Consider the following 144,179-nt stretch of genomic DNA (forward strand, 5'->3'; position numbering starts at 1 on the left):
TGGACATTGTCACAGAGCAGTATATACTGTATATTCTATCATTTTGGTCATCAGCGTGAAATATTTTAGACTGGAAGGTTAACAATTTTTAAATAAACGTATGTTGTAGATTTTTTTTTTAATTTCAGGTATGATTTTGTTCTGTTTATTGTTTTATTCCTACACATTTACAGTCTATTTACTTTTTTAATATTTTGTGGAACTTTATTGGCTGGCAGCCCTAAAGGAGTTGTAAAAATCCATCTACAATAGATGTTACATGACACATTACACAATCCATTAGGAAAGCTTATGTTTGGAGAAATTATTGTTTTTAATTTTACTTTATTGAGAGCTGTGATGGCTTAACTCTCCACTTCCACCTCCACTGATCCTGTCTTAAAAATTGATCTTTGCAGCAAAAAAACCACACATAATTCTCTTCAAAACAATGAGTGTAAATTAAGTTACATTTTTTTCCAGTATTTCCTCTGCCAAGGATCTGTGACGTGATTGCTTTTGGGTGCCGACATTTTGGGCTCCATGAATTCCTGTGACAGCTCATGATTTTTACACACTGCTTATTCCATGGCTTGTTTCTTGGAAAAACACATTACATATGCTATTATGACCACTAGTGTCATTTATAATAGTTCTGAGCCTGAGCTACTGCTCTACAAAATATGTTTAAAAATATTATAAATAACATATCACAAATAAAACATGTTTGTATAATAGACAACTTGGCTGCTATTTTAATATTTTATATTTGCTTTCTCTCTTAAAATAGTAAGCTACTAAATCCAAAAATCCACAGCAAGTGAAACGAAATATATGTGATTACCATAAAGGCCATACATTTCTGGTTAATGTTTACATGACATTATAATAATAGACACCATAATATAATCCTAAGCAGTGCTGAAGTGAGTTTCTTGTAGAATTTGTTGTTAGTGAATGCCACAGAAACGTCAAAAAGAAATCCAGCCAGAGTCAAACACAAATAATTCTGAGCATTTGTCAACATTAAACAATCATTTTTAATACCGGTATACAGAAATGCCAGAATTTGGTTCACACTTGTGCTGTTTGATTCTGATGCTCATATCAGTTATCACACAGAGGATTTCCTGCAGTACTTTCTTCCAATATCAGCATTGTGATCAGTGAACTATTCATAGCAGACCTAATATGCACCTGGATATATATTAAAAATATAAATTACATTAGGCCTACAGTCTTTTAAGCTCTTTAGTAAATGACAGTGATTGTTTGCCGCAAACCTGCACAAGAAAGCAAACGGCCTCTCATACTGATTAATGCAACTCCATGCCTTACAAATTGAGCAAATAATTTGGCAGCCTGTAATCAAGAAAACGGCAATAAAAGGTCTGATGGAAGAAACAAAGTCTACTTGCTGTCATAATGTACAATGCAGTCATATAAAGAGTCATGCAGTAAATTGTCACCTAACATGCTTTTCAATATTTCTGACATGCATTCAGTACCTGAGCCAGTGAAGTTACCAAGAAATCTAAAAGCTTACTAGTGTGCTTCAAACCACAGTACATTGGCTGGTAATGTACACTGTTTTAAATGTGATTGAAAAAAACTCTTAAAACTATCCTGCATCGTTAAAAAAAAAAGATGTACACGCAAAATAAAATATGAAAATACAAAAATGGTGATGTCAGTAAAAACTAAAATGAAGTACACTTAACATTACTGGGCTTTATAGTTACAGCGCAAAAAAATAGCAGTAATTATTTGCAATAACATTCTTACAAGTCCTCACTAAGCTGTACCATCATGCCCCACACAACAAACACACATCTGAGCTAGCATATGTAGTATAGCTGTTGGTTTCTCTTTTTTTGGTATAAATGATTTAATAAGCACAGAGGATTGTAATAATAATAATAATAATAATAATAATAAAAAAAAGCAAAATCATGAAAATGCATAATATCTTTAGCTCTCATTAGAATACTAAGAATACTGGTCAGCCTAAGGCTAGTATCACAGTGTTCATTACATAATTTGCTAAATTCTATTTAGCAAACCCAGCAAAGAGCTCTTTTCTCAGTCTTATCATTTACTTTGAACGTCAAAAACATACTACCAGAGCTTGTTAAAAAAGTCCTTGCCGAAAAAGTCCTGATCTTTCAATGCTGGTGCTTAGAACAGGTTTAGGCACTGGAATCCTCTTTGAGGCGCTGACTCCGAGCCTTATACACTTCAATCAGGAGGTCTTTGACATACTGGATCTCTCTCTCTACAGATTCGGCTTTGTCTCGCAGCTCCCTGTTTCTCCCTTCCAATCCATGAAGCTCTTCCTCCAAGCAGTCCTGCTCCGCCCTCTTCCGCTGTCGATACCTGGTGTTAATATGTTCAGATCAGATCAGTGTTACTGAGCTATTGTTGTCTGTGTGAGGACAATGTGTACATGAAATTTGGCAATCTAGACCTCGAAGGATGAACAATATTGTTTCTAAAAAAATAAAAATAAAAAAAAGTGTCTTCACTAAGCGAAAAATGTTTAACCTCAGCTGACAGAGAAAGTTCTTGAATTCAATAACTACCTATTGACACAATGATCCAATAACTGAGCTGGAATCAACAGAAAATACACTTGTACTTGCACTACAAGGTCTCATCAATAGCTGAAAAGTTTTGACATTTCATTTGACTAACATAAGCTTTATTCCATCCTGCTAATGTGGGAAAGAACACTGCCACAATACCTGTAAGCAGCTGTCTTGTTCTGGTCTCTTTTCTTCTGCTTGCGCTCTCCATGACTCCTTTCCAGGCAACTTACTTTGACCTCCGGCTTGAACACACACAGGTTTTCTCTTAGCCTTTGCATTGGTTTCTGTGCTGGGAACTCCAAAGAGGATCCAACACTGTCTCCGGACAGACAATCAAAGCTTTGATCTACAAGGCATTCATGGCTTGAGTAACCACTATTCATAGACTCGACAGCCCCAGACCGGACTGACGGATCTACCTCATTCATAAAGCCATGATATGGTTCTAAATTGGCAGTAATCTGACTAAAGTAACACTCAGCTAATTCTGGGTGTTTAAATGCAGGACTACTTCCGTTTTCACTGCAGTGCAGTACTGGCATCGCAACAGCTTCATGACCATGACCGAGCATCTTCATTCCAGGAGCTTGACCTTCTCTCCTGTGGTGGGCATCCAGTGGTGCACCAGCATCAAAACTTTTCACCATCTCTGCTCTGTAAAAAACATCTTCAGTGAAACTTCTCTTTTCTTCTTCCTTTAGCAATATGGCACATTCTCTAACCTTTTTCGTACCAATATGGTTCTTCCCAAAAATCTTGTCAACAGAACACTGGTCTAAAGCCATCTCTGCATAACCTGAATGAGTCCCTTTGAAAGTCCATGTCTCTTTCTCAAAAACTTCCACGTCTTTGCAACCATTCGATGCTATCCTTTGGCTAGTGGAGTGGGTCCGAACATAGCTGTAAGGAGCAGGTCTGGATGTTTTAGATCTTCCCACAGAGCTGCCGCAAAACCCTCTCAGGTCAAGCTCACCTGTTGCCAGGCTAACGAGCCTGGGGTTCGATTCGGACTGGTTCACGTTGTATGAAGTGCAGGGTAACTGGTAATATGATGGGGCGGACATTGCTTGGTAGCCTTTATCACATTTCTGCCATTTCTCTGCTTTCATGGGCGCTGATTCAAATAGGTAATAATCCTCGAGTTGGGCAAGTTCTTCTTTTAGGAGAGAGGTCATGACCTCCAAATCAGAGGGCACCTGGACATCATGTTCCAAGGGGGAAGGTGGAATCGATGAGCCAGGAGACGATTCAGTTGATGCTGAAAGTGGGTAGGTGTCAAAATGTTCTGTCATCCAATCTGAAAATTATAAAGTGTACATTAAATAACAGTAAATTATAAATTACGATAAAAGATTAAAGAATAGAAAATGTAAGCCCTTGTCATGCGTGGCGAAATTTTGAAGTCTAATCACTTCGACTTACTACTACTAAACATACCTACGCATTAATTTCGATCCAGCCAACATGTAATAATGAATTTCAGACTGTACATACAATAAACATAGCTAGAAATGCAGCCACCAGCAAACATGACCAAGGACACACAATATGAAATAAAGTCATTAGCTTTACTTACGGTACGCCATTAACACATATACTGCAGTGCGGTGTCCACCGACTATCGGGTAAAATAAAAAATCATCTCTCTGCTTACCAATGTACGTCCATACGTCTGTGTAGACTCCTCCCCTCTTGTCTGGGATTGGCTGTCATTAGCCAGTGGGAAAGAGAGAATTCGGAGGTCGGCTTTGCAAATGAGGAGAATTTTGCAGAAAAGGATCTATGATGCCACAATGTTCTCTGATTTGCTTGACGCACTCAATTGTGTACTCAAATGTGTCAGAATTCAAGGAGGGCTTCACACAGCGCAATGGCAAGAAAAAGTGATACCTATAAAAGACAGGGATTGAAGAAAAAAAAAAAAAGAAACAGCAGTTGTGTGTGTGTTAATCAAACCTTTGAAATACAAGGTTAGGGCTGTATAGTATTCTTTTCAAATCCCTTCCATAAAATGCTTTGCTTGCTGATTTGTATTTGCATTATTCTCAGTTTTCTCAGTATTCTGCCTGAATATATACTGTATATTACATTTGGAGAGAGTTTTATAGCATAAACCAGCAAGTCCAGTGTGTCTAAGATGAATATTATAACAGGTTTACTCAAGTCTAAGTAATTGATCTGTTTTAATACACAATCAAAACTAACACAAAAATGAAAACACAGTGGATTATATATAATAAACAACGAAATCATGTGCTTTACTTAATGTTATATACTTAGAATTCACATAACCCGGATGACTGAAGGAACAAATCATCTGTGCCAAAAGAGCAGAGAGCAGTCACGTGGTTACTGAGCCGCTAGTTGTCTGTCAGGAGTAATTAATGGCATTAAACAGGACAGAGCAGATTGCACAACAGAACAGTTGGAAATAAAATTACACCAGAATCACTCATCTGCTGACGTGATCTTTATAAGGAGGTCTCTTTCTGTGATTTGTGGCTGATGATCCTCCAGAACAAGGATAAATCTTTGAAGAAAGGGACTTACCTACATGGACACTGAACTCTGTAGACTGCTCTACAGGCAAACTCCTTTTGGGTTTTAGGACAGAGCCAAAACATGATCACAACAAAGTTTTACGTTGATCTGTATGTACGAGTGAAGCAAGTCGTAGGCAGAAGGCAGCCTAACGCAAAACAAAGTGCCCCCATGCACCTAGGGCGTTTTCTGCTTCCCAGCCTGCTGTACTAACTGCAACTGAACTGGCCACTTACTCCATGTTGATGTGGGCTGAAGTGTGTGCTGTCCACCAGGTAAACTCCACCAGGCACAGGAAAAGAGCGGCTTCACATTAACACAGCATCTTCTTATCCTGTCTTCTTCAAACCATTTGATGTTCAAGATGATCTAGGGAGCAAAAAAAACGTTTCTAAAACTTTTGGGCACCGGGGAAGCACAACGCCTATACAAACACAGCCTTATCACACCCACTCATATCCATCCGCCTCTCTCTGAACTGGAATAAACGTCAACTGACCTGCCATGAGAGTCTGCTTTCTACACGTAGACACGCCATTGTAACGTGTTACTAACTGGTAGAGCTATTTATAGCCTGTTTCGAGCCTATAAATAGCTATTTATATATTGTTATTTATATTTACATGATTTCTGGAGGTTGTGTGAGGAAAAATGAAGAGTGAGGTAAACATGTTCAGCTGCTGTGAATGCTTAAAAATGCCTCCTTTTGCACACAGCTATAATTACAGGTGTAATTTGTGATCTGATAAATCAGGCAGTCGGTGTAAAGGCGTGAGACGGAGAGGACTAGTTAATGAGAGGCTGTGAGGAAGGACACTGTGGCGGTACAGTTTGGAGCGGGAGCCGGTTGCAGGCGTGTTGCATCAGATCTGCTGGAGTTTTGCCTCTGTTCAAACTCTGTTGGCACTCTTGTCCATAACCTACGCTTCCGTGTTGAGAAGTTTCGCTCCTATAGTATATTGTTTGGGAAGTGAAAATCACCCTCGGAAAAAGTAGTTTTTGTTTGGGAAATATGCTTTCATTCGCCGATGTGCCAATCCGTCTCAGGAAGTGTAGCCTGAGGGGGAGGCTGTCGGAGCTCAAGGCTCAGAGCGTGGTGTCTAAATGCCTCCAACTCTCCCAGACAGTCTGTCATTCGTTAAAACCACGGACACACACAGGACATTAAGCCTTTACAGTGTTTACACCATGGGCTTTATGGTTAATAACTTTATAACTCTTCCCAAAATCTCACTGAAAGCTGATCTGACTGAAAACATGACAGGCGCAGAAGCCCTTCCAGGCCTTTATTTGTTTGTTTGTTTGTTTGTTTGTTTATATTTATTTATATGTGTGGGTATGTGTAATTGCTTAATGATTGTTCTCATTATTTTTGATTTAATGCCTTATTCTGTCATTTTATTTTCTTTATTTGAATAATTGTGTGTATACACACACACACACACACACACACATATATATATACATATATATATATATATATATATATATATATATATATTAAACTTTATTTCCTTTGATTACTTTTTTAAACACCTTAGACTTTTATTGGAAATTAAAGGTGTTATGTAACGAGAATAATAATAATAATAATAATAATAATAATATTAATAATAATATTATTGATGATGATGATCATGATGATTATACAGCATATATAACAACTATATAGCAATAATATACTACTACTACTACTGCTACTACTAAATAATAATAATAATATTGATGATGATGAAGAAGATGATGATTATAGAGCATATATTAACTATATAGCAACAGTATACTACTACTACTAAATAATAAAAATAATTATAATAATCATCATCCCAATCATCTTTTTTATATTAATTATCATAGTAATTATTCATATTAATTCCCCATAACACTACATTATTTTCTTACTTATTTGGGCTAAAGTATCAATTTTTGTACCGCAAGTCCCTACATTTTATCTAATCATTCTGAATAAATCCATAAGGCTGGATTTATTAGTGCAGTGATTACTCTGTACTCTTCTTTATTCAGTGAAATATCCATATCACCATAGATACAGTAATGATAAAGCGTATAGTATTTTCATACATGCAGATTTATAAACGAGTTCTCGTTATGCAGTAGCTAAAATGAATAATAATAATGAATAATAATGAATAATTAAACAACAAAATAGTATTGATATCTAATGTCATCAAATTGTTTGCTGCATTTTATATATATATATATATATATATATATATATATATATATATATATATATATATACGGTTTCTTATAGCATTATAGTAGGATTGCTGAGAGTAGTCTAGAGTAGCTGATCTGTGATATGCAAGAGCACACCGCTGGTTTGCTGGTACATTGATAAAGGTTACACCATAATTTCATCACCAGCTCCCAAAGAATCATGCTGCCATTAATGTTTTATATGCAACTCAGAGTAACATTACACATGCACGTGTGGGTTGTAAGAACCCTTTGTTTCTTAGGTAGCAAATTACCTGTTACGTGTTATATATATAATATATAATTATACATAATTATATCAAGTATGTAATTATATATATATATTGCCATTTTTATAATTTCATAATTGCCCTTTTAAAAATGCACTACGTGAGAGAATATGCTAAGTTGACTATTTTTATAATGTTTTCAGCTGAAATGAGGTGTCAAATCACACTTAAGATTAGTATTTTATTTGCGTTTCAACAGTTGACTCTGTAAATGAAAATTATTAATAAACAAAGCAGCAGCTTATTTCAGTCAGTAGCCTTTCCTTTAACCCATATGGGACTTTTTTATGGGCAGTCAGTAGTCTAGTAGTCAGAAAACTCTGAAAACTGGTGTGAGTTTGTTCAGCGTGATAAATAATCTTTGTTATGTTCTTTGTATGCTGCAATAACCTTTTACTATAAAATTCTGGAATCAAATTTAGGATGATGTATGGACAACACAGCAATGAATCATTCAAAATTTATTGCAAAGAGGGGAAAAGAAAAACTGAAAAGAAAAATCCACTCTTTTTCATATGTCATAATAATGGCTACACTGACTTTTATTATTATAAAAAGGGCATTTATGTAAAGGCTTATAATTTACCTTTTTAAATATGCATTTAAATGTCCATTTTAAAATATATATATATTTTTAAATATAATTGATCTATTTAGAAGGTGTAGTTTTTCAAACAGCCTTTATTTATAATATAATATAATATAATATAATATAATATAATATAATATAATACAGGGTGTCCAATAAGTTCACGGTTTATTTGTATTTTTGCAGTTTTACAGACCATAATGTATCTGACCAAAGAAGAATGAATCCAAATAATTCTACTAATAGAAAATCAATACAAAAGAGAACATAATGAGAAAGTTCTGTAAATAAGCTTTGTTTGCCTTTAAAAATTTTTTTTTTACTATGATGGGCACACTGTATATTAACAGCAATCATAATAATTATCCAAATTCCCCAAATTTAGAGGTAAACAAAATTGCACACCCCTTGAGAAGAACTGGTGAATCTAAATTGTCTCCTAGGTGTGAATATTGTGCGAAAGTAAGTGTATGATAAAGATGATGGTAAGATGAATGATTCTGTTGAATAAACTTGAAAGTGTCAAATGACCTACAACACCCAACAAATGGTATACACACAATGTTATCAAAACTGGCCAGATGTATGGGCAACAGGGACGCAGAAATTTATTTACCTAAATTTTGTTGCGCTTTTTTGAATTATTTTTTATCAAAAAAACAAAAAGAAAGAAAGAAAGAGTCACCAGTATTTGTTATTTCAATATAGGCAACTTCCCAGAGTTTTGCACTGATTTAATTGTTCTCTTTTGTATTTGTACTGTCTTTTAGCCTTTTCAGCTCTTATTCTTTGTGTTCTTTTTCCAATCTTAGAGAGTTTTTCAGATAGAGAACAAAAATCCATACTTCCTAAGAGGCTGTAAAATAAACTGCCATTTTTCTCCCTAGAACGCATGTGAAATTTTAAATCCATTTAATCTATAATATTAAATGCTCTATCACCTGTTCAGTCCCCAAAATCAATGAAATAAATGAGCGAGATCTTTATGCTTCAGGAGTTCCACAGCCTTCAGACGTCTGTATCTGCAGCAACGGTGTGGGAAAGTTCACACATCCTGACAGGTGAAACTTAAAAAATGGCCAAAAAGACGAGCCTCTGAGGGATGTTATGTAGACATTTTTCTTTTCTGTGATCATGACCCACCTTCTCTGACCCTGCAAGGAGAAAAGTTGAACAATTATTTTGCTTTTCTAACATTAAAGGTACACTATGGGGAATGTGGTATTAGGTCACGCACCTGGGTCACATGACACCACCATCCCTAATGCAGTACATTGCAGAGATTGTTAACTCTAATATGAAGTGCAGTTCCTTACACTAGGAGTGGTTTTAAAATGCAGTGTCAAATAAGGTCTGTAACACAAGATCACTATTATTACATTACTTTCTAGGTCATCTTCTTACTCCAAAATGCACAGCATTATAATAAATGTGTTTTATAATCACTATGCTTCTCACATAGACTTTACCCCTACAAGGCTGTCAGTATTTCAGTAGGCACCAAAGTCCAATTCTATTGCTCCATGAAATAGCCAGTGAATGAATTATATGAGTATAACTTTTCTCTCTTCTCTTTCAAAGATTGAGAGAGAGAGAGAGAGTGAAAGAGAGTCAGTAACCACATAAAGCATTCTTGGGTGATATTATTATTATTATTATTATTATTATTATTATTATTATTATTTTGCAATGTGCTTTTAATGATGCAGACTTTAATTCAAGGTAGGTTTTCAAGGTTTAATTCAACCTTTGACCAGATGGCTGTTAATGTTAAACCTTCTGATAGCATAAAGAAACTAATTATCATAAATGCAACACTAAATGTATCAGTGCGTATCATTCTTGCATTTGTTTTTGTCAATTTGCTTTTTTCTTCACTGCTATACCAGCTTCAGTTTTCTATTTTCTCAAGACACTGCACTGTGAAACTATTGCACCTTGCAATAGTTTGTCAAAGTTTGTTTCCTCACTGCATCTTCCATTGCCATAATGTAAAATAATTAGCCTGATTAGACCATCATGCTGGTTCCTCTCCAGGTTTCTTCCTCACATCGTCTCTGGAAGGTTTATTTTTTTTGCTACTGTTGCCTCTGGCTTGCTCATTAGAGATCTAAATCTACATCCAGATTTCTGTGCCTTGTGAGAGTGTCTATTGTTAAAAGTCTTATGCTAATAAATTTGAATTTAATTGATTTTCAATTATTTTTTATCTGGAAATAGAGAGGGTGGATATACAGTATACACTTTTGGGAGAGCAAAGCACATTTTATGTTAAAAAATTTTATTCTATTCTTGACATTGTCATTATATATCACTATAAATCTCAGGCACTAGAGATTTATATGCAAAGGTAAATTCTGATTTGGTGTATACTGAGGATAGTGTTGCATCGTCTGCCTGCCTGCAACAGAACAAGAACTTACTCACAGCTCTGCAGAATTTATTGTCAAAAGTCAGATTTTGATGTATGAAAGTAATTTACTCATCTGAAGACTATTTTTGAATTATGTGCATTTTTTTCTATGTAAATGAAGCCAAAATAGGCTAGTTTTGATCAGTGTCTAGTTGACTATCCTTTAACATGATTGTTAGTTGACAACGCTAAGCTGGTCAGCTAGATTTCAAGATGGGTGATATTGTGGGGTCAGTTGGAACAGTGTTACCAATACAAGCATTTTAGATATTTAACAAAACAAAAATAACACAAGGATGAAGCTTAAAGACACACGCATAGCAATGTTATTTATGTTATTGACATACTGGTGCATCATGCTGAGCCAAACTGACCCCATTTTCCCTACTAAGCACCATAGCATCAATTAGTCTTGAGTCAGTTTTTACCCCTTTTGTGCTCTACTGCTCTTAGAGTGCGCTCAGCCCTCACTGTTGTTTGTATTGCTAATGTTCACTTCAGCTTAAAACAACTTAAAACACTTAATCCGCAGGGACAGTGACCTCATCGCAGTTACATGAATATTATTTACCATAATCTTTCACTGAGTGGATTCTCCCTCTGTTCTTTAAGCATTTTGTTTTCTCCCTTAAAGTGTTATACATTCTGGTGGGTCCTGCCACTTAACGGGCTAACGAAGCTTGTGACTAACATGAGCTGCTAAGAGCCATAGAGTTGGTTCTCACTCTATATACCATATCATACTGACTCTGCTTTTCTTAGCTTGAATTCCTGCTAATTCACAGCTTTTTATGTCTGTTTTTCTACACTTGGTTTGGATTGTACCATAGCTTATACTGTACTCTGTAGGCAGCCACTGCTAACTGTGCTACAAAGTTGAGCTCATGCAGACTATGCCTGAATCTGTGAAAAATGGTGGCCATCAATTATGTGCCCACTGCCTTGACACTGACACTCTTAAGGATGCTGTGTCGTCTTTTGCATTGACTGTGCCAGAGCCAACACATATGCTCAGCTGGCAGATCTGAACCTGGCCAAGACTCATCAATGTAAACAGCCCGTTGTTCGTAAACAGTCAGGCCTGGTGACGACCACTAAGTGACAAAGAAGCTCTGAAAATAGCCTGAGTTGCTCTCTAGATTTACCAATGTCTTGGCTCCCAGACACGACTCACTGAAGTCCAGGAGCAGTCCAGGAGCTGAGACAATGTAAATTGATGGCTTGATGTCTCAGCATTACCCTCCTTATAGGTCTTGGCAGGCCTCACTACCCCCTCACTCACGAACTGTGGTGCACATTCTGGCCAGTATGATGGATCATGAGCATCCTGGACTTGGACTTATGCCTCCTGTTGATGCTTGTCTTGTGCCACTTATGGTTTCATCCAGAGAAAAGCACTACATCAAATGTACACTGCTCTAACACTGAGTACACTTTCACTGGTTGTTGGAACACCCTAGGAGGTTTCTCCACGAACAGATCTTTGGCTAGAAAGATTTATCATCCCTAACCTAGTTGCCTGTGCCTGCAGGTTTGGCCCAGCTGACAGAATCTCCAAACAAGGACTGTGATCTAGCAATTCAGGAAACATTTCTGAATGCAGGAGTCTCTAGTACACATTACATTCAATTCAATTCATCTTTATTTGTATAGTGCTTTTAACAATGGACATTGTCACAAAGCAGCTTTACAGAAATAAATGGATTCACAAAAAATATATTGTAAATATGTGAATTTATCCCTAATGAGCAAGCCATTACATGAATACCCTTAGGTGGAAACTCTTTTGCAAATGGTTTTCAGTTTATTGGCTGGACTCTGTCTAATTCCTAGGATTTTTACCTTTCTTCAGGGACTGTGCATCAAAATAGGAACAATTTCTTCGCAGTATTAGACGGTAGCATGGATATTAGTTCCAAATGGGCTGGTTTTAGTATTTCAGAAACTGTTGATCTGGGATTCCCATGTTCAACAGTCTCTAGAGTTTACCCAGAATGAGGCAACGACAAAAAAACATCCATTGAGTGGCAGTTCTGAAGGCGGAAACACTTTGTTGATGAGAGAGGTCAGAGGAGAGTGGCCAGACTGGTTGGGGCTGACAGGAAAGTTATGGCAAATCAAATAACCACTCTTTGTAATTGTGGTGAGCAGAAAAGCATCAGAGGCACAGGCTCACTGAATGTCTGGGCTGGCAAATTTAGATTTCTGCTGCAACATGCAGATGGTAGGGTCCGAACAACATGAATCCATGGACCCAGCCTGGTTTGAGTCAGTAATTCAGGCTGGTGGCAGCAGTGTAATGGTGTGGAGAATCTTTGCTTGACACATCTAAGGCCCCTTAATACCAATTGAACATTGTTTGAATGCCACAACCTATCTGAGTATTCTTGCTAACCATGTGTATCCCTTTATGGGCACATTTTATCCAGTGGCCACTTTCAATATGATAATGCATCACAAGTTCTCTCAAACTGGTTCCATGAACATGACAATGAGTGCAGTGTACATCACTGGCCTACCCAGTCAGCAGATCTGAATTCAATATAGCATCTTTGAGATGTGGTAGAACTGGGGATTCACTGCATGAATGTGCAGCTGACAAATCTGCAGCAATTATGTGATGCAATCATGCCAGCATGGACCAGAATCTCAAAGGAATGTTTCCAACACCTTGTGGAGTCCATGTTATGAAGAATTGAAGCTGTTGCGAGAGCAAAGTGGGGTCCTAACCCAGTATTATTATGGTGTTCCTAATATAGTAATTCCTAATAAAGCTTAAATTCTTCAACAGCTTTTACATACTGTACATTTTTTTTTTCATGTAAAGATTTAACCACTTTAAAAACTTTTTTAAAAAATTGTATTTTGCATCACTATAAGACCTTCTGATTTAGGTAATCACATACACCGATGTCCTGTTCAGTATTTAGCATTAGTAACTAGTATCTTAGTTCGAATATGAAAAACTTTGTTGATGGGAGTGCATTTCAAGCTTCCTGTTCCCCATGTTAAATTTACCTTTGGGCAACACACTTAACCTTGGGTTAAGTTGCTTGAAGGGTACAATCACCTCATTACCCTTGCTTCAGAGCAGATTTGAGACTGCAAATAAATGCCAGAGAAGCATACAGGTTGCCTAGGGTGCCTTCTTCAGGGTGCTCATTAACATTGTTTTAAATTCACTCTAAGAGGTGTGGAAGTTGTCAATTCCACTACTTTGGGCAGACTCCATTTGACTTTTACATACACTGTAAACCATAATAGGTTGACTTTACCTTGGGAAAAAAGGTGAAACAATTGCATCATCATTTTTTCAACTATAGTATTTCATTCGTTTTAATAAGACTTTGTATAGACAGCTCATGTCATGGCCACAGGCTTGAGTATTTTAACTAAAAAATAATTGATTAGGTTGTCTATTGAAATCTTAGTTCAAGCATGTTGAAAAATGTTATGTTGGCATCACTCAAAAAAAATAAATTATCTCTAAGCATCTGCATTAATAGGAAAATGTCAAGAAACTTGCTATATAATCTTCAAATATGTTGAACTAAAGAGTGAAACACTGAAGGAAAACACTACTCTTTTGTTTGTTTGTCTGTATGTTTTGAACCTCCAGGAACAGTGCATAAGTAGAAAACAGGCTCCTAAGCATCTTCTGGAATCTGTCAGGATCCTGATGGAATTGTGGGATACATAGTCAGGGATACATCACAGTCTTTACAACATCAAGAGCACTGTGACCGCAATTACACATCAAATATCTACTTGTGCCCTATGGTAGAAGACAAGCACAACCCATAAGGGGAGCTGCATCTCCTATTACATTAGATATTTAGGTAAAGTATTAGATACTCAGGTAATGTGGTAAAAGTGTTGAGAGACAGAGTGATATGTAAATAGACAAACCCATGCAAAACTACATAATTAAATATTAATTAATTAACTTACTTATTATTTTATTCTTTAATTCATTGGATACTAACTATTAACATAACATAATAAAGGCAAACTAGCACACAGCAGAAGGTAGAAGGGCCTGAGAGCTACTGGTTGATGCAATGGTGTAACAAGACGGAGCGAGACAAAGTTTTCTGAACTACCACAGGAAAGTGTGTATTTTTTTAAGAGATGGGATGCTGTATTATGTAGTGGTATAATGTATGTTCAGATGATAATACTGAATATCTTCAGTTTATCAGGCTGAGATTCCCATAAGCATCACAGTGCAAAGCTCATGGTTATCTGGTTGAACAATAATCACATTAAACACAGTTATGATGATCTTTACAGTGCTTTTGGGAAACTGCACCTAGAGCATTAGGCTAGCAGATGTGAAAGTAACATAAGGACCAGTGTTATTTAGATCAGGTATGCTGACTGACATTTAGTGATATATAGAATTAAATGATCAAAATTTCACAGAAAGGACTACTTACAAAACAAAAGACTGCTAAAGAAATCTGCATTCTCATCTCCAAGTATGTATGGAAGGCCACAGAGGACTGCTGTTCACCTCCTATTGATGTCTGCACAGCTTTGCATTGACAGTACAGTTGTACTTCTAGGTAGCGCCATACCTTGGGTTTGATTTATTACAGAAACTCAATAAGCCTCTTTCCACCATCTCTACCTCAATTAAATAACATACTGTGAAGTGAATTTATTGTACATTGCAAAGTTTTTGTCCTACACTGTTCCTCTGTCCTTACATATGTCACCTGTAATTCTGCCTCACTTATGTAAAGCTACGTTTACATAAATCTGAATTTTTAAAAACTCTACTGACCAGACAGTGGCATAAGTGTATTTAACAGAGAAAAGTGAACAAAATGTACCAAATTTGCTGTGATTGGTGTGTTCCATCAATCAGAGTGTGCTACTGATGAGGTCTCAGGTGGATCCAGATATTGACCCTGTACATTCACTTAGGTTTGAGGAAAACTAAATATTGAAATTTTAGGAATGACCAAACCTTCACTACACAACAGGCTTCACCAATGAACTCTGGGCAAGTCTAGATAGTTGGCAGGGGATTTCATGTCACTTATGTAAGTCTCGGTTTTCACAATTCAGCACTAATGACTTTTCTGTCTTCCCTAGAAGCTCATTTCTGCCTCAAAGATTGAATAAGAATATGATTGATTTTTTTCAAGGTGGAAGTTAGTACAGAAGCCCTTAGATCATTTTCTGTTTCAGATACACTGAAATACATAACATTGTTAAATGAATTTCAAAAGAGCATAAACTGACTTCACTTTATAATATTGTTTCCCAAGGTACCACACAGGTAAGCTTGTATACAAATGCAGAGATATAACCAAGTTTAAACTTGCTTTTATTAAGAGTAAATAAAATGTATACTGAACACCACTAAGAGGGAAAAGAGTTTTATTCACAACTAATATGTTAAAAAACAATTTCTTCATTAGCAAGCAAGTTTTACTTCTAGTGCAACTTTTAACACTTTGCCTTTATAAAAGGCAACCCTCTCTAAATGCTGCATGCCACACTATTCAATTAATTTGCACGAAGGTAAAACAAACTAAGCTGGGCCAGCATATATGTACCGCCATCACTCTTATGCCACAGTCTACATCCACACAAAGGCATTCTCTTGGCACTAGAGCATCACTTATGATCATGACATAGGCGTGTGTGTATCACTCTATTTCCCTCATTTCCCCAGGAGCCAAGTCACTTACTCAGCAGCAAGAGTTTACTGGCCCACAGTGTTGCTCCATTCACTCTTGTCCCACCAAATTCTTGGTGTTCTGCCTCAGAAACCTCTTTCTCCCACCCTCGTCTCACAACATGCAGTTAACAATTCCACCAGACTTCACCGAGTGCAGCCTAAACTGCTAATGACTTACACAACCAGTACCCAAATCTCCTGGAGCCCGAGAACAGCCTCCAGCTGTGAGTCTACTGCCTTGGTATCAACCTAATCAGGCTGCTAGACACAGCTGGTTGTCGTTGGTTGTCACTGAAATCTTGTGAACTTGCTGGACAGCATTCAGATCACCCCATCTGACAGTGCATTCAGCCTTGGGGCAGTTCTGGACAACCAGCTATCGTTTGCCTCACCTCTCTAACATGACTCAGTCATGCAGGTTTCTCCTTAGCAACATCAGGAGGATCCAGCCTTTCCTGTCCACAGGGGCCACTCAGGTGCTTGTTCAGTCCCTTGTCATTTTGAGACTGGACTACTGAAGCTTGCTCCTGGAAGGTCTGCCTCTGTGCACCATCCAACCCACAAGTACAGGGTCAATAAAATGGAATGGATGTGCTGTCTACAGTGGATATACTGTTGAGGCAGCGGATATACACAGGAGGTAGTCATTTGCACCCAGAGGTTGTACAGCTGATAAAGGCCCCAGAATGGCCAGAAACACATTGGTTCCTACTGCTACTCTCCCTAGTGGTTGGGACACCCTTTCTGGGCAAACTAAATTTCTCTGATGAACAGGGAGATGTGGCACTCCAGACAGACTATCTGCGCTTGTGGGTTTGGCCCCTCAGAAAGTCGAACTCAGTGACTGTGTCATAGCAGTCCAAGAAGCGATCCTGAGCCCCTAGTATGCAGGCCTTGTATGCTCTCAGGTGGTGTGCACCCCACTGATTGGACTTTGTGCACTACCCGTTGCCCAAAGTGCTAGCCTTCTTGCAGGTGCTCCTGGATTCTGGCAAGTCCCTGTCTACAGTGAAAGGTGAAGTGGCAGCCATTTCGTCTCACCACAGCACAGTGAATGACACCTCACCTGGAGCTCATAGGCTCATAACAGTGTTTCTGACAGAATCTTGGCACTAAAGGATAATTATTATTGGTTAATTATCATCTGTCACAGTGCAAAGACATGGGGTGGTCCCCTGTCTGAGGAGAGACTGGGCCACTGGGTTACAGATATTGTCACATGGCCCATGAATGGGCTGGACGCTCAGCCCCTACCATGACATGCCATTCCGCATGGAGTATTTCATCCGCATGAGTGCTCCGGGAGGTCCGTGCTATAGCTACCTGAGCACCACCGAGGACAGTACAGGGGGGTATCCAGGTGTTAGATACCATCTCTGGCGGTTAGAAGGAGTGAAACAGAATGCTATTTATGGATGTAACTGTGGTTCTTTGAACATCGGATTATCATCGGCGTTCCCTGTATTTCCGAAATGCTGCCAACCCAAACTATGTCACTATGTTACTATGTCACTGTCACTTCATGACTTTGTTGAAGGTCTTGTCATGCATGCACATGTGCACAAGAAGACATCCGAGTGTTGGACACTGATCCTTGCAGTTATCCAATGTTCATAGAACCGTAGTTACATTCATAACTATAGAATTACTAGCCTTGTTTGACTCTCATCAGGCTTTAAATCCAACAAAAAATCACCCCACTACACTTCTCAATCCTGATATTCTCACAGCTTTAATTTAAGAGGGTCACCCAGCAGCCATGTAAAGTTACTCCCATGAACTTCCCTGTCATCTACGTACGTGATGACGTCATCTACATCACATGACAGAGGCTTCAAGTGCTCTAAACATTTCTGTGTTCCTTAATTATCAAGTTAGTGTCCGTTTTAAGAAGGAACCCAGTTAATTTATTTCCAGGTGAACATGTTAGAAAGACCAGATGCATGACAAGCTAACTATCTACATTATGTTATGTATATATAACTGTAAATAATAAATATATAACTGTGTAATATATATTAGTTTGTAAAATATATGTGAATGATATTTGAAAAGAAAAATAATCCAAATACAGGCAGATTTACTCATAGTGCAAAAGGAGCCTTAGGAGCCATGTACTATGGGAGTAAAAAATGGAGGAACCGGTTCATGAGACAATTCATAAATTCTTTCCAGAGATTTAGATAGGCTTATATAACAGAAGGGTGTGTATCAGTCAGACTACAGCACAATTCATTGTCTTCAAATCCTGCAGGTATCACTGCAGCTTAGAAGCATTTTCCATATGCTTTCTAGGGATAAAGTGTCAATAAATAACTAAATGGTCAGTCAGGGCTTCTCTATGTGGCCCATCAATTTGGTGTAGCCCCCAGTACTGACCTCCCTCCCTTCCAGTTTGTGAGTCTGATCCTTTCCATGTTGTCCATGGAGAAATCTTTCAATGCAACAGACAGCTTCATTATAGTGGGCAGTGACAGCAAATACTTCTGCAAATCTACAATTCTGTTGTTTCTATATAGTGGTAAAGAACAGAAGTTGTAAAGATTGTTGTAGCATACCCAGCAGATGAACATCACAAAGGCACATCTGGAGCAGGTCTCTTCCCAGCCTTGTGATGGACAGCCCCCCCTTCTACTTGGGATGTCAATATGCCAAATGTTTACCTTACCTTAATGTCATATTTTCAGGGTAACCCAGTTATATCTCTTCTAAGGTATTTTATGGTTTAGAGAAGTTGGTTTTGTTCTACATTTATTCCATATTCTATCTTTGTATTATACATGTCTCTATAGTCTTTGTGAATTGATGCATATTGATTGTAGGCTTCTGAGTGTGTGTGTGTGTGTGTGTGTGTGTGTGTGCTTGGTTATAGGAAAGATTATGGGGCGCATCAACACTAAGCAAAGGGAATTAACTTAGACTCCAATTTAATAACTAACACTACAGGCAACATATCTGAGCTCCATCTTAGAAAATTGTAATTTTTAATCTTCCCATCACTGTAGCAGTATACCAGCACAGATAATGCTAATGTTCTGATACCACCAGAGCAAGATTTCTATAAATATTAAAAGGAGCCATGTTGTTTTAATTTACACTATGCGGAAAAATGGGCAGGGTTCTTTTTTCTAGAAAAGTGTTCATCATTTAGATCATTTAAACCCACTTCATGTTAATACTCTTAACATGGCTTCTTGATATCCTTGTTGACTTGGAACAGAACAACACTGACACACTTGTGTGTAAAAGGCTGCAAGTTTGCTCCAAAGAGTATTCATCAATAATACTGCTACTTTACAGTCAGGAAAAATAGATTCCTAATAATAAGTAAATAAAGTAAATTTTTAGTTATTTAGTGGAATTTATCTGATAATTAGATTATGAAAATTAGATCAAATCAGGAAGAGCAGAGTTACAGCTGCTGACACACGAGTAGACAGAGACACGATCCCTAAAAGGGTGGAGTAAAATTTCACGGTTTCTAACTTACCACTGCTCCACAGCTGAGAAAAACTACTTTTGTGGATTTTTTTTAAATAAACACTGAGGTACACACTGGGAGGAATCAAATGGAGTCAACATATGGCATAAGATTCATAACAAGCGGTCTTAAGTGACACAAATGATGACACCCTGTAATTTAACTCTGTATCTTGTCACTTTTCAGCTTGCTGGTAGAAACGTTCTCTCTAATAATTATATGGTATTTCTTTTAAATTTGTTTAATTTAAAATGAAAAATTATTTTTTTCATTAAATTTTATTTTACCAGTTTACAATTTTCTTTTTTTGTTTAGACCCAGCCTTTGCTAATGACTGTTTTTAGTCATAAGTAGGTTCCTTAGTTTAGAGCAGTATTTAAAACAAGGAAAGAAATTCTTTGTTCATCAGAATTCTTACTTTTTTGTCTGAAAACTTCCACAATGACTCTGCTCCTGCAGCACTATTGGCAATTCTGATAAATCTGGCTTTACTTTAGGACGTTGAGTACACCTGCATATGCTTAATAATAATAATAATAATAATAATAATAATAATAATAATGTTATGAACATAAGTCATAACATATTGATTCTGTAAGCTTGTAAGAAATAATATAAATATTTTAAATAATTCCCAGCAAAAAATAATATGTAGTTGCTATTAATGTGCATTGCTAATTAACAATCCTCTTTAATCTGTAAAGGCTCTCATTTATTTTTTTTTTTCACGAACAAACCATCTAATCATCTCAAAATAACTGATTGGTCCAAAGTAACTGATTACACAGCATACAAATTTCACTTGTGTTTTGGATCACTTGTTTTATCAAACTAACTGATGAAGTGTTCAGAATGCACAATTTATCTTTATGGACCAAATGTTCACTGAGTAGCTGAAGGCTTGGCTGGGTTTGTAGCTGAAGTCAAATGGCTGTTTCATCTTAGTGAGAAAATTCATCCACAGCGACCTGAAGGTGAGCTGCCAGGTCAAACAGAGTGTAGAGTTGTGTTCTGAATGTGAGAATCTCAAGCATATTCTGACAAGCATAGAAAACACACACTGCTCTAAATTGGACAGCTGTTGACAGCTCTGCTGAGCTGAACATGTGTATCTGCAGCGCTTTCCGATCATATGGGGTATATGGGGTAGAGTACTGAACAAAGCTAGGAGGGTCTGTGGGTGTTGAACGAATCTAGAGCTGATGGCGAAAATGCACTTTATGGCTAAACACACTGATGGGCATCCTAAAGTTCTTTTTTCCTTTGTTTCCTTCCTTCTTTTTTTCTTTGTTCATCTTTGTCAGTAAGCACAAGTTACTGCTGCATTTCTGGTGACAGGCACAAAGAAATGACTGCATTAACACCTTGTGACTCTATGAAAAGGAGGTTACTGGTCAGCTGAACAAGACTTATGCAATCTTTACTACTGCTGCTGAGCCTATACTATGATTTGCATCCCTTCCTGTCACAAGTGTGACTATGAGGCCATATGTGAGGAACTTTCTTTGTTACTATAATGATTGGGGAAATGTCATCAGTCTTACAGCATGGAAGAATGGATCTCATGGTGTTCCGATTCAGGTCACACCAGATTAAAACACACCTTTCCAGCGGACACTGCAATTCCTTACAGGAGTAAGCTCCTGTTCCACATGGACAGATAAACCACAGCATGCATAACAGGCATGTCATGCTGATAAACTGTTATGTGATGTACTGTGATAGTCAACATACACTGTGTGCTGTTATTGTGACTGCCTAGCTTCAAAATAGGCATCATACCCCAGCAATCTATTTGGAAAAAAAGGCTGCTGAGTTAGACGGCATTCTGGGCAGCATTGCATAAATAAAGAGATAACCCCTGTCTTGTTTGGAAAGCAACATAATATATATAACAGCTGTTACTTCAGCAAAATTTGAAGGTAGCATTGCATGAATTCCTCACAGCCAATGTAAGTCTATAACTCCACAAAAGTATTGAAAAACCTGGTGGGAAAGTCACCCCAGCTGAACTTACAACCTCCTCAGCCTTAAACTGGAAACTACATAAACAACAATGCTTATTGCTGCATAACAAATGGCACAACACTTTAATTCTATATTTTTTGGGAAGGGAATTATGGTATACTGGACGTTTGGAATTGGACATATGAAATCTGCAAGGTTTTCAAAAATGAACAATATTTATTATTATATTTAATAAGAAAAAAAGCAACCACTGCACATTTCCTGTGTTCACTGTATATAAATGAGACAGTGTAATATACATTTATCACATATAAATCCTGATGTACAGAAAAATAAGAATGAAATTTATACTCAGACAGGGTAATTAAAATCACATAAACCTTACCTAAAAAAGACAATACCTGTAAAATATTTTTAAAATGATCATGTATGTTTAATAAGATTATTTGTAATTACATATAAATATTATTGAATCATGCATAATTTAATGCAAACAAATAATTACTCCATATCAAAAAAAAATTTCACACACATGTACACATATATATGTATATATATATATATATATATATATATATATATATATATATATATATATATATATATATATATATATACATATAACAATGACATTACTCAAAACAGCATTAGTTCATATCATCATAACTCATGATGTTAATAAGCTGTTGTATAAATTTCAAAATGTCTGCACATGCCTATTCTCTAACATTAAATATTAAATACTAATATTCATCACACTTAACTCTAGGGCCTTTGGGTCAGCCAGGAGGATATGGGTCTCTATGGAAGTAGACATGAGCTCTTTATGAACTCCTGGTTCTGCTTTCTGCCCCGCAGTTTCCCCTGTAAGGTATAGGCTACGCCTCAAGCGTTGTGCAGTGTCTGATTCAACAGCAAAATGCCTCTGGCAGCTTCCTCTCTACACAGATGCTGAATGTGTTGCGTTCTCGTTGCTCGCTTACTGTCTGCCCCACATCAATCTACCCCAGCCATAGTATTCACAGTCACCGGTTCAGGCTGATTCACCCGTCTCAGTATATACAATATGGCTGGATCGATTTAAAGGGATCAGTATGAGTTTACCCAGTGTTGAATCATATTGTATCACCTCAGTGTATTTAGAGTCAATTTCGAATCTCATATTGGCTAGTTGCTTTGATATGCATCTCTTCAGATATAGTAGTATTGTAACTCTTAAATTTTGCAGGAGTTTCACCATCCCCCTGAAACCCGTGCAGTTTGGGGACTAATTAATATTCCTCTTACAGAAATGAATAAGACAAATGAAAACAATGCATTTATACATTTAAATGTGTGTAATGTATATAATTAGATTCTTTATATATAATTATTTAACTACGTCTAGGATTATAGTATGTGATATTTCACTCTTTTGCACTATTACACTGTGGTAGATCCTAAGACTCGATCACTATGATTTAAACCTCAGTAAAAACTCACACTGGTCAGTACAAGTTGCTGTACCAGGAGTCTCAGCTGCACTAATGCTGCACTCAGCTGTGTCACTTAAGCACAGGGCAGGAGGCAAGGCCTGCATTATTCTTTCTTATACTGTACATGTGTTTTAATTATTTATAACACACAACAATGTAAGACTCTAAGGGGATTTCTGTAGTGGTATATCATGAAAGCAGGTACAGGGGAGCAGAACAAGAGTCCAACATTGCAATCATCAGTGTCAAACTGCTGGTCAGCTACAAGCTGGAAAAATGTTTCTGCAGGCCATGAGTGACATTCTTTGACTTCTTGTTGCATGCTCATCTCTCCTTTACTTCTACAGCTAAACATGGTGCAAGGAACAGCTTTACTGTTATTTGTTTGAGAAGAATGGCAGTAATTGTATCATGGTAATGCTTGTCTTTATACTGTCCTACAAAGGCAAACCTCATTCATCTTCTTTATCTATAACTGCTTTATCCTGATCAGAGCTGCAGTGGATTGAGGAACATTGGACGCGAGGCAGGGATACACCCCAGATAGGATGCCAGTACCGAGTACACACACATTTGCACACACATTCACACTTAGGGGCAATTTAGCATAGCCAGACTACCTACAAGGCATGTTTTAGAGAGGTAGGAGGAAACTGGATAACCCAGAGGAAACCCACACAGTCACAGGGAGAACATGTGAAACTCCATATGGACAGTAACCTGAGCTCAGGGTTGAGCCATGGACTCTGGAGCTGTGAGACTGCAACACTTCCTGTAGCACCCCAGTGCTGCCCAGACTACACTCAGTAATACAAAACTGAGTTCTGAAAAATTGTGAAGATCAGTTTTGTCTAGTGACAAAGTGACCCAGATCAACGCATGATGTGAAAATTTTGTCAGGAGACTTGAAACATATTTTTTCAGCGTCACTGTTGGCACAGTCATTCGCACTCGCTAGAACAGACATATTCAGACTTTTTCCCCCATGACACCCACTTCCCTGTCGTCAAAAATCTGAAATGGTGGGAAGGAGGCAGGGCTTCCAGAGAGTGTCAGTTAATATCAAAAAGTTCAATACACCTGCAAAATGTCAGTTGCTCATCAGCCGTTTTTTAGTATGAAAATTAGATTACTCTTTTGGCGTATTTTAGAGTACTTTCTAGCATACTCCTATGTTGAAATGCAGAGCTCCTACACAAGATGCAAAAAGCCTGGCACGTCTGATACAGTCTTTTAAATATTTATTTTTCTGCTTTTTTCTATTATTTAATTAAAGTAAATTAAATTTTGTTTGTATAGCACTTTTAACAATGGACATTGCCACAAAGCAGCTTTACAGAAATATATAAATTCTGGATATAAATTTACCCCTAATGACCAAGCCAGACGGTGGGGAGGTAAAACTCCCTGAGACGACAGGAGGAAGAAATGTTGAGAGGAACCAGACTCAAAAGGGAACCTATCCTCATCTGGGTGACACCGGATAGAGTGATTGTAAATAATTTCCCTTTTATAACTGTATACTATATAGTCAAAAAGTGCAATTGTGTAACCAGGAACTTACGTATGGGCTTATGAGCAACTTATGAATATTAGCATCAAAGTCATTTCTGAATTCGTTATAATTTTAACTTCAAGTCTATCTTGTTGAAGTTATCAACTGTTCAGTGATAGAGCCTTGAGTGCAAAACTGTTCTTGGCAATTGCAGTCCTAATGTTATCAAAGGAAGAACATCCACAGCCATCTTTATGGTTTCTATGTGGTACCATCCGCAGTAATCTCATTGATCTTTAGTCTGTCTGTGTGGGCCATCCTTTACAGCAGCGAGTGATTCTCGGGTGATGAGAACTGCAAGCAGAAGTAGGGCATCAATCAAAATTTTGAACAGGATGATTGGTGTAAATTGTTATTATTTTGTATATAAATTATTTTGTATGTAAATATCTTAAGTAGCTTCTGAAGGGCGGTACTAAATAAAAAATAAGATCTTTAAACAAAATAATAACAATTTACAATGATTATTCTGTTCAAAAATTTACACCCCCCTGGCTCTTAATGTATCGTGTTGCCTTCTTGAGCATCAGTGAATGTTTGCACCTTTTGTAATAGTTGTGTATGAGTCCCTCAGTTGTCCTCAGTGTGAAAAGATGGATCTCAACATCATATAGCCACTGTTGGAAAGGGGTCAAATATGCAGAAGATGCTGGAAAAGCAAATAATAGGACCTGGACCTGGACCAAATAGGACCTGGAGGATTTTGTGAAGAACAGTGGGCAGTTTAATTGCTCGGGACAAACAAGGGACTCATGAACTTTCACAAATCATAAAAACAATCCTTGATCATCCAGGTAACAACGCACAGTATTAAGAATCAAGCGTAGTTCATTTGTGTAAATTCAGTTATTATTGTGTCTTGTGGACTATGTGTAAACATCTGTTATGTGAAATAGCTTATTCAGGGCAGTATAAATAAAAAAACAAAATGCAGTTTTTATGATCCCTCTTATTTTTAAAAAAATGATTAACATTTTGCAGATTCTGCAAGGCATTTGTAAACTTATGATCCCAACTGTGATTATAATTGGAGCCACTGTGTTTGGCAGTGTTTAGAGGTCAGGACATCCGTTCTCTCAGTACTGCTAACATGGGCCATGACATCATCTATGACCTTCTCAGGATAGGAATGAGAGTCTGTAGGTTTATAATGGATGTTAGTTTTCAATGTGGAATTTTCTGACCTCAGTGTTGTGCCTGAGCCAGGGTGTGTGATACTCCATATGTATTGCAGGGCTGGGTGAAATGGGGAGAAAGAGGAAATAATAAGCTGGAGCTCTTCAAATGTGCACGTGGCAATGCCAAAGATGTCATCAATGTATATAAGAAATGTTTAAAAAAGAAACATTTTCTCAAGAAATCTAACAAAGGGGTTGTACACTTACCGCTCACTTTATTAGGAACACCTGTACACCTGTTCATTTATGCAGTTATCCAATCACTTGGCAGCAGCACAATGCACAAAATCATGCAGATACAGGTCAAGAGCTTCAGATAATGTCACATCAAACATCAGAATGGGGAAAAAATGTGATCTCTGTGACTTTAACCGTGGCATGGTTGTTTGTGCCAAATGGGCTGGTTTGAGTCTTTCAGAAACTTCTTATCTCCTGGGATTTTCATGCACCACAGTCTCTAGAGTTTATACAGAATGGTGAAAAGAACAAGAATCTGAGGCTATCATGGGCACAGACTCACCCAAACTGGACAGTTGAAGACTGGAAAAAGACCAGGTGATTTTATTTTTCTAATCTTCAACTGTCCAGTTTGGGTGAGTCTGTGCCCATAGAAAATATGAGGAGTCTTAAACAAATAGAGCTAAAGACTGAACAATAGGCTGGAGAACGTCGGATATTATTTCTCTGGAACAACGGCTACAGTCACAAGATGAAGTTTGATCAGTTTTGACAAAGGCGAAATAACTGGTGTGCCAAGTCTGTGTACAAATCGTGTTATACACTAATCCACAGCTGTGTAGGTTTTACATTTCATGTCTAATATGGAACTTTTCTTTTCCAGCTGATATTTTTATAATTAGGCTTATCGAGTTTTGAATATTTTATTACATGTTCTGGACTGATTTTTTTTTCTACCAGGTTCTAGTGCAACTGTAATTGTAATAGTTTGGATTGCAACAGTATTGTAAATGTAATGAAACCTATATACCTCCAGCTTCACACTGTAGTGCTGTAGAGCTGATGATTTAAAAATACTTACACATTTTACTACACTAATGTAGGTATTTTACATGTAACAAAAAAGTGGCATTTGAAATAGAAGTGTGCACAGAGATTAAATTCTTTTCCTCAACATTCCTAACATAATCCCCTCTCCATCAACCCCTTGTCTCATTGCATATGTATGTTTCCTCGCTAGTACACGCTTAGAAAAAAAGGTTGCTAGCATTCTTGGTTTGTACCTCTGGGGCACAATCGTTCTTTCTAGAATTGATCTGCTCTATGATATTCGATGTTGAATAATACTAATGATAATATCTAAAAAATAATAATAATAATATAACCAATTTACACAGCGTAGTATGTAAAGTTTAGTAAGCATTTTCACGACTTGGAGACCAAGTCAAATATATGTCTAGTAGAAAGTAGGGCCTGATTTTTTGTTGTTGTTGTTAAACTGGGCTATGATTGTCCACTTCTCATGCACATGATCAAAGGATTGAAACTGAATCAATAACCTAAAGCAATAATATAAATAGTTAATAAAATCAGCATGAATTAAATTTTCCATTTTATTTTACTTATTTTACAGTGAAATGCCCAACCCTTTTAATTATGTAGCATTAACTGTAACTGTTAAACATCACATCCTACATTGTGTTTATTCAAAACAGCATCAAGTTTCAAAATGAGCTTTTCCTAGAAAATAGATAAAGAGATATCAGGCATCAGTCATCAGTGTGATATCCACCAATAGAAATAGCCTCATGGAATATTAACATCAGCCAACCACATGGTTAATAGTCATGAACATAAGTCTTTAAAAAAAAACACCTAAGTCAAGTAATACATCACTGGAGTGAGAATAGTGAAAGAACCTGACCTACAGATTCAAACTGCACATAACTTAATTTTGTTAAAAAATAATGAAATCATGAGGCCTCTCATTACTGCTGTGGTAATATCTTATGGTGTCACTCCAGTTAGATTTTATTTTAAATAACTGTGGAACTCAGCTTTATTACTGCTGTCCTCAGACCCATACAGCTCTCACCCAACAGTCTCCTGCGTAGCTGTTGCACTGCATAAAATTATTTTAGTCATTCCAAAAAGAGAAGAGAATGGAAGGGTTTCAATTTTTTTAATAAACCTGAAAAATTCCATGAAATCCATCTAAAGTGCCACATGAACAGTACCATCATATTGTATCATGGTGTCAGCATATGTAAGTGTGTGTTAGTAACAAAATAACGGTTAAAGAGAATTTATGCATATTTGTATGCATGTGGCGCATCCCAGTACAATTTGGTTCTCCATGTGCACACAACATAACACTGAAAAGAAATCAACACTGCAGTGAACATACTCATATTCTTTTTCCAGATGTGTCAAAAAATATCAACTGAACTGACATAAAAACATTGGCAAAATAATCAGGATCAATAGAACTGTAGTCAGTATTTTGGCCATTTTGAATGCATGCAGAGGGATTTCAGGGAAAACTCTCACATAAAACAAAACAAAATAAAATAAACTACATTTTATAAACACTAAGATCCAGATGATCATTTTCAAAATCACAGCATAGTTCAGTCCAGAGGACTAAGTCGAACATGAGCCAAGACAGGTTCATTTTATAATCTGTCTATGAAGAATTTCAACATCTATTGACTCAAAAAGCTAATAACATTGACTCTCATTTCTGTTTTTTTTTTTTTTTTTTTGAGCTGATAAATTAGTTGTGTTTACTTATCACTTTCCCATCATCCTGACTGCATGCCTTGTGCAAACAACTGTTATGAATAGTCACAATAATAGAGCTCTTGAGAATAAAAATACATTTTAAGTAAACAGTGATTGTATTTCTGGCGTTTTGTGGTCCTGCAGGTTTCTCACAACAGTATTGCAGTGATGAAATGTGGAGAAATATCAAGGCACTGAATGATTTGCATTATTATATGAAGGTTAAGTTGGTTAGTGTTGTTTTGTTGTTTAATGATGTTCGTCCACCGAGAGCCTTCAGGTGGCAGTGTACTGAAGATGGCTGCTTCCTTAAAGAAGTGAAGGCTGAAGATGAAGTCAGGACTTGGCAAATAGACTCTCTTATATAGTGTGTGTGTGTGTGTGTGTGTGTGTATGTGTGTATATGTGTTGACATACAGGTGATGTTTTGCTGGTTACACAGAAACATTCAGTGGGATGCAGGTGAACGAGAGCTGTTAATGAGCTTTGGTGATTGAGGTTCTTGTTTCAGTGATATTGGGTGTTTGTCTAAAAATTCTCATAAAAAAAATTTTCATTAATTCTGATATATTTGCTTTAACATCATCTCTACATGTATGATCTGTATATGCATAACCACTCTCATAGTGTGTAGGTCAAATCATTTGTACAAAAAAAAAAAAAAAAAAAACAGTCCAGAATGGCTTGACGTCATTTGGCTATACCACATCCTAAATGTGGAAAAAGTTCTACAGGTGAAAAAGCCCAAACACAACAAACACAAATACATACATCTGTTAAGCAGTTGTGAAATAAAGTTATGCATACTAAAAAGAACTGAAATGTCACTGAGAGATCTCTGTTTGCCTAAAAACAAAGCTGATTTAACACAATCAACTGCTCCTCCATTTCTGTTTTTGTTTTTGTTAATCTTGTAGGAATCCCTTTTTAAATCCAGGCAGGTGTAGAAAACCTTTTGACGACTGTCTGACAACTGTACAGCTGAGCTGAATATACAACTTATTAAAAAGAACGAAATACAAAATAAAAATAAAAGGCTTTCCTCCTCATTAGGAATCAATAGAGCCGGTAAACAGGAGGATGAGTCACTTGAAGTTTCCCTGGCGCAACCATTTGACCTTATTTTTATGTCCTCTGAGGACTTTAGTTCATGAACTGCGTGTAGCCCTCTGCTCCTGTTACGATCACGTCCATCCATATCCTCATGGCCTCTGCAGACGGAGCCACCATGTAGTACAGTCTGTCGTGGGTCTTTACACAGAAGGTCAGGGAGGGGTTGGGGCTCTGCCGGCAAGACACAAGAGTGAAATTAGCCACAGGAGCAATCTCTTTCAGCACTCAGCATCTGTTGTTATGGTTTTAATACATGATATCTGCTAGCGGAACTCTGAAAAACATTCTGGCATGCGGGTCAATGCAGCTAATACTTCAGTTTTAGACAGAGGTTAATCATGCTAGTCAAAACATTAGTGGTACAGAACAACAGCACATGCTGTTCTGTTCATTTATGGTACATGATTCTATATATACTGTAAAAGTCATATTAAAACCGTGGTGCAACCTGTTTATTCGACTGCTGGGCTAAAGACGCAAGACTACTTGTAAGTACGGCTGTCACGATTACTCGATTAAATTCAAGTATTCCGTTTTTTAAAAAATCCTCAATTACAATTTACCGTTTCAAGTATTTGGCAAAATGGCAGAGGCACAGCAGTGCACGGACAAGGGTCCATGCAACAAATGACAAAGAATGTCAACTGTGTAGGAGAACTTTACATTAGATATATAAAAAAAATGTTGTTGTCTGCCATCACTGCAAAAATGAACTCAAGTAAGTTCAACTTCAATGCTGCAGCACCTGAAAAGGCGACATCCAGGTTTCACAGATCTGCTGCCAGACACAGCACAGTAAATTCACTACTAGATAGATTTGAATAATTTTGAATAATCTTAACTTGTACACCCATTTTAAGCACAAGCCCGAAAGATGTGTATGATATGTATGATGTGTGTGATGTGTATGATATATTCGCATCGCATTATGAAAATTTTTCACCCCTTAAACACCCGTCCGAGCGCATAATTTTATATCGGGTAGATAGAAATGATAATTATCTCTGACCAAATGGGAAGTAAACATGTGAATACATCTATATTTCTCCAAATGTGCACATTATTATGAAACGCATTATTATGAACAGTAAAGTCATAACTCCCGCTTTGAGTTTGCATGTTTCCATGGTTACTCATCACACAAATCAAGGAATTATAATCACTGTAGCACTTCTATCATAAAATAGTGATAGCTTAGAACCAAGATTAAATAATTATCTGAAGTGAACTTATTGTTCACTTTAATCTATTTTTATTGGGAATTTTAAAAAATCTGATTATTCGTTAAAATAATAATCAGATTACTCGATTAGCAATATAATCGATAGTGACAGCCCTACTTGTAAGTGAAATATCAGTAAATCAGGGCTGTCTGTTGAAGCTAGGCAAGTGCTGATAATCGATATACGATCTAACACATACCACAGCACTGCTGAATTCACAAATCTAATATGTCAGAAGGTGTTGATTAATTTTCTATAACAGCAGCTCTGACAAAAGTGGCAGCTGTAACTCAAATCACAGGTTTACATTAATGCACGGGTTCTAATATGGTATTATCTCTATAGTGACAGCTATAGAGACTTGGCAGACACTCCACATAAAATCTAAGATGAATCATAAACAGATTGAAAATGTGTTGTTTTTTAACGAAAGAAAAAACATAATTGTTGATATGGTGAAGTTTTTCTGTAAGAGCACGTTTATTTAACATTTATAGAAGGAGTCTTGGGTGTCAGCATGTTGCAACATCCTTCCACCAAGTTTTCCACCTCAGGAAAGTCTTCAGGAAAGAGGACTTGCATTTTGTGGCTTCTCTGTAATATACCAAGCTGTGTTCTTTCTTCTTATTAACATTTTTACAGAGAGGAAAAAGAGGTTGCTGAGGGAACGACTGTTTTGTTATAGGAATTAACTCGTTTCGTGGACATTCCACAACACTAAATGTAACTATAAATGGATAAAATGTAGAATGTGCCATTCTTTAATAAATGAAAAAAAAAACATCAACAAATTGCTGGATTATAAGAGAAATAAACACTTAATAAAATGTAAATGCAATAAAATGTAAGAAGAAAAAAATGTAAGTGTCCACAGTAACATTATTGTCCACGCTTAATAAGTAAAGAATGAAACAGCATGTCTCATAATGTTTCATTCTTTACATATTAAACATGTAAAATATTGTTACTGTAGACACTTAAATTTTTCTCCTTAAATTTTACTGCATGCCATTCAGGAGCCTGAACTGTCTGGGCAGACATTTTTGGGCAGCGTTTCTAGGATTTTCTCCTGAAATAATGGCAATCCAATTCTAAAGACAGCATAAGACAGTTGTCTTCCAAGGCTCATTATTTTGGCCAAATTTGAAGGAAGCACTGCATATATGCTTCTCGGTGAAGACAAGCTCACTATTCTGTTCACCAGATGAGAGTTTCATAAAAAAAAAACTGAAAGAACTGTGGTCAGGATTGACATTGTGCATAATTTGCTAGCTAGATTGTGATTCATAAACAATTAAATATAGGCAGTCTTAGGTAATATTAAAATATTAGACGATAATCATGAATTTAAAAAATACCATTTATACCAGTATAGACCTAGACACCGCTTTCCGTACATCCATAGTCTAGGTTATGCCAGTATTAAATAAAATAAATACATACACGCAGACAAAAATCCACATATGCAGTTAGTATGATGTACACACTTATGCACGCGCACACACACCTCTCTGCGAAAGTGAGGAGGCAGCAGTTCGGAGATGTGCTGGAAGTAAATGGATCAGAATAAAACGAATATTTTCCTCATCCTCTATTTGCCATCACACAATCAGACCTGCCCTTAAGCCATTAAACATTGTGGCCAGGGGAAATCTGGAAATAAGCACGATCACTCCAAGGCCGACTCTGTGACTAATTCACCTCGACAAGGATTAAAAGGCTTTATCTTAGCAAAAGAATTTATAATTCAGTGCAGCTTTGTCTGTGAGCAAAAGGAGGCTTAACTGCATGCAGGACGCATTCCGAAATACATACACTTGTCAAGTTCAGGTTGAAAAATCCTTTCTGTGGGAACAGCCAGCAGAATGAAAGAATGGTCAGAAAAGAATGGTGGCAAGAAAAAAAAAATACAAAGATGCTAACATCAAGTGAGAAACAAATTTATGGAAAGTAAATGAACGAAATGAAATAAGGATAAAAAGGCAGCAATTACAGCGAGGATCGCAGTGTGAAAGCTCAGAAGCAGCAGCAGTGTGTGAAAATGTGTGTAGCTTTGTTACAGAGAGGGAGAATCAGCTGGGAAACAGTGAAAGCATTGCTTAATAGGATGATTTACCTTCGTGGCGCTGCGTAAATGGTCGTAGTAAACTTCCTCAATGGCCTGGAAATAGATAACTCCTTTCAGCTTGGTCTCATGCTTGTCTGTGAACAAAGCAGAAATAACAAAGTGAGCAAAAAAAAGTGCAAGACTGAAGTCTGAACAATGTTCTGTTCACCTTCTTCCACTGATCCATACCGCTTTTTCCATATTTTGAGATGAAGACTAAATATATTGGTTATTTAAAAAAAAAAATGTTACAATCATTAGTAATATAACAATATGAGAGTTATTGTATAGTTGTCGGAAATTCTCGTTTGGGGATCTTCCTGCTAGCAGATGTGTGTGTGCGCGTGTGTACAGATGGGAGTGCAAATTAGAGATGGAGGTCATGTGACAGAGACTGAAATTGCCTTTTGAGTTGTAATTTTTTTTTTTTTTTTTTTTTGCATTTACAAAGACCAGTCGTTTTAAAATCATATTTCATTTAAAAATTAAAAAAAAACATTATTTCACATAATCTCTGTAGAACAATATATGCTATATGCCTTAATTTTTATAAATGATTTTTCATTTTCATTAGAGAAACTGGGCATAAATTGTCATGCTGTAAAAAAAAACATTTGCTGCATTATTCCACTTAGGATAATATTTAACATGGTTCAATTGAATGTGAACAGTAAAAACAAGGGGTAAAACTACACTGTCCTTAGAGGCAGCTATATGGGAGGCAGCAATCCAGCCCTGTTATTGAGTTTGCGCCATCTTTTTTGCCTGTGTAACCATTAGGGGTAGAAACCACTATCCCTGCTGAGCACGACGGCTGAGTGTGAAACAGAATTTCCACAGCATTGCGCTCGATTTCATCAGCATCATACAGAACGCGGACGAGCTGCTGGATATTTGTATGCCTCGAGCTATCCCGAGGCTATCGGAAACCACAGCAGCCTTCCCCGAGCTAAAGCCGCCGCTAATTACCGCATCCCCCCACGCTAGCTTCACTATGCCAGGACTCAGCTCTTGAGAAAGATGTCTTATAATTCATATAAAAATCAACTGAAAAATCTAAACGCTGTAAAATACTGTAAATCTTTCATTCATTTATTTCACTTTTTGGGCTTAATTTGTTTCCATACTCTACTCTTCTGCTTCTACTTTTGCTGCCAAGTTGAATTTCTTGTAAGTTATATCTTACTTGGCCAATAAAATGGATTCAGTTAAGAATCGTAGGCTCTCATCATCCAGGCTGGTTTCATGCTTAAGACTCACGTGCAGAGCCGAATACCTACCGGCATAGTAGGAGAATGTGCGTTTAAGGCGATCGAAGACGAACCAGCGCTTCTTCCACGATTTAATTTTTCCGCCCATCTTGACCAGGTAGCCCTTACACATCTTTTCTGTGAGGATGATGTGGTAGCAGGTCTCCACGTTGTGTCCTGATGACTCAACATGTGAGCGCAGGTCAAACTCCTCTTTGCGGATGGGCAGGTAGCGCGTCATGGGCCGAGCCTTTGACCAAAAAGGAAAGAAAATCTATTTTTAACACTCAAACTGCAACACAGAGGTGTGATCAATTCTACAGACACATCTGAGATGGTATCCTCGACATCGCTTAATCTGACAGATCATCAGATATCTACTGATTTGTGGAACTGTCTTCATTCTACATAAAAACAAATTAATCATGATGAAGTAATCATCCTTTTCGTTTTTTTTGAGAGATTAAATCATTTATTTGCATTGCACAGGTCAGCCTGTGTCCCTGAACTATAAAAAGACACAAAGACCTTATCTGTGCATAAACTGAAATGTCTAAGGACACTGACTACAAACACCACATCCTCAAAGCTGTCTTCCCCCAGGGTGTCAAACTCCTCACTACCCACCTGAACAGACATTTAAAGTCCCCATCGCAGTCGTTCAGACCGAGCGCTGTTAGGGTAGCTGTAATGCTGTGAAAACGTGGGTTTGATGCAATTTCCATAACCTGTTCTGTGGCATTTTTAATTTTTTTAATTATTTTAGCACCAGAACAGAGTATGACACAGGAATAAGTATGCTTACAGACTCCATCCTTGTAGGTATCCTTGATGCACATGTACACACAAACACAGTACAAATAGTCCAAAAAGAACTCAAAATCCTAAATAACACCAGGCTGATATAAGTGGAAATGGACATACAGAGGACACTGATGTGATGTCGAAATCAGAGTCATAAAAAGTGGAAAAACTAGCAACAAATAAAGCAAAATGCAAAATTCATTTCTTCTGTGTGTGTGTGTGTATATGTATGTATGTATGTATGTGTGTGTATATTTATATATTTATATATATATATATATATATATATATATATATATATATATATATATATATATATATATACACACATACACACACACATAACTTGTAATAAATATATTTGTAATATGTACATATATTACTGTTTGTATTAATTGAAATATCTAAGTGTTTAAAAGAGAATTCCAGCAATTAAAATCTCAATATTTCTCATGTTCTCATTTTAATGTTTATGCTGGTGAAAAAATTAAAAATTGAAAAGGTGCACTTATACCAGCCTACTACCTGAAATCCTGTTACAGGGTTTACGAATAAGCAGCGCTCTCAAACTCACTCTTAGGGCTGTACAATATATCGCTTGCTAATCAATATAATAATCACATTTATTGTGGTATATGCAACACTCCAGATTACAAATGACTTATGTGGACATTTTGATAAATCATGGCAAACCAATTCATTTTGGTCAAATTGTTGCAGGCCACTTTAATATTTGTTTAACTCACTTTAACTCTGTTTCACCAGCTTGCTTTAAAATATTGCAAGACGTACCGTATTTGCATTGTGTAGCAATGTGAAAGGCAATACGCTATTATAGTCACTCCTACCCACTATTTCTGATAAGAACAATGAGGATAAATACAACCTTTTCCCCTCGCATAAGCACATATATGTGGCGGCCTCAAATTTTGACATTTCCCACTATTTCTATTTTCAGGTTTTGCTGAATTGAAATATGTTCCTCTTTTCATATATCTCAACCACAAGTAAAGTTATAGAATGCTAAAATCTTGTAACCCCCAAAAAGGAGAAAATTGCATTTATTTAATACGAAATAGTAATCACTTGTAACATTCAGTACATATTGACAAAAGCCGCTGGGAAAACTGCACATCCCCATCACTGAGCCGCACTGAGAAGCGCTGATACAATATTGACGGTCACATTACAGGTAGCTGCTTACAGATGCTGTACAAATCTTACACAAGAATTTCATTAGATCCGGCTCCCGAGTGCATTCTCTCATGTGGGACAGCTACAAAACAATTACATAATATCATTATGGTACCATGGTCATTTCCAATGCAGGATATTATTAAAACAAAAGGAAAATGTGACAGCCATATTCACGTAAGCACTTTACTGCCCAATATCATCTCATTTTAAAATGTGTTTAAGAAGTGTTTACTTCTCTATACAGTTAAAATGCTGCTAAACCCACATATGCTGTTTATTACAGTGCTTTACAGCCACCATGAATTTACGTGTGCTGTGTTGGGGTTGTGCTGTTATGGAGTAGGGGTGTAATGATCGGACAAGTTGGATCGACGCATAGATTTAAAGGGCAGTGATTAAAATACATCGAGGCAACAATCATAAATCAGTGATCATCAGACATAATTATATCTAATTTATAATTGATTATAAATTGAATATTAATGATTATAATCGATTACAAATCAATTATTGAAAAGGACAGACAACTGGAGTGTAAAAATAATTCATATTTTTAAACTAATGTGTAAATAAGGCAGGATAACTTCGATACTTTTAAAATAGTCCTTCTCTACATCAAAGCCATTTGAGAAATAACAGCTTCAGATTCTAAACAACGTTGGTCAATTATCAATCAGAGGCTATTAAATCGAGATTGTATTGTATCATAGCAGATAGAATGGTATTGTCAAATATTGAATCATTGCCTTAACGAGTTGAAATCATATTGTCTGGAATTCTGATTTACACCACTATTTTTTCCACTGTCCTGTATATTGTCTGCAGAGCCATGTCTCTGTGTCAGCACTGAACTTCATCCTATTTGCAGCGTATGTACTCCTGTTTATCATTCACCTCACCTGAGAGAAGTTCCTCGCTCTCATCTTCACCTCCTTCTCAATCAGCTGCTGCCGGTGCACCGTCTCCTCCTGCAGCCTCTTCTCAGCCTCCTCCCTCCTCTTCCTCTCCTCCTCCAGCAGCTGTTTACGTGCCTGGCTCTCTCGCTCCTGCGGTACGCACAAAGCAGAAGAACCACAAGAATTTAGAAACTTGTAGCATTCTACTCCATTACGGTTTTATATCAATTTTCACACACACAGATTCAAGATTTTTGCTCACCTTGGACTCAAGGAGTCTGGCCTTCTCCAGATGAGCCTCCTTCAGCAGCTTCTCCATCTCTTCGATTTTCAGCGCATCCATCCCGCTTGCACTGTGTCACAGTAGCACACAGTTTCTTTTAGTCCACATGCCACATTCAGTAATTCAATTTAAACAAATTATTAGCTTTATCTGCTTTGCAACTTGCCTGCCCAATAGAGTGGCAGAGCAACTCTGTACATGACAAACGGCATAAAACCTTAATAATCTCGTTGCACACATTATTCTTGCTGTTACATAATTCTCAAAAGAGTGATCACGGAGAAACACTTTGAGAATGCTATAATTTAGGAATTAAACATCTTATTAAATCAGAATCAGGATCACTTTTGGTTGTGTACATCATGTGTAAGGAAGTTGTCGTGGTAGAATTTGTGCAGTAAAAATATAATACTGTACTGTAATAATACAATACTGTAAAAATAATATGAACTGTATCAATAATACTACAACTACAAACTAAAATACAAACTATTACAAACTACAAATAATTCAACAAATTAAAAAAAATACAGCAGTACAAGTAATGCAAACTTAAATACAAAAAAATTAAACACAAAGACAATTGCAAGGACATGCACAGAGTCATTGCAAATATGTAGGTAAAATGTAGATACAAAGCAATATGTATGAAATGTTGAAAATGTACACATGTAAATGCACTAAACTTTTGAAATGTACACATTTGTGTTCAAGGTGTGTCATGGAAATGCATATCCATGTTATTAAATTAATATCGAAAGTACACAGTGCATTTACACTGCAGTGCTATTCAGAGGTGTTCATCAGACTTACTGCCTGTGAGAGAAGCTTTTGTTTGAATTGCTCTGAAGTGTTTCCCAGAGCATTAGTGGCCAGATTGGGAAGGGTCTGCAATGATGCAATGTATACTTCTTAATTCTGGACTGGGATGGACAGCAAGCTACACCAGATCTTTTTTTTTTTTTCAGAAGAATTGATGATGCACTGCAGTTTGCCCTGGACTGAGCAGAAACAGCACCAAACCAGACAATTATGGAGGAGGTCAGGATGGACTTGGTGATGGCTGTGGACCAGTATTGCCTGGGGGGAGACTGGTTTTTTTTTTTTCAGCTGGCTCAGCCTTTGCTGAGTCTTTTTGATGATGCAGGTAGCGTTTTTCTCCGGCTAAAGGTTACATGACATGACAGTCTAGAGGAACCTGAATGACTCAATTGCTGAGGATGATGGGGTTGCTGTTTTCTGAAATCGATAATCATATCCTGTGTTTTTTGGGTGTTCAGGTCAGGGTTATTGTGACTGTATCAGATTCGCGTGGATATGGATTCGAGGCCCGTAAGAGCGGTGTCCTCTGCGAACGTGTGGAGCTTGATGGACGGCTCATTAGAGGTGCAGATGTTGCTGTATCGGGAGAAGAAGGGGAGAACACATCCCTGGGGTGTGCCAGTGCTGAGTTATAGCGTCTGACATGTATTTGCCAAGCTGTCTGTCTGTCAGGAAGTCTGTGATCCATTGGCAGATGGAGTTTGGCAGATGGAGTCAGTTTCTTGTCCAGCAGCTCTGGAATGATCATGTTGAAGGCTGAGCTGAAGTCAACAAATAAGATCCTCACATGTTCCAAGGGTGTCGAGATGCTGCTGAATGAAACGTAGGCTCATATTTAATCCACCATCGACTGACCTATTGCTTCTGTCAGGGATCTGCAGGGGGTGTTTTTGAGATACCCCAGACTGAGAAAGCAGCTACTCAAGTCTTCATTTCTACTGATGATTTAACACCAGCCAAAGTTAAAAAGGTGGAACTAAATATTTAGGATATATAGGGGTTCCGAGTGCTGTTAAAGCAAGTGAGCAAATAAAGCTAGCTAGCACCACTTATGTACAAGCAGTGTAAAATTTTGCATGCCCTTAGGATAAAATTAAGAACAAATTTAACCAACAAGACAATTAGTGTGTTTGTTTTCACAGATGTTTCGTCATTATCACACATAATAAAATGCTCAGATATTAATAGTTAAAAAAAAAAAAGATCATTAAAAAGTTTTTATCTTTTTTCCTGCCCTCAAGGGAGTCATGACTAAACTTTGTGCTTTTTTTGGATTCCTTTTAAACAGTTTTTCTGTTGATTCTGCCTTATGCTTTAGATTGTTGCCTTGCTGCAATATACATCCACTTTTTTTTTTTTTTTTTTTTAAGTTTTTGGACTTTCTCAGTTTGTACATAAATTGTAAAATAGAGATACATGTTCTTTTCCACTCTGAACAATGGGGAACATAATTTTTTGCACTTAACTGTATTTTATATGCCTGCTTAGCAGCTATGATTGGATGAATAATATATTTGTAATGAATGTTTGGTATTGTAATGGACTGGTGATAGAATACTGTGAATGTTGTCAAAACCCTGAGAATGTAAGATGCAATATTATACAGTACATGTGTACAAAAATCTACATATGATGTCAAATCTTATGCTGGAATGCCTTTTTAATTTAGGGCATTGTTAGTGATTTGGATTCTGTTTACAAAATACATTTTCGAAGACAGACATTATTGCAAAGCAAATTAAAAACTAATTTTTGGGTTTATTTCCTGCTTTCTAGAAGCTTTAAAATGCAACACACATATCCAGTGTCAATCCCTGTAACAGCCTACAGACAGTCTAATTCATTTTTAACTGCAGGACTTGACAAGCTCTATTCAACACTCAAAGATCGTTTAAAAAAAAAAAAAAAAAAAAAAGATGCCTGGTAAATGAGCTCCAGAGAGAAGACGTAAAACACGGACATAAGCTGATTTCTGGTAGCGGCATATGAAAGCTGCTGGCATTTTTCTAACCTGGACATGTTATCTGGCGAGCAGGCAGAGTTGTTGCTGGTGGAGACACTGGTGTCGAGGCTGTCCGAGCTCTCCAGGCTGAGTGTGTCGTAGTTGTCCTCTCCAGCAGAGGGTGCTGTGTGGTGCAGGATGGAGTGATGGACTAGCGGAGGAGCTGGAGAGCTGCTGAGCTGTGTGTGGGAGCCATGCAGCGCCTCCCACTGGCACTGCGCCTCAGCTGCAGCCTTCTGCTTCAGCTCAGCTAGACGCCGCCGCTGCTCCTCGATCACCTGCTGACCTGTAGAGAGAGAGAACAGGAAGAGAGGGATGTAAGAGGAACCAGAATGGACAGATATACAAATTAGGTGTGAGATGGTATGAAAAACTGACTGTATGATAAATGTCAATTTTCAGTACATCACCGCAACTGGTGCAACTTTGCATTTTGAAAGGAGATGACATCTAACACTGTAGCAATGCAAATAATTTAATAAACAATTTGGATCGGTGACCTATTAGAATACTTCTATATTAAAGGATAAAGAGGCATTTCAGCATTTTATCACAGCAATGCAGAAATACAGTTTGCCATGTGAAACTTTGAAACACTTGTTTGAAATTTGGAGCATATTTCAAGAGCATTAATTTAACAATAACACCATTTCAGATTTCTTTATCATCAGATATTGTCACACCCCTAAACACAAAAAGACACAAACACTGACATATGCACTGTAGTATATCACCATAGAGCCCTTCTTCACAGGAGCTCTACAGTAATATAAATATAAAAACTGGACCAAAAGCTGGACACACAGAAAATCCCATGCCAAAGCCCAAATCAACAAAGAAACCCATGTATCCATGTAGGATGACACGCTACTGACAAGCTGATCCATCATGCCCTCACACGTACAGCACAGAGACCTGGACTCCTCTTTAAAAAAAAATTAAAAATACAAATAATGCCCAAGCAAATCTGGCCAGTCTTAATGACGCTGCTTATAATCACAGAAAATAAATGCATCTCAACCATTTGGCTCCATGCTGAGAGAGAACAAAGTACAGAAATACAGAAAGCACACTTCTAAATGGAATCATGCACCATTTAAAGTCAAGACGCACAGGATCAGTTAGAAAGAAAGTGTAGGATGAAGTGGTGATGAAGAGGAGGGTGATGGACACGACCAAACCCACTCCAGACTCAATGCGTTCTACCTGTGGGACTGTCCATGGTGGAGAACTCAGGCGATGATGGCAAGCAGTCTGGGTGAGAGTGGGGGATAACGGAGGTGAACAAACAAAGTGAAAGACACAACGTCACACTGGTTATAAAAAAAACTGGAGGAGGAGTTCAGAGGAAAGTATGGATGGGATGGGGAGGGGTAACAAGCCCTGGTACATCAGCGGTACATGCTAAAATCAATCGGATTATCAGCTTGATCACTTTATTCAGTTTAACTCTCTATGTTTCATTTAACCCTAATGTTCTGTTCACCTTCTAGAAATGGATCTCCCACTGACCAACCATTCGTTCCATTTCTTATGAAAAAAATCCGAGACTTTTATCAAATTGAGCTTTGCAGAATTTCTAAGGTTTTTTTTTTGTAAGGTTTTCTTTCCTTACACTCCTAAATTGTATAATGAAATTTACTGTTTTCATAATTGTATTCAATTGTATTATGAAAACAATACATGTTGGCTGCATTAGAGAAGGAATTGAACTAATGTCTAAATATAATATCCTGGACAATGGAAAACTTTTTTTTTTCCACAACTTTTTCTTAATTTCTAAATCCTTCCACATCTGGAAATAATGGCCTATAAATTCCACACAATTCCAGATTTTCCAATCCTGCACAAGACCCCGCTGATTATGACCATCTCCTTAAAATAAAACTTATTTAAAAATACCCATTACACCTTATTTTCAAATCTGCTAGTTGTGGTATGAACAATGTTTGTGGAAATGCACTCAAAAGTAACAGAGGTCGTGTTACAGGGAGTAAAAATCTGCCATTGGAAACCTTTTTATTTCTGCTTGTGACTTCTGCAATCTCTGTAATATACATAAGATTTCTAAAAACAATATTTAGTGTTCATTAAAGCCAAGCTCAAAGTTTCAGACTGGAAAAAATGTTCAGTATTTCTTTCTGCAACGAGTCATCTTGATCCAGAATATAAGAAGTAAAACTGGGACATTGCGGCTACTTTGGCGTGTGGCGGCAGAAACGTTGTGCGAGTACCTTTCTGTTGCAGCGCCAGCTGTCTCTTCATCTCAATGTCCTGTAAAGTGGCTGCAAGGTTGCGGGGGAGACTGCCGGTGCTGTTGGCAACCATGATGGGACTCTGGGCAGGTGAATATACAATCATTTACAACTCCAGTTAAACCACAGTAGTGTGTGATAACTTAATAGTATTACATAGCATGTGTGTGTTTTTACCCTGGAGGAAGTGTTGCGGCCGAGTGTTGCAGTGGTGTAGGTGGGGGAAAGTCCAGCACTCACTTTTGGCTTCTGTGAGGATTGACTGGCATCGCTGTCTAGCCTGGAGCGGTACACCTACAGAGCAGAGAAACTGGACAATTTACACATCAGTCACCCCACGCATTGTCTTTAAGAAATGTTTATTATGTTTTTAGTTTTTCAATCCCAAAAAAAGAAAGGTTTGTAAATGTGCAGAGGCCTGGGAAAACTCCACACATTGTGAAATTAGTCCTGAAACTACACACTCAATTATGTGTCTCATTCGTCCGTGTCTCAATCAGAAGTAAACTTATATCATTTCAATCAGATTAATCCCAAAAGTGAAAAGGGGGAAAACTTCTTTTAAAGATTCCGACTTGTAGCTAATCAACACCTTGCTCAAAGCGTGACCTTAACCGTGTGAGGAAATTCACACTTAGCTAGCCAGGTTTTGACATCTTCGAGCAGACTGACTGTTTCTACCACCATGTTCTATGTACCATAAACTGAATACTTACCCAACATGATCTTTGCAGGAACAGCAAGATTAATAAGTAAATAAATATCTCCATGTCGTTGTGGTGAAATATAGGCTGAAAATCTCTATTTTCTGCCTGTCTGCCAGAATTTAGCCACATCGACAGGTTTTCCCAGACTGCCACACAAGTGTTTCTCACATTTTCTGTCTAGTTTTAAATGACCAGTATTGGTCTATATTACTCTTCTCTATATTTTTTAGATTTTTATATTATTTAGAGTAATCTACTTTATTATGTAAAGCAATGTAGTTATAGTTGCTTTTCAATGTATGCAAGATACCAAATAAATGTTTGCTATATATATATATATATATATATATATATATATATATATATATATATATATATATATATATATATATATATATACACACATACACACACACACACACAATAATATTAGAATCATTTAAGTGACAGTTATGTTCCAAACAGGCAGTCACTATTATACTGAATATATGCATATTTTGAAAATACAAATAATCTATGAGAAAATGATCCTGGAAAATTTCTTTCTAAATCTCTGGCTGTAACACAAAATCAAGCTGGCTGCTTTATCCCATACAGCTGCTTTATTTCCATACAACATAATACTCTTAATAGAGCAGACTGCTTTACTGTTTAGACTTTGCTTGCGAAGATGTGTGACCTTTCCAGTTTGTTTGCCAGCAGAACAGTGACCATGAGTCACAAAGTCTAATCACAACCAAATAAAACCCAAACAATATGACAACGTTCTTAACACTCAGAGTTCCCTGAGCTACCATGCATTAAGAGAGACCTACATGACAATGAAGACATGAAGAAATGAGAGCAGGGAGAAAAGAAAAAGAAAGAGGGAAGGTGGGTCTGCATGGCACGGGTTACCTGCAGAGGCCTGTGTGCTGAGTGAGCTTTAGCCGGGAGAGGAGGCGGGCACAGCTGGCTGGGATCTCCAGCTGCCATCACCTCCTGGTACCAGCGCTCTAAATCTAGCCTTGGGATTTGAGGCCTAAGCCGCTCCGGCTGACCCTTCACCGCACAGGAAGGTGGTGGGGTGGAATGAGACGAGAAAGTGAAGGAAAGAGAAAAAAGGAGGAAAAAAGAAGAAGATAAGAGAAAGGTGTTATTGAGGAACTGAAAAGCTGGTTTAATGAGAAGAGTAAAAGGCTATTATTCCACTTTAGAGAAATTGGTAATGCAATTTTCTACCAAAGGCATCAGTGCAGCTGGGTGACTGTCCTAAATGAGCTATAAATAAATAAATAAATACATACATAAATAAATAAACCAACTAATTGTCTGCTGGATGATGTCAAATTTTTACCCAGCAAACAAACCACAAACCTAATCAGCAAACCTCTGTACCTCTCATGTAAACATCACGTTTACTCTTCACACCTCCAATCCTGTCCTGTGCACAGCTTTTAATATTCCATTGTTGACCTAAGGCTAGTGAATCTTCTCTGTTTCTTCTCCATCTGTACATGTGAACTACTGTAACTGTTCATATGATAGACACCTTTCCTTTGAATTGATCATGTAATTAAATAGCACTTCAGATGGCAGCAGGACAAGTCAACAAGAGCAGTGTACTGTAATACATGACTGAAGTCCGTCTTGCTGTACCCCACTTGATTCTGCATATATACAGCTTGATAATTTCCTAAAACTACAAATTGTTTAACAGAACAAAAAACCTCAGAGACTGACTATGCAGTCCATTATGAAGTGATGAAGCATATGTTCCAAAGTGGCACCTAAAAATCAAGTGAGGAAAATCATTTACCTCAAAGCGTCCTTCAAAACACTTGTTTTAAACAGATGGACACTTTGCTCTGTTTTTATGCTGAATAAAACATGGCTGCAGTAACAAGCAAGCAAATCTCTATAGAATGGATATAAAAAGTCTACACACCCATTAAAATGGCAGGTTTATTAAAATAAAATAATGAAACTAAAATAAATCATGTCAGATCTTTTCTCATCTTTAATGTGAAATTGCAAAGTATACAAATAAAGTGAAAAACAATCAGAAACTTTTTAGGGAAAGAAAGAAAAATAAAAAACTTACAATAACCTAGTTGCATAAGTGTGCACACCCCTAAACTATTATGCTGTTGAAACACCTTTTGATTTTATTACACCACTCAGTCTTTTTGCCTAAGAAACTATCAGCGTGGCATATCATGACTTGACAATATTTTCTCACTCTTTCTTGCAAAAAACATTCTAGGTCCATCAGATTGTAAGAGCATCTCCTGTGCACAGCCTGCTTCAGGTCACACCACAGATTATTAGCTGGATTCAGGTCTGGATTTTGGCTAGGCCATTCCAAAACATTGATCTTCTTTTGGTTAAGCCTTTCCTTTGTTGATCTGGATGTATGCTTTGGCTCATTGTCATGCTGAAAGGTGAAATTCCTTTTCATCTTCAGCTTACTAGAAGACACCTGAATGTTTTGCATTAAAATTTGCTGGTATTTGTAGCTATTCATGATTCCCTCCATCTTGATAAAACCAGCAGTTCTGGCTGAAGAAAAGCAGCCCTCAAGCATGATGCTACCACCACCATGCGTCACAGTGGATATTGTGTCCTTTTCTTGACATGCCTTTTTTATTTTTATTTTTTTTGCACCAAACATACCTTTGGAATTATGGAATTATTATACCTTTTGGAATTGGTCTCATCAGTCCATAACATATTTTTGCCACATGGTTTGGGGTGATTAAATAGGGCTTGGATGTTTTTTTGTGAGAAAGGGCTTCTGTCTAACCATCCTACCCCACAGCCCAGACATGTGAAGAATATGAGAGATTGTTGTCACATGCAGAGAGTAATCAGTACTTGTCAGATCTTCCTGCAGCTCCTTTAATGTTGCCGTAGGTCTCTTTGCAGCCTCCCTGGTAAGTTTTTGTCTTGTCCTTTTGTAAATTTTAGACGGCTCTCTAATTGTCTCTGTGGTGCTCCATTTTCTTCACTTGCTCATGATGGTCTTCACGGTGTTCCATGGTACATCTAATGTTTTGGAAATTTTTTTTATATCCCTGTCCTGATCGATATCTTTCGACAAGTGAGATACCGTACATGCTTTGTAAGCTCTTTGCAGTCCATGGCTTCATCAGTCAGATGAAACCAAGAACACGTGAAGAAAATCCTACAGAAACAGCTGGTCTTTATTTGGGGTTAATCAGAATAATTTCATTGATGACAGCTGTATGATAATTACTTTTGAACATGAGATTGAATGTGATTGGTTCATTCTGAACACAGCCACATCCCCAATTATAAAAGGGTCTGCACACTTATGCAACCAGGTTATTGTAATTGTTCTATCTTGGTTTCATATTTTTATATCATAAAAACCTACATTTTAACAGGGGTGTGTAGACTTTTTATATCCACTGTATGTAGGTCAATTCCAGACCTGAATCTGCGATGCAATGTACTACAAGGAATAAAACGGCTGAAAATATTGCTGCATTGAAAAAGCTCTTTCATACAGATTACATGTATTTATTGCTACCTTACCCTGCAGCTTGTGCATTTCTAGATTGTATCTGTGAATTCAGAAAAACAGCAGCTTCATTGCTTAGTCCATTTTGTTCATTATTACACTGAGATACTTGTTCTCCTTTACAAAGGTGTCACTCACACCATTGACACCTTGGCCTTTGATTTCTACCCCTATAGAGAGGCACACTTCTGATTTCTCACTGTGAAGGGTGAAGCCTTCAGAGGAAACAGACTACTACAGAATGGACTGTAACACTGCCACAATGGAAGTGTGTAGAGAAGATTCCATGCCAAAAGAAAATGCAATCAGATGGGAAATACCATACACAATCCATATTGCTGTTTATTAGTAATATGCAGAAAATGTACTCCACTGAAAAGCAAAACCATTGCTCTTATATTGCTTTATCTCTTCAGTTGCTTCAGTCGGAAATGAACGTAATTTCCTGTTCCACTGCATTTCACTTTCATCAGTGTGTTGCAGACGTGCCACACTGAAATGCAATGACAGTCCAATGACAGCCCTAAGCCGTATACACAGGTGTGTTTGTAATCGGAGAGAAAGAGAACTTCCACGAAAGCTTCGTTGTCCTGGAGGCACTGCCATCCATATAAACTAAAGGAACGCCCTTTACAGGTTCATTGATTCCTCATTAAATGTTTAACCTTTAATCATCAAGGATTACTACTTAAACACAGAGGTGTTAATATGACCAAAAATACTTACAGCTCACAGCAGGGACAAGGAGACCTGAAGAGATGAAGCAATGTAAGAGCAATAAAATTAATGTTTTGCTTTTCAGAGTGTAATATTTACTGCATGTCACTAATGAAAAGAAATATAGTTTGGGCATTTTATTTCACATTTTTTCACTGGTGTTTGCATTTTGCTCTGGCATGAAATCTTCTTCATATTAACGACACTGTATTTCACTAGTGTTGAAGAAGACATATTTAGAGTTATTTGATTTAATAAACAACTAAACTGAATTTAAGGGTACTAATGTCAGACAGATTAATGTACCAGAAAGCAGGGGCTAGAAGAGGAGTTATTTTTAAAGGCAAAGAGACACACCTCAAAACAGAGAGAAAGAGAGGAGTCATGGGGGGAAGGAAGACAGGAAAAGGCAGGCTCGGTAAGGGTGGGCTGACGCAATTGGGCAGGAGAGGTGGGGGAGGAATCCACCTTCGGCATCCCATAGATCTGGTTTAACTGGCCCACAGTAACATAGTCCTGAATCGCAGCATGGGCACGCAGATGCAAGCAGATGGAAGGGAATAAAGAGGAAAGGAGTGAGACAGGTCAAAAGGTTAAAGACAGGCAAGCACAAAAATAATAGTTTACTCAAATCTCATTGATGAACATGAAATTCAGATATCTCAAAATACAATGTTCTAGTTTTATAATAAAGCATTTTCCTAAAAACACTGATGAGCTAATGGTTTAAGTCATTTAATACTGGGTAATGTATGCTTACTGTGTAATGCTTATATGCCTAAGTAATTGGTTGCGTATTAAAGCAAGCCATTTAAGAGTATACAGCATAAGTGTGAGCAAGCAACAGAGAGAGGTAAAGAAATGAAATAAAGTCAGAGCACTATGATACCTCGCAGGGGGCAGCTACAGCCGGGTCAAGTGTAAGTGAGGGGTCATGCGAAGCAGAGTTGGTCAGCTGGGTATCACTCACATACATCCTATAGACATCCGCCATCCTGCAGTACCCCTGTACAACCACCAATGGATTTACACAGGACCAGAGGTCAGTCATTATGTAAATAAAGTATCCTGGCCAGTTTCTTCTCACACACACACACACACACAGCTACTGACTGCATCTCCCAATTGTGATAGCGAAGTCATCTGAAGCCAATGTAATCAATAAAAATGGTTTGTGTGCATTGTTGAACACATAGAAAGTGCTCATCCTCTATGAAGCACTCTTATAAGACAATGCAGGTTTAGAGGTTTACACATCAGCATCAGTCTACTTCACCAAACTTTCACTTCCATAACTGCATTATACCACAGCCTTGCTTACTGCTCGATTCTGATTGGTCAACATGCATTGATTCATTTTCTATAACAGCAGTTCTGACAATAGTTCCGGTTGTCAGGTTTATATTATTTATATAGCTCCTTCTATTTTGTTACTGTTTCCATAGTAACTATTTACACAGGGATCTGTATGATGGACAAGTGACATAGACAGATTATAAAACTGCGTGTAATCATTGATATGATGAAGTTTTCTGGGAGAAGATGTTTAATTTAGCATCTTTGGAAGGACTCTCCATTTTCAGCGCTTTGTAACGGCAACTTTAAGTTTTCCGACATGGAAAACTTTCAGGATTTCAGGCCTTGCAGTTTCTTAATAACAAGACATTCTTTGTCTTATTAACTTCAAGCGATAAAAAAAGTGAGGCTGGTAAGGGAGCAACTGTTTATAGCTGCTATAAAATAAATGATAACAGGAACTAATTTGTTTCATGTATGTTCCACAACATCAAATGCAAATATACATGAATAAGAAGTATGATGCTCTTTAATTAATAATAAATTTAAAAAAGTTTGACAAATTGCTGTAATATAAGAGGAATAAAACACTCCTGGACAATAACCTGGAAAACTATCTGGAAAATAATCAACTTCAGGGTAATAATGGCCTCACAGCACCTCGCCACTGATTACGTTCCTACAACAGCATGGCCCGTAGTAGGAAAGTGTTTTATTCCTTGTTTTATTGCACATCTAGTAAAGATTAGAAAGGCAGGGGATTGGTTTTAGATGAATAAGATTTAATCCTATATGCTTATCCCTTGTTGTTATCCTAGCCTATTACTGCACTACTAATATATATTAGAAGTATTAGAAAGTTAAATTGCTTGTGGGTTATGATTTAATGATGAAAAACAAACGCGGTCCTAATGCAAGACCAGTTAAGAGCCACTAATTTATAGGATGTTGGATGGGATGCCAACAGTAAAAACTAAGTGGCGTCTGTAGCAATAGTTTATGTCGTTAAGAGATTTACTTAACATTAACCACACTGTGTTCGATTATTACAATCAAAACAGCCTGGTAGATTAAACAGGCGAACTAACAACATTAAATGAAATACAATAAACCATGAATTCATTCAGTGCAAAACAAGTAAAAGATGTTATTAGAAACCATATGGGGAGAAAAAAAGATTAAAGAAAAACTAAGCTTCAGACCGCTTGGTCTCACTGCTCTAAATTTGTACATTAAACATTTATTTTCACAGGTTTAATATATCCTTACCTCTTTTAATGTGCTGGAGCCTTTAGGAAAAGTCTTGCCTCCAGTTAAGCTGAAGTATCTCTTCTCCAGACCAGCCAGCCTCTCCTTCTCCTGTAAAATCATGCATGTGTAAAAAAAAAAAAAAAAAAAAAAAAAAAAAAAAAAAAAAAAAAAAAGAAAAGAACAAAACCGTTGAGCAGCCCATCATATATAATTCAGTACTTCACCAGACACTATAAAGCACAGGGTATGTTTTTTGGCAACTAATGATACTTCTCCCTCTTCTTCCTACAGTTTAAGATTTCGTAAAATTGCCATGCTGTGGAGAATAAGCACCACAAAACGTACCACAAAAGGCAGCCTTTTAGCAATATACCTTACTGTGCACAGCATACTCATAATGAATTATGCATCATCAAAAGGCAGCCCACGAGAGAGTTTTTTCTGGCCCCAGGCATTCCTCCTGCACATTCCAGTTACAATAAAATTGTGTAGAACCCACCAAAAGCCAGTGATCAGATAAAGACGACATTAGTCAGACGAGTAACCAAGAGGCCAAGGGTGGCATGATGCTACCACCACCATGCTTCACTGTGGGAATGATGTTCTCAGAGTGATGAGCAGTGTTGAGTTTCTGCCAAAACACAGAGCTTTGTGCCAAGGCCAAAATGTTCACTTTTGGATTCATCAGACCAGAAAAGCTTTTTCCATATGTTCGTTGAGACTCCAACATGCCTTCTGGCAAACTCCATATGGCTTTCCACTCTTCCATAAAGTCCAGCTTTGTGGGGTGTCCAGGTTTTGATTATCCTGTGAACAGATTCCAGCATATGAGCGATCGACCTTTACCAGCTCCTTCAGGGGTAGCCTTGGCACCGACCTTGGTTGCTTCTCTGACTAATGCCGGTCACTGAATTTTGGTGGACGGCTTTCTCTAGGCAGGGCTGTGGCCGTGTCATATTCATTCCATCTTTTAATAACGGATTTAAGTGTGCTCCACAGGACGTTCCAAATATTGTTTCTGACGCTTTTCTAGAACCTGTTTTGATAGCTCATCTGTCTTCATGATGCTGTTTGTTAAGGTATAACAAACTCTTGGACCTTCAAGGTGTATTTATATTGAGATCACGTGACACTTTAATTCCACACATGCCATTCATCTAACTACAGTTGGGGTCATAAGTTTACATACGCCTTACAGAATCTGCAAAATGTTAAATAAATAAATAAATAAATAAATAAATAAGAGGAATCGTAAAATTTGCATTTCGTTTTTTACTTACTCCTGCCCTGAATAAGCTATTTGACATAGCAGATGTTTACATATAGTCCACAAGACAAAATAATAACTGAATTTACACAAATAAGCCAGTTCTAATGTTTACATACACTTGACTCTCAATACTGTATTTTGCTATCTGGATGATCAAGGACTGTTTTAATGTTTTGTGATAGTTGTTCATGAGTCCCTTCCAAGCAGTTAAACTGCCCACTGTTCCTAAAAAAAAAAAAAGGTCCTCCAGCATTTTCTGCATATTTGACCCCTTTCCAACAGTGGCTATATGATGTTGAGATCCATCTTTTCACACTTAGGGCTCATACACAACTATTACAAAAGGTGCAAACATTCACTGATGCTCAAGAAGGCAACAGGATATATTAAGAGCCAGGAGGTGTAAATTTTTGAACACGATGATCAGTGTAAATTGTTATTATTTTGTCTTCTGGGAAACGTAAATATCTTATGTAGCTTCTGAAGGGCAGTACTAAATGAAAAAATAAGATCTTTGAACAAAATAATAATTTATTTTTTAAGTTTGTTTTTCAATTTAAAAACAAAATGCAATTTTTATGATCCATCTTATTTTTTTTTTTAAATTCTTAACATTTTGCAGATTCAGCAAGGGGTATGTAAACTTATAACCTCAACTGCATGTGACTTCTGATGACAACTGGTTGCAACATAACTACTTTAGGAGTTGCACAGCAACAGGGGTGATTACTTATGCAATCACAACTTTTGCATTTTTTATTCGTATATAATTTTATAAACTATATTGTTTCCCCCTACTTCAATATTACGGGCTATTTTAGTGAATACCTAGGCAAGGCACTGTAATTAGCACTGTTAATGTGTGTCTGTGTTTCTGTGTGTGTGTGTGTGTGTGTGCGCACGTGTTGCAGGGTAGTGGATGATATATGAATGAAATATGAATGAGGGGCTGTGTGTATTAAAGTGTGTAAGGTGCTCTTGGTTGGTTTGGGCGGTTATGTCTGCTGCGTTAAGCTGCTGAAGATGATGCATGACAGACAGTATAGAGTGATTAGGTTGTGGTTTCAAATATGCCCTGAATGTAACACTAGTACTAATTCACTAGCTTCATTCACTCATTGTGTACCTTCTGAAGCAGCTGCAGGGTGACACTCCTGTCCTTAGCCAGCTTTTCACACTCCTGTGCAGCCTGCAGGCCCAGCTGATTGGCCTGCTTCTCCAGCGCTGCAACCTTTTCCTTCAAAACACATCACGCCCATTAAATAAGCACACATACAAACACACAAACACACACACAAACACAAAGGTCATAATTAGGTTGCCCATTTAAACTGGTACAAGTTCACTGTTCATTGTTATCTGAAAGGTCTATTGTACAATAGTGTGAATTTTCCAGGTGTATGCTGCTCATTTGAATGAACAATGGCAGGCAAACAAAGACAAAGACCTTATCTAACTGTCTGACTGATAACCTTGAGATTCTCTATGACGTCTCTCTATTTAACTTTGGCACAACATTCACTGTACTATATGCAAGTGACTTAACACCCATCTGTAACCAAACATGTTCCAGCATGACAATGCCCCTGAGCACAAAGCGAGGTCCATGAAGACATAGTTTGCCAAGGCTGGAGTGGAAGAACTCGAGTGGCCTTCACAGAGCCCTTACCTTAACCCCACTGAACAAGTTTGGGATGTATTAGGGCCTTTCGCACCGCTTTAGTTCCAGAACTAAATTTACAGTACTAAAGTTCTGGGCGATTTTGCACGAACTATTTCCCAGTACCATTTAAAGGGCTGCATTCGCACCAACAGTGGGCACTAGGAAGTGACGTAAGCCAGTCGACAGCGATGTCATTTCTGTGCGGCATTCAACAACGGAAACAAAGAAGGACAACGTAAATAACCGGAGGATGGAGGGCGCTGTGATCGGAGCTGTGTTTTTGTTGTGTCTCGCGTCCATCTATCGCTGTTCTCCATACTTGCGAAATAAGTTGACACTACAGTATGTTTACACGGCATTTTAAATCGTGGCCGGTGAGGGTGTGTTCGTACGCGTTTGGCCAATCAACGTCTACTTACGTCATGGATAGTACCAGTTGTGCTGGTTAGACCCTGCTCCGGAGTAGGAGCTAATTTGGTTCTCGAAAAAGGCAGTCCGGTACTAAAATCGCACCCAGCTCCGGAGGTTCGAAAACGCCAAAAAGTGGGTAGTTCCACAATTAGTTCAGTTTCTATGAAAAGGTTCCCGCGGTGCGAAAGGCCCTATTGGGACTCTGACTTTGCAAGAGACTTTCTCGCCCACATCAGTGCCTGACCACACTAATGTTCAGATGGCCGTCAGTTAATGTTAAATACTACCATAATTGTTATTAATTAGTTATTATAGACCTAATCTTCCCAAGGTTGTACATTTTAAACCAATAACTCAGCATGTAGAACTCCACCACAAGTCTAGTCCTTCTTGTTATTAATCTCTATGCCAGAAATACCCTTAAAACATACTTCAAAAAGGAAGGAAGCTTTTGAAGAAGAAATATTTTAGACATTTAACCTTGACCTTGTTTAGATCAGTTCCAAAATCTAATCAGTTCATCTCTTGGATAATTTCAGACAAATCCTACATTCTTTCTTGAGATATCACATTCTTGAGATATCACGCTAACGAGAAACTCTGACAGACACACCCGATGGATTCACAAACAACCCGAAAACACAATGCCTCCACCACTCAGTGGCAAAACAAGCATATAAAAGCCAACTTTTATGCTGGCACAGGAGCATTAAAGGCGTGTTGACAGCCATATCTGATTACAGATTAGGCTTATGTCTGATTCTCTGGCATGTAGCTATCTGACAACTTTCACAAAGCATGACTTTTATTGTATGAGGAAATCACACCAACCTAACAAGGTTTTGATCTTGCTCCTTACACATTGTTTTGATGAAATATATTTATGATTTCTTATAAGTCATAGGCAGAAAAATTAAAACAATTTAGGCATTTTTTTTGTCTGTCACTGCCACAGCGACGTCTGATATGTTTCCCAGACTACCGCACATTGCATTGCTTAAATTTTGACGCTATATTTCAAATTAAGTTGTTTGGCCTTTACAGTGATAGCCTTTTTATAATTGTAGTCTTTAATACAGATATAGCTCACTGTATCATACTCAGAAGAGCAGCCTACATTGCAAAACATTATACATTAGCAAGTGAAGACATCTTTAACAAAGGAATGAAGGTATCTAATATTTCTCATTCTGAGATTCTTATGTATCAAATATACATACATAGCTTCTTTCTAGAAATAAGTGCTTGAAATAAGCAAATTTACCTGCCACTAGAATTAGAGAATTTAGTTAAACTATCAAGAAATAGTCATAATTTGTTTAAAAAACAATCGAATAAAGAGAAACATTAGTTGAAATTGCCTATATGTTTACCTGCTAAGATATTTTTTTTGCAATGTCTGAGTAAGACGCTGAATTACGAGCAGGATCAATGTAGTGAAATAAAAATAGAAGCACTGCGTACCTTTCTCTTAGCCACACTGCTTTGATACTGCGCCTTCTCCTGCAGGAGCTGCTGGGAAATAGTCTCACGCTCTTCCTCCAGACTGCTTTCCTTCTCCAACTGCTGGAATTCCAGGTCCTCAAACTGCTTTGTCTCAGCTTCCAGGGTCTCTGCTTCCTACAGTGTGCGGACATACACACATACAAACACAGACAAACACGCACATCAACCACGGGGTCAGAGAGCAGCATCAGGCAGGCAGCTCCAGTCATGCTCCTCAGCGGCAAGCACAGGAGCACATGGTACTGCAGCTTCACAAAGCACAACACACTGCTGGGCTTTAGATTTACAATCATATAATTCCTTGAATATTATGCGAAATACTTCCTATATTAAGACTTTGTTGTATACTCAGTGCTATCTAATGCCTTTAAGAGTAAATTCAGTAGTCAAAGAATATCCATGCTGAAATTTTTTTGGTTTTTGCTGATACTCTGATGCTGATCTTGTCTTTACTTGACCTATAGTGAACCTGACTCATGCTTTCACAGAGAATCATTGGTCAGCCCTCAGTGTACTATAATCAAACTCCTTTTGACATGGGCAAGCCTGAGGGCAGAGAGTTTGTGTCAGTGTTGATTTCTCTGAGCAGCCTGCAGGACTCTTCTTTTGGTAAAACCATCTAGCAGTGAAAATTCATCTCCAAAAGAAGCTGGTCTACTACAAACGACCAAAAGAAGGAAATACTCCAAAGTATGAGTGTACTGACTACTGAGCCTACTGAAATACTGAACAACAGTGAAGACAAAATGGTCAAGTCTTTTTCACATAATCCCAATGCTGATGAAAGCATGTGGAAGGCACAAAATGCACCGTGATGGAGACCATCACTATTAAGCTCTACATTAATACATTAGTAGAGTGTTAGGGGTTAAAAGGTGGCATGGGAAAAACATGGATGCAGACAGGAAATCCCAACCAGAGAAACAGCAGAACCAAACAGACATGCACAGCTATAAAGAACAGAGCTGATGTTCTTACCCAGAATTCACCACACAGCCCTTGGACACCCTTTGACACACCTTCTCTCTGTACATTTACCCATGTAGGCAAAATGAGGTAAATGAAAGAATGACGAGAGGCTGCCAGCAGACAGTAAAGGAATAGTTTCACAAACAAATAACAGGGCTAAAAATCAATGCAAGCCAATAGCGACTGGCATGATGTGTGTTTTGTGAAACTGTTCCTTTCAGTGGCATGGTGTTCGCTTTCATTATTCAGAACTTGAATACAAGCGTAATATAATCTTTCTGCATAAGCATCATGCATACCAACATCTACCATCTGCTGGACCAAAGTGGGTGATGTGGTTTGTGTGTGTAGATTCAGAGATGCTATGAGAGGAAGTGGTGTGTTTGAGTCGCGCAGAGTTTCTGATGGTCCTGGTATGAGACCGACAGGACGAGACTGACCCTTTTGAGTTGCTCCTGCAACTGCTCCCTTAGAGACTCAGGGCAGTTATGCAGCTGGCTCTTCAGCTCATTGTAGCCATCCTGAAGCCTCTCCAGGGCTTCCCGCTGGCTGTCAACATTCGCCCTCTCCTAGAAAGGGGACACACACCATCCATGGGGAGGAGAGAGAGAGAGAGGGACAGAGAGACAGAGGGAGAGAAAACACACTGCTCAAATCCACGCCATGCACAAGCGTCTGAGGTTAGAGGACACTACAGATCGGGTTTGGCCAAAGAACAGAAAGATGTGACTTTCTACATTTATTACAGCTTCCATATTCACTCACAATGTGCCATAGGTATGGAATAAACTTCCTATTTAGCAGGATTACATGAGTGTGTACCAAAGGCCTTTGATAGGGCAGAACAGGCTTCTGTTCTCTAGCAATCGACCGAATATTTTGGTGGTACAGTGTGTGGAGGAGGTTTTATTTCTTGCTAAGCCATCTGGCATTTCATTTAGCTGTTTCTTTCTTTCATCCCAGAAAGAAAGATTTATAAAAGAAGTTTCATTAATATTTTGGAAAACTAAAGTTAGTCTTTAGGTCACACTGACGTACACACATCACCTTCATGCGTTTCCAGATCAGTGAAACATTCCAGGCCACGTTATAAGTTTTGACGTTTTGTTATTTTGACTATGCATTTGAGTGTAACGCCAAAGAGAGCTGAGAAAATTACATTCTTTCAGGTGATTCAGTGACAACACAGAAAATGAACTCTCAGTCGACAGTTTAGAGCATTTGATACAGTCCAGATAAATCTAGTAAACTGCAGGAAGCTCAAGTTCATTGTTTTAAGTTTTGTGGTTTTGCTGAAGAATCCATTTAGGAATGGCCATTCAACACTCAGTTATTAGCCATCGCATAGCAACATTTTCCAAGTGACTTATAATTTAATCCATTAAATCCATTAAATTTAATTAAACTGCTGGCTAGTATAAATCCTTTTTATACATATACAAGGATCTGGCATCAAAGGAGCTCCAGATAATGCAAGAACAAAATTAAAATCTTATTATTTAAAGTCTGACACTTTTAATCACTGTCTCATAAAATCTCCTCCCCATAACCATAACTCAAAAAAAAAAGTACAAAAAGGCTGGTGAGTCTTCTGCTATTATTGAAATAAATAACTATACTCAACAAAAATACTCATTATTACTACTATTACTAGCTTAAATAAATAGCTGAAGTCATTTGTTTATTTATTAATTTGTTTGTTTGCTTGTTTAAGAAATATATTTTTATAAAACTGAATTTTTATGTATGTATTTAAGTGGGTTTTTTTTTCCCTCCTCATATTCTCCCCAATTTAGCTCCCTGCCAATTCCCACCCACCAGCCAGCTCTCCCCTATCATACGACAGCTACCTACCGGGGATGCTGAAGGGTAACACATGCTTCCTCTAAGATGTATGAATTCAGCAAATAGCATTTTTTTCCTGAACTGCTGCTCAGGCTGCATCACTGGAGAGAATAACGCACTCATAAGAAAGCGCTGTCTGCCCTCTTACACATACACAAGCTCACAGACACTCACGACTGGCTAGTGTCGCTGTGATTGACAGAGGAGAGAGAGCAATGCCGTCCCTCCCGCCCAGAGTGCATGGCCGGTTTTTCTCCCTTGCCCCTTGCCATGGATGGCTGTGGCATTGCTGGGATTCGAACTCATACTCTCCTGACGACAGGGCGAACAGTTTTCTGTTATGTTTTAATGCTCTTGTTCATGCTCTTTTTAATAACGTAATATATCAGATCCTATTTATGCAACTTAAAAAAGTTTAAACTAAGATGGAACACACCAACATTTTGCTTGAGATGTGCAAGAATAGACCATGTGACCTTTTGTAATGCTCTCAGTTCTGAGCATCCAAAATTCCCACCACCTCTCTAACAGCTTCTAACAGTTTCAACAGCTTTCATCATGGCACCACATAACCAAACCCCACAAACCACAAGCACACACACACGCACGCACGCACACACGCACGCACACACGCACGCATACACGCACGCACACACGCACGCACACAAGAAACATGAAGAAATTCCCAAACCAGATGCCCTCAGGAAAGCTCAGCTCATCTGACTTGTGCGCACTCAGACTGTTTTCCTGATAAAGCCCCTGAGCTGATCCTCAAGTCTGAGCAAAGCCAGCAGTAAGAGACACACAGACACAAAGATAAACAGAAACAAAGGCAGAGGGATGCACCAAGAAGATTAGAGGTTAATGGAGTTTAGTTAGTGAAGCCAAGTAGATGACCTGATGAAAATCAAATAAATGTAGGCTTATTTAAAAAAATTTCAGTGATACTATTCAAGCTAAATTCAAACTACCAACAAACTCCTTTAAAATAATTTCACCAAATGGGAAAGTAGTTTCTTTTGGATAAACTGCATCCCTTCATTTTTTTACCAGTGGGTGGCAAAAGTGACCAGGATAGACCTGGAGTGCAAATCTGGAAAATAATAATATGCTTTTAAGGTATGTCAAAAACCGAGAAGACTGTTCTGTCCAGAGAGGCATACCTGCATCTTTCACTCTCTCTTTCTTTCTCTCTTTCTCTCTTTCTCTCTCTCTCTCTCTCTCTCACACACACACACACACACACTGTTCTAGAGAAACAGAGCTGTCACGTGACTCCAATACCCAAAAATTATTAACTAATCAATAGCTAACTATGTACTAGATTTTTTCTGCAGAGCCTCTGTAGCTGTTCAGTATTTTGCATCTTCAGTAAGCTACAAGTTTGTGATTGTGTGTGTGTGTGTGTGTGTGTGTGTGTGTGTGTGTAACAAAGGGTTCTACCTTGTCCTTTTCCCTCTGGATGGCGCTCTCCAGTTCGCTGACTTTGTGCTGCAGCTGTGTGATGATGTCAGTCTCAGTCTCGATCTGGCTCAGCTCTGCCTGTTTCTCACCCTGTAGCAAGGCCCTTTCCATCTCCGCCTACACACACACAAACACGCACACACACACACACACACACGCACACGCACACGCACACGCACACGCACACGCACACGCACACGCACACACAAAAACCTCAGCTGTGGTTCACATTCCCCTCTCCTCAACTCTTATCTTTAGGTAAGCATTTCCTTTGTGTATATAAACCTCATTTATCCAACAATTTGTGTGTGTTTGTATGTGTGTTGTCAAGGATGTTGTCAAGGACATTTGCATGTGTGGTTCGAGTGTTTCTGGGCCTCTGTGTCTCTCCCACCTCCTGTTTGTTCTCCTGTAGCTGCTGTTCCAGCTCCGTGAGCCGAGCCTTCAGCTCATCGACCCTCGCCAGCACTCGCACCCTTTCCTCCTCCAGATAACTCAGTTCCAGCCTAGTCCCACTTCCTGACATCTCCTCCAGCTACACACACAGAATACACACATACTTTTAATGTATATTCACCGTTTCCAAACAAAAACATAACAGCACTCAAATAACATTTAGCACCGAGTGTACACTTATTAGTCTTATACCACAGAACTGTTGAACTCTCAAATCTCAGAGGAGTGGATTCATTTTCTAAAACAGAAGCTCTGACTATAGTGCTGTCTATAATTCAAATAACAGGTTTATATTAATGTGCTGATTCTAATGTGTTATCATTTGTATAGTACCTGCTCATTCACGGGGACTTGTATCATGAACACCCCACATAAACAGAAATAAAAAAGGCGTAATTGTTAATATGATGACGATTTCTCTGAGGAGATGCTTATTTAACCTTCATGGAAGGAGTCACCAGTGTTAGTGCTTTGTAGCAGTCAGCAGTAAATAATCAGATAGAAAAAGTGTCTTCTTTAATTAATAAAACAATTTCATTCATTGGCAAACTGCAGAGGTGTAAGAAGAATAAAGACATCATGATGTGCTTTCATGTCGCACTGCATCATACCACGCCATCGTTTATTATTTTCCTATAATAGCACACACTCATACGCATCCAATGCTAAAACTCGTTTCATGTTTATAAAAGGTGAAACAATACTAAAAAATCATTTTGCCGACTTCATGCTTGGTTCAGTTTCTCTAGAAGCAAACACAAACAATATTTAAAATCAATTCTATATCACACTCGTTGAGAATAATAAGGAAAAATAAGTGCTTAAAATATTTCTAAATATGAAATAAAAATGCAATTTTAGTCTGTTAAATTTCCTCCACCATCAATCTTTGTAAATATCAGGAGAATTCCCATGCCCAATCAGGAGACTGTCCAATCATGTCAAAGCGTTTTGAATTTTTTTACTGCATACATATTCTTAATGATTGTAATAAGTGAGATAAATATATTCTGTGTATTTTAAAATAAACATCAAAATTGTATTACTACAAAAATACCTGTACAGGAGGAGAAGCTCTGACCTGTGTGTTGTCTCCGTTTTGTAGGTTGTGTGGTGTCCTCATGTCCTGGTGTGTGCTCTCTGTGCTGCTACACTCCTCTCTCAGATTCTCCTCGTCACTCTCCCGCTGCCTCTGTGTCACGGTGGGCCTGGAGACACCCATCACGCTCGGCCCATCGTTCTTATTGTACTCAGCACAGAGGTTCAGGATGGTCTCTAGTCGCTGCCGTTCCTGGAAAAAAGAGCAGAGTTAAGCTACACTCACTGTAGGGGTGAAAGCATCCATGAAGGTGGCAGTCTATGATATTCGGCACAGTTTTAACAGAGATAACGTGAGATGATTTATAGAATTTCTAATAGAACTCTAAGAGTTCTAAGCATATTAATGTATAAATTATCCAATAGCCTAAACATTATAGCTACTACCATTTCAGATGAGTGATATTAACAGAAAATCTAACAAGACTTCGTAAAATCTTTAACTGTACTGTAGGGATGAACAGCGTTCTTTCCAAATAGATTCCTTTGCATACTGTTTTGATGATGATGGAGAACGTCTAAAAAGTCAGTCAAAAATCCCCCACAAGTCGAGATCTTGTGACTGTGAAGGCCATAGCATTTGATTTACATCATTTTCACACACATCAAACCTTTCAGAGAGCCATTGTGCCCTGCGGGTGTAGGCGGAGTCATTCTGGAAGGCCACTACCATCAGAATAGAAATGTTTCATCATAAGAACGTCGTATTGCAGTGTAGTGACTTCTCGCTAAGGAGAAAAGTGGACCCAGACAACAGCAGCAAAATGCCTCCCTTAGAATAACACAGGGGTCTTCAGTCTTATCCACAGAGGGCTGGTGTGGCTGCAGGCTTTCTTTCCAGCCAAATAGGAGGCACACTTGATAGTTGATTGGAGACCAAGATGAACAGATTAAACACGTGTTATCAGGTGTAACGCCTGCTTGGTAGAAATGAAAGCCTGCAGCCACACCAGCCCTTTGTGGATAAGATTAAAGACCCCTGATATAACAGAACAAGTCACCGGCTTTTCCATTCACTTCTCACCCATCTGTACATAGTGTAAATGCACAAGTGACAACAGCAGCAGCCAATCAACGCTATAGACAGACAAATCCCGCACAACATCAGTGACTTTTCCCCTTCTAATGAGAATTTTGTTTTAGAGAAGAGAAACAACAGTTTAATTTCCTCTGGGCCTGGATTATGAGTAAGAGAAGGCGCTGACACCAATACGGCAGGGGCAGAAAAAAACGGAAATGATGCCGTATATATCTGCTTTTATCAGACCTGGGCCTTCAGTGCACAATCCTGAAGTCCTGAAGTGAGATGCTCTCAGGACACAGGCAGATAAAGGAGCAGTAAGCTGAGTAGTGTGTTGAGCAGTGTGTTTCCTTCTTCAGTGCTGACAAACACACTTCTCATGTGCTAATGGAGCAGCATGGCTCCGACCTCCTACTGCTCTGGCTCTGAATAGAGTCTCAGCCCAGTAGGACAGCTGTCTCTCTGTGCTTCTCAGGCCCACCTTGAAGGGAAGTAACACCGACATTTCAACCCGGCAATACAGCACACTTAATTATAATGCAAACTGCATGTAGGTGAACTGGGATGAGTTTTTTTTACATGCATGTTCTAATTGTTCAATGCTTGTAATATTCCTATTCTTTTCAGCACTATTTGTTTATTCTTTATTTTGTTCATAACTGAGTAGGTACTTTTAATGCAAATAAATGCTCATGTAGCATATTAATTCGGATAAATTGGATAAACTGACTACATTTTATGCCATTCCAGATATTTGATCGATTAAACTCTATCTAAATCTATCCTAATTATACAAGAGGAAAAAAAAAAATTCTTTTCAATATACATTTCCCTCTAAAACAGGGTGCATTCCTAATAATCACCACACTGCGCTGAATTAATGCACAAAGGTGCAATCATGATGAAAAGAAGCTAAATATTTGGTGTTGGAAGTGCTTGATCTCAGTTCATTCTTTGTATAATATTATAATGCACCACAAAGCCTGGTTGAGATCATGCTGCACTGTGATCTTGTGTGATGAAGCTTCTCCAAACCCTCCATTAGTCTAACCTGTAATCTGCAGCCCACAAGCCCTACAGCTACAGAGCTCTCAGCTCAAACACCCCCGACCCTTCAGAAGCTGCAAGGATCACATTTCCTTGATGCTGGGTGGTGCAGTTGCGAAAAGAATTAAAACATATATAAAGCTTTTCATTTTTACTTTTTAGATCATTTTCAAACTAAGATCAGCTTAAATATGTCTAATAAATCTCAGTTTCTGTTTAATCTGTAAAGTCATGTACTGAATCTGACATGTTCATCTGGAGGAATAAGTGCGTCGATTTTTTTACTGCATCAAAGAGACACATCTTCCCTCGAATCGGACACAGATGTCTTTCTGAGAAAATTACATGTCTGAATGCCAAACAGTCGTATCCTGTAATCCCTCTGTTTCAAAGCCTTTGGAATGCATTACTTTGTTTCAGACTAAATGAAGGGGGATATAAAATCAACTGGCAAGTTTCTCGACTAAACACATCTGCTCCTGCATAAGCAGAACAACATTCAGTAGCTTCTGGCCAAACAGAGAAACATTGTGAGTAATTAAACAAACACATTCGGAGACCAGAATGATCATACATTCAAATTCAGTATTAGTCCAAGAAGTCTAGTCCTAGAAAATGCAGCTTCTTCCTTCTAGGTAAACTGTCAGTAAAGTTTTATAAGCTTCCCGCTGAACGCAGGTAGCGTGTTCCTTCAGGCCACAAGAGCCGAAGAATGATCAGGTTGTAAAACCTTCCTAAATCCCCATGCAGGCTGCGGCACACATTTCATCTCCATCTTGGCCTGCTGAGTCTCTGATGCCGTGGCTTCTGCTCAGGGAGATAAATGGTGTTTTGGGGCATCGTGTGCACTGTTATAGGAGTGCACTGCTTCAACCTTTGTCTTTTTTTCCCCCACATTCTCTCATAATGAGGCAAGTTAATTACCCATGTGAATTACAAGAATTTAAATGAAGGCATCTGTGAGATCAAGCAGAAAGTTCAACTGAGTACAACTGAACACGACTACAGATTATTACATCAAACAAAAGGTTCATTTTTAGCAAATAAAAAGTTGCACTGCCTTTAAAATAGCCTTTTTTTTTTCTTTACTCAACATTACAAAAAGACACAAAATCCCACAAATCCCAAAAAGGCACAAACTTCCACTTACCCTCATTGTGCTTGCTTTAAAGTGGTACTTGTTCTCACACTATGGAGAGATTCTCTCATGGAGGTGGGGTCTTTTAGATCCTACTTGTTCTTTAACAAACTCACACATGTTGGGACAGATGAACAAACACAGCCCACCATTCCCCTTCCTCCTCCTCCTCCTCCTCCTCTAACCCACACACTCCAAAGCTCAGTGTGCTATAAAAGACCTGAATCAGAGCAGTGAAGGTAAAATCTCACTCTCTACTCGTGACTTTGATGTCGTATTTTAAGTAGTGTTGAGTGCACTTCAATACATAGTGAAATAAACACATGAAATCATAGTGGAAGCCTGTCAAGGCCTAATTATATCAGCTGTAGCTTAATGCTTAAGGATCACTCTATGAGTGTTTTGGCACACACTGGACACTGGAGACTTAGATGACTTCTTATGCAATAAAGTAACCAATTAGTATATTACTATGTGAAATTCAATGATAAACCATGGTGTGATGTTACCTGTCTACTTCATACCTTGTCTTGTGTATCTACTGAGCATAGCAATAATGGTGCCAAAGAAGACAAGAATACCACTAATTAAGATTTAGTGGAAATAAAGACACTACATTAAAACATAACAAAAAAAAGAGCTCCTGAGTTTTTCCTGCAACAGAAATCCCTCAATTCCATAGCTGTCCATGGCCAGAAGTCCTAGAGAACAAAACTGGCGTGCTCTCTGTGTGGGAGGGATGGCGTTATTCGCGCCTCTGTCAGTCAGAGTGACACTAACCAACTGTGGGTGTCTGTGAGCTCATGTATGCAGAAGAGGGCAGATAGCGCTATCCTCCATGTGTGTTATGCTTTTTGCTGTGACGGACATATCATGAGCAGAAGTTTCAAAAGATGCACAAGTTGGCTTCATGGGAGGAAGCATGTCTCTGCTCTGACCCTCCCCAGGTAGCAGATGCTACATGAGAAATGTGGAAAAACCAACAAAAATCCAAAAAAAAAAATCCAACCACAAATGACTATCGCTCAGCCATTTTAATGTTACAACCTCATTAACCCCTTTAAGCACTGGACAGGTAGTGGTCTAGGTAGATTCTACAACCCCATTATTTTATACCTTATCTAGTGGGTTCGTTCAGTGAAATAGAAAGATTTAGAAATGAATTCTAGCTTTCTAAACCCCTATAATTCATTTAATAAGTCTGAAACATATGATAAGATGATACTGCATGGGAGTTATTTAATCAGCTGCCTAGCTTTTGCCACCTAATCTTTAAAGGTAAACTTTTCAATAATTAAACTTTTGATGACACAGCAAATTAATTTGGCACATGCACCAGACTGCTTATTTTAATTATCCATGAATTGTTTGTTTGTTTTTAATGTGCTTAAGTACTTTCCTACATAATGACTCATAATTACTCACTTATCACAACTCCAAATTCTGTTTTCACAAGAGAATCTTCAATTGCCACCTTTTATTTCTATTTAAAGGAGAACTGAGGGAGGATAGCTGATTAATTCTGTATCATCTGAGACAATGCCTCAGGCAAAATAAACTAGTAAATGAGTGTAAGCTCTTCTGCTGTCTTCGACAATAAAAGCAGCATTACACGTGGGAGTAAAAGCTTCTGCAAAGCCCAAAAATTTGAACTCCATAAATAGTAGTTGTGTGAAAAGCTAAGAAGCAGAGAAGCAGAGCACTCTTGAACAAAGCTGCAGTCTGAAGTGATTGATTGCTTTCTTCAGAGATGCTCCTGCTCTCATTTCCACTCAGGCAAGTCCAGCGTGTACAGACCAATCAGAGTGCGGGACAAAGGGCTGGGCCACCTGACCCCGATGCCTACATTCCAAAGGCCTCTGTCTGTCTGCAATGATTCCAGCAACACACACACACACGCACACTGTGCTGCTGTCTTTGGAATTTCTTTCTCAGTATGAGACTCGCTCAAGCTCTAATTACTGAGTTAAAAATCAGTGGCATGCAGGTTTGCACTTATAATTCAAGCTAGATTATATGAAGTGTATTTACAACATCCCTCTATCTTTTCATACTATTTAAAATCAAAACTGCCAGAAATCAAGCAAAGGCATGTTTCTGTTAGTGAAATATTTCATCCAACAGAGTCTAAGAGCCACAATAAATAAAAACAGAAGTCCTGCCAGAGAAACGTCTGTGTCTTTGGACTTACAACTCAGCTGTGTAACTTGCAGACGTGTGCTTCATTCTGGCTGCCATATACCAATCCACTGAGACGTCCAACTCTAGCCAGCTCATTCACTCAGTTCCTGTTGTTACTCCATAAATTCTCTCCATTAGTCTTGGCTCAACATGCTGATATGACATACAGTTATAAGGGGCCAAATAAGGCATAAGTAGAACGTGAAACAGCCATAAACTCACGAGAGGTTAGAGGAGCAGTCAGCCCAGCTGAGTCATCTATGAAGATTGCTTTCAGTTATTCAGGTCATTTCAAAAGTCTAGTAAATGAAGGTGACTGGATGCCTCCATGCCTCCAGATTTCGATTAACTTAATGAGCTTTATAAAGTCATAGACGTGAATGACATTGAGGATAAAATGCCAAGGGATTTCGACCAATCAGCAGAACCGATGAATCTTTCCTGGATCGATGTGAAGGGTCTTCAAGATTATAGGACAAGCCCATTTACCTTGACTTAATTTGACTTTTGACCCTCAGAGAGTCATGAGTTCCCACAGCATTACTAATACAAGACCTGAAAAAAGCTGCATTTGTTCTATATAGCAGAATTTCCCTCTCTTACGCAGCCAGGATGCAGCTATGATAGGCTAATAGTAGTGATGCAACAAAATGAAAATTCCTGGTCGAAACCGAAATTCAGGTCCCGCAGGGCCAAAACCAAAATTGAAGAAGACCTCTGTTGATCTGCTGCTGCTCAAACTGTTTGAACGTGTCTGCACTGACCAGCGACCAAGAGTTTTTAATCAGTTTCTAATTTTCATCGCCACTACTACTTCTATCATTCACCATATGCAAGTTATTCACCCAAAAGCCAAACATAATACATACCTAGATGTGTACAGACATTCTGATTAGGTCTATAGACAAAGACAGCTTTATTGCTAGCATAAATGTGTGGACCTTCTGAACTTTTAAGTAAACACAACACAGTCATTGTGCTTCACTGGCTTGACTACATGATCTGAGAACGTTATTACTGACTCTGTATTAGAAGAGACTTGCAAAAGAGAGGTTGCATGTAATTCCAATAATTCTTTCTTCCTCTCAAGAGTATTCTTTTAATATGTCCCCAACCACTAAACGCCTAAGTCTTGATGAGAAATTGAATAACTTAAACAGCCACATATCCTCTAAACCACTGGTTATAATTCAGAAGGTAACTTGTTGAACATTCATTTAAAACAGAACAATCAGTAAAAACATAAACTGCACCTATATTTCTATTTGTGTGTTTGACTCTCTCTCAATCTCTCTCTCTTACTCACACATGCACATACCTTCCTAAACAAAACACATACACACACACCGATATATCTGGTGCAGTAATCCATGGCAATGAGTTGCATTAAAACAGCATCCACGTCTTTCAGTAAATCACTATATCATTATACAATCAAGCTCAATGCAGCAGTTCACCTTTCAAACTTTTAAAAATGTTTTCCTGCCATCTATATTCCATCTTAAGGTATAATAGGAACATGATGTCATCACAGGAGCTTTTGCTTTAAAAATGAATGAGGTCATCTCTGGCCAGCCTTGGCAACTTTACAGCACTAGCCGAGTGACAGACTGGTGACATATGCCAAGTGTCTGTGTGCGCCAAGGCTGTCTCTCCAGTAACCAAGTGTGCCTCTGGAGCCTCTGCAAGTTAATGCTGAAAAATCACACACTACATCATGCAAGTCTTTCAATTCCAAACTAAGCTGGACTTAGAAAAGACAGATATTCAGATCACATGTGTAATGTCAATGCCACACTCGACTGCTCTGGCACATGACACAATGATACTCCAATAAGAAGTGGGTATTTGGACAGACGCTGTAAAAGCTATGATTTAAATCATTCTGAAATATGGAAGGGTTTGTGGACTATTTTTATATTATATGCCTGATTGAAATATTCAGTATGCCTACTGAAGCCTTTTACTGAGAAGCACTTTGCGCAGGGGGATTTATGGGGTAAATATAACACACACTGCACTCCCCCTTCACACTGTGGTGTCAGTTATGCTGGAAGGGCATGGAGGCCTCACTGCTGCTGACCTCTGACCCCAGCTGGCTCAGTCATGCTGTGTGTTTAGGCCCAGTTTCTGGCTCATTTCAGTTGCACACAGCACTAGGTATGTTTAGGTTGGTAAGAATATTGGTCTGATGAATGTCACAATAGAGTGTTAAAGCTATGCCCCAGAACACAACCAGGCCTTTTCGAAACACTCAGATTAGCACCTTCCAAGTTGTGTCATACATTATCTAGGCTTACATTTCCGCAGCGAAAAAAAAAAAAATCTAAAAACCTAAAAAATTTAAATGTGATTATATACAATGGAAAGTACCTTTTATTCAATATAAAAAAGTTATAATATAATACAGTACAAATATATATTCTGATTATCTTCCTGAATTCATTTCCTAGAGAGTCAAACATTTTTAAAACCCTCTCTTATCTCTTGAAACTGTCTTTGCTATTTACACTTGATCTTGATCAAATATGCTCAGCTTGCTCAATGTCAAAGCAAAATTTAAATCAAAGCTTCTCCTTTTGCAGCCTTAGCTAGGCTTATTTTATCCTTAACTAATCCTTTATTGATTTTGCCTTTAGGGCCTTTGCAAAATAAACGGTAAAAGGCCAAAAATGTAAAAAAAAAAAAAAAAAAATATATATATATATATATATATATATATATATATATATATATATATATATATGTATGAGTGTGTGTGCGCGCGTGTGTGTATATGTGTGTGTATCTGGGTGGGTGTATCTGGGCGCGTGTGTGTATATGTGTGTGTATCTGGGTGTGTATGGGGGCGTGAAAATAGTCTAGCAATTTAAACAGCAATGAAGAGCTAAGCTTGTGTGACATTATTCTCTCTGTCCAGAATGCAACTATATACAATTAGATCAACTCTTTTTCTTCTCCCAGTAAACAGAGAAAAAAGAAGGACCAGATAAAAAGTCAGCCTCCAGAAGTTTTATAAGTTTGCATGTAAGATAGCTGACTCCATAGTTCATTCCAGACAAACGACCAGACCGAGATGTCTGTCTCTCTCTCGCTCACCCCCGCTGTAAGACGGACAACAAACAATAACGTTGCCATGGTGAAATCAGAGACTTCTGCCACAGCAAGACAGCAGCCCCAATCACTTTCAGTCTGTCAGCTTGGAATGGTTGTTATCTTGAGTAACTATGGCTTTACTCAAGATTTCAGTCTGACCCAAAGACCCTCGTGGCTAGAAATCATACAAGTAATTTCTCATCAATCATCAGAATATATTCAGCAGTTGCACTTCTTCCCCACTAATACCAAAAAAACTCACAAAAATGTTTCACGAAATGCAGGTCAACTGCAGCAGTATATAAATAAATGCTAATATTTTGGCCATTTCTTTGCACTACATGGAACTGCCTTAAGAAACCCATAAGACAAATTCATAATGTTAAGGTACACTACAGCTCATTAATCAATCTGCCAAAATAGTCACATTGAGGCCAGACAAATGCAACCTGCAGTGTTTTAATTGATTTTTGGTACACTTGAATGTCGTGTGGCTAAATTATTTTCCATATCACACTGTTCTATCATGTCACTTACCAGCCTTTCCATCTCCTGCTCCCTGAGGCGCTCCTCACGCTGGCGCCGGTGGTATTCCAGTAACTCGTCTTCATTGTCACTGATCTCTGTGATGCTGTTCTTGCGCTCTCTCATGCCTGGGTGGCCGATCCGCAAGTCTCTGTGCCCTGCTGACATCTTCCTGTGGTTCCTTGGACTAGCTAAGGGCGAAGACCCAGGCAGGGAGCCCAGGCTGAAGGCAGGAGATAGAGTGTTCCCGAAGCTCCCTTTGCGTCCACCACCATCTGTCAGCCCGGAGGTGGGTGAGGGGCTGCGGGCACGCACCAGTCGGGGACTGTATAGCTCCTGAGAGGGGGAAGAAGCCTTGCGTCTGTGTCTGGGACTCTCTGGAACTATCTTGGCAGTTGGGCTCTCTGAGGACCAGGTTGGGAGGGTACCTGGAAGCGCGCCTGGCAGTACTGGTACTCCTCTACGTGCCAGGGAGGGGCTGAGAGGGGGCAGATCCCTCACGTTGCTGCCACAGCCAGCCTCCAGATTCCTGCGGGCCAGCCGAGGACTCTCCGGAGGTTGAAGTGAGTGGGGCTGTGGCTGTCCACCCTGGATTATGTGTACAATTGGGTCCAATGGGGGCTGGAATGCCCGAGGAGGAGGAGAGAGAAGCTGAGAAGGGCTTGAAGTGAGTGAGCGATCTGGCTGTGACTGATCATGAAACGGACTGGGTGGATGATCCTGTAGACCGCTAGTCATTTTCACCCTGGGACTACAAGGAGGGGACGAAGACGATGTGGCGGTGAATTTTGGAGTCAGTTTGGGGCTGGCTGGTACTGCTAGCCTGATAGATGGCGCATCACTGGATACTGAAGATACTGAGACTGAAGGCAACATAGGGGGTAGGCGAGAGGTGTCCGGAGACTTCCCCACTTGGCTATCCTGACTCAGCCCCCTGCGGGCTGGTTTAGGGCTCGGCGGAGCTTCCAGTAGAGCCTTTCTCTGGAGCCGAGGGCTCTCAGGCACCTTCGGGTTAGGCAGCATAGTCCGAGGCTGAGGTATGGGAGGCTGACTCGTGTAATTGTAACTGGAGGACCTGACCGGTACTGGAGGAAGAGAAGGAATCTGGTCCTGGAAACCACTCGGTGAGGGGCTGTTGAAGCTCCCACTACTTGCAGCCGAGGGTGAGGATAGAGGGGAGAAGGGCGGAGAGGTATTTTCATAACTGGAGCCCACTGACATAGCACCAGGGCTCGTGGGGGGTGAGAGAAGATAGCGGCCACCTCCATTTAACAGGGGGGACAGCGGGGACTGAGCAGCAGGGGGACCGGATGGCTTGTTGGTCTCACAGGCGGAGGAAGAGGGCAGGGGATCATCCATGACTAAGGAGTCCATAATGTCCTGAAGGTCCTTTTCAATGGAACTGACAATTGCACTGTGCTCAGGGCGCACTCTCTCGTGTCCGGATGGGCGAGACTCAGGTCCTCCTGACTGGTGGTTCCCATTGACCAGGCTCTCAAAGTCTGTCGGAAACAAAGCTACCGTGAGAATAACAAACAGAAAAGTAGCTTGATTTTACATAACTCTGTACTAAAGGTTTTGTTTTCCGTCCTACATGTTAAATTATTTTTTCAGACGTTAAATGAAAGTCTAATTAAATTGGCACTCGGCTGTATAGTATATAGAGTGTACCATGAAAATATCAAGTGTCATTTTTTTTTGCCATGTCTCTCACCCCTACATCAACTGTACTATAACCATCAATGTAATGGTTGTAAATGTATTGTATTTTCAGAAGCACAGAAATGATGGACAGCACATCCAAGAGCATGTTTTACTCAAACCAAGTGTCTTCATGTTAACACAAATTAGTTATACAGTGCTGCTGCTCCCAAACCCAACATCGCTGTCAATCTAAGCACTCCAGTGAATTTGTGATTAAATAAACCCAGAGGAATAACTCATACATGGAGCTTTGGTAGGGAGTAACATCCCTCCCTCCCTCTCTCTCTCTCTCTCTCTCTCTCTCTCTCTATCAAAAGACCTGCAAGCATTAATCAGCTGAGAGAGATATACACAAAAACATTAGCTATGTCTATTAATCAAATCTTATTTACAATACATACATTTAAACCAACAAAGGAAACAAAGGATGCACAGTTTTGGTTTTAAAAGGAGGTTTAAAGCATATGGTTGGTGGTTATGGCATAAAATATTTTAAAAAATAAATTAATTTAAAAAAAACAAACGTTTCACGGATTGACAGATTCGTTTCCAGGGGGCTTTCGGCGCATCTGTCGAAATCAGCATCTCAGCTGATCTCAGTTCAGACTAGAAATCAAAGCGTCATGGAGAAACATCATCAGTACTTACATAAGGACGCGTTTGCTGCTGAACCGACCTGTTTAGAAAATCAAGGCCGCGCGCTGGCGCTCCGCTGCCCGGCGCTCACTCCAGCCGGCTGCCCTGCCCTGTCCACGGTGCTGATGTGCGGCGTTATTTTCCCCCCACACCTGTATTCAGGCAATTCCCGCCTCCGTGCACTATGATTGGTTGGTAGTATCCTGAATCCTGACCTAACATTGGCTAACAATCTCCTCCATCTCGCGCTAGCGCTGGATAATCACGAGCAGTCCACGGATTGGACAATCCCAGTGTAGGAGGCGGGACTTGCCGGCAAGAAGAAAAAAAGATGTGCTGCTGCGCGCGAGGCGGAGAAAACATCTGACTTCTGCCTCTTAAAGGGCCACACTCACTTTCATTTCATCTTGTTTCACTCTGCTACCCTTCCTTCTCTGCCCACTGCAATCAGTCACTTTACAAGAGAAACATAATATTTATAACTAACCCACACGCACAAGTCAGTTTTTTAATTTATGTTTACACTGATGCCCAGGACTATTAACACTGTCAATACTACAGTGCAATAGAGTTCATTTGTAGTGCTTAATATTTACTGTGTTATTATACAGTGATACATTGATATATTGTTATTATGATATAGTCTATTGGTTGTGTTTATTGTACTTACTTGTACTGTGTCACATGGTTTCATGTTAAGTGTAGCACCACGATTCTGGAGGAACTAAAGTGGGGTCCAAAAGTTCAAAACCGCACTGAAAATCTGGGATTTATTTATTTATTTATATTAAACTGGAAATAAACAGAATTTTGAAATACAAAAAAAAAATGAAAAAGTGCAACATCTTAACTAACCGATATTCAAGATGTTGCACAATTTCTAAGTCAGCCCTGACAAATTTGTGATATTGACCATTTGTACAAAAGGTCAGATTTTCCGTGAGACTTGTCCCTTCCATCGAAGTGCGTGTTCAGGTGACATGCCGTTGGATTTGATCCAACGTGGATCTTCAGGTTTTACACAAGCTTATGGAGTCTGTGTCAGCACGAGTGCACATTGTCATTAAAGCAAAAACGGGACATACTAAACACTAAGATTCTACTTTGCACTCAAGTTATTGTTGATAATATCATTTGTAATGAAAACCATGTGCTAAATTAAAGAAGAATGCCAAACAGGATCATTTTCACTAGTGGTCTCAGACTTTTGGACTCCACTGTATATTTCTTTCCCAACATTACATCTCTCTGTGATGAGAGGAGTGACAATAAAGGCTACTTGATTTGACATTTCTGCATGGTCGCCTGGTCTGTGTGACAAAACCAAAAACTAGCCCAATACTCGGCCCGGTACTAAAACTAAAAATATACTCCAAGACAAACGAATGCTTTTAAATCCAACATATTGTTGTCACTATAGATAGATACAAAAGATGACTGTCACTATTTCACTAAATAGACCTTCTGGCCATTCACCAATGTCCTGGTTTTCCATACTGTAACCTATGTTCACATCTGGGGCCACCATACACACACACACATTCATACACTCATTCACGGGTCACGGGTCAGTTTAGCATAGCCAATTCACCTCCCAGCAAGTTTTCAGAAGGTGGGAGGAAACTGGTAACCCAGAGCAAACCCACATTGACATGAGGAGTACATGAGAAACTCCACACAGACAGTAAGCTAAGCTCAGGATCAAACCAGGGACCCTGGAGCTGTGAGATGGCAACAGTACCCAATGTGTTACTGTGCCACACTTTTGTGTGCTTTTGTAAATGTTGTAAATGTTTAAAGCCTTTCATAATATGGCTCCTCTGTTTTGTTGGCACTTTATTTGCAAAACTAAATATGGCTATATTTATATATATTGCATATTATTAATGGGTGTAAACTTGAGCTGGGATAGGAGAAAAAGAGATTTCTCCACGCTTCCTCCTTGTTACTTCCTCCCTAACCCCTAGACTAAGGAGGGAACATAACATTAAAATGTCTTATATATCATATTAGCCAGCATTACACGTCAAACACATCTAAATGTCTTGCAGACCAACTGTACTGGATGAGTGGGACAGAGAGGTAGAGAGATATGAAGGACGAAAGAGGGGGCAGAAAAGTAAAATATGGTGCAGTGTTGAGATAAAAATAGACATTAAAAGACAGCCCTATTCCTTAAGTAAGCCATGCATGGCCAACAAAGCTGTCTGGACTGGAAATGAGATGAAGAGGAAACATGCTGTACCATTACCTACACTGGAGTATGTGGATCAAAATTTACATCTCAAGTAAACCATTTATATGGGGTTTGTTCAGTACTGATATTGTGGATATGTCTGAAACCATCACATCATTATGAGCTGTCTTCAGAAAGGGTGCTATGAGTATTCTATAATGAAATAGTCTTGATTTAGTTCTATGTCAGTTCTACAGTTTTAGTGGAATTTTGCACACTGGTTGTAATTCTTTCAGGACGGGAGTTTTTTTTTTTTTTTTATCAGCCTAGGAAATGCAATGGACCAAGTATGTTTACATATTATGTGGCCCAGCAGGAAAAGGCAGGACATAACAGGAGGCAGATTGTAGCAGATTGTAGGCAGATTGGAGATCTATCTGAGCCACTTTCCTGCAACACAGGAGTCTCTGTGCCTCTGGGACAGGGAGAGGCTAAATGCCTGGAATAAGGGCCTTATAAAAATTGCATACTGCAACTCGAGGCAGCATTTCACACTGTTTGTGTGTCTGGAAGTAGAATACTGCACCTGCAGCAAGGCACGTGATTCCTCCCTGCTCCCTGCTGTGGCTTGCAAAGGAGCTCCACCTACCTATGACTTATGCAAAGAGGAAGAATGAATTCATATTAAGACTTCTGCCTCAGCAACCAGTGCAGTCAGGATGAGTCTTGATTGAGACCGCCCTAGTATGATGCTCAGGTGTTGTCTTGTGATGACTGGATATTGCCTGAGACAGGCATGACTCATCAGGGCTGTTTGCCTTCTTATAAGCCCCTTTTACTTCCTGTCTCAGTGTATAACTATACAAGATAAAAACAGCAACAAAACCAGATAAAAGTGACAGTTGACCACCCAGACCTTTAATCCCACCACTAATGCTCATTTTGTTGGTTAGCAACTGAATGTTTGTTTTCAGAGTGGTTGATGGGTTCATTACAGTGATGGTATACTAGGGCAGTTCTTTCTTGGATGATTTCATAGTTCATTGATTCATTTGTTTTCCTTCCGCTTTTCTGGGTGGGGCTGCAGTGACAGCTAGCTGAAAAGGTCAGCCCAGACTTTTCTATCCCCCCTTACAGATTCCAACTCCTCCTGGGGAATCCCCAGAGGTTCCCAAGCCAACTGTGAGATCTAGTCTTATCAGCAGGTCCTGGGTCTGTCCCAGGTCTCTGTCCAGGGGCTGATGCAGGCCTGATACATCTTTATCAGAAGCTGATGAGAGGACATTCTTGTAAGGTGACAAAACCTCAGAGCTTCTCACCCTATCATGGAGAATAAACCCAGCAACCCTGTGGAGGAATCTCATTTCCACTGACCATATTCACAACTTTACTCTTTCGATCACTACCCATAATTTGTGACCATAAGTACGGACAGGGACATTGACTGACCGCTACATAGAAAGCTTCGTCCACAAACAAAGTTCCTGCTTTATCAATACAGAACATTACATCAACTGTAAGATCCCAAGGTACTTAAAGCTCTCCGCCTGGGGCAATGTCTCTTCTGTTTTTTCTGGGAGAGAACCAAGGCCTCCGACATGGAGGTGCTGATTTTCATCCCAGCCGCTTCACACTCAGTAGCAAAACTTTTGAGTGCGTGTCGGAGGCTGACTATTAAAATTGCCAACAGTGAGTTGGTTATCAAGGGATACACCAATATTGATAAACAGTCATGACAATGTTCTTTAGTGGTACATACAGAAATGTACTAGTTATCACTATAATTAACATGGAAAAGTGTTCATTCTGAAAACAGAGTTACAAATCCAGACAGGTGAGAAAAACAAAGGAGATAAATGGCAGCTCTGTTATGCGATGGAAGGCATTTTGTTGGACAAGTTCCACTTGTCCCCTTAGAGGAAGCGGTCACTGCACATCAATACAAAGCTATTCTGCATTTTCTGATCTGATATAAGTGGTCTCTTTCAGGATGACCCCACCCTCCTCCACAGAGCACCAGGGCTCACTGAATGGTTCGAGGAGTATGAAAATTATGTTAATGATATGCGATGGCCTTCAGTCACCAGGTCTCAACCTCATTAAATACTTATGGGAGATTTTTGACCAATGTGCTCAGACAGCACTCTCTACCACCTTCATTAAAACATCAGCTGTAGTAATATCTGTTGGAAGAATGGCGTTCATCTCCCCATTACAGTTCCAGAGACACGTAGAAACTATCCAAAGATGCACTAAAGCTGTTCTGGGAGCTTATTAAGACACTTAGCCTTAAGGCTTAATAACCTTATTAAGACATTTTATGCTGGTTTTTCCGTATATTTGTCACCTGGCTGTATTTAGCCGACATTCCAGCTTAGGTCATATACTGAATAATTTAAGTAACATCATCTGCATATGTGGCATTGTGTCTTAGGAGTCTTAGGAACAGTATTTTTATCCACAACCAGGGCAACCATGTCAGCGTTTCACATATCAAGCAGCTTTTCAGCATAGCATTTAAAATAATGGAAATTTGTCATGGCAGGCGTGGACTAATCCAGGCAGCCAGGACAATCAGATTGCGTGTCTAGGCTATTTGTTTTTTTTTATTATAGTTGCCCGGTAGACACAAATATTTCGTATGTGTAATTAATAGTTAGAGAGTTGTATTTGGAGAAAGCAGAGACACTTTTTTTTTTTTTTTTTTTAACAAATCTGCAACACAGGTATGTGGCAATAGTGTCAAACCTGAGCAAAATACAGAACTGTCAAAATTCTGATAATACTCCTAAATCTAATCCCTATACGCTTTTTTTTCCCTAAATGAGGCTTTGTACATGTTTTATTTGACCTTTCTGACAGGGTTTTGCTGAGCTTCTGTGTGTATGAGTGCGTATGAGTTGAGTCATCTGAGTCCTCATTCTCCTCACAACAACAACAGTTTTACTGTAACAGGTCTCTCTTGAAAAGGAGATCTTTGTCACTGAGACCACCTGTATAAATAAAGGTAATACACTATATGGCCAAAAGTATGTGGACACCTGACCATAACACTCATATGTGCTTGTTGAACATCCCATTCCGTTTGCTGTTATGAGAACCTCCACTCTTCTGGGAAGGATTTCCACTAGATTTTGGAGTGTGGCTGTGGGGATTTGCGATCATTCAGCAACTCCAGTTCATTCTAAAGGTGCTCAGTGGTGTTGAGATCAGGGCTCTGTGCAGGACACTCGAGTTCGTCCACTCCAACCTTGGCAAATCATGTCTTCATGGACCTCGCTTTGTGCACAGGGGCATTGCCAAGCTTGGGCACGTTTGGTCCAGTGAAGGGAAATTGTAATGCTACAGCATACAAAGACATCTTAAACAACTGTGTGCTTCCAGCTTTGTGGGAACAGTTTGGGGAAGAACCACACAATGGGTGTAATGGTCAGGTGTCCACAAACTTTAGGCCATATAGTGTATATAATAGTTGGCAAAAATATTGTCTTTGATATCCATGTCTTTACCAGGAGAGGATGAGGAGTATGGCCAGAGCCCTTACTAGTGGAGTGAAAGCTGGTCGCAATTAAAACGGCTCAGAAAATTCCTATTCTTTCAGGGGCCCAGAAAATCCTAACTACTTCTGTTCCACAGAAATTTGAATATTCACTTATTCTCATTAGTTTGCATTAATGCTTTTAACTGTCTGATTTTAATGTCTGATGGGATTGCTAATGAATTTATGATTCATCTACTCCTCAAGGACAGAGAAGTTGTTTTCATTCTTTATTTGTCAATAAGAGTTACATTAAAATTAAATGCTTCATCTTTGTGTGTGTATGTGCATGTGTGTACGAGGGGGTGATGATGCATTACCTTTACTGGTGCCAGATCTATGTTGTCCTTCTGGCCTCATGCTCTTCATTCTGAATGCCTCCTCAGGGTGGTTGAAGCGGAAGAAGGACGACTGACCAAAACACAGCATACAGCCTGTACACAAGTTAAATCAAGTGTATTAAAAATGGTTGTGTAATACAATATTTTCACTATATTCCTCTTCTTTCTTGCACTGTTTATGAAGGACCTTGTACTCTGTACATCTGCTGTCCTCCAATCAGCTCATGGTAAACCTAAGATCATGGTTAATCAGCAGACACAGGACGACACATGACACAATAAGAATGCGGGAAGCAGGTTGCCATAACCACAGGCTGCATAGTCAGGAGGGTGTGGTTTTTGGACATACAATGAGTTAGGCCTCAAGACTACACAGATAATTGCATGTCATTTGGATTAGTTTACTCAGAGATATTGTGCTCTGCTATATACTCATGTAGGAGCTGTATGTGCTTACATAAGGCATAACCAGAAAAGTGCTAAACTGCTCATATAAAAGCAGTAGTCTGTAATTTTTGGAGCCTTTTATTGCCTGCACAGTAAATTCTAATCACAAAGAAGACAATGATGAGCCTTTCTATTTCCCCAACTGACCCCACCCCCTCTGGGGAAACTACATATGCCTCTCGATTAGGCTTTTAAGAGAAAGGAACTTTTCCAGGCCAGAAAAATACACACAAACACCTGAAATGAAAAAGAAAGTCCCAAATACTTGTAATACTCCTAATACTTTTGTAAGGCACCTTTGAAAGTATGTGAATATTACAGGTCTAGAAACATTTTTTTTTTTCAAACTACAAACTGCACCTTTAACAGTGGAAACATTTTACATGTGAATGTTGTTCTCACAAGTACTCGCCACTACAAGTCCTGCTGGAGTCGGTTGGTTTTAGCACTGTGTGAGAGGTGCAGTCTTGCGTGCATGGAACATTTGCTATCATGGTTAGACAGAAAGGGATGAGAACATTCAGTACCATCATTCAATGCAGAGTCAGCCCCCTAAACCGCCTCTTGGCTTGCTGAGTGAGGAGAAAAATAAGACAAGACAAGCCTTGTTTCTGTCTGTTGTTTTCTACACCACTTATCTCACAGCTTCTTCAGGCACAGTACGCGCACACACACACACACATATTTGGGCACAGTACACACATTTTACCATGTGCTGTTTTATTTGTATGCATAATATCTATGGGCACATTTACAACTTCTTAAAATGAGACAAAAGTAGCAAATGAGGTGTCCATAATCTTATTATGTGGCATTGAATTAATACACGCAGTGGAGAGGAGAATTCACTGACAAAGCATTCTATGCTGGGGGAAAGGGGGGGGGGTGTCTTATGGAAAGTTTCTCCAACAAAAAAGCAGATGTTCAATGAATAGACAGTGGCAGATGCCCTTTTTTGTTCCAGATGGATGGAAGAACATTTAGCTCCATCTAAATCCCTGACAGGAACACAAACACACAGGTATAAATGTTTTCATGACTCATAGAGACCATGAACACTTATGAATTCAGTAATATCAACAATATTATTAATACAATAAAAGTTTAGACGATGGTTTGTTTATTATTTTATTATTCTGTGCCTGTCTATTCAGGAGGCATGGCCCTGGGATGTCTGTCTCTACATGTCTAGTAAAGGACTTTGAGTATGTTATTTGTGAGCGCCCAATTAAAGAACTCGATATGTGTGAACATGAATCACACAGAGCTGTAGTCATGCTTCACAAGTGGAATACTTTTCAAAATCCATGGCCTCAGGGTGTAGCTTTCCAACCATGGTGACTGCAGTGGTTTGGAAATACTAATAAATATAAATAAGTACAAAATAATAAACTTATGTAATATTAATCATATTATCAACCGTCTTCACAATCATGGTGAATACTATTAACTGTAATTTTAACTATACTGCCTCTACCCTCATTATTACATGATAACATTGATAATAGTGCTGAAACTATTGTGCTGCAGTGAGCATATTGCACACACAGTTTATATGACTGTACTCAACATGAGGTTAATATTAGCAATTGCATCGACATCTGCTTTACGCGATAGAGGAACGTTCATGTTCACACTAAAACGCATTTAAGTCAGAGCTGCGTCCTCACAGCTAAGCTCCTCCACTCAAGTGTCCCAGCTGAAAGCAGGATGAGTCAGCAATCCACACCGACTTCAACAGAGCCCCAACACACACCACAGCTTACTCAGCACAGCCAACAAAACAGCACTGTGCTGTGAATCCAACTGCGCTCATCAGCCAGGAGGATACAGCAGTAAATCCCTGTCTGACTGGCAATTTCAAAATAAACCGAACTCAACAAAAGCAGGGTTCTGTGTTACCGCATGACTTCCCCAGGGAATCACCCTGAAAAACAACAGACTCCCAGGCAGGCAGGGAACAGCATGCGATCAGATGCACCCTCTATTTATGTCTGGTTTAAAAATTTAAAAAACAAAAAGGCTTTAGCTTTTTCTGGGCATTCCTGAAGTAAAGGAAATGATTCACACTATTACCAATGCTGTTAGATGTAGCATTCCAAGCATGTGGCAAAAGTTTGAAATTGAATTTTTGAAAAGTGAGCAATCATGAGCAAAAAAAATGCTAGACTGCAGTCTCATGCATGCGCTGGCCAGATGTGAAGACGTCCAAAAGCCTTTGATTTTTTTTTATAACCTGACTTATTCTCCCCAGTGCAAAAGGAGTGCACTTTGCTGATGAATTTACACAGCACAGTATTGAGGAGCATTAATCGAAAACCACTGACAGCAATGTGAGCAATGTGAGCGATGAGAGCATTTAATGGAGTCATGAATTATACCTGCCGCAATAAGAGCTTTTCACGCCCATGCTATCATATATTACTGTCAAACGCACTCAGACCTCGGCTATAAACCACTCCCCTGCTGCTGTGTTAAATCCTTAAACGCTTAGTCACGGCACATCTAAATTATGTTAAAAATGTCTACAGAGTGCTTAATGAATCCATTTTATTTATTCATATGAATTTATTTTATTTACCCATTTTTCCTCTCTGTGATCAGGCCACTCATAGGAGCACATTTTTTCACTAAAGGGTATAGCTCAAAGTTAAAAATAGACCGTTCCCCCTGTTTCCTGGGGTTTGTTTATAGATAGCAAGCTTCTGCCAGGCATTATGGATCATTTTACAGCAGATATTTTTGTTCCAGGAGAAGGCTATGTGTTATGTCAGTTTCCTGTTGCAGAGTCACGCTCATTTGACATGTGGACTCACAACACTCCCAAGCTCTCTCTAAACCACCAATTACAGCAAACATAGCAAACAAATAGCACTTATTGGTGGACTAAATGCAATTTCCTTCCGAAATACCAAATTAGGAATAATTACCTACTAAGGGTTTTCGCTTCGCAGTACAAATTGATATCTGGTTCCCTGATTATGAGGGAGTAAATCATTTTCATTTCATCAATATGCATTTCGCAAACATTCAAGCTCTGTCATAATTCTGCACATGGAGCGCGAGAAAAATGACGCATTTCCTCTGGTGATAACATTTTCTCATCTCTGTTCGCTGCCCTGAATGAATTCCACTGTAACCCAACATTCTTGAATGGTAGATGACGTTCTGACAAACTGTGACTAAGAGCCGTTTCGTAATTCAATTTCATGAAGTGATGACTCGAAAGGATGCAAACCAGCCAGCAGATACTTTAAAAGGAAATTGAAGTTCAGAAGTTTTCATGTCAGACCACACACTGAACTCCCCTAGTAATAATGAAACAGCATTTTGTTATATATTAACCATTTGTAGACAGAACGTATTCCTTATATTACTGCTAATACCTGTGTTCATTAAACGAAGTGAAGTTTGGGACCTGAGCCAACAAAACTAAAAAACAGTGAAGACCAATTTATCAAATCATTCCTGAGGACAACTAGGAATGCAGAAATATAATTATTCTGGCAATTTCATGAAATCTGAAAACACAAGTGCACATTGCTAGCAAATGTTCATCAAACAGTATACTAACTTGTCATAAGAATACAAGAATATATGTAAAGGAGGCCTGTGCTAACAGACTAATATTCTCTTTAACATCTGCGTATTTCTGTGCTATATGTAAGTACAACTATTATCAATGGTACATTAAGCTATTAACTAACAGTTCCATCACCACTCAAGCATACTGTTAATACTGAACATAGAAAGGAATAAAACACAATGAGGCATGCTGTTACAGAAAAATAATCAACGGCAAGGTAGTGTGATCTGTTTGCCACCCCAAAGCTGATTATTTTCCAATAATAACTTAACGTACTGAAATGATATATTCCTCTTATACCTCAATAGTTTGACTTTTCTTTATTGAAGAACAACACAACATTATCAAATTACAGTTACGTCTAATATTAGGGAGCATCATTAAATGAACAAGTTAGTTCCTGCTATCACTTATGTTACAGCAACTATAAACCGTTGTTCCTTCACCAGCCCCTCTTTTTCTTCTCGAAGTTAATAAGACAAAAAAAATGCAGCTGTCTCTGAGAAACTACAAAGCCCTCTGTCCTGAAGACTGTCCCATGTCAGAAAACTTAGTTACAGGTTTACCTCTGACAAACAGGTACAAAGAGACTCCTTCCAAAATAATTATTAAAACAGTAATTAGCTATTATGATTGAGTGGTATTGCAGCCCTGTATGAACTACTTATTTAAAAAATGTAGCTGCCATATATTTATGATAGATGCAGCATCACAGGGTCAAAAATTATGCACAAAAGTGAGGAGAAAGGAATAGAATGATATTACGGCCAAAAAAAAAAAAAAAAATCACACCCATGCATGGAAAGCAGAAATTCCTAAAGCACGTTGGTCAAACACTGAGGTTTGGAGGAAAAAAAAGTGCATCGCAGCCATGAATGATCACTGCAGCTGTATTTCATCCTTTTAAAACAAATCCTACTTGACTTGTTCAGTTCTATTTTTATTATCAATCTGACACATTTAATATTCAAAGGTAAATCTAGATAGTTAAATACCACTTATTCTAAAAAGCTAGGACTTATGCTAGCAATCTTATATGCGCTGCAATAGCCTTTCTAACTGAGACCACAATGTCACCACGCTGTCACGTTTCAGACAGTACAAAGTCTCAGAGCCCCACACACACACACACACACACACACACACACACACACACACACACACACACAGTGAACCCTGAGGTCAGGTCAGAACATGGGGACATGACCATAGGGGACACAGACAAGAGGTTAAACCCAGGATTTGGCTACCACTCAGATAGCTGATCTCTGTAGCTACTAAATAGATCCAAATGTCAGAATGGGGCAGAAAAGTGCACAAATAGAGTGCAGATAATAAGGTGACAGTACAGACGGTACAAACGGCGCACAATAAAAAAATCACTTCTGAATCTTTCTTCAGTCCTGTACCTATGTAATCTGACCCCAACTCATAGTAAGACCCATTAATTACAAAACTAGTATGTGTGAAAAGGTATGCATCTGTACCTCAAGGAGTTAAAAGCAGTTAGTGGATCACACTGACCAGGAATAGCAGTGTAACAGTACACGAGCGCCCATGAGCATGCTGAAATGACCGATCACCATGCCACTGAGTCTAGGACCAGCTTTATAATCACTGTCTCGGTCAGTGTTGCTCTATGATTGATGTGATGCACCACAGATAAGCTTGATTAAAATTATAGCACATACTGCTGAATTACAACTGAACAGTGGTTCATTTAACACCATAAGATTTCATTAAACCGAAATGATAAGAACTTTACAGCTTAATTTACGCATTTACAGAGTAATTTTACACTTACATTTAATTTTTTTTTCTTCTACACTTACACTTAATTCAGCAGTGTAGTGATTAACTCAGCGTTGTAGTTACAGGATAAAAGTGCACAGCTCCAGTACTGGATGTCTGCAGTCTCCATTTTAAAAAAAAAAGAGTTACTTAAATCTGTTTAAATATTAATTCAGAGTTGAAAGAATGGCACTGGGTTGCATCTAGAAATAACAGGAAGAGGATTCTACTGAACTTCCACACACCTTCATCAATCTCATATCTACAAGCTGACTAAAAAGCACTTGATTTTTGAAAACTCTCTTTTAGATTTAAGTTTTTGTAGTGCAAATCTCACTATAGGCATCTCTCTCTCTTTTGATCACGTGCTTCCTAGATGTAGTGTTGCTGTATTAACAGTGTAAGTAAGCAAGTGCAGTTCATTAGTAGTTAATTCAGCACTTAGCTGTGTAGTAAAGGATCATGAAAGAACTCTGAAGCCCAACCAGATGTGAATGCATGTCGAAATCTCCCATGAAAGCGTTTTCACCTCATGCACACTTACTTCTAAAGCCCCATGATCTGCAGTGTGGAGTGTGCAGGAATCAGTGCAGCCTGGCCCTTTAAAAACAAGCCACGTTTTGCTGATAGGAGAGAAGAGAAGCCGGTGATTCCGCTTTCCTTTGCCCTGAGCAAATCCTTTGTTAGCGGTTCATCATTCTCCCCAACTCCTTCACTAACGAGGGCAAATCTTCAAGAGTTTCGCGATTGCAGCATGGCAGTCTTTAGCTGTCTTAAAAGATTAAAGTTATCCAGTGATAATAATACTACTGCTACTAATAATAATGCTAGCTGCTGCTGCTGCTGCTTAAAGAAGCCTGTACAGTTTTAGCTGTCAAGCTGGTGTGTCTACAGCATTGTGTAAAGACAGAGGTGGGAAGAGATGAACAGCTGCTGACTCCGGCAATGGAGCAAACTCATTTCCTCGTCACAGGAAGGAGGGATGTGGAAGGAGGGAGAGTGTTTCCACACCCCCTGAGTTAAAGTGTCTATCAGCAGCGGAATTTCACTCCGAGCGCCGCCCACTCCTACTGACTGACTGACCCACCGAGTCCCTTTGTAGCAACACGCATGCGCGGAGTGTGGACCCTTCTCACACTTCCGGGTTTTTTGTCGCCAAAAGTAGCCTTTACACAGGCTCAGGGTTGCCAAGTCTTTTCAGGGCAAAGTAGTTACAAGAAGTCACCAGATGATGTCATGGAGTAATTTATATATTTGTTGAATCGTCATGATGATTTGTATATCAAAAAGTGTTACATGAAGAACATGTTTTTTTCTTTTTCTTCTTTTTTTTCTTCTTTTTTTAAAAAAAAAAAATCAGAATAGAAAATAGGCAAATTGAAAATAGATTATAATTTTGGAAGTCTTTGGTCATGGCACTACAAAATAATTATTTAGGTATTTACACAATAGAGTCAAAACAAGTATTTGCGCATTTACAAAATACTATAATTTCTATCATGAATGCAGAAAAAAATCATAATTGTGGATACATCTTTGATGTTTAGTCTTAACAGTGTTGACAAGGATGAGGTGAAAAATCTTTCCATTTTGAGCATAGGTCATAATGATGCTAGTGTTTCTAAAGCTTAGCAGTAATGATTTTACCCTGTGTCCATGTCTATGTATTTACATTATTTGGGACATGAAGGAAATGGGCATGAGTGGAATAACACACTTTTTTTTTTTAATTTCTTGTAAATATAGCCAACAGGAGAGTTGAAAAACAAAGAAGTATGCAGGAAGCACTAACAATGGTGATCACTGATTGGTTGCTGGGAAATATTGGTAATCAGTGATTGGTTGCTGTGAAACATTCATGATCAGTGATTGGTCATTGGGAACATCAACCCATGGAAGCACAACTGTCAGTCAGTCTTTACATACCTTACTTTTTTTTTTTTTTTTTTTTTTAAATAACATCAGTATAGGTGGCTAACAGATTGCCAGATCTAGCAATCTAGATCTAGTTGCTAAGTTGGCAACACTGTTTCTGCTAAACAGCAACAATGCAGTGCATGAAAGCCAAAAATAAACCATTTAGGAGAAATGATATAGAAGACCTGCAAACTGAAGCGGAATCAATGAAACAGCCTGAAATATCAACACAAGTAGGGATTAGGGGCAAATAAACTAGAACTGACTAGAAATGCAGCTAATCTGACAGCCCCTTTAACCTCAAGCTTGTGTGGCATCTAGCTGTGATGCACTTTGGCACTGAACAAACACAAACACTCATCATTCCCACTATGAGTGTTAACTCAGCTCTCAATTGACTAGAAATACAGCTAGCGAACATTAGCGAAAGGACGCTATCAGTGATGTATTACTAACTTTTTCACTTATCCAGTTTTATCATTTTTTAAAGCAATTAATGGAAATGAACTGAATTATGCTAAAGATGAAATAATACATACAGAATACCAATTAACTATATATCTAGCTAATCATCATCAATCCTAATATCAGTTAACAATATTTTACCCCGCTAGCTGTGAATGAGTTCTTCCACAGCATGAAATTATTCAATTCTAAAACAATTCTGGACATATCTTTGAAGTTTTTTGACAAAGACGAGGTGAAAAATCTTTTCGTTTTGACTGGTGATAATGATGAAGGTGTTTGTAAGGCTTACCAGAAATTATTTTACTCTGTGTCAATGTACTTCCCTTTTTTTGTGAAAAGGGCCCATTTTAAAGGTATTTTCTGTCATTTTTCAAGTGTAAAAAACAAATTTGCAGTTATAGCAAAACATGTTTCTTAATAAGAATAAACTCAAAAGGAAATGAGTCCTAAGAAACCTCTTGAAATTTTAAGAGTTGCGTGATTACTTGCCTATAAATGGGCATTCCACAGATCTCCTAAAATTTGATGATTAATTAAAAATAAACTATGTCATGCAGAGTAATGTGAAGCAATATGGACTGCTGCTGAGAAATTTATAGACGAGATTTCTTTACAGTGTTTGTGTAACATTCTCTAGAAAGGTGCAGTTGACTTCCCCTTTAATGTAGCTAATCATAGCCTACTGACTAACATCAAAACTAACATCAGAAACTTACACAATAGGCATTACTTGTACCAGATGAGCACCTGTGTATCACTGATATATTGTCACAATGAAATATGTGTTTTGTAATTTATTTTCTTTTTGGCAAGGCAACAAATTATCTCAAATAGTGTATTTCCATAGCCACGTTTCTTGGCAATCTAACAAGATGCCATGTATTAACACCAGCACTAGAATTGCAGAAAATTCTGGTATAATGGTCATAACACACTACACTTCACACTACACCAGTGTTAGGGAACATTACATAATAGCTAGATTAAATAATAAGGTTTTTTTATTTGCAATGGAATTGATTGGACATTGGACACTAGGATGCTGTGCTTAGATGCTTAACTGTACATTAATTCATAATTGAGTCTCTCTAGTCCTTCTTGCAGAGTTACTTGTGACTTGTGAGAAATCACACTGTCAGTATGAGAATGCACAATGGACTAATCCAAACGCACCTATACGTTTCACTAGACTTGTTTAATTAAACTTATTCCCACACACAAAATGCTGATAATCCTTTTTGGGATTTGACGAATGTTGTTTGCATGTATACCTTCCAGAGATCTGGAAGTCCATCCAATGTAAACTGCATTTTTAGCCTGAGAGAATTCAGATTTTACCTCAAAGCTTGAATTTCTAAAGCCCTCAGATGTTTCTACCAGACTGTTCACTCGTATAGCATAACAATCAATCCTTACCTTCCTGATAATAATGATCTTCAGGCTTAGATATCACATCCCTAGGCAACTCTGGAGACTCACTAGAAGCTTGCGGTTAGCCACAGATCAATTCATTCTAGAAAAAAAACCCTGTGCATTTCCTGAATGGATTTTCCTGGTGCTTTATTGCTTGAGCCCCCAAAAAAGAAGACAAAGCTATCAGGTTTCAATTCACAGTTTGATTGTAAAAGAGTCTTGGTTTCATCATTTGTCATTTGAACATGAGCTTTACACCTAACATATCACCTTGCATTTGCACAGCTGTCCAAATGAGAGGGGTTGTCTTTGACAATTGTCTGTTTGGAGGCAACATAACCAACAAGAACTTGTTTTGGCGGTAGTTGCAAATCTTCTGCTTTTTTGTTGTTTTTTTTTCCCCAGGATAATTTGATGACATTATGTCATACGAATAAAAACTATTCTTAATAATGACAGCCTAATGCAACAGTTTGCATTTACACCTGCCTGAGATCGGATTCTAGCGAGTCCAGCTAATCTGTTCACATTCTGATGATGATGAGCAGTGAAACATCTTCAACATTATAATATGAATCCAATCACTTTTATTTAGAGATGCTCGACATTCAAACGACTGCACGCTGTGTTAGTCATACCTTGAGACAGGCGTACAGGCTTGCTGACTGGAAGTCCGTCCATGGTACACTGATTTCCACAGGGGTGTAAGGTGATTATTCCAGCCTTGTTCTCAATGAAACAGTGCTGGGCTGCTACTCCAGGGCCCTGGATGTTGATGTCCACGGCTCCATGGCCCAGGGTAGTTGTCCCTAAAAACAAAACCCTCATATTTAGTCCATTTGGCATACTCATAAGATAACAATAATATATAGAAATAATATAGCAATAATATATTTGGAGATCTCTACTTTAAGAAAACATTAATATATTTTCCCAAAATAATATGGAAATGTTTTTATTTAGGCTACCATCTAACCTTGCCTTGGCTGTCTGCCTGCAAAGATCATGTTGGAGCCAGATTAACTCAGCAGTAAATGCAGTCAGTCTGTCTGAAGATGTGTAAAAGCTTCCTAGCTAAAGTGTGCTTTCCATATGTATTGTTGTTTTTTATGCGTATATTATGTTATAAATGTAGAGGTAGATAGGGCATCTTTGAGTGGAATTGGAATGAAATATTTGAATATAATTTTCTCCCTTTTTACTTTTGGGGTAAACAGACTTGAGAAACATTATATGGCCAGAAGTATGTGGACACTTCCCATATACTTCCCATGAACATCCCATTCCAAAACCATGAAACGTGGCTGTGAAGATTTATGCCCATTCATCCACAAGCGTACAAGAGGTTGGGCAGTGATGTTGCGAAGGCCTTCATCCCAAAGGTGTTCAGTGGGGTTGAGGTCAGGGCTCTGTGAAGGCCACTCAAGTTCTTAACAAACCATGCCTTCATGGAGCTCACTTTGTACACATGGGCATTGTCATGCTGTAACAGGTTTTGGCCCCTTAGTTCCACTGAATGGAAATCATAATGCTACAGCATACAGAGACATGCTATACAACTGTGTGCTTCCAACTTTGTGGCAACAGTTTGGAGAAAGCCCACCCATGGCTGTGAGGGTCAGGTGTCTACATACGTTTGGCCAGATAGTCCTTTGCTTTGCACACTTACAGGTCACTTTGTAAAACTTCTACTGTATATAAAATCTGCATGGGCTTCAAACAAATTCACGGTTTCACAGTAGGCAAGCTATCTCCCCTTCCACACCTAACATTAGTCACAAAGGGCTCAGCTATTATGTCATGCAAGACCACATTGAGGAAGAATGTCGCCCGTCATTCTCTAAGGGGAATGAATCATGAAGTGCTCACTACAAGACATGACAACACTGGAACCAGAGAATGGTAGTCCATCTCCAGGCCAAGGAAAAACAAACACAACACTGGCAAGGAGAATAAAAATCACACTCCTCTCTCTTGCTGGTGCTGATCGGTCTTCTTTAGTGTTATCAGTTAGATAAGTACAGACATGTGGAACATCTCAGGCTAGGAAGAGTCACTATTTCAGTCTACATTACCTAACTAAAGGGGTGAAAACAGTAACAAATATACAAGCTATGATAACCATACAACATGATTGTATGGTACAACACCATATGTGATTTATCGTTATTGTGGATGGCATTAAAGAATATGTAACAGTAGCAGTACTACAAGTATTATATTATTATATACATTGAATATGGGAAACTGGTCTAAATGCTTTAAAACAGACTTGTTAAAAGGATTGAAAACAATGTAGAAACACTATTTTCTTCTATTTGCTTTTGGTATGTTTGTTCCTTTTAAAGCAGCCTATGCTGTGTCATATTGGCCATGCACATGATGCACATGGAAATAACATTTTTTTGTGTTATCATCATTTATTCTGCTATAGCATAACAGTAACATTAGTAGCAGTAACAGTACAACTGTTTCAGGTTTTCTCAAGACATACCATCATGCTGACATACCAACACACCCCTATATGGACATAAAGTGAATTTTAATATGAAAGCTTGTGAATGTGTTCCAGAACATTCCATGCATCTTCTATAGATGGCCACATAAAGGAGTGATCAGAAAAGGCTTGATAGTTTCAGTCTGATAGAGGGGGACTTGACAGACAGGTATGAAAGAGGTTTATTAAGGAGCAGGTTTTTACAAGGTCTTTTGTTCCTGCAAACTCTGAATAAATGGGGGTGATGGCACTATCATGCTTATCATGACTTTCTGTTATATTAGCCTTTCAATGTGGGGTAGGAGACAGTGGGGAGAGGGTAATTTTGATGTTTCCAGTGGCTGTGTCCTAAGCCTGGGTATATGGATATTATGTTATATCACTTTGCATTTATATGATTAATAGAATGTTCACACACTTGTTTTTTATAAAGATAAGAAATGAATGATCTACACTTATGTTTATAACATGTTAACAAAGAACTATCCCTACCAAAATGACTCTATGGAACAATGCCCTAATGCAGCATGACATGAGCTCCAAAGTCCTACTGACAGAAAATATTTGACCTCCATCACAGAACAGGCATGTGACATTATTAGAGGCAGACAGTGTAGGTCTGCAGCCAGACCCTGTGTTTCTGCCAGATATTTTTCTGTGGCTGAACATAAAAAAGGCAAATGTGTTATACCATAAGTGGAGAATTGTTTTTAAAATAAAAAACATCAGTGTCAGTATAAATGAATGTTGGTACCCTTTTTAAATACATTATTATCTCTATGAGGCTTTTTTTAGACTCTGTGTGTGGAGGGGTGTGGGTTTGGATTGGTAGAGGGGGGCATGTCAAATATAATTAATGACCCCTGACCTACACTGTCAGAAAAAATCATCACGTCATTATATATTTTTTATTCCTGAAGGCTAAATTTACTCTCAAAGCTACACTGGTTGTTCTTAAAGTAAGCAGTACCTTAAGTTCTTCTGCAAGTATGTCCGTCTAGAAAAGATCATTGAGTGTATCATTCCAAGCTCTTGTACCTCAAAAACACAGTTTAGCACCTTTTTTATGATGGTGTAGATTTGTACACATTAGAGGTTTTGGAATGATTATAAAGAACATCCTGTAGAACTCACCCTCAGGAAGGGGCAACAGTGTGATGGCTGTGCTGAGACGGCCGCTCCCAAGACTGACCAAATGGGGGCGTTCTGCTTGAACCTTAAGCCCCTTCCCTGTCTCTATCAGGTCCAGTGGAGTACTCTGTGGAGGCAAAGAGATCAGCCTGAATAAGGATCTGAATCTGGTTTAATCTGGTTTATGAATTGCATTAAATTATTAGGAATAGCATTTAATCGCATTTCATTGTAAAATGCTGCAGAGGAGCGTTGTGCAGCAAACTCCACAAATGTGCCGTTTTAAGGGGATGGGAAGCATCAGTGAGGAAAATTCTGCATCCTCCTCAGCAGCGGTTTGTGCAAATCCTGGTGGTTTGACTGTAATTTCTAATGTAAATATTACAGATACATATTAGTAATTGCATGTAATAAAAGATCCTGCGTGGCTAGTAAATTGAGGTTTAATTTTGGCTGAGGATGCAATGTTTGTTTCCCCTTCTGCTGTGCCTCATAAGCTGAAAAAAAAAGAGCTGGAAATTTGAAGTTGAGTAAGCTGTGGTTGTCATGGTAACAGTGTGTCGGAATAGCTGAAGCTTGTCTTTTTGCTATCTTGCCATGACATCATTGTCCTGAAGCTTTCTTGTTATTTTCCTGGGGATTTTATGGGGGGTGTTGTGTTCTGATAAAGTGCCAGATGTAATGTTCCCTCTCACCTCTTTTTTAATATCTCTTAATCTGCAACCCTGATAAGAAATATAATATTCTGTATTGATTGTAGTTTGTAATTTGAATTATTTTAAATGTTTATTGATGAAATTCCATGGCTATCCTTGGCTGAGAAATGTGTTGAAATTCTTTTCTTTGGATCTAGATTGAAACATCAAATAGAGTCATGATTTCATTCTCACTCTGTGTACTAGTGAGGTACTTTATATTCCCGTGGTGCATTGTCTTCTACACCTGTATGCTGTAATAATGTAAAAATTCCACTATCTGGTGTCACTCAGAAGAGAATGGGTTCCCTTTGGAGTCTGGTTCCTCTTAATGTTTTTATCTCATATCATCTCAAGGAGTATTTCATTGCCACTGTCACCTGTGGCTTGCTCATTAGGGATCTAAATCTACATCCGGATTTCTGTAAAAGTGCTTTATGACAATGTCTATTGTTAAAAAACATTAAAAATACAATTGAATTGAATTAATGTTTATAGTTTGATATAGTATTATAGCTGCATATAAGGACACCATTGTTCATCATTTATATTAATGTCAACAGCAATATAATAGAATCAAAATATACACATGACAATTACCATCGGATTACACAGTGTTTTGACTAATCTCAGTCTCACCTGTAGCACCTGATGAGTTTGTCGGCCATGATCAGGCATGTTTCTGTTCACACGGTCCATGTCTTCTGTGTTATCTGTTACTCCCCCTAGTATCTGAGCATCCTGTGGGACACGAAAGACAGCCTTGAGAAATTTGCAACCCTTCTGTTTTGTCTGAGCAAAAGCGATACACAGAACACATCCCTGAATGTTCATTACAATGTATTCTTGCATTATAAGGGTTCACCAGCTCCCTGGTTGGTTGTTCTTATAGGCAATTCAGTCATATGTGCTGTGTTTTTGTCATTTCTTATATATTAAATAATGTTTTCTTCCCTGTAAGATAGAAGTCTCTTTTTACCATCTCAATTTTAATACAGTTATCAGTAGTGTAAAATGGAGAGTCAAGCACTGCAGTGGATCTCAAATAGATTAATGAAGCAGCCTTTACACAAAGATGCTTCATATTTCACCATTCGTCTAAACTGTAGCAACATTCTCCTGTTCTCAGCTGAGCTCAACCGAGACATGGCACACTCACACACACATGCCGCCTTCCCCTGGAATTCCTCCTGAATTACTCACAATCCTGGCTCTGACTTTTCTTTTAACCAGAGCAGACAGAAACAAAGGCAGGTTCAGAAATGGCTATATTTGTCCATGACCTATATAGAGACATGGCTGTAATTCTGCAATCTGGAGAAAAAAAAAATTTTCCTGAAAAAGGGCTTGTGGTTATTTCACTCGTGAAAGACTCAAACTGCATGGATTTTAATACAGTAATTATTACAAATGTCAAAATACAAAATAGCTGGTTAATGAGAGAGTGTCATGTTGAATTGGAAATCACTGATAATCTAGTCATCGCATTGTAAATTCGTTAGCTCACAGAGATATAGATATAGAAAAGATATAGAAAAATTAATAAATAGTCAACAAAATAAAATATATTCAAACCAGTACTTAAGTCAGAAAAGAATTACACAGCAACATGAAAAGGTGTGTGTCTCGCAGTAGTAAGTCACACAAATTCTTTATTAAAGCAGATTATTTACTGTGTAATTTTTTTTAGTTTTAACAAATACATAGTGGCTATGCTATATTCTTTATTTGAAGCAAAAATTGAGTTTACCTTTCACCAGTGGTCCAGCAATGCAATCTCACCATATCTTATAGGTGGTCCTTCAGCCAAGAGTGTCCCTAACCATCCTACAGCAAACTAAGAGTCAAACTAGATGTATTATAATCTGTACTTCTCTCCATTCACAGCAAAGAAGAGCAGACTTTGCAGTGCAGACCTGCCTGTACATGCTTCAATGAGCCGGAGCCTGCATTCCAGCCCACTAGGCAAAACCCTGATAACAGACGCTAGAGAGCAGGTCAAAAACAGCAGAGAAGAAAGGGAAAAAGCAGAGGATGATGGAAAGCAAATGGGAACTTCTGAGCAAGCTCAAGCTTAGAAATGGCAAATGTGCAAAACTGCAAGGGAGAAACAATGAAGCCACTGTATGTGGGTCACTGGAGTTCATACAATGAGACACTATTGTAGGCACACAGCAGATTCTTCCAATCAGGCTGGGTTTGATCTCACTCCAGAGCTCATTCATGACCACAGGATCATCAGAGCTTATCATCAGTGCATATGCTCCCTACTTCCCCATAATCTCCACTCTAGCTTTGTTCCAAACCTCACAAACAACCATCTGAAGGACGAGCACTTCTTTTCCCAGCAGCCGCCTAAAAGTTTGGTGTTATTTACTTTTATGAATACAGAGATTTGTCTCAGGTGCTGGACAGATCTGTTGTCTTGGTAGTAGGTGTATTCATTGAGAAAGAGCTAAAAGATCTGATAGCAAGACATGTGGGTCTGGTATAAAGCCACATCACAGTGAGGACACAAACAAGACAGTCACTGAAATGCACAGTCCAGAACAATGTGGCGTGCACATGGCAAATATGCATTATTTATTTCAGTGCCTCAGAATATTGGACCATAAAGAGCATCTGGACAGCACCTTTCCTGATCTCCAGTAAAATGTGAGGGCCCAAATTGCTTGCCTGTTGAAATGCGGAGTATTGTCTGAGCAGAAGGGGAATCTTCATGGCCTTCTAGGTCTAAAAAGAGCCTAAGAATTTCTGGAAACTGAAAATGACATATCTGGGGATTTTTTTTCCATAGAATTGTCGTGCTTGTATATAATCCCTGCAAATGTTATAGTACTAGTCCCATTTTGGTGTTATGTTTTATTTGGTAACGAAAGACACTTCCAATGCCAAAAAGAACATTATCCCATCAAGATTTTTGTCTTATGTTGTCTGGATACATGTTCATTAACCACTTCCAGTTGAGTCAACCATCAAATTTAGATTTCAGACTGTAGACAAAGAAAGTAGCTAACCATTTTATGAAGAAAATACAGTCCAGCTGGATTTGATGCAAATCACTTATCATGAGGTTTAACAGGATTGGGATTGGGACTAGGATTGGGAATGGTCACGAGTTGTTTTCATTAGTGGCTATTTGTACACAGCTATTAAAAGCTAGTATCCTATTTTTATTCTAAGGCAATTGTATGTTTCATGTAAGTAGTAATGTAATTTTTTCAATGACAGGCTGGTGTTACTATCCTGAAGTTTATTATTGTCTAATAACGGCACTTTCCGAAGTGTTTTATTCCTCAGAAATGTGCCAACACTAACAAATGTTTATTTATTAAAGAATAACATGTTATACTTTTTATTAGTTTATAGTAATGTTTAATGTTGTTAGCTAGTTCTGGTGTCATTCCTTCACCAGTTTTTCTTTTTTCTCTCTCTCTCTTGAAGTTAATGAGACAAAAATGTAGCTTGTCGTGTTACAGAGAAACCACAAATCCCACTGTCCTGAAGACTTTCCCATGTTGGAAATATTAAAGTTACAGTTTTTAACTCTGACTGCTACAAAGCGCTGACACTGGAGACTCCTTCCAAAAATGCAAAATAAACATCCCCTCAATGAAAGCTTCATCGTATCAACGTTTTTTTAATCAGTTTATGTAGAGTGCCTGCCACACTGAGTTGTTCAGGTTGTTATTATAGAAACAATAACATATTAGAACAAGCATGTTAATATAAACCTGTGATTTGGGTTCCGGAGCGAGTGTAGTAGAAAATTAATCAACACCTTCTGACCAGTTAGAATTGGAATTCACCAGCACAGTGGTGTATGACTTTTAATATAGTCTATTATATAGGTGCACACGCTATAATTTATTCTGTATAGTGGCATAGAATTTTCTGAATGTACAGCTTGCCACTTAATGGCTATATGCTGATAAACAGTTGTACAATATATTAAAGTATTTAACATGCACAATATTGTTATTAGACAGACTTCAAAATAGAGGCACTACCACTCCATTCCACACGGGAAAAGACCACGTAAGGCAGTATTTGAATTCTCCCATTCAGAAGAAAGCATAAGAAGAGCATAACGTTTCTTATTTTGGTCAAATCTAAAGACATATGTGAAGCGTGAAATGTGATGATGATACATGATGACACTGATTTTTGAATGTCTTCCCTACCCTACCCAATGGATATAGGTACAGATTGTACATTTTAGTACAATATGTTAATGATATCACCATAAAACAATTAATCAATTATTGTGAAAATTATTGTTGTTGTTTCTTGCAATTACTGTTTCAGTATATCTTAATATTGAATAATGTTTAAGGTTCCTTTCTCAATCCTATAGGTGATCCTCAACCCCAGTCCTTCAGACCCCATGCAATCCTCTAACACACCTGACTCAGCTCCTCTAGGCTGATAATCAGCTGGTGAGCTGAACTAAATTACGTTTTGGAATGGGGATTTACAGGAGCCAGCTGATCAGAGCAGTAGCCACATGGACTGAAAGGAGAGCAGGGACTCTTCTGGAGGAAAGAAGTGACAGCACTGCTAGGAATGTGGATATATTACCACTTGATCCCCTGCCTCATAATAGCCAAGCAGTGGTTTAAACCATGCTGAGAGCATTAGACAGTCTTGCAGTGATTGAGTGACTTCAGTGTACTCCTGCTGCCTGGTTAATGGAATTTTCCCTTCGAGATGGTACACTGCCTGCTCATGAAATGGTGAACAAAAAAAAAAACAAAAAACAGGAGGGCTCTGGGAATGGAAATATAGAAGAGATGCTTTGAAAAGATCGTTGTTGCAGTAGTCTTATAATAGCCTGCTGATTAACCATCAGTGGAAATTCAGCTAGGCTTAAGGAATCAGAGAGCAGACGAGGAGTGTTAGAGAGGATTTTGTTCTGTAGTTATCTTTCTTTTGCAGCTGTCTAATCCAAGACCTCCACCTGGTGGTGAGCACAGAGCACACATACTCCTTCTCTGGCACATTTTCATTGGCGGTTAATTACGGATAATGTAATAAAGTGGTAATCATAATATTCCGGGTAAATGCCATGACATATAAATGTGGATCAAAATGGAAAACATCACAAAATCAAGTTTAACAGTTTAAAAAAAAAAACAGGACCACTACTGCACAGCCCATGTTGCAAAACCTCGATATATAGGGGGGAAAAAAACTTTGCCTAAGGCCTTTGTTTCTCATTTGGATCTGACAAGCTTCAGAAGATTGGTTCAGGGGGAGGAATCTGAATTATGCAGTGCACCACGTGTAGCCAGGATATTGAGGGGCAGAAGAGAAATGCTTGTCATTTCTGTGAGTGTATGATTATAACCACACTGCTACCCAGGGAAAGTTGTGGGCAGTTAAGTGCATTCTCTGTTTTAGACCACAACTGTGACAGAACTGCTGAAGGGGAAAATGGGTACATCAGTGACTGTGTCTAGTGAAGAAATGTGAAGGCAGAAGTTGCGTTCAAGTTATATAATAAATTTTGGATGACATACAAAGACCCATTATGGTAAAGAAGTAAAAATTCCTGATTTTTTTTTTTTTTTTTGAACTGAGCTTACATATTTCTAAAACCATGACATGAGATCTTTTTTGCACAGTATGTGCAGTTTTATGTTTTTTCTGCTTCACTGCTTTTAAGTCAGACAATAAAATATTATTAGGCTTCTAAGAAGACCTGATGCTGTTTTATAATCTTAAAGGAATCTCTGGTATTCTGCCCTCACAGATGTTTATTGTGTTTCTAAAGAGAGAGCTTCATGCCAAGAGGAAGAAGGAGGAAGCTGCATGTGGATTGTGCAGACCTCAGACACACAGAGGTCAAAGAAGGTCCATCAAAGAGTCCTATATGCATGTTTATTTAAAAGCCAGTTAAATATATGAGCTTCTAATATGGGACACTGGGAACAAAAGAAGACCATAAACCTGGTAAAAAGAATGCAGAGAGTTTCTGAAAAAATGCAAAAGTGAGTAGCAAAAAGGATAAACTTATATCATTCTTATGCAAAAATTTAATTCTCTTTTGGCTGGATGAGGCAATAATTCATATTCATGCGCAACACTCTTGATTGCAAGTGAGATGGTTAATTGACTAAAATGCTAGTATACCATTATTTATTAGCATATCTATTTTTTTTAGCAGAAAATAAGTTTTCAGTTTCACAGATCAGACCCAATGATTAATGTGAAACCCACAATTTTTCTAATTTCATTCCAGTATTTAACATGTATTCTCAACAAACAACAAACAAACAATCTTGCCTACAACAATACACAGATAGATAACTGAGGGGATTCCCTAACTTCTGGCATCATGTCAAGTCTCCAATGAGATTCCAGTATCCTTCATAACTACAGAGTCACAGTAGGAACAGAACAATGGAGGAAACATGTTTCCCGTACAACAACATAATATGGAAACGTGTGATCTGGAGAAAAGAAAAAGTAAAAATAACAAGAACAGGAAAACAGGAGACTGGTGTATCTATATGTAGATGTCCGGTAGTACATGGACAAGGAGGCTGTTTCCTGTGAAGCCAGACTGGGGCGAACCTTTTTGGACTAAAACAATGGACACATGTCATTTCTGAGGGGGTTTTCTCAAAGGTGTGGCTTCAGATAGCCATGTCACATCAACAAAAAGGAAAACACTAGTCACCAGGGGTGTAAAGTAGATCAGCTAAAAACATTTAGCAGCTTAAACAAGGGTAAAATTCACTTTCCATACCACTGATTGGTATGGGCTTATCCAAACCACAGAGAGATGAACTATTTTGACAAAACCACTTTGCAAATAAAGAGGAGAATTACCACATATGATATCAATACAAAAGAAAGCACCAAAACCTATTGGCCTATAGTTTGAGACCTGTATGTCCAATGTTGTGATTTTTCGCATATTCTGATAGTGCTGGCTGGCTTTTGCTTTAGCATAAATGATGCGTAAAGGAAAAGCCTGACTAATACACCCCTGGCTGGGATTCGGCTATTGGAAGTTCCTGAGGAGTCAGTCTTTCCCTTGTTCCCTTAATTAGGGGTATGGGGCAGTGGGGCATTCTGGGAGTGCCATATTCGAGTAGGCTCTTGCGCAAATGTTCCGTTGACTTTGGCTGTTTGTTTCCCAAAGACACTAGGCTGAACAGGCATTCCAGCTCCACCGGCACAAAGAGTTCTTTTCAATGCGTTTAATCCCTGAAGAGGGGAAAGGGGACTGGCCCTCCTCCACCATTGGCAGTGACGTGGATACTGCACACACTCAAGCATACACACGCTCACACACAGCCTTTTGCAGTAAAATCCCAAAAGAACTGCTCAAGGAATGGCTGGATCTATGATCTAAATCAGTTCTGTATTTTCCTGCAAAAATATTAAAAGTACATATGGAAAATACAGTGGCATAATAATATGAATAATTGTATTCTGATTGTTCAGTAGTTTTGGCAGATGCTCCAAATAAACAGATTAAAAATGTGTGTATTCTTTGATATGGTGACGTATTCTGTCAAAAGACATTTATATAACATTTTGGAAGGAGTCCCCATTATCAGCATATTTAACAATCCGAGTTAAGTTAGCCATTACATTTTCCACCACAAGAAAGTCTTCAGGATAGAGGGCTTTGCATTTTCCTAACTAATTTGTTTTGCAGACAACCCACATTAAATGTAACTATAAATGGATAAAAATTAAAACGTTGGCAAACTGATGTGGTATAAGACGAATATAACATTTTGTGCAGTCAGAGGATAATCAAATTTGGGGTGTCACACCACCCTGTCATTGATTAATTTCCAGCATGCCCTATTGTATTTCATTTTTTACTTATGATATATTTTCTACTATTTATTCACCTTTTCGTTATTGTATACTGTGCTAGCTTGCTCTCTGTCTGTGTTTCTGTCTTTCTATTCTACAGGCATGTCTCTTTAGGCATCACAACACATAATGTTGCTCTGTGTATGCAGTAAGTGCTGGGTGGTGCAAATCTTACATTGGAAAGCACTCTCTATTTCACACTACATCCAATATAGAGCACAATGTGCTTTTTCAGAAGATTGTATCTGCCATGCTCAAGGATAATTTAAAGCTAATTTGTGTATGTAAAATGGCAAAATAAATGTAAACATACATTTCACAACTGGTTCTTCTTTATATATTTTTTCAGTGAGACCAGTGCCACAATTACACAGTACAGAATGCACACATAAATAATTACATTTCAAGCACAATCTCCTCTGAATAGAAATTCTATTGTCACTGAATGCTCTCAAAATCCCTTTTTTCACATGTAGAGCATATGCATCCTGTTTTGGACCAGTCCCCAAATTTCTTGAGTTTCTTCAGGATTTGTCAAATCAAGAAAGTCTTGGTTGGCAAAAAGTGTCATGCAGACTTTGTGAGCTGTGCCAAGTGGTGCTTCTATTCTCATTGCCAGATTGAGGCTCTTAATTCAGTGCCAAAACTCCCAGAGACTTCTCTAATCCATTTGAAAAATACAGACAAAAAGGAAGTCCAAAGCCAGGAATTTTGATTGAGAGGAGAGGGGCAAACAGCAGAGACCCCCTTCAAAGAAAGAACAACGTCAGAACTCACCTTTTCACCACTACACTGCAGGAATTAAGCTACAATGAGCAAGTCAAATATCCTCAAGTCACCCGGTCTCGTCAGCAAATGCCACTACTGACATCATTTAGTAGAGAACATAATAGAGAAACCACAAATCCATGAGGCCCAGTCCGAGGAGTTAGGGAAGGTGAAGAGCCAAGCCATGCTCTGTATGCTGAAATGTGAGGAAGTGCTGAGGAGAAGGATGAGAATATGGAAGCAAGTTAGAGGAAGCAGCTTTAGAAATCTCTTTAGCTAATGGAAATCTCGTCATTCACCTCCTTCCTGGTGGACCATGCGCTTTAAAAAACCCTTTCTTAAAGCGCACCACTTCTCTGACTATATTTGCCATTCAAGTTTGCATCACACAATAATAAGTCACATTGTCTAAAGAAGAATGAGATCTGATGGTATATTATAGGGAATTAATGCACAGTTCAGAAGTTAGAGTCATACTTTTCTTTCCGCATTGCAGAAATGCAGTTTGACAGACAATGAAGTTTAGAAGTAATATAGAAAAAACATTGCACTATTGCAAAATGTCTTTTTATTTCCAGGATCTGCATTTCTGGTGGTATTTACTGGTATTTAAGAGTTGACATTAAACACACACACACACACACACACACACACTTCTGGGAAGTGAATTTCTAGAAGAGTTGTCATTGTAGTTGCATAGTTATTCACTAGCACCATACAGTTGGATATTTCACGTATGATGTTTCAGTTTTAATAACTTAATAATTTAAAATTATTTGGTGTTTAAAGGTTAAAACACTCAAAAAGGTATCATTGAATCTACTTGATTCATACAAGATGCGTTCCTGGTTAAATTCTATTAAACCTGAATGAAATTAAAATGATTAAAATAAACTATGCAGAAAATACAAAAAAATTTTTTTTTTTTTGGAAGTATTTATTTAGATATATAGAGAATGCCATTGGACAATGACTGGACTTTTTTTTGTATGTCTGTTTGTTTTGGCTTCAGCACATTAGGTTTGAAGTTGAAACAATGACTAATGAGCAGAATGATAGGTTTAATTTAAAGTATATTCAAATCTAGATTGCATTAATTTAAGTTATTGTGTGCAACATTATTTATAGTCTCACTGTTTCAGGGCACTCCTCAGATATTTTAATGACCTTCAGTTTTCCCTAACAGCATCATTAGTTCATACTCAAAATAGCAAAGCAAAGGACGTCTTAATAAAAGGCTCATTAAGATGTGATATTTGCAGCTTACTTAATATGAGGGCCAAATAACTCAGTGACAGTAAAATAGGTCATCATAAAGCTGAATGAATCACAGATTTGGCCAACAACATGACAAGAAGGTAGGCGTGAACATAGTAATGGCAAGCAACAGAAGATTATTGTAGTGTATGACCAAGAAAAAACTGGTGAAGGTCAAGAATGCTTGTAGGGATGTGTCAGTGATAACCAATAAAGAGGAGAAAACACCAGCATGGTCTCAAAGGGTTCACTCCAAGATAGCACAGGGAAACCTCAATAACAAAATGGCCAGGTAACATTTAGTGTAGATAAAACAGCCTGAACATAAAACAGCCTGGTTGCATTGCTTTAACCTGGTCAAATCAATCACAATTCCTGAATCCAGTTGAGCAACTGAAGACAAGACTGAAGTTCTTGAAATGAGCAGGTCTGACAGGGAATAACCAGGAAAGACATGCACTCTGTGGAAACACATATGGATTTGCAATAAAATACTAAATAAAACAATAACCACTTTACGTAACTAAGGAAAACTGTGCGCAAGGCAGGAATACACTCTGGGTGGGACAGCAGTCCATTACAGGGGATCTTATACACCCAGATATTCACATATTTCATCACACCATGGCAATTTTAGAGTAGCCAATCCAGCTAGTATGTTTTTGGAAGGAAACCAGAGAACCCAGAGGAAACCCATGCGGACACGGAGAGAACCTGAGTAACTGCAAAGAGACATTAACCCAAGCCCATTGATTGAGCAGGGGACCATTGAACTGTGATGAGGCGATGCTACCTGCTAGACCACCGTGCTGCACTGCACTGCACTCATAGTTTGACAAAATGAGGGAAATTACATACACACTTTAGGGGTTCTTTGCAAAATTAGCTAGCTAAAAGTATTCAACATTTTAAAGGGTTCGCCAAGTACAATATATGCTTGAGAATAGAGGCAAAACCAGAACACTGCTCTGTACTTTACATACTGCATTGTGAATGCACTGCAGTTACTTGTGCCAACTACATTGTTAATTAACAAAAAAATTACACAAAATGACATCTTGCAGTTAATTATTGGGTTTAGCCTAGGTTAATTCTGAGATATAAAACACACTTGTGATGTTTCCAATTCCAACATGAACAATTTAAGAGAAATTCTAATTTCTTAAGTGCGCTAGATACATGCATCAGCATGGATGTGTGCCACAGGAAAAGAAAAGGGATCCTGCTCAAATTTTGTGATATAAATCAGAGTAGGTTTTTTCCACAACCACGAAAGAGCACCTGATCATGGAAAGGCTTCTCCTCTCTCTGAGTGGTCTGCTCTGTTTTGAATGTGAGAGGAGTAGAGAGGACCTAATGCAACATTAAACAGGTACTGCCTATGCAGGCCACTTTTTTCTCTGCATGTCAGCACAGGCTTTTCATTATTTTAGAATAAACAAGGCCTGTTTATTGAAGCTGCAGTTGCCAAGAATTGCTGGATGGCATCAAACTATGGAACAGTTATTACTGCTAAAAAATGTAATTCAAGAAAGTCAAGAAAATATGTGCTGAGTAGCAGAGCACACTGCAAGATAACAACAACCCTGTGTTATAGGATACAGTGACAACATGTTCTGCAAATACCAGAACTGCTTAACTACATTAATATCAATGATACTATAAAGCATTCAATTTCAGTGCACTCCTGCATTTAGTACTGCACTGGGGCAGCACTGCAAGGTACAGACCGACAGACAGTCACAGACAGTTCTATCCAAAATGACTTACAAATGAGTTCAGCAGATAAAAATTAAGAGTCTTCCTAAATGGTAGTGAGAGGTTGATCAGTAGCATTAACTGACCCACCACCTAAAAGCTTAAAAAGACAATTTGAGAAAAAGTTATATTTACGCTATTATCCACTTATCACAAATGTAGTCAATTAGCCAAGACCTAAAAAGACATATGTCTATGATTGATTTATCGAAATTAAATGAATAAATAATAGTGAATTCAAATATTATATAAATATATTTATATATCAAAAATTATATATATATATATATATATATATATATATATATATATATATATATATATATATATATATATATATATATATGTATATATGCATACATACCTGTACTTTTCAGGCAGCTCATAAAAAGTATACCTCTTTTTATGAACTAATAATGTTATATAGGCTGAAGAGAAAATCCAAAATCCAAATGGAAGAGGCGTGTTGCTCTGTATTTTCAAAATCAGCTTTGCAAACACTTGCAACTCGGTTTTCAGTTCTATTCACTACACCTCTCTCTCTCTCTCTCTCTCTCTCTCTCTCTCTCTCTTGCTCTCTCTCTCTCCCCCACTCTCTATCCCTCAATTACCCTCCCAGCCCTCCTGTGCCATCAGCCCCTCCTAGTCCGGCACAAGGCCGTCATTATCCCAGCCAAAGAAATCCTCACTTGTTCCTCATCTTTGCAGAAGCCCATGTTATAAGAGGTGGTCCGTTTATAGACTCTATGGAAAAATTCTAAGCTGAATCTAATGTGAAGCCTTTTCAGACTAGCTGTGAGGAGCAGATCACTCTTTGGTAGTGAAGGAGTGCCAGGCTCAGCAGAGCTCAGGTCTGTCTTTCAGACGTACTTCCCTGTGTATTTGTGTTCCATTTGCTTTCAGTGATATTTACATTGCAGTTACTGACCCTGACTGACCCTGTGCACTTTTGATGCCCTTCTGTACACCAGCAACTAACCAAAGAAAAGCATTTATTCCTTCACAAGGAATTTATGACCGCTCAGTGCATTAACCCTCTTTTGTTTGACTTACAATGAATCATTACAAAACATGACATAAGGGGGCATGGTGGCTTAGTGGTTAGCACTGTTGTCTTGCTCATCCGGGGATGGTGGTTCAAATCCCACCTCTGCCCTGTGTGTGCAGATTCTGCATGCTCTCCCAGTGCTTAGGGGGTTTCCTCCCCCAATACAAACACGTGTTGTAGGCTGATGGGCATTTCCAAATTGTCTGTACTGTGTGAATGGGTGTGTGTGTGTGTGTGTGAGTATGAGTGTGATTGTGCCCTCTGATCAGGGACACCATCCAGGGTGTCCCCTGCCTTGTGCCCCAAGTTCCCTGGGATGGGCTTCAGGCTCCCCCGTGACCCTGTGTAGGATAAGTGGTACAGAGAATGGATGGGTGGAAAAAGTAATATAATACTAGGAAAGATTTTTTTTTTAAATGGACCTATAAAGTCTTGACCCACTTTCTTTAATGTACATAAAAATCACATATCTATTACAGAAATTACATCTTTTTTTAACCTGACTACCAAATTGAAATATTGCTCAAGTTAATAAATGTAAATAGTCTTTGTGAATATGAAACAATAGGGATACTCTAGTATTCTTTTCTTTTCTAGTATTATATTCTTTCCATCACACCAGTGCATACACACCTGTCATCAGTAAAACCTACAAGCATGTAAATGCATGTAATTTACTGATACAAAGCGCGCGCACACACACACACACACACATACACACACACACACACACACACAAATATGACATTAAAATACAATATAAAAAATACATTCTAAGGGGAAATACATTATATTATATAATACATTATATGGGGAAACATGTAAATGAAATTCTTGCGAACAAAGAATTACTGTATGTATCGCTACCACACTGAGTTCATAACCAAGTATACAGGCCTGAGTTTATTGCTCTAATTTCCCCCTAGTGGAATAACAGAAACTAGCTCTTTTTTACAATCAAAAATTTTAGTTACAATCCACAAGATGATTTTAATTTAAAACACAAACTATAAATTCTTTTGGTGAGCCGGATTAGGACCTTTATCTGGCCCATTTGACACCCCTGCTATGGACCATCATGTGACATGACATCTTGCTCATTGGTCCAGAAGTATAAAAAGGAAAACATTTTACAGCTCACACAACTAGGATAGCCTTTTATAGATGGAAAAATAGGAGCTATATATTGTATAAAGTATTTTTATATTGTATTGGATTTTTATATTGTATGTGGATCTACATAATCAAGGTACTGGTGTTATGGTGGTGATTTAAAGGTACACTTATGTCACTCATTTACTTCTGCATTCAGAGCTGCACATGACGAGAATAAAAGTACTATTAAATGACCAGCAATTTTCAGAATTGTATAAGTTCAACTTTGCCTAAAATGGATCATTGCAAAGCCAAGTGGCATCAAGTGAGTGGTACTGACTCTCATGATGCGTTAATGATGTAGTACACTGAAGCCTGTGATGGTTCCAAATCAGCACCACACCACACCAGCGCACACACCGCTACTCTCAATCTATTGTACAAATATTAAAATGATGGTACATTCTAATTTCAATAGTCATTCCTGCAACAGTTTCTTTTTTCCTTTCTCTTGAAGTTTAAGACAAAAAAACACAACTTGTCATGTCACTGAGAAATCAGAAAGGGTAGCGTCATCTGTCTGAAGATTTTCCCTTTGTTGAAAACTTACTGACTTACAAAACTTCATATAAGCATTTACACCCTAGACTCCTTCCATAAATGTTAAATAAACAACTCCTTACAGAAAGCTTCACCATAGCAACTATTATTAGCTGTTAGTGTAGAAATGGTAAAGCGTTAGACCGAGTGCAATCGTAAAAACCTGTGATTTGCCTTGCAGCTTGTCCTATAGTCAGAGCTGCTGTTACAAAAATTTAATCAACAATTTCTGCCCAATCAGATTCAAGATTCAGCAGTGCTGTGGTATATAATTAATTCTCAACTGAAAACTAATCATGCAAACCTGATCATTAATGTTCACTTACTTTGTTTCACTATGTAATGACACTGCCACCTAGTGGGTCCCTAGACATAACAGAAGACATTTCCTTCAGATTCAAAACCTTAATAAAATGCACTCAGTATGAAACTACACACAAGCCATGTGCACAGCTATGACAAATAAGGGTCTGTGTTAAACAAGAATTTAAGTTAATCTCTCCCATGTAACACCAGGGTTTGAAAAACACACGCTTGCCAGTTTGAGCACAAAAGCATGGCCACTGTTTGTTCTGTCCAATGGGTCACAGGAAAGAAATTCCTCATGTTCATTCAGAATGAGTCTAATTGCCTCTGTGTGTGTCTCTGGAAGCTCAAAGGATCTTCAGCTCTGAGGTTACTGAACAGAGCAGCTGGAGGACAGTGACAGGTGAGGAGGAATTTCTGTAAGGTGACTCCAATAATGTACAAATACAAGAACACAGAGACATACCGACACTTTCTCTGCTACATTCGTCACATGGGCAATTTGCTAGCGAATGACCCTACATCTATTTTTCAACAGATGAGTAACGACTGTACTGTACTTTCAGCACTGTTCCTTGTCAGGTTTGCAGGATGTCCCAGTTGCAATAAGAAACATCACAAAACATACAGTGGGATGCAAAAATCTGAGATCACATTGAAAATCTGGGATTTTTTTTTATTTACAATTGGAAATAAACAGAAGGTTTTAGAATTTATTTAAAACAAAGAAAGTAAATGTTCAATATCTTGAATATTTAATATTCAAGAGTCTGCACTATTTCTATGTCCATATTTAAATGTAAGCAAATTTGTGATACTGACCATGTTAACAGCTAAACTTCTTCATGCCTAATCTCTTCTACTGAAGTATGTGTTCAGACGACACTCTGATGGATTTGATCTGAAATGGATCATGAGGTTTTGTGCAAACTTGTGGAGTCCATGCCAGCTCGAGTGCACACTGTCATTAAAGCAAAAAGGGGATGTACCAAATACTAAGTAACTCTGAAATTCATGTCAGTATTTCAAAGATTCTACTTTTCATTCTAGTTGCTGTCAATAATATAATGTGTAATGAAAATTGTTGTATTATAAATTTGAAAAGAATGCAAAGTGGAAGCATTTTTACTAGTGCTCTCAGATTTTTGGACCCCACTGTAATCAGTCAACACAAAAAGTGAAAAATGAAAAATGCAACAACAACTTATATAATTATATAAAAGTAAGAGATAAATTTTATATATATATATATATATATATATATATATATATATATATATATATATATATATATATATATATATATATATATACACATACATAAAATATTGCACCTCAAATCTTGCAAAAGAGGACAGGAAAGAGATACCTGGAAGCGGACTTTCTTCAGCATCATGTTAGAGACCAGATTTGCAGACTTGACTCCTAGTTTTAGAATCCAAAGCGTGAATGAATTCTGAGTTAAACAACATGACCCATCAGCTTAACCAGATAGACAGCTGTATGCACTATCCAGAAGTGTATCACAAATCATTTTCTGGAGCTCATAAAAAATCTCATGTTCTTCAATTGGTTGTGGGTGTAAAATATTTTGAGTGGTTCTCCAAAGAATATGAAGGTACAGCAACGATGACCTGGTGGGTCTTTAGTCTTTTAATCCTGCTCTTTCTCTCTCCTGTCTCTCTTTCCCACTCTCTCATGTAAGCCCTTGAACAAAGCCTGGCTCCATGCTTATCTCCTTGCTCATTCATCCAGAAAAGACCCACCCTCTTTTATGACTAGGAGAGCAGTCATTAACACCCCTTCTTCCACTCCGCCACCAAGTAACCCTCAAATAAAGGTACACTTCAACCCCCCACTCCTTGCCAAGCCTACTACAGTAACTCTGGCAACACCAGCACAGCTGTCTTCTCACATCACACATCCTGGTGTATAAACAAAATCTTTCAGTCCCCCATAATTAGCCTACTGACAAAGAGCATTTGTATTAATTCATAGGATTAGGCTTTGTCTGTGTGTTTTACTAGAACATATGAAAAGACACATGGGTTTTTCAGTGGTTAAGGATTGATTCTATGAATCTGGATCACAAACGTCACCATTATGGATACACCATCATTTTGGATTGCACCATCATTTTTCAGAGGAAACTACAGTTATAGACTTGGAGTAACACATATTTGTGTATTTTCTCTCAGAAGTGCCAACGCCCCATTCTACTTATTGTATCCTGCAGGGGTCAGTAGGAATGTTCTCCTCAGTGCATACTATATTTGATTTAACATGTTTCTGTAGACAAGGTCTGCATCATTTGGCATGATATTATGATAGTATCATCTGTTGCAGGATTCCTGCTGAAGATGAGCACACACAGTGATAAATTAAAATATTTCATTGTAGTGTAGTTTGAAGATAAAATATAAATGATACATTTATTTAGTATATATAGATTTAGTAGTTGAAACTATGTATAATAGGCCACATTGGGCTCCACTCCTGTCTGCTAAGGAATCTGTAATAGTTATACAATTATTACATTTTGAACCATCTGGCCTTATTCAGCAGCTTACCACTAACAATACATATTGGCTGTTTTCAACGATCGGGTGCTGCTATCAAAGTGAGATGCAGTAGTACATCAGACCACAGGATCACTATAAAACAAGCCATTTAAAATGCTGTTAAATATCAAAATTTTTGAGTCTCGCACGCAGAAATTTCTTTGCACACTCGATTCACTGCTTCATGCTTGCAAATAGCTTTGTGTGTACTCAATTTTAAACACCTCACACACTCTCACTAATACTGTTATGCTCGCTCAGTTCTGGTGCTCTCACACTCTCAAATAATGATACTGTATAAATGCAGATTATAGATTGTGATGTTTGTGAATTTATCTAAGGGACATAACTGAAATTTGTATGTTTTTGCCTTAGTTTTGGGGGTGGGCAAATGATCCGATGTCCCCTACAGACAGCCCCTATGGTTTGAGCTTTACACATTTTCTTACTGTTGTGTTATTTTCTTTGAAAGAACTTGTATGAATTTGATGTAGCATTAGTAGCTTTAATTCAGAAACTTTTAAATTTAATGAATGAGCATACACCTGTGTGGGATTACCAGGTCTCTGTTTGTAGACTGTGTGTCTTGCAATGACGTGCTACATTCAATAGCAAAGAGATTCAATGCAGCGTGAAGCAAGTTCGTCAAACAGCATCCTGCTGAGCTTGTGTGTGTGCGCGCATGTGTGGAATTTAAAGTTTTGGTTTAAACACTTCCATTAAAAAAGTTTGCTGTGCTGAAAAGCATGGGAAGGATTCAGAAAAAAACATAACAATGCTCTCTCTCACACCTGCCTCCCACATCCTTATTCTCCTCATGGCAACCACAGGGTGTCACAGTGGTGCCTAAACCTAGGACTGAGGCCAATACACTGCCAACCTTTGTCCTAAACCACCTTTTTCTTGTGTTCAGGTAAATGATATGGCTGGCTGCATACAACCATGGGAGTTGGGGTGGCTGAGCTGCAGGCACTGGCAGTCTTCCCAAGTGGTGTCAGGTTGGGTCGGGTTTTGGAAACCAGCAGGAATACACACTGTCTCACTGTGCGGAAATGTGGTCCTCAGCCAGTTAGAGGACTACTGTATTAAATCCTAAGCTCTAGCTGACAAAGAGCATCCTTACATCTATGTTCTCTTGCTTCAGATGAATTAAGGCTGTGTGCTCTGCTACGGAGATGGCATCATCTGTTGATCTGTTTTCCAGTGTTGGTTGATTTAAAGCAGGAACTATTTCAAGAGACAAGGAGAAGTTGAATATACACTCACGGAACACTTTACTAACCTAATACTGGGTAGGGCCTCCCTTTGCTCTCAAAACAGCCTCAATTCTTTGTGGTATGGATTCCACAAGATGTTGGAAACATTCTTTTGAGATTCTGGTCCATGTTGATATGATTGCATCATGTGATTCCTGCAGATTTTTCAGGTGCACTTTCATGCTACAAATATCCCGTTCTACCACATTCCATAGATGTTCTATTTGATTCAGATCCGGTGACTGGGAAGGCCACTGAAGAACACTGAACTCATTGTCATGTTCATGAAACCAGTTTGAGACAACTTTTGCTTTGTGCCATTATCATGCTGGAAGTAGCCATTAGAAGGTGGGTAAATTGTGGCGATTAAGGGATGCACATGGTTAGCAACAATACTCAAATTGGCTGTGGCATTCAAGCAATGATTGATTGGTATTAAAGGGCCCAAAGTGTGCCAAGAAAATATTTTCCACACCATTACACCACCTCCACCTCCACCTCCATGGATTCAAGCTGTTGGCACCAAATTCTGACCCTACGATCAGAAATTGAGATTCACCAGACTATGTTTTTCATCAGGCTATGTTTTTCCAGTCTTCAACTGTACAGTTTTGGTGAGCCTGTTTCCACTGCAGCCTCAGCTTTCTCTCCTTGGCTGACAGAAGTGGAACCCGCCATGGTCTTCTGAGATGAACATTCTGAGATGCTTTTCTGCTCACCACAATTGTACAGAGTTACTGTAGCCTTTCTGCCAGCTGGAACCAATCTGGCCATTCTCCATTGACCTCTGTCATCAACAAGGCATTTATGTCTGCAGAACTGCGGCTCACTTTTTTTTTTCTTTATTGTACTATTCTGAGTAAACTCTAGAGACTGTTGTGTGTGAAAATCCCAGGGGATCAGCAGTTATAGAAATACTCAAACCAGCCTGCCTGGCACTAACAATCATGCCACAGTCAAAATCACTGAGATCACATAACATTAACATTAACATTACCAGAAGCTGCTGGCCCATATCTGCATGATTTTAGGTATTGTATTGCTGCTACATGATTGGTTGATTACATAATTGCATGAATGTGTAGGTGTGCAGGTATTTCTAATAAAGTGCTTCATGAATGAATGTGTGAAAACACCCATCAGTTCATCACCTAACTTGAACACTTGTCCAGAGACTCCATCTGGTCCAGCTGCTTTATTGATCTTGATGTTGCACAGGGTGTGCCTTACTTGGTTGGTGTGAATGGTCAGAGTGTGCAACAGGTGGTGGGTTCACTGTTTGCTCTATATTTGCTCTATCAAAGTGAGCAAAAAAGTAACTGAGCTTGTCAGAAAGTGAGGCATCTATTTTGAATGGGGTGGAGGAACTGTTGCTTTTTTAGACCATAAATACCCTAACCTAAATATGCAGATTTCCTAAAATGACCTAAATAATTACAGTTCATTGTAGCGTAGTTTGAAGATAAGTTGCCACTATGTTTAAGATTATTAAAGATTTAACAGTTGCACTTAATTATATCAAGTGAGCAGTCCTCATAATCTGTTGGCACGAGCCTTTACCCTCTGTTGGGATCATGCAGTGAAGCCCAGTGGCTTCACTGCATGAAGGATGTCAAAGTGCAGCTCAGGTATTGGTGTCTGGCACCTCGGCCATTCAAGTCAGAGGTGGTCCACAGGCCAGGGCACAAATGGCTGTGGCAGATTGCCTGTGTCAGGCAGTGGGACGCGGGGGCATGGGCTAGCGCTGGTTGTGAATTGAGGGAGGAAGGGATTTGGTAATTTCATGAATGAGCATACACCTGTGTGTGATTTACAGTGCTCTATTTGTGCACTGTCTTGCAGTGAGGTGCTACCTGGTAAGCAGCGATAGCCACTGAAGAGCAATGCAACACACGAGCAGTGGAGGCTTATTAAAATAGGGGAAGTGCAACTTTCTAGTGTGTATGGTGTATATATAAATGTATGGTATAAATAATATATATATATATATATATATATATATATATATATATATATATATATATATATATATATATATACAGTATATACATGTGTGTGTGTGTTTATTATGAACAGTTTACATTAACACTGAACAGCTGAATGTCTACACTTTGAGCCCTGGTTTTTGCCTGTGAATACTGCAATTGTTGTTAAAAAGCATAAATCAAAATGGGAGAAAATCAAGCCATTCTGAAGCTGAGAAAAGAGGGAAAATCGATCAGAACCATTGCACAAGCACTGGGCATAGCCAATATAACATTTTTTATGTCCTGAAAAAGAAAGAAACCACTGGTTTACCAGAACCAGACATCGAACAGGTCAGCCAAGGAAAACAACAGCAGTTGTTTGAACAGTGAAGAAAAACCCAAAAACAACAGTCAGTGACATTACCAACAACTTCCACAGGGCAGAGATGAAGGTATCACAATCCATCATTTGAAGAAATACCACAAGATGCAAACCACTCATCAGCAGTAAGAATCAGAAGGCCAGATTGGAATTAGCAAAGAAATTTACATTTACAGAATTTGGCAGATGCCCTTATCCAGAGTGACTTACAATTATCTCATTTATACAGCTGAGCAGTTGAGGGTTAAGGGCCTTGTTTAAGGGCCCAGCAGTGGCAGCTTGGTCGTGCTTGATTTTGAACTCTCAACTTTCCGATCAGAAGTCTCAACCGCTGAGCTACCACTTCCCACAAGAAATACGGAGATGAGCCACAATAGTTCTGGAACCAAGATTAACCTCTACCAAAGTGTGGAGAAAGAAGGGCTCTGCTATTGATCCAAAACATACAAGCTATTTTGCATACAAGCAAATTGTGGGTGCTAACAGATGCTTAGCTGTAGGCTAGGTATTTAGGAATGGCAAGTCAGGCATACTTATAACAACCATGTATACAGGAATATTCAGATGCCTGCACGCATATAAACATTGTATTCGGAATATGGCTGCAACCCGAATATAGACATATAGACCTTACACGGAATTTGATGTGCATGTAAACGTAGCCAATGAGTGTGTTCTTTGGGAATTGAGTTCATGGCGGCCATGTTTGTAGTTGTGGGAGCGGTCTGGGAGTTGGAGTTCCTTGCCTATTCCAGCGTATACATGACGTACTGTACCAAAGCAGGGTAAAAGGACCTTTTTTGCTCCCTGACTTTTGAATTAAAATATAAGGTGTTGGTCTGCCTTCTTTAATTTTCAGTCTCTCCTCATAAGAATGAGCATCAAAAGACATTCCTAAAATCAGGTCACCATAAGCAGTATCAGCTATTTCAGTTAAGCTGCTAGCTGTACAAATTACAACACTACTGCAGGCTCCAAGTGATTCTGACTGGCATGGATATGTTTAAGTTTAATGAATATGATGAATAATATGAACACTTTGGTAATCGTTTCTTTGCCTTATATCAATGAAATTTTAGGGAAAGCCAGGCTTCCTATGTAGTCTTAAAGTAATTGCCTGTGCATGCTAAGCATGCAAAATATGGAAAATATTTTATGGAAAAATCATATATAGTATTTCACATGTGATTATGTGAATAATATGTGATCACATGTGAAAAACACATGCACATGAAAATGAATTATTCCTGTGAAAAAAAAAAATCACATCAATACGTGAAACCACATGCCCCACATGTGAGAATAAATATAAATATAAAAACATGCCCTACACATGAAAAATTAAAACTTGAAAATTGTTTATTTTCTATAGGCCTAAAATAATATATAACTAAAGAATACATAGAACACCGCCCAAACTTTCTATTCTGTACAGCTTCGTTGTTACATTTCCAGGTAAATTTTACATTTATTGACTCATGATTGCAGAAAGACATTTGATTAAAATAATAATAATAATAATTAATATAATAATAAGATGGCATGGAAAACAAAAGATAATTACGAAAATTTATTGCAATAATTGTCCTTACAGAAAAGTCATGAACTTCACATGAGAAATTTTCGCATGCGGTTTTAGAGACATTATGCTTCATACATGTTTCACACCTGTTTTTATGTATTGATTTTTCCTGTCTCGCAGGCTCTTTAGTGGCCATCATGTGGCTGCCTTCAATGTACTCCTAAATTATTCGACCCCTCATAAAATTGAGCAAAAAATATTTGTATAAAAACATTACACAAATAGTTCAAAATTTCCATTCTAAAAACAGGAGAAATTTATAACTTTTTCACTCTAATATATGTGTCAAAGTGGTTGACATTCCTACTTAATATTTTAAATGAATTCAAATAAACTGTCATTCTTTAAAAACATATCAGTTTTCATTTTCTCTCAGCTTGCAACACAAAAATTGCCTTTGTCAGCCTTTACTATGGGAAAAAAACAAAGAATGTTCAACACGGAAGAGCCAAGCGGTTGTTAACCCGGACAAATCAGGTAAGGGATAGAAACACAAAACAAGATAAAAAGTTTCAAATATCTAAAATAGTTGGAAATTTGATCCATAAGCACACTGTCCCCTACATATAGAGACAGATGATGGAGGGGAAAAAACAACAGAACATATTTTCAAATCAACACAGTTGAAAAACCACAACCTGGGTAGATATTACACGAAGAGACTCTGTTACTCTCCCCAGGGCAGGTGTCACAAGATATTAACTGTAAGAGTGCAGATAAGTTTGAAACCAGTATTTTGCAGGGAAAAAAATCACTTCTTAAAAAGCCCTTTGTGTTTAAAAATATTTTGTAAATAAAATTTTTAATCAAAGTATATAATCTATCTATCTATCTATCTTCTACAATGGATATAAAACGTCTACACTCCCCTGTTTAAAATGGCAGGTTTTGTGATGGAAAAAAGAGAAAGATAAACCATAACAGAATATTTGCCACCCTCAATGTGAAATTACAACATATAAAAATTAAGTGAAAAACAATCAGAAACATTTTAGGAAAAAGGAAAAATAAAAAAGTTATACAAAAAATTGTTGAGTTCATCTGACCACAACTGTTGTGTAACCCAGCGTTATGTGTAGATATACAGTCATGGGGAAAAAGAAAGTACACCCTGCTTCAGTTCTATGGTTTTATTATCAGGGCCTAAATAACAACTGGGTGGTGACCAACTTCTATAAACAAACAAATAACGTCAGGTGACAACAAAAAAACAACAGATTTCAATATGTAGTCATTTATTCCCAGACATAAACCAACATTCAGAAACCAGGTGGGGAAGAATAAGCACACCCCTCCTACTTTCACAATCATTAAGAGAGTAATTAGCAGCTAGGTGTTACTAATGAAATGCACAAGATTAGTTAATTTAATCTACATTAAACTAAGAAATGAACAAGGCAATCCATTTCTCTTAGTTGAGAGTCTCGGTGAGTGGACTTCTTATTCAGTCATGAAGATGTTTTGCAACTGATAAGGAACTTCCTCCATTCCTCCATTCAACTCGATGATGGAAAAGTCCCCACGATTTAAGCACAGCGTGTGATACACCTGTGGCATTATGAGACTGACATAACACCGCAATTCAGGCAGGTGAATCAGAGACACCTGAGTAAACAGGTCAGATGACATTGTAGGTAAGTAATGTTGCTGTTGCAGACCTTCCCTTCTGTTCAGAGATAGCTATGATCCAGTTTAATTTAAACTGCAGTAAATTAAAGCAGTATCTCTTGTCCTTTTGTTGTAGCTAGACAGCTGGGTCCTGACCTGAGGTAGTATTTGATAGCAAATGTTAGCTACAGTCAGGTCCATAAATATTTGGACATTAACAAAGTTATTGTTCTTTTAGCTGTCTCCCACAGTATATTGGAGTTGAAATTTAATAATAAATATGAACACAAAGTGCAGACCTTCGGCTTTAATTTAAGGGTATTTACATCCAAATCAGGGAAACAGTGTAGGAATACAGCACTTTTTATATGCAGTCCCATATCCCCATTGCTGGGTTTCTTCCCTGGTGATGCTCTGCCAGGTCTTTACAGCAGCTGTTTTCAGTTCCTGCTTGTGTTTGGGGCATTGTACCTTCACTTTTGCCTTTAGTAAGTAAAATACATGCTCACTTGGACTCAGGTCAGGTGACTGACTTTCACATTTCAGAACATTCCACTTCTGTGCCTTAAAATAGTCTTGGGTTGCTTAGAAAAAATATGTTTCAGATCACTGTCCATCTGCACTGTAAAGCACTGTCCAATGTGTTTTGAAGGAGTTGGCTGAATCTGAGCAAATAATATAGCCCTATACACTTCAGAATACATGGCGCATCATCAATAAATACAAGGGTATCAGTTCCACTGGCAGCCATACATGCCCACGCCATAAGATGATGTGGTATACCTCGGCTCAGCAGCTCCTTTATTTTCCATACTCTTCTCACTGATCGTTACTGGTCTACCAAGGCACTTCCTGTAATGTTTAACAAGATTGGATAAACTTTTAGAGAGAATTTGGACACCACACCTGAAAAACTAAAGCATTTACACTCCTTTATTTTCTTTGGTTTATGTATCTAGACTGCCCAGGGTTCAAATCCAGAATCAGTATAAAACACTGATTTTGTGTTGCCACAACCATTTCTGTGTTATTTTATTACTTATGCTTGTGGTCAGTATTTTAATTAAATATCTATGTACACTCTTGTGGCAATATACAGAAAACATGTCAAGTTCATTTGACCACAACTGTTGTGTAACCCAGCGTTATGTGTAGATATACAGTCATTGGAAAAAGAAAGTACACCCTCCTTCAGTTCTATGGTTTTATTATCAGGGCCTAAATAACAACTGGGTGGTGACCAACTTCTATAAACAAGCAAATAACGTCAGGTGACAACAAAAAAACACAACAGATTTCAGTATGTAGTCATTTATTCCCAGACGTAAACCAACATTCAGAAACCAGGTGGGGAAAAATAAGCACACCCTTCCTACTTCCACAATAATTAAGAGAGTAATTAGCAGCTAGGTGTTACTAATGAAATGCACAAGATTAGTTAATTTACTAAATTAAACTAAAAAATGAACAAGGCAATCCATTTCTCTTAGTTGAGAGTCTTGGTGAGTGGACTTCTTATTCAGTCATGAAGATGTTTTGCAACTGATAAGGAACTTCCTCCATTCCTCCATTCAACTCAATGACGGAAAAGTCCCCACCATTTAAGCACAGTGTGTGATACACCTGTGGCATTATGAGACTGACATGACACCACAATTCAGGCAGGTGAATCAGAGACACCTGAGTAAACATGTTAGGTGACAATGTAGGTAAGTAATGTTGCTGTTGCAGACCTTCAAAATGTATTCAATATTTAGCTGTCTACCACAGTATATTGGAGTTGAAATTTAATAATGAATATGAGCTCAAAGTGCAGACCTTCAGCTTTAATTTGAGGGTATTTGTATCCAAATCAGGGGAACAGCTTTGGAATTACAGAGCATTTTTTATATACAGTTCCATCACCCCATTTCTGGGTTTCTTCTCTGGTGATGCTCTGCCAGGTCTTTACAGCAGTTGTTTTCAGTTCCTGCTTGAAAAAGTCTTGGGTTGCTTTCAAAGTATGCTTCGGATCATTGTCCATCTGCACTGTGAAGTACTGTCCAATGAGTTTTGAAGCATTTGGCTGAATCTGAGCACATAATTTAGCCCTATACACTTCAAAATTCATCTTGCTGCATTTGTCCACAGTCACATCATCAATAAAAACAAAAGTACCAGTTCCACTGGCAGCTATATATGCCCACACCATAAGATGAAGTGGTATACTTCAGTTCAGCAGTTCTTTTCCTTCTCCATACTCTTCTGTTCCCATCTTTCTGGTGCAAGTTGATATTTGTCTCAACTGTCCATAGAATGTTGCCTCAGAATTGTACAGACTTTTTAAGACGTTTTTGAGGCTTACCAATGGTTTAGATCTTGTGATTAACCCTCTGTATTTACTCTGGTGAAGGCTTCTCTTGATTGTTGACGCCTACCTCCTGTTGTGAAGGGGTTTTTCTTAATCAAGGAAAGAATTCTTCTTTCATCCACCACCTTTGTTTTCCGTGGTCTTCTGGGCCTTGTTCATGGGATCACTAGCTCAGTGACAGTTTTTTGGACTTCATATTGAGAGTTAACTACAGCAAATTCCAAATGCAAATGCCACACTTGAAGTCAACTCTAGACCTTTTATCTGCTTACTTCAAGTAAAATAATCAAGGAATAACACACCTGGCCATGGAGCAGCCAATTGTCCAATTATTTTACATAAAAAGTGCTGTAATTCCTACACCGTTCACCTAATTTGGATGTAAATACCCTTAAATTAAAGCTGAAAGTCCATTTTAATTGTGTTTTATAAATATAATGACAACTTGACAAAGTTTAAAGTAAATCTCTGGCAAGCATAATTACATAGCTGGTAATGGTGTCACAAAGAAATACAATGTTCAGTTCCCACCAATCACTAAGTAGCACTTGTTCAATTAGCTTGATAAACTGTGTTATCATAGTTGCTAGTGCATCAAATATTACAGTGAAATGCTTTAAGTTAGATAAGCAATAAATAAAGTGATTTTTTTCCAATTTATTCTTGAAAACAGATGTGTCCAAGTGATTATTAAATCAATTAATTTATTATGTATTTTGTAATGGTTAGCTGAGCACTAATGAAATATATCAGTACCTGGACATGGACTGGAAAAAGATACGAATACATTTTTTAAATCTAGTTTGGTCCTAAAAGTGGGCAGGAACAAAAAGGTATAAAAAGGTGTTGCAGCATATAATCCTGTCAGACGAGAAGAAACACACACACACACAGAACCAGACCAAAGAAGCAGCAAGATGGCCTTCAAAGTCGCAGCTCTTCTGTCTACGTTTACGCTTATATACCTTTTGGCTCCCCTGGTCTTCACTTCAGGTGAGAAATTAAATACTATCAGTTGCTTATGTACTATCTTATGTGTTATCAGTTGTTAAATTTATGTAGCTTAACAACTCATTAAAAGGTTACATAGTACAGATCCCTATAGGCAGTATAGGTAACACTGTCTATTACTGTCAGTTAGAAAAGAAAGTTTTTAGAGTCAAATATAAAATTTTCACAACACTTCCTGCTTGCAGATATTCAGACATCCTATCCTATTTCACTACTTGTGTACAACTCACTCACTAACCAGAAGAATTTGACTTTCAACACTGACATTGCATACAGAGGGATCTTACTTGGGGCTATGAGGAAGATACAAGCAGCCACTAATAAGTTCAGGTAAGTTATGTAAAACAGTGTTGGGTAGTTTTATTCGCAGGTAGCTGGTGATTTTTTTTTATTATTTCTTGCATGGTTGCAACAAAAACTCCTGATATAGTAAAAATGTCACTTCTTTATGGTTAATTATCAATCATGATACAATTGAATAGACAAATCAGATATCAGAGATATACAAGTTTAACGTTTGATGTTATAAATCAGATACTGTGCATTGATTTATCCTCTAATCATGTCAGAATACCTGTCAGAGTAATTTGTATTGCTCTCCTTTGCTCTCTTTACTTCACTTCAATTGAATATTGAATTTCTGCATAGATTCAAAATTAAAGAGGATCCAAACTATGGTCCATTCCTTGTAAGTGTGAATGGAGTGGCAGGGAACGATGCTAAGCATACATACTGGGAACTTCTTGTCAAACCGCAGAATGGAACCATAATAAGGCCTGATGTGGGTCAGTACTGATTCAGTATTAGATCTTATTTTTGATATTCAAATACAAAGTGTATATATGTTATATGTATACATATAATAACCTAACTTTACTCTTTTCAGGTGTTGGATGTTATATACCAAACCCATATGATACAGTTATCCTCAAATTCACCAAATGGTAATCCAAAGAAGCTCTAATGGTGCTGTAATAAGGCTGTCTTTTGTCAGAAAAAAGCACAATACATTGTGGTAAATTTACATAAATGATATCAAAAATTACATATGTATGATTCCTCTTTTACGAAACAAGATCATGTTAAATATCTTGCTATATGTAATCCATTAAAAATCATGTATCTTTTTCATGTATCTTGCACAAGGTGTTTAGGAAATTTCTTCAGGAAAGTCTTTATCTGACATTATACAAACCCTATTATACAAGCTCATTTTGATGTATTTCACAAAATTAATTTTTGACAAATTTGGCTAAAATATTTCTTGTCAAGGGTCTCTAAGATTATGACACTTTTCACCATTTACTCTTAACTTGTTGTTTGTATGCCTGTAGTTTTTTAGACAACGCCAGAGTTACACACCCATATCCAGGCTGAAAACACAGCCTTATGAAAACAAGGAAGTAGTCAAGAAAAAAAGCGAATCAAGTGATGTTTGTATAAGCTTATTTTCGATATGCATTAACTATTTTATATACACTGTCACTGGCAACCTTTTACAGCAATGATAAGGGCAAACGATAGCATCTAATGCTAAGCTAATAATTTAATAAACTTACCATTTATTAAACTGTACATTAACCAGACAGTCATATCACATATTTGTCTTCACTTATGCATTGTAGAGTGAATAATGAAGACTTAAATAAAAAAATTTTCCTATTCTTAATCCTTGGAATTTAGTTCTCAAATCTTACCTCTTTAAAGCTTCTGCATTGTTCTACTCCAAGGCCTGATATTTTCCCCATAATAAACTATCTGTCCTGATTGGTGTAGCCATGACATTAGCCTCGATAATTTTAGCCATTGCTATTGTGATGTTTAGTGGCTGCGCAATGCCACAGACCTTACACTTTTTGTTTTGGAAAGCGTTTTTTAACATCTAATTGTCATTATTAACCAAACTGTAGTTGCAGTTCATCAGAACACACTGATGCTACAAATGGACAGACAAACAGCTCATAACTGGTATAAGGCCAGAGTGAGACAAAATGAATAATTCCAGCAAGTTTAGAAGGCAACAGTTATAAGCACATAAATCTGACCACTGTAATAGAAGTAGACATAAATCATGATGTGATTTAATATTAGGTAAATTTTAAATGTGATTTAACATTAGCATTAGGCAATATTCTAATTTAACGAGGTTGAGATAGGTGAATTAGTTTAGAGTATAATATTTAGGCTGCTATGGTGATAACATAGCAGTAATTATGAATATTAATGAGTGATGTTGACTTGTTAATGATTTTGAATGTAAAAGTCTAACTTGTAAAACTTTACCACCAGGTACAAAATAGCGCATTGGTGTTTATTCTGCTTTAACTGTTGGTTAGAGGTGCTTGGGGAAACCATAACCTAGGTAAAACAAAACTATGATGTCCTGTTCTGGACACATTTTAAAATAATTCAGGGACTTCTGATCCTGAGATCAAGGTTCAAATATAGCACCTCTGTATTGAGGTATATAGGTACTGCTAACCCAGAAAAAAAGAAAGAAAAGCATTTTATGGGTATTTTTTCTGCCTAACTTTGCCAGCACTATTTAAGAAAACAAAAATATTTATCCAAAATGATGCATAAATGTCTCAACTTGCCTAGGCTTTCTGAGAGATTTCAGAATAGGCTGTAGCTATGAATAAAGGAAATTGGGAATGTATGCTCTATAGTAGGAAGTATACCCTATAGGAAGAAAATTAGTCTTAAAACGCTTGTACTAGCATGGGCTAAGCTATACCCTATGCCACTGATATCTCTGTAAAACTGTTCTGATGATCCTCGAAACTAGTGTAAGAGTTAAAAATTAAACACAATTTTATTTTTGTGTTAGAAATGCCCCATATTAAAGTGCCTGTTGTTATGAGGACTTTTATTCTGACGGGGCGGAAGGCAGAGAGGAGAAGAGAGGGAGATGTGAATGGAGAATAAAGTGGGGAAAAAGAGCTCGTCAGTATTCGAGGGTTTTATTTCTCTAAACTTTCAGTTATAGCCCCGAAAACACGCACAAACGCTTAAGCAAGCATTACACTGGTGGCAGCGGTGTTTTTCGTCGGATATTCGAGTTTCTTTTTTTTGCGTATGCTTTCTTTTCGCCGGCGCCTTGCACGAGCACGGTGTGTATATCTGTGTGATACCAGCGGGACTCCGTGAAGTTCGGTGTGCCGTTAATAAACTTAAGAGATGTCAGATGAGGAGGCCCAAGCGCTGCAGGAGAACAGTGCTCATACCTCGCGGCCGCACCGCGCACAAACTACCCCGAAAGACATTCCTTTATCGCCGCCATTTCGCAACGACGGCACTGAGTCCTTTCAGCTGTGGGCTCGTCGGTAGGAGGTGATTCAAGAGGCTCACTATAAAGATAGCGGTGTTGATTTGGATGCAGTGTTAGCAGCAGAGTTGCCTACTAGACTGCCACCTGAACTGTTCATTGTTTGGGACAATTTTCCATCTGAAATTCAGCACTCGTTCACTGCAGCGAAACAAGAATTACAAGAGGCGTTTGGCCAGAAGGATGTCATAGCATCGTTTCAAACATTTCCAAATTCACGCCATAAATTGCCTAATGAACCAGTGGAAGTGTATGCATCAAGAACTCCAGATTAAATGCCACGAGAAGGGTGTGAAAAAAAGACGCTGTCCAGGTCGCTACCCAAGCTGAATGGGCACGTAAAGCAGCCAAATTGGTGCAGCCAGTTTCATCTACGGTGAGAGAGAATTCGATGGCACAGACAGTGAATGTTATTTCTGACACTGACACTCTTTTTTTTAAACAAGCCGTTGTTGATCTCACAAACACAGTCAAAGATTTAAGTAAGGATGTCTGCATTGAAACTTCAGCTGCATGATCAACGCAGCCGATCTCATCAAACCTCATCACCACATCTGCATAGTTGGTATCATCTGCGGGTCTTCAGCCAGTTGGGAAAAATATTCAGAAGGTCAAGGCTTGGCCTACTCCACGAAGTCCTACAGAAGTTCGAGCCTTCTTAGGTTTGTGTTCATATTACAGGCATTTCATTCACTGCTTTGCTCAAATTTCAGAGCCACTGCATGCTCTAACTCAGAAAGGGAAGTTGTTTGGACTGAGACAGAACGGGAAGCTTTCAATTCCCTGCGTCATGCATTTACAAATGCTCCAATTCTTTCTTACCCAGACTTTTCAAAAGAGTTTTTACTCTTCACGGATGCTTCTAACACAGCCATTGGGTGTGTTCTATCTCAGCTGAATGCTGACAACAAAGAAATGGTCATCGCTTATGGTAGTCATGTTTTGACATCTACAGAGAAACGATGGTCCACCTATGACAGGGAGTTGTGGGCTGACGAGGAGACTAGGGAGATTTCTAATAATTCTGAGATCAAGTCTGTCCATTTAGTGTCCACTTCAACGCAAACTGAGGTCACCGAATCGTATTCTACTTATGTACAGCCTGCTTCTTCTGATACATGTTCTGGGTTTGAACCTTCAAATTCTGCTTTCTTTACCTGTTTCAGCATTGCATGCCTGGGTATGGGTAGTGAAGATATACAGCAGGCTCAGACAGCTGATCCTGTCCTAAGCATTGTCGCTGAATGGGTATCAAGTAAGAAGAGACCTACATATACTATGCTGAAAGGAACTGCTAGTGAACTGAGGCATTTCTGGAAAGAGTTCCCAAGGCTTACTTTTGTGGATTCTGTTCTTTGCCGTAAAGTTAGACCCCCACCAGGTGATCAGATCTTGCAGGTTGTAGTTCCACCTGCGTTGCAGCCAAAAGTGTTTGAGAATTTGCATGGTCACTCGCTTTCTGGACATTTCAGTGCACAAAAGACATTGCAGCGGGCTCTAATGAGATGTTTTTGGCCCCACATGTCTAGGGACATTACACAGTGTTGTGCTCAATGTCAAGCCTGTGAATCAAGGAGACCACCAATGCCTCATCAGCAGGCACCAATGCAAAACATAATCGCAAGCATGCCTTTTGAGAAAATTGCTGCTGATCTAATGGAGTTGCCTGTTACTCAGAAAGGGAACCGTTATGTTCTTGCAGTAATGGACTACTTTACAAAATATCTCAATCTTTATGCAATTGCTGATCAACGTGCAACGACCATCACTAAGTGTTTGTTTGAAAACTATGTGGGCCAGCATGGAGTGCCCCAGAGTTTGCACACTGACCAAGGGCGGCAGTTTGACTCTGACTTGGTGAAAGAACTGTGTTCCCTACTTGGGATTCATAAAACAAGGACATCCCCATATCATGCTATGTCGGACGGTATGGTGGAACGTGCCAATAGATCTATAAAAGATCAGCTTGCAAAGTACCTGTATACCAAAGGGGGAGAATGGGATGACCACTTAAAACAGGTTGAATTTGCTTACAATACTAGTGTTCATTCATCGACAAACACACACCTTTTTTCTTGGCACATGGCCAAGAAACTCGCCTTCCTGCTGATTTTCTTTTGGGTGTTCCCATAGCACCTTCTAGAGCTACTCCAGGAACCCCAAATGAATATGCACATTCTTTGCTTGTCCGATTACGTTCTGCTTTCACCACTGTTGCAGACAATATCCAGACAGCTGGAGCACAACAAAAGCATTACTATGACCGCCATATCCGCCATACAGCTTATCAGCCTGATGATCTCGTATGGGTTGATGTTCCAGCTATGTCAAGACACAAACTCTCTCCAAAATGGACTGGACCATACAGGGTCTTGAGCAGATTGGATTCATCCACAGGTGATATTGGAATGACATATAAAGTGTTAGATCTGCTTGATCCTAGGTCAAAGCCTAAAGTGATTCACTATAATCGGCTAAAACCTTACCACTCTGTGTGGTCCCCTGAACCACGTCCAGTTTTTATATCCCCTCAAAATGGACGCTCTCCGCTTACAGAGCTATCAGGGTCCAGACCTTATGTTCTTCAAGATTCTTTGGTACCCAAGTCTGTAAGACCCATTCAAGTGATGCAAGAGAGGGATGGTACATTACCTCCTGTTCAGGATGTACTGTCTGAGGGGTCTAGAGCTAAATTGCCAGTAGAAATCCCTTGTGAAAAACCAGCAGAAGGCACGAAAACTAGGTCAGGACGTTCTGTGCGTCCTCCGATACATTATAGGAAATTATGTCTTTATTCAGCTCTATAGTGTTTTTTCCCTTCCCATTTGCTAATACATTCCTGAGTATGGGATTTTGAAGGGTATGGTAGAAAACACAGTGGAATAATATCAAATGAGGTCAGAAACGTAACACATTCAAGTTGTTATTTGTATGCTGTAAAAGTTTACTGTTGTTGAAACTTTGGAATTGTGTTTTTTCTGTACCTGAAAGTGTTTTGTGTTGAAATTACACAGGTCTGGAAAGCTTATGTTGTTACAAATGTATGATTTTTGTTGTGTTTTTTTTTTTTAGAAACGAGGACGTTTCTTTTCATAAGGGGGAAGTAGTGTAAGAGTTAAAAATTAAACACAATATTATTTTTGTGTTAGAAATGCCCCATGTTAAAGTCCCTGTTGTTATGAGGACTTTTATTCTAAAGGGGTGGAAGGCAGAGGGGAGAAGAGAGGGAGATGTGAATGGAGAATAAAGTGGGGAAAAAGAGCTCGTCAGTATTCGAGGGTTTTATTTCTCTAAACTTTCAGTTATAGCCCCGAAAACACGCACAAGCGCTTAAGCAAGCGTTACACTAGCACTGTGAACTAAATTCTGAATGTAAATATAAATATGGTTGTAGAAATAGATATTTTTAGATATATAAATATTTCTAAAAATGGTTGACAAATTATATCCCTAAGACCCACCGGACATAAATCTTTGAAATTCAGGAGCCGAATTGAGCCCAAATTGAATTCAATTCCAATTCTACAGCCCCCACAGCATGATGAAGACAGTCATGCCTTAGATGACACCTGTATAGCAAAGAAGGCTCAGCAGTGCCTCCATTTAGAAATAGAGATCGTCCTGAACAGCTGTCTCACCATTTGGTACAGAAACTGCACAGTCTCTGACCTAAAGATCCAATTGTGTGGTCCAGATCCAGGTTGCACACTGTAATTCGGCTTAGGATTTATTTATTTGTTTGTTTGTTTGTTTGTTTTTTAGATCCCTAAGTAATATTTTTATTTAATGCAAATAAATCATGTCAATAAATGTAATTCTTGAAAAGCATATTAGTTTTCATTTGCTCTTAGCTTGCAACATATATAAAGTCCCTTTATCATCAATTACCATGTGAAAAAAACTAAATTTTTTCAACACAGAAGAGGGGTGGTTGTTAACCTGTACCAATCAGGTAATCAGGAGACTCAGTGCTGTTATCTCCAGGGTAGGTGTCATGAGAGTGCAAATAATTTTGAAATCAATATTTTTATAGGAATAAAAGTCACTACTTAATAAGCCTTTTGTGTTTGGAAAAGTTTTGTAAATAAAAGTTTAAATCAAAGTATACAATGTCCCTGTATGTTTTTATTATATGTTTATTATCAGAGAAAGTAGGCTGAGATAGATGCAAGTGCAGTTAGTATTTAATGAAGGGCTGGCAGACAAATCCAAATCATTAGGTCAAAGTCAAAAACACAGAACAGGCAATGGTCAGGCAATAAACAAACAGCATAAACAGGGCAAATCCAGAAATACAAAAACCAGAAACACGATCGAGATCACAACCAGAATAATAATCACAGAATCGAAGGCTTGGTAAGTCAGATGTGTGAACACTGAGCATTACTTCGCAATGAAGCAGTGTGCGTGTGACTGGAAACGGGTGAATCAGAATTCTGGTGATTGTGAACATGTCAGAGTTCATGACTTATGGGAAATGTAATCTGGGGCGGCCAAGGCCACAGTGCGTTCTGGAAAACTGAGTTTTTTTTATCGGACTTGACTCCACTGAAGGGCTCACCCCGTGAGCACTGTTCCTCTGGACCATACCCTTCCCATTCAGTGAGGTACTCTAGTCAGCCATTTCTGCGACAGGCGTTGAGTATCGACTTTACCAGGTATGCAGGTTGACCTTCGATGTCGAGGGGGCTGGTGGAGTGGTGGGCAGGATGTCTGTGGCCAGGGGTCCAGATGTGACAGGTTTCAGACAGGAGACATGGAAAGACAGGGATATATGGCAGTGTTGTGGCAGGTCAAGTTTATAGGTGATTTCATTGATTTGCTTCAGGATTTTATATGGGCTGATGTATTTGGGGCTGAGTTTCTTGCAACCTTGGGGAATTGTAAAGTCCTTAGTGGCCATCCAGACTTGGTCTCCTGGTTGATAGCAAGGTGTCGCCCCTTGATATCGGTCAGCATTCTCTTTATTGGTCTGGGCCACTTGTTCTAGACATTGATGTCTAGAACATGGACTTGTTCTAGACTTTCCCACACCTGTTCACTTCGCTGGAACCAATCATCCATGCCTGGTGAGTCAGTGGTGTTTTAGGAGAACAGTGGGGGCTGGCACTCAAGCATACACTGGAAGGGGATAACTGAGTAGCTCAGTGTCTCAAAGAATTCTGGGCATACTCTGCCCATGGCAGGAACTGGGCCCAATGCCTCTGGTTTTCAGGCACAAAAGATCCTTAGGAAATGGCTGATTTCCTGGTTGGCCCTTTCCACCTACCCATTGGTCTGTGCATGGTAGCCTGAGGCATAGAGATTTTTAGGATCGGTCAATGATAACCAGGATGATGTGGGACCACGAGATTCTCGGAGATCGGTGATGAAATCCACTGCTAGGTGGGACGTGGGCCACTGTGGTGTGGGCAGAGGCATGAGTTTACTGGCTGGCAGGGTTCGAGGTACCTTGGCTTAAGCACAAGTGGTACATGAAGAGACGATTGGGGAAATCAGAGTGCATGGTGGGCCACCAGTTTTTGTCCTATAGTAGATGGTATGTACACTGCATATCTGGTGGCTTATGGCGAAGGTGGTGTATGCCCATGAAATGAGTTTAGCTTGCAGCTTAGTTGGCACAAACAGCTTGTTGCGAGGGCACAAACGAGGAATCTGCTAAGGTGGGGTGCTAGCAATCGCTTGGTCGATGTCCCATATGACGGCTCCCACAAAGCAGGAGGGGGGAAGGATGAGCTTCTCACTGCCTTCTTGAGGCCTGGCAGTGTATATGCCGGACAGAGAGTCAGCTTTGGTGTTTTCAGAACTGGGCCTATAGGAAAGGATGAAATGGAATCAGGTGAAGAATGGGACCAACAGGCCTTGCGAGGATTTAGACACTCAGTTATCTTGATATATTCAAGGTTCTTTTGGTTGGTAAGTACTGTAGGGTGAATAGCTATGTGGCCCCCACCAGCCAGTGCCGCCACTCCTCAAGGGCCAGTTTCATGGCCAATATCTCCCGATTTCCAATGTCATAATTTTGCTTGGCCAAGGATAGCTTCTTAGAAAAGAAGGACACGGGGTGAAGTTTGGGCTTCTCCCCGAACCAGTGGGACAGGACAGCTTCAACTCCCGTCTCGGAGGCATCCATTTCCACGGTGAAAGGCTGTGAAGGATTGGGATATTTTGGGGGTGGGAGCTATGGTAAATGCAGTTTTTAGCTAGTTTAGAGTCTCCTTGGTTTCTTGGTTCCAGGCCAGGCACTTTGTTCCCTTCTTGAGAAGCATGGTTATGGTTTTGCAAAGGAACTGAAGCCCTGGATGAAGTGCTGATAAAAGTTGGCAAAGCCGAGGAACCTCTGCATTGTCTTGGGTCTGGGTCACTCGGTGACTGCTGACACCTTTGCCTGGTCCATTGCGATCCTGTCCAAGCTGATGATATACCCCAGGAAGGAAATCATGCATTTGTGAAATTTTTCTCCTTTGGCAAATAACTGGTTCTGAACGAGGCATATGAGGACCTGACGGACATGAAACACGTGTCTCAAGGGAGGGGAGAGTAAATCAGGATATCTTCCATGTAGTCAGGACATCATGCAATGAAGTGTTTTCCCAGCATGTCTCTCAGGATGCTGTTAATGAGGCATTGGAAGACAGAGGGGATGCAAGAGAGTCCATATGGCACTATGCAATACTCGTAGTGGACGGAAGTGGTGCTAAAGGCAGTCTTCAACTCATCCCCCTCCCAAATGCGAACCAGATTATATGCAATTTGCAGGTCAAGTTTTGTGAAAATTTGTGCGGAATGGAGTTGTTTGAGGGCTGCAGGGACCAGAAGTAATGGATACCGGTACTTTAATGTGACTTGGTTGAGTCCGCGATAATCAATGCAAGTTCGAAGGCCACCCCCTTTCTTCTCCATGAAAAAGAAGCCTGTTGTATAGCATTGCTGTGTAACCTCCTGGATGTACTCTTCCATGGCCTGTTGTTCAGTTATGGAGAGTGGGTATATTCGGTTGCAAGGAGGGATGGACCTGGTTAGCAGCTCAATCGCACAGTCATAGGAGCGGTGCAGAGGTAGACCACTGGCTTTAGTTTTGCCGAACACTTCCTGGAGATCTTGGTATACAGAGGGGATGTTGAGGGGTGCATGGTTCTCCGGACTTTCCACAGAGGTCGAGGCCATGACAGACTGAGGTGCCTGGAGACAGTGACAGTGGGACGACCAGCAAGAGATTTCTTTGTCAGTCAAGGATATCTGGAGTCATGGAGCTGCATCCAAGGATTGTATTGTAGTGGTTGGGTGGGGATTCAAATTCAAATTCAAATGTTCAGTCAGTTCATGGTTTCTTGGTTGACGAAATTACCAGCTGAAATTACCAGAGTTAATCAGTGATGCCAGTACAGAGACCACATCTCAGTGTAACTTGACTTGGAGAGATTGGTGATACGTGATTGTTGAGATAACAAATGATAGGGACTCACCATTCCAGAGCAGGGGGCAGTGCTTCTGCTCTCTGCTGAGCCTGGCTTGGCTGAGGGCTTGGTATGGAGGGAGCACTGTCCGATGAAGTGGCTGGCTTGCCACAGTAGAAACACTGTCATACTCTGCATCGTTTCTCCCATTCTCCCTCACTGAGCCTGGCGTGGCCCAGTTGCATGGGTTCGGATGGGCAGCTTACACCCGGGGAGCACCAATTTCCCTTAGGGGTATATTGACTGTGGAGCAGATGATCCAGACATATGGTGAGATCAATAAAGGAGTCAAGCATGAGTTGGTAGTCATGGCAGGCCATCTCAGTGAGGATCTTGGGGCTCAGACCCTGAGAGAAGGCTGCTTTAAGGGCCGTGTCGTTCCATCTGCTGCTGGCAGCGAGCATGCGGAACTCGAAAGCATACTCAGCCACCCTTCGGGAAACTTGTGACATGGTGAGCAGCTGTTCCTCTATCTCCTTCCCCTCAGGTGAGTGGTCAAAGGCGCATTGGAACAGCTTGATGAACTGGTCGTAAGAGGTTATCTGCTCTCCTCCCTGATACCACATGGTCATGACCCATTTTAGCACCTTGTCCATGAGGAGGCACCTTGTCTATGAGGAGGTCTAGAGGCCTAGGCCTAGAACATGTGTGATATGCCGCTCAGAATACCCCTTGTGGTTAGCGAAATACAGAGAGCATTGCAGTAAGAACCCTTTACATTGTGAAGCATCACCTGCATACTTGTCTGGTTTGGGCATTAGCATGCTAGCTGCCGGTGGTGGCACATGTGGTGTAGTGGCAGTGGTGAGAGCCTGGCAGATCAGATGATCCTTAGCATCCAGATCTGCCAAGCATTGCGTGGTTCTCTCCTGCTGCATCTGTGGGGACAGCGAAGTAATCTGTCAGAGAAAGGCTGAGACGGATGTAAGTGCCCTGCATTGTCTGCACTGCAGTGCCCTGCATTGTACCCTGTCTGGGGCACAGTGGTTCTCAACAGTGGATACAACCAGGTTCCAGTGGCAGAGAAGAGTAAGACTTCCTTTTGCATACTGTTTTTGAATTTTGAATTTAATTGTGTGCCCTTTGGGTTATGCAGTGCTCCAAATACATTCCAGCGTTTGATGGAACACATGTTTGGTGACCAAAAGTTTCAGACATTATTGTTGTGTCTGGATGATATCTTTATTTTCTGTTCTACAGAACCCAACATTTGGAGAGACTTGAACTGGTGCTCAGTTTGGGGCCAGTGCTCAGCCAGGAATGTGATGGTTAGTTGAGACCAGTTGCAGATGCTATTCAAGGGCTTAGGCTGACCAAGAGACATATGCAACAATTACAGTTCAATGAAGCTTGAACTTCCTGCTTTAAAGTGGGTTATGAAAGAAAACATCAGAGATTATCTCCTAGGACAGAAATGTATAGTTTACACTGATAATAATCCTTTTAGCTATTTGACGTAGGCTAAACTAGGGGCAACCGAGCAGTGCTGGGCTTCTCAGCTAGCAGTTTTTGATTTTGAAATCAAATTTCATCCGGGCCATGCTAAAGGTAATGCCGATTCTCTGTCCAGGCAGTGTTCTATAGATTATTTTCCTTCTTTTAGTGTGGGGACTCCATTGCCGACAGCACTTGCTGAGTACCTGGTAGCTGGTAGGCAGTTTATCATCACTGCTTTCCCTGGTTGGACAATGGCCAAATTGCAACACTTGCAGTCGGCAGATACAACTATTAGTACCTTTCTTAAGTTCTTTTCCAGGAAAGTGCACCATTAAAAATTGTCCAAACCAGTGTTGGCTGCTAAGTGATGGGGTTGGCTGTTTCAGAAAGAGGGTCTTCTCCATCATTGTCTTACATTGCCAGATGGTCGGAAAGGAAGTGGAACTGTTGGTGTTAGCTGAGGCTCTGCATAAAGAAGTTTTTAAGCTGCTACACGACCATCATAGCCTTCGAGGTAGGAAGTTGACATATGAGTTGATACGTGTCATTGGCCTGGTGTGAGTGTTGATATTCAGTAGTGTTGCCAGAATTGTAAGCAGTGTGCCATTTCTAAGTCCAATAGTCCATTGGCTCGTGCCCCTGTGGGTCATCTGCTGGCCTTTAAGCCAAACCAGGTTCCTAGATTTCCTGTTGACTTTTTGCTTACAGCTGTGGAGGAGCCAAATAGGGGGTGGAGGATTGGGTGCTTGAGCATAAGAAGACACTGGAGGCAACATATTTCAGAGTGAGAAACTTGGAGGCAGCTGCAGAACATCAGAGGCCTAGTCATGACCACATATTAAAAAATGTACCATTGCTTGAAGGTCAGTTGGACTAAAGGACAGTGGGGTCTAGGGCTGGAATAAGATCCAGAATTATTAGTCCAGTGCAATTTATCAGGATAGTGAAAGCCACCAGATATGGAAGTTCAGTGTATGGTATTGTTCTGTTGGATGAGCCATCTGTGGTGAAGCATGTTCACAGGTCTCATTTGAAATTGGTACCTACAACAGTGATCCCTGGTGATATTGGTTGAGCCCTCATTACCTTTGGACAGACTGACAGGAGTTGGTAGTGCATTGACTGAAGCTGTTTTGCCTTCAATAGGTGTCCCTATCATCTAATGTGGTACATTCAGCTGCACACAGGGTTGGTTATTCTCAGTCAACTGGGGATTGCCAAGGAGGGCATAACAACTTCTGGCCACGGTTATAGGTTGTATCATTGGGATGATGATTTAAAAAAAAGCCTAGGTGGAAAATGTAGTAGTGCTACCTCTTTAAGAGTAGTGATTACATAACAGGGTGTGGTGGCAGACAGTGAGGGTTATAGGCACAGGTGTGCAGATTACCTCCATGTTGTTTGGTGTCCACATACAACGTGGTATGTGGTGTCTTTTATAGTTGGCTCGATTTTGAAGTTCCAGTAAAGGCCTTCAGGCTAGGTTCATGGTTTTTGTGCCTTTATTCAAGATTCAGGGTAATGGTGTTATTGCAATGCTGATTGCTCGATTTGCAGCAACTTAGGAAGTCATTCAGAGGGTCCTCCTTTGAGCCAGGGGAAATAGTCCTTGGCTGTCCATTGGGTTATCTATTAATTTTTTAAAACATTGGTTGGCACACAATTATTGTGCATCACCCCTGACAAAATTTCAGCTCAGCTGTTTACCCGAAAAGGTCACAGAGACAAGCCCACCATAATAAAGCTGCTTTGAGAACAGAACAGCATATTGTAAAAATGCTCATCACTTCCCAAAATACTGTACTTATTGTGGGAAAGGAGCATATAGTAGGTTGAAATGTCCTGCCAGAGACATTATACATTGACACTATCAGAAGAAAGGCAGTTTTGCAGCCGTCTGAAGGTCATGGCCTACCATCTCTCAATTATTGGAGGAGGATGACACTGAAATTGCATTTCTTGGCTCTCTCTCTCTTTCTCAACACTATAAGAGTCCTGCCATGGATAGTCACACTCAGCCTAATTGACCTCAGCATTCAGCATTAAACTGGAGACAGGCATGGACGGTAATTCCTGAGACTATATATCAACAGCCGCCACTCTTCGGCCTATTTCCAAGGTCCTCCAAGGAAATGTCAAGTCTCACTTCATGTGACGGGTAAGTTACTAGCATCCCTAGGCAGCTGTCCACTCAGCCTGTGTTCTGCACTGCTGGACTGCCCTGCACTAGTTGCACTCAGGCTAGTGACATAGACTAAACCCCAAGTTCATGCTGTTTCATTGGCTCCCAAATGGGATGTTAGAGAGGCATTCCTTACCTATCTGCGGGATTGGAAAACTGAAAGACACATATCATATCTAGAGATGCCTCTGCTGGAGAGAATAACAGCACCAAGCCTCTTCCTATAATGTTTAACAAGATTGGATAAACTTTCATCATTTTGCACATTCTCTTGAAAAGTGCCAATAACTCCAGAGTAAATTGCTTAATTTATCATAGTTTTTCCAAATGTACACAAAAAACCTGGTGTTGTGACACAGTTAATTTTTCACACATCTAAAATGAGAAATGTTCAGGTTTCAATTCAGTTTCTTCCATAACCTAGTGCTGTGGCAACAACACATGTTGAGTTCATTTGACCACACACTGTTGTGTAACACACTATTATGTGTAGCTATATAGTCATCATCTAAACACCACATAATTAGATAATGCAATAAAAGTAGCAAAATCCATTAACTACTAAGCAAAGAAAAAGGCAATATCTCAGTTGAGAGTCTTGGTGACTCGACTTGTTATTAAGTCTTGAAGATGTTTCACCACTGATGAGGAACTTCTTCAGTTCAGTCTGATAATTGAAACATCCACACAATTTCATCACATTGTGTAACTCACACTGACATGAAACTACAATTTAGGGATGTGAATCAAAGTGAAAACACCAGAGTAAATATGTCAGGGTAACATTGTAGGTTGTTGTCTTCCCTTCTGTTCAGAGATAGTAAGAGATCCAGTTTGATTTAAATTAAGCCCTTTCCAGAATGTGTACATTACTGTCCACAAGGCAGTGTCTTTTGTGCTTTTCATTGTAGAATCTGATAGCCAACATTAGCTATGTTTGTCATCTCAAGCTCCTTGATAGTCTTCACAGCCTGTGGATGTCAGTTCAGCAAGTTTACTGTACTATTATTAACTCTTGAAAATGTTTCGCAGCCGATGAGGAACTTCTTCAGTACAGTCTGTTGGCGGAAAAATCCACACAATTTCATCACATTGTGTAACTCACACTGACATCACACTACAATTTAGGGATGTGAATCAAAATGAAAACACCAGAGTAAATATGTCAAGGTAACATTGTAGGTTGTTGTTGCAAGAGAGATCTTCTGTTCAGAGATAGTAAGAGATCCAGTTTGATTTAAATTAAGTCCTTTCCAGATGTGTACATTACTGTCCACAAAGCAGTGTCTTCTGTGCTTTTCATTGTAGAATCTAATAGCCAACATTAGCTATGTTTGTCATCTCAAACTCCTTGACAGTCTTCACGGCACAGTACAGCAAGCTTACATTTTAATTCCATTATATTCATTTTAATTGTGTTGTATATATATATATATATATATATATGTATATATATATATATATATATATATATATATATATATATATATAAAATGCCAACTTTGCTTGACAAAGTTTCATGTAAAATTTTAAACTGGCCAGCATAATTACTTCTAATGGTGTCACTAGGAACTACATTGTTCAGTTACCACCAGTCACTTCAGCACTTCAGAAAAAACACTGTGTTTAATTCTGAAATAGCAAGTCTTATATTCAATTAGCTTGGTGAAGTGTGTTATCAAAGTAGCTAATGTATAAAATACTGCAGTGAAATGCTTTAAGTGAGATAAGCATTAATGGTGAGTGGTAATGTTTTATTCTTGAAAACCAACACTACCAAGTGAAGATTAAATTAATTAGATTAATATGCACTTTGTAATGGCTAGCACTAATGAAATATGTGTATCAGCTGGACATGGACTGAAATAAAGCTACAAATACATTTTCTGAATCTGGGTTGGTACTGATGAGCACAAAAAGTGGGAAGGAACAAAGAAGTGTTACAGCATATAATCCTGTCAGATGACAGCAAACACACACACATCACACAGAGCTCCAGAACAAAGAAGCAGAAAGATGGCCTTCAAAGTGTTAGTTCTTCTGTCCGTGTTTATGCTCGCATACCTTTTGGCTCCCCTGGTATTCACTTCAGGTAAGAATGTGTGCACTATCAGTAGCTTATGTGCTATCTAATGTGGTATCAGTTGTTAAATTAATGTAGCTTAACAAATGATAAAATGGTTAAATGGTACATATCTCTATAGACATTACAGGTTCATGCACAATTTAGTATATATCCTATACAGAAGTGGAATAATTTGAAAAATTGACAGTATAGCCATCCACACCCATATATGACAGATACTGTCTATTACTGTAAGTTTACAAGTTTAAATATTCTTTCTTAAATTCCTTTTGTCTTTTGGAAGCAGCATTAATTCAAATATAAAGCGTGTGATTTTCACAACTCTTCCTATTTGCAGATATCCACTCCTACCCTATTTCACTACTTGTATACAACTCACTTGCCAGCCCAAAATGGAATTTGACTTTCGACACTGACATTGCATACAGAGGGATCTTACTTGGAGCTATGAGGAAGATACAAGCAACACAGAAAAATTTCAAGTGAGTTATGTAGAACATGTAGTTTGGCTGCAACAAAAAATGTCAGATATCAGTGACAGGTCTAGCCTTTGTTGTTGTTAAGAATAGGATATTGTGTCATGTATTTTACCATCTTAGAATTCAAGTCAGACTAATTTTTATTTTTTTAGAGTATCCTTTGGTGTGACAATAAATAAAATATTATCAGGACTACTAAAAGTAGTAGTGGTGATATAAATTCATTGGGGGTAAATAAAGTTTATTTACTTCAATTCAATATTAAATTTCTGCGTAGCTTCACCATTAAAGAGGATCCAAACTATGGTCCATATCTTGTAAGTGTGAACGGAGTGGCAGGGAACGATTCTGAACATACTTACTGGGAGCTTCTTGTCAAACTGCAGAATGGCACCATAATAAGGAGTGATGTGGGTTAGTACTGATTCAGTATTCAGTATCTTTGAGATTCAAATACAAGGTGTATACATGTACAATATGTTATATATGTAAACATATAATCACTTAACTTCACTGCTTTCAGGTGTTGGATGTTGTATACCAAACCCGCATGATACAGTTATCCTCAACTTCACCAAATGGAATTCTGAAGAATGGTGCTATAATCTAGCTGGGGTAGTTTGGCCCTGGCAGACAAAAAGCACAATGCACTGTGGGAAGTTCATTTAAATGAAATCAAAACTTACATTGCTTACAAAGCTACATTGCTTTAAAGAGGAGACTTCCTCTTGAAAAAAAAAAAAAAAAATATATATATATATATATATATATATATATAATGTTCTATGTTGCAAAATTATGTTGTAAAATCTCTTGCTATATGTAAGCCATTAAAAAGCTTCATGTATATGTATATTATTGTCTTCATTGCACAAGGTTTTTAGGAAATTTGGCTAAATTATTTCATATCAAAGGTCTCTGCGATTATGACACTTTTTTAAACCAATAAGTTAAAAAAAAACTCTTATTTGAATGCCTACAGTGTAATCCCTTCAGAATTCCACCACTTATATCCAGGCTGAAAACACAGCCTTACAAAAACAAGAAAATAGTCCAATTTGGGACCAAAATAAAGGCTAGCCTAAAAAACTTTGCCCATTACTATTGTGATGTCAGATGATGTCCAGTGGCTCAGCAGTGCCAGTTACACTTTCAGCCATGTGCTTTGGAAAACTTGTAATTATTAACCATACTGTAGTTGTGGCTCATCAGAACACACTGACTGAATCTAATAAAAGTGGACATAAATCACAAAGCGATTTAAGCATTAGGCATTATCCAAATCCAGTTTTCTACAATCAAGTGAATAGTAATGCATGATTATGACCTGTTATTGATGTCAAATATTTATTTTATATGAAGGGGGAAAAATATTTTGTTATTTGGTAATATGTGTATTGCTGTTTGTATTCTGTATTCTGTGAAAAGAACAAAACTTTTTTATTTAAGGTATTGTGGTTTATTTGAAGATTAATTGGTATAGACCTACAGTAGGTGTTAATAAGGAGTTTTGTGAAATTCTATTGTAAAGCAATGGATGACGGTGAGAAGCACCATTCATACTTTTACAGGTCATCAAATGCACCAGCATGTATTCCTCATCTTCATTGTGAGTCTACTTCATACAGTCATGGGAAAAAGAAAGTACAGTTTCAGTGAGTCTGTATTGGTGAAGACTACATCAGGTTCCACTCTTGTCAGCCAAGAACAGGAATCTGAGTCTATCATGGTCACAGGCTCACCGAAACTGGACAGTTGAAGATTAGAAGATAAAAAATCACCCTGTCTTTTTCCAGTCTTCAGCTGTCCAGATTCGGTGAGTCTGTGCCCATGATAGCCCCAGATTCTTGTTCTTGGCTGCCAGGAGAGGAATCTGGTGTGGTCTTCTGCTGTTGTAGCCCAGCTACCTCAAGGTTCAAAGTTTTGTGCATGCTGAGATGCTTTTCTGCTCTCCACAGTTGTAAAAAATTATTTTATGAGTTATTATATCCTTCCTGGCAGCTCAAACCAATCGGGCCATTTTCCTCTGGTCTTTCTTATCAACAAGGAATTTCCACCCACTTCTGGTACCAAGCTCCATACCACGATCAAAGTCACAGAGATCATACTTTTTCTTCATTCTGATGTTTGATGTGAATATTATCAGAAGCTCTTGACCTGTATCTGCATGAATTTTTTGCATTGCGCTGCTGCTACATGATTGGCTGATTAGATAAATGCATGAATGTGCATTTGTACAGGTGTTCCTAATAAAGTGGATGGTAAGGGAGGAATTGAATGGCTGTGTACTTTCTTTTTCCTATGACTGTAATTAGCAAGTCAAAAGCCAGGAGACAGCTGGAAAAATAACAAAAAAAAAGGAGAAAAAAGACCATAGGAGGAGAAACAGCCAATGAATCTAGAGGAAGAGAAAAGAGTATGGAGGAACTACAGGATGAAATAGTAGAGTACTGCTGATACTGGACAAGGCAGACCTCTCTCAGTGTGACTTGCTTTCATCAGGCCAGCAGAGAACACTTTAGAAGATATTGATATGATGGAGAATGCAGAGCTGTTTGAGCAGAACTTGTGTCTTTTATGGCTTCCTCACAGCAAAAAGACACCTCCAAATTAAACACTTCACAAGGAGATGAGTGCAGTGAGCAGGAAGCATTAAAATACAAGTATTTGTAATTACAGTAAGAGCAACTGGATGCATGTAGTGTACTAGAAGAGGATACTGAGGCTCTAGACGTAAAAAATCAGGACTTGTTTCATGTTTTAAATTGTCTTATATTATTGGCAGATAATTTTGATAATTCCTGGAAATAAATGCTAAAAATTAACAAAATTATCTGCCAATGGAACTAGACTATTTCAAGTTTGAAATTAGAAACAATGGCTAAAAATTGGCTTAATAATCTTATATTAGATTAGATTTATATTAGATTTATTGTAATCTTATAATAGGAAACACTAGAAAACATTTTACTGTATTCAAGGTATTTCCACTTGCTAAGATGCAATTTTTTGCAGTGCATACACCAGTCTTATCAACCAGATTGAAGCTGGACAAAGAAAGGGACACTGTAGATGACAACTTCCTAGAAATGGAAATGGTCAGGTCGATAAATGAGATAAACTTGTTGAGCTTCAAATGTTCAAATGGCTTCTTTTTTACACTTTGACCAATGCATGTGCCTTTTATTTGGGTTTAGTGTACTAGAGGAAGTGAAGAGGGAGAAAGCAAAGCTAAGGGCAAGTAGCAGCCGGCAGATAAGTAGGGCATTCACTGAGACATTCTGTATTGCCTAGTCAATGCATACATTAATACACACTCCAGATGTTAGTAGTGAGGTGGTAGTAGTCCAGATAGGAAAGTAACTACAATCTATGTCAGGGCTAACACAGGAGTTCTATTTGGGGGTCAGGACCTGAAATTTGCACCTTACGAATCACGTGCATTAAGGGGTTGGCTATGGAAGAAGGCTCAGCCACAGTTAGAGCAGAAAGGCCAATCTACCCCTATACCTATCAATCCCCATTGCAAATACAACAAAACATGACATCACGCTTGATCAGACACTCCTGGAGCATCTCCAGACCGTGAAAACAGCATATCCATTGCTGAGCAAAGACTTGCTGGTGACAAAAAGAAAAGAATTCATAATGCAAGACACAAGTTACAGAACAAAAAGAACTAAGAAACTGTGAGAAACAGAAAGCACAGAAACCAAACCAATGGGACCCCCTGTCAATTTGAGCCATCTCAGTTAGGCTCAAAAGGAGTTTGTGAGGTGCTTTGAGAGGAATGCCATGCCTTTACTTATGATGACAAAACATTGGGTGTAATCCAGTGTTTAATTTGTAAAACATGAGATACCAGAACACCAAGCATGAGGTAATCCAGTAAGTGGACAGGGAGGTGAAATGTCCTGGAACTTATAGACACAACAGTGCTCCAAGTGCTTAACATGCTGTTGAATGCTGTCAACAGAATTCAGCAGTTGAATAGCATAGGTATGATGACCATGGTACAAGAAGGGATTACAAACAAAGCATTTCAGTGATGCCGTGGGGGGACCGGAGGAGTCAACTGCACATTTCCAATGTGTTAAGATTTAAAAACATGCCCTCAACCTCACATCAAATATTTGGTTCAGAACACTGGCTCTTACAAAAGTACATTACACTCTTTAAACAACATAACATGTACAGTATATAACAATACAAACACACTTATATCATAGAAAAAAGACTTTCTTGTGGAATTATCCAAATTACTCCAGAACCCAGTCGTTGGGCCAACAACTTTCAGAAACAGAGACTATACCTCACATGCTTTTTTAGCATCTTGCTCTGCCCCATTACTTTTTTTTACTTGCTTACTTTGAAACATAATATATTACTGCACATACTGGAATACTGGGTTGGATTCTCAGGTAAGGTTATTCAGTGGCTCAGATCATACTTACAAGACAGGAGCTTCTTTGTTGCCATTGAAAACTATACCTCAACACCAACATCCTTGATCTGTGGTGTCCCCCAGGGGTCAATATTGGGGCCTTTATTATTCAATCGCTTTATGCGCCCGCTTGGCAAATCATTAAAAACAATAAGATTTCTTATCATATTTGTGCTGATAACACCCAAATTTACTTAGCCCTCTCATCTTACGACTATGGTCTCATTGAATGTCTTTGTCAATGTATTGACCAAAATAACAGCTGGATGTCTCAAAATTTCCTTCAGCTGAATAAGGACAAAACTGAAATAATCGTATTTGGGAAATATGAGGAGAGAGCTAGTAATGCTATTCATCTTGACACAAAGACTTAAAGCAAAGGACACTGTTAAAAACCTTGGTGTCTTAATTGACTGTGATGTCAGTTTTAACAGGCATGTTAAAGCAATAACTAAATCAGCTTTTTATCATCTTAAAAACATAGCCAAACTTAGAGGCCTGATGTCAAAAATGATATAGAAAAACTCATATATGCCTTTATCTTTAGCAGGGCTGACTACTGCAATGGTCTTTTCATAGGCCTTACCAAAAAGACCATTAAACAGCTTCAGGCTGTACAAATTGCATCTGCTAGAGTTCTTACAAAAATGAAAAGAACTGACCACATTACTCCAATACTTAAATCTTGGCTTTCAGTTAATCACAGAATTGACTTTAAAGCACTGTTGCTTGTTTATAAATCACTAAATGGAACAGTATCAAATTACCTCTCAGATATGTTTCAGCAGTGCTTGACCACTCAGATCAGTGGAAAAAAATCTGTTGGTAATACCTACTGTCAGAAGTAAACACGGTGAAGCAGCTTTTAGCTGCTAGACTCTGGAATCAACTTTCGGATGGCATCAAAGGTGCTCCAACTGTAGCCAGTTTCAAATCTAGACTTAAGACCCAACTGTTTTCAGATGTTTTTTATTAACTGATTAAATACATTTTACTTTTTAATTATTTACTTATTTATTTTATTTATTCTTTTAGCTTCCTTTTTAATCATTTATTTTTCCTTGTCCTTTTTTAATGCACTATATCTTTTAATCTATTATTTTTCTGTCTTCTTTTATTTGCTCATTTGTAAAGCACTTTGAATTGCCAGTGAATTGTGCTATATAAATAAACTTGCCTTTGAAACAAGAAAATTTTCAAGGCTAGACAGAAAGAGCAATTGTGACCAAGAACTCATTTTAACTGGGCACAGATCCACCACCGCAGACTCAACTACCTGACTGACAAATTACTAGTGCCCTCCATACTGGGTTACCCTGTTTGAAGGTGAGTCTGGTGGTGATCAGCTATGTCTCTAGAACATTAACCCCACCTGTAAAAACTATTACATGCCCTCAGGAAATTTAGAAGTCCTATCCCTTACATGGGCCATTTGTGAATGGTTCAGAGACTTCCTTTATTATGCCCTGCATTTTGTGGTTTACACAGACGACAATCCCCTCACTTATGTACTTTTGACAGTACTTAATGCAAAATTGTTGAATTTTTGCTGATTTGAACTTCACCATAAAGTACGCAATACAGACACAGATGACCTTTCTAGGGTACCCCTAGATATTGACAGTTTCATGATATATTGCACTGAAAAAATAAACCAGGACATGATATGTACTCCTGCACAAGGCTATTGGTACATAGTAATATACCACAGTGGGTCAAGACAGCACACACAGATGTCATGAATATGACATTTATCAGCCTTAGGAAGACCCCTGACCCCAGCCCAAATTCATGAGAGCCAAGACAAAGACAGTCATTGGGTGAGTCCTTCAGGTTAGAATGAACCCAAACTTTATGTCAGTGAACAGAACACTCTGAATAGGAAGTGTGGTGAAAGAGTCCAACTCATCCTTCCAAAAGAGCATCATCAGAAAGTTTTCAGGGAGCTGCATAAACAAATGGGTCACCTGGGGTAGAATTATCCCTTGAATTGATCAGAGAGATTCTACTGTGCCCAGGTACAGTATAGAGGGTTGTGAAACACTTTGTGGTCAATGTCTGTGAGTGCTGGGTTGGGTAAACACTTTGTGGTCAATGTCTGTGGGTAACCACAACATAAGGTAACTAGAGCCCATCTGACACGCACTGTGACCACACACACATTCATACTAGTGCAGGGGTGTCCAGTCTTATCCACAAAGGACCAGTGTGGGTGCAGGTTTTCAGTCCAATCAAGCAGGAGCCACATATGATTCCACCTGTTTAATCCACTGAACTTGGCTTTCAGTAGACTCAGGTGCGGCTTCTGCTTGGCTGGAATGAAAACCTGCACCCACATTGGCCCTTTCCGGATAAGACTGGACATTCCTGAACTAATGTCAATTACTCTTCTGGAACAAAGCACTTGCATGTAAGTCATATTCATTTTTATATTATTTAATATTCATATAGTGAATATTTTACATTTTCTACTATGTCAAGTTTTGAAAACTGCAGACTTTTTAGAATTAAAATTTGTGTCTATTTTGCACATTTCCCAATCAAGTAAATTTAGAGCATTTTAATATCTTATATATCTTGTGTAAAACTGAATATAACGATTCTTTTTGCAAGTCCATTGACACATTGATTGTCCAGAAGTAATGGCTATTTATTAAACTATGTCTATTTTATCACCACCCTTATTCATAGCTACTGCCTCTTCTGAAGTCTCACAGAAAGCCTAGGCAAATTGAGACAGTTCATCAAAAAAATTTAGCATTTTGGGTAAATATTTTTCTGTTTTCTTAAATTGTGATGTCAAAATTTGGCAAGTTTTCCCAGATGCCACACATTTTATTTTAGTCTACTTAAACCCAAAACTGAAGAAATAACCAGCACCAGTATAATAGTTTTATGTTTTACAACAAAACAATGTACATACATTAGGATATGTGTTCATATAGTATATCAAGTTTATCAAGTTTCACTGCAGGCATGGATCCATGGAAATGCTAAATAGCTACTTAACTTGCTTTGTAATATATTCACAAAGCAGCTTATCAACTGGCTATATAAACATTACATTTACAATGTAACATCCTGCAGTTGATAGGTATAGTTATTAGTCACCAGCACAAAAAAAAAGTTTTAGACAGGACAGCACCGCTGCCATACATGTCTTGCAGTGCTTCATGGAGATA

General features: G+C 38.6%; 2 protein-coding genes across 18 annotated transcripts; both read right to left on the reverse strand.

Annotated features, from left to right (window-relative positions):
- Window positions 1–995: 995 nt before the first annotated feature.
- On the reverse strand, window positions 996–5,533 carry atf5b (activating transcription factor 5b). 2 transcript variants are annotated; one of them, XM_026924665.3, is made up of 4 exons: window positions 5,345–5,533; window positions 4,222–4,457; window positions 2,724–3,864; window positions 996–2,355 (listed from the first exon to the last, which is right to left on the reverse strand). In XM_026924665.3, the coding sequence occupies exons 3-4, from the start codon at window positions 3,857–3,859 to the stop codon at window positions 2,169–2,171; spliced, it is 1,323 nt and encodes a 440-aa protein (XP_026780466.1). In that variant the 5' UTR covers window positions 3,860–3,864; window positions 4,222–4,457; window positions 5,345–5,533; the 3' UTR covers window positions 996–2,168. The 2 variants fall into 2 exon arrangements, with proteins under 2 accessions (XP_026780466.1, XP_026780467.1); XM_026924666.3 differs by having other exon boundaries at window positions 5,118–5,533.
- Window positions 5,534–28,095: 22,562 nt separating this feature from the next.
- Window positions 28,096–108,586, reverse strand: phldb1b (pleckstrin homology-like domain, family B, member 1b). 16 transcript variants are annotated; one of them, XM_053239610.1, is made up of 28 exons: window positions 104,183–104,323; window positions 100,813–101,017; window positions 92,833–92,934; window positions 91,502–91,625; window positions 88,509–88,679; window positions 78,228–78,341; window positions 69,866–71,355; window positions 60,829–61,038; window positions 59,686–59,826; window positions 59,271–59,408; window positions 56,423–56,551; window positions 54,972–55,127; window positions 52,560–52,670; window positions 50,182–50,271; window positions 48,506–48,622; window positions 47,974–48,132; window positions 44,271–44,414; window positions 42,844–42,960; window positions 42,646–42,748; window positions 41,618–41,665; window positions 40,421–40,697; window positions 37,567–37,657; window positions 37,308–37,454; window positions 34,438–34,657; window positions 33,167–33,252; window positions 32,866–32,895; window positions 32,558–32,596; window positions 28,096–29,998 (listed from the first exon to the last, which is right to left on the reverse strand). In XM_053239610.1, the coding sequence occupies exons 3-28, from the start codon at window positions 92,890–92,892 to the stop codon at window positions 29,858–29,860; spliced, it is 4,653 nt and encodes a 1,550-aa protein (XP_053095585.1). In that variant the 5' UTR covers window positions 92,893–92,934; window positions 100,813–101,017; window positions 104,183–104,323; the 3' UTR covers window positions 28,096–29,857. The 16 variants fall into 16 exon arrangements, with proteins under 16 accessions (XP_053095585.1, XP_034166492.1, XP_034166496.1 ...); XM_034310601.2 differs by lacking the exons at window positions 100,813–101,017; window positions 104,183–104,323 and adding an exon at window positions 108,237–108,586; XM_034310605.2 differs by lacking the exon at window positions 100,813–101,017 and having other exon boundaries at window positions 104,183–104,337.
- Between the last annotated feature and the right edge of the window lie 35,593 nt (window positions 108,587–144,179).

The sequence above is a fragment of the Pangasianodon hypophthalmus genome, chromosome 14 (assembly GCF_027358585.1).
Source record: "Pangasianodon hypophthalmus isolate fPanHyp1 chromosome 14, fPanHyp1.pri, whole genome shotgun sequence".
Classification (NCBI taxonomy): domain Eukaryota; kingdom Metazoa; phylum Chordata; class Actinopteri; order Siluriformes; family Pangasiidae; genus Pangasianodon; species Pangasianodon hypophthalmus.

What these genes read in the sequence shown, in the direction of transcription:
- atf5b (XM_026924665.3), bottom strand. Translation starts at nt 3,859, where the DNA reads ATGACAGAACATTTTGACACCTACCCACTTTCAGCATCAACTGAATCG. An exon ending in AACAAGACAGCTGCTTACAG is followed by an intron (nt 2,356 to 2,723) that starts GTATTGTGGCAG and finishes TATTAACACCAG; the next exon opens with GTATCGACAGCGGAAGAGGG.
- phldb1b (XM_034310601.2), bottom strand. Translation starts at nt 108,263, where the DNA reads ATGATGCTGAAGAAAGTCCGCTTCCAG. An exon ending in CACCATGGACAGTCCCACAG is followed by an intron (nt 40,698 to 41,617) that starts GTAGAACGCATT and finishes CTCTCTCTACAG; the next exon opens with GTCAGCAGGTGATCGAGGAG. An exon ending in GAGCGAGGAACTTCTCTCAG is followed by an intron (nt 34,658 to 37,307) that starts GTGAGGTGAATG and finishes TTTTGGTCAAAG; the next exon opens with GCTCGGCCCATGACGCGCTA.